Source organism: Atractosteus spatula, chromosome 22 (genome assembly GCF_055471065.1).
Source record: "Atractosteus spatula isolate fAtrSpa1 chromosome 22, fAtrSpa1.hap1, whole genome shotgun sequence".
NCBI lineage: Eukaryota > Metazoa > Chordata > Actinopteri > Semionotiformes > Lepisosteidae > Atractosteus > Atractosteus spatula.
This window is the reverse complement of record NC_142727.1, coordinates 8,232,165-8,371,864: the sequence shown is the minus strand read 5'-3', so window position 1 is coordinate 8,371,864 and position 139,700 is coordinate 8,232,165. Positions and strand designations below refer to the sequence as shown.

The 139,700-nt window shown below is 45.2% G+C and overlaps 3 protein-coding genes across 7 annotated transcripts; 1 reads left to right on the top strand and 2 right to left on the bottom strand.

Moving 5' to 3' along the window:
* Nucleotides 1-15,244: 15,244 nt before the first annotated feature.
* Nucleotides 15,245-29,038, bottom strand: scn3b (sodium channel, voltage-gated, type III, beta). Of its 4 annotated transcripts, XM_088940116.1 has the most exons (7): nucleotides 28,391-28,413; nucleotides 27,895-27,994; nucleotides 23,464-23,624; nucleotides 21,345-21,570; nucleotides 19,529-19,667; nucleotides 18,466-18,554; nucleotides 15,245-16,993 (listed from the first exon to the last, which is right to left on the bottom strand). In XM_088940116.1, the coding sequence occupies exons 2-6, from the start codon at nucleotides 27,944-27,946 to the stop codon at nucleotides 18,491-18,493; spliced, it is 642 nt and encodes a 213-aa protein (XP_088796242.1). In that variant the 5' UTR covers nucleotides 27,947-27,994; nucleotides 28,391-28,413; the 3' UTR covers nucleotides 15,245-16,993; nucleotides 18,466-18,490. The 4 variants fall into 4 exon arrangements, with proteins under 4 accessions (XP_088796242.1, XP_088796241.1, XP_088796244.1 ...); XM_088940115.1 differs by having other exon boundaries at nucleotides 27,895-29,038; XM_088940118.1 differs by lacking the exons at nucleotides 27,895-27,994; nucleotides 28,391-28,413 and adding an exon at nucleotides 26,350-26,409.
* Nucleotides 29,039-48,577: 19,539 nt separating this feature from the next.
* On the bottom strand, nucleotides 48,578-129,526 carry LOC148816733 (uncharacterized). Its single transcript, XM_088939458.1, has 104 exons — nucleotides 129,436-129,526; nucleotides 128,147-128,264; nucleotides 127,252-127,339; nucleotides 126,045-126,368; nucleotides 121,879-121,987; nucleotides 119,845-120,075; nucleotides 119,395-119,496; nucleotides 118,660-118,851; nucleotides 117,333-117,443; nucleotides 115,939-116,131; nucleotides 114,765-114,901; nucleotides 114,198-114,422; nucleotides 113,360-113,501; nucleotides 111,983-112,106; nucleotides 111,636-111,827; nucleotides 110,538-110,678; nucleotides 109,679-109,861; nucleotides 109,033-109,227; nucleotides 107,671-107,819; nucleotides 106,998-107,166; nucleotides 106,779-106,913; nucleotides 106,222-106,374; nucleotides 105,264-105,465; nucleotides 104,985-105,125; nucleotides 104,237-104,422; nucleotides 103,432-103,503; nucleotides 102,994-103,120; nucleotides 102,551-102,684; nucleotides 102,147-102,350; nucleotides 101,576-101,725; nucleotides 100,749-100,928; nucleotides 99,682-99,798; nucleotides 99,203-99,352; nucleotides 97,583-97,735; nucleotides 96,870-97,085; nucleotides 96,456-96,560; nucleotides 96,228-96,372; nucleotides 94,946-95,160; nucleotides 94,200-94,418; nucleotides 93,617-93,723; nucleotides 93,096-93,249; nucleotides 92,850-92,949; nucleotides 92,341-92,507; nucleotides 91,711-91,944; nucleotides 90,528-90,715; nucleotides 90,219-90,339; nucleotides 89,879-90,029; nucleotides 89,143-89,282; nucleotides 88,676-88,822; nucleotides 88,292-88,399; nucleotides 87,772-87,930; nucleotides 87,471-87,587; nucleotides 86,276-86,437; nucleotides 85,520-85,738; nucleotides 84,935-85,102; nucleotides 84,673-84,819; nucleotides 84,210-84,425; nucleotides 83,711-83,889; nucleotides 83,482-83,584; nucleotides 82,930-83,094; nucleotides 82,145-82,307; nucleotides 80,629-80,732; nucleotides 79,842-80,021; nucleotides 79,524-79,730; nucleotides 78,682-78,861; nucleotides 78,235-78,426; nucleotides 76,497-76,718; nucleotides 75,590-75,739; nucleotides 75,000-75,121; nucleotides 74,521-74,705; nucleotides 73,039-73,259; nucleotides 72,499-72,645; nucleotides 71,626-71,790; nucleotides 71,127-71,278; nucleotides 70,355-70,523; nucleotides 69,915-70,023; nucleotides 68,810-68,949; nucleotides 68,157-68,282; nucleotides 67,633-67,812; nucleotides 66,529-66,753; nucleotides 65,656-65,782; nucleotides 64,861-65,060; nucleotides 63,717-63,929; nucleotides 63,090-63,235; nucleotides 62,512-62,639; nucleotides 61,333-61,480; nucleotides 61,026-61,158; nucleotides 60,348-60,515; nucleotides 59,910-60,036; nucleotides 59,495-59,706; nucleotides 58,769-58,931; nucleotides 57,756-57,835; nucleotides 57,239-57,399; nucleotides 56,660-56,792; nucleotides 55,133-55,263; nucleotides 53,199-53,286; nucleotides 52,977-53,108; nucleotides 51,659-51,985; nucleotides 51,353-51,465; nucleotides 51,101-51,204; nucleotides 50,938-51,005; nucleotides 50,771-50,805; nucleotides 49,778-49,909; nucleotides 48,578-49,222 (listed from the first exon to the last, which is right to left on the bottom strand). Exons 1-104 carry the CDS (start codon nucleotides 129,524-129,526, stop codon nucleotides 49,076-49,078), a joined length of 16,227 nt encoding a protein of 5,408 aa, XP_088795584.1. The 3' UTR covers nucleotides 48,578-49,075.
* On the top strand, nucleotides 124,513-135,374 carry LOC148816732 (uncharacterized). Of its 2 annotated transcripts, none has more exons than XM_088940096.1 (5): nucleotides 124,513-124,765; nucleotides 131,420-131,490; nucleotides 132,953-133,267; nucleotides 133,615-133,659; nucleotides 134,484-135,374. In XM_088940096.1, the coding sequence occupies exons 2-5, from the start codon at nucleotides 131,433-131,435 to the stop codon at nucleotides 134,552-134,554; spliced, it is 489 nt and encodes a 162-aa protein (XP_088796222.1). In that variant the 5' UTR covers nucleotides 124,513-124,765; nucleotides 131,420-131,432; the 3' UTR covers nucleotides 134,555-135,374. The 2 variants fall into 2 exon arrangements, 1 of the variants encoding a protein (XP_088796222.1); XR_016094710.1 differs by lacking the exon at nucleotides 124,513-124,765 and adding an exon at nucleotides 130,644-131,202.
* The last annotated feature ends 4,326 nt before the right edge of the window (nucleotides 135,375-139,700 follow it).

Genomic DNA, 139,700 nt, shown 5'->3' with positions numbered 1-139,700 from the left:
ACCAATTATAATGCCTAACCGCAGAAGGTACAGCACTGATAAGAGTGCTGTGATTCCCTTTCAGTGTCACGAAGGCTGGCTTCACTCTTCTGGTCAGGCAGCAGCTTTCCTCCAGTTCACTCCTGCTGCTGAGCACAGGAAAGTTTTCTGTCAACTCCCTGTACAGCTTAGGTACCACAAAACATGACTGTTCTCAGTGTCATTTTCTGCCTTTGAAGTATCCCTCTCATATGCAATTGATGTATTTATTGAGGGTTTTTTTTAAGATGAGTTGGTTCTGACCTAGTGGTGCATGCTTGTTTTAGCACGGAACGTAGTGGGGTGTCTATACTGTACTTCCTATGGCCAAGTGCTAATGGGAGCCTTAGCCACCGAGTTTCAAATCCAATTGTATGTTGTGTACTCCAGTCTTTCTAGATAAAGTAGTGGGCACACCTCCATGCAAACTGTATTGTTGTTTTTGGAAACACTGCGTTGTTTACTGTGCGTAAAGGCCTAGAAGGAAGGAAAAAAGCTACCTTTAGTATTTCTCAGTACTGTACTTCAGTTAATCTGTAACACTGTTGGCAATGAATTGTTAATATCTTGAAGCATGCTTTTGGCTTGGAATTGTATGCAGTGTTTGGTGTGAGCAGCTTAAGTGCAAAATAGTATTGATCTTGTCATGGGTGCAGGACTGAAATGAAATTCTTCCCTTGGGCTTATGGCTACATTTCTGAATCCCAGTGGTTGGATATATTTCTGTTTTATAGAAATTATTGCAAAGACGATCAGGCACTTGTTGAATCAAGTAGAATAAAATCTTTATAAAAGATATTGAGGGAACGCCTGCTCTGTGTGTTTTTTTTAGAATACAGTAGTGTCAGCAGTATCTTTTTTAATGTGATTACATACTGTAGGCTCCTTTATGCTATTATGACTGGAAACCACACTTGACTCAGTAAGTGATCACAATGTCTGCCTTCATGGTGATTAAAACATTCACTACATGCTGCTAGAAATCAGCAAAAGAGCTCGGCACATTGTCACAGGATTCAGGTGACAGATTGCCCAGCTGGATTCGGATCCTTACTGAGTGAAGACCATGTTGGCTTTGTTTTATTCATTCAGCCTTTCCATGCATTTGTTTAAGGGTGTAATAATGTGAAAAACCACAGCGCAGAGCTTGGGCTGCACTGTTTCTCATTTTTGTTTTCCCTCTCTCCTGCATGTGGCAGGGTCTCCCAGGGCTCGGAAATGAGCTCTCTTTAGCCCAACATCTGTTCCCCACCATGCTTCACTGGGCTGCCCAAAATATGGGAATCAGAAGGGATAGGGATGAGAAATAAGGATCAGGAGCCTCATGTACTGTAGCTCTTCCCAGTATGCAACTAAATTAAACCTGTTCTCTTCACTGAGACAAGATCATCTTTCGCATTGCAACTCAAGTCAAAAAAGTCCAGACAAGTACATCTCATTATAATTATAGTTTACGTCTATGGAGCTCGAAATAAAGGTGATTTCTTACATTATTGTGTTCTTTAAATTATTGAGTATTTGGAAATCACTGCCCTATTACATGAGCCCCCACTGCATTGTGCTGAAACACTCTCAGCTAAACTCCCAGCTTTACAGTAGCTGTTAAATTGATTTATTGTTAGATATTACATTTTTTCTTAATGCACTACTTTCATTGGGAAGTTCCTCAGCCCAAATCCATCCTTCATCATCTTACCCTGATGAGTATTGTCCAGTTTTGTGCAACACCTGCTGGATTCCAACGACAAATTTAATTTTTTTTCCCCACCAGGTAGCAATTGAACGACACCCATTGAACACTTTCCACAGAAGCCAGTGATCAGTTGAGGTCGTTTTTGGAATTTGTTAATAAAAATGAAGAAATTCAAGTAAAGCTGAACAGCATTTACAGTCACTTGTTTGAAAAACTAACCTTTGAAAATATTTGAGTAGAACGGAATTAAAAATTGGATTAAAACCAGCTCAAACGGTTACTGAATTAGTGGACAAGATAAAACCAATGTTAGACATTGATTTGAAGTTCGAGGGCAGTGTTAATTTGGGTTACCACTGTATACATTTGTGGTGTGAGGGAAGAGAAAGAGAGCTCCAGTATTATTTCCAGATGTACTGTATCAAAGAATTCAAGGACTCCAGACAGCCTTCTGCTGAAAATGCTCCTGAATCTGAAGCCACCAGTTATTTAGCCTGTGGACGCTGAATGACACAAGCAAATGTAAATGTATAAAAGTATATCTAAGAAAAGATTTTAAAAAGTGTGTACTTTAAGAGTGTCATGGCATTATCTAACTGATGTATGTGCATTAAGGACCTGATGTATGTTTTTTTAGACTTGTTTTGATCTCTATATATAAAAATCTTGAATATATTTATAAATATATGCTGTATGTATACAGAATGTATATTTACAGTATATATACACAGCTGAAAAACTTTGCGCTGTGCGCAGGGTTAGGTATATACTGATAACTTTGCCTACTAGAGACTACGATACAATGGCTATCCAGTTCATGTAAAGTAGAGAATGGAGGTATGAATAAAGTATTGAACAAACTCTTACGTTGCCATGTTGTTGGTTCTCTTTCATTTTATCTGCCCAACCAAACATATCCATGTATACATCGTACATAATGGCCTGAACACAAATTATCATGAAGTGCTTCGAAAAGCAAGTCATGGGCCACATTAAGTCCAAACTCCCCACCTCTCTGGACCCCCTCCAGTCTGCGTATAGTTCCAACCGGTCTACCGATGATGCCATATCCCTCACCCTTCGCCTTGCTCTGTCCCATCTGGATAAGAGGGACACTTATGTAAGAATGCTGTTCATTGACTTCAGTTCAGCATTCAACACAATCACCATGAACCTTAACACCTCCCTCTGTAACTGGATCCTGGACTTTCTGACCGAGAGACCTCAGACAGTCCGGATTGGAAACAACGTCTTTAGTACCACGATACTGAACACCGGAACCCCCCAGGGCTGTGTACTCAGCCCGCTCCTGTTCACGCTGATGACTCATGACTGCACTGCTAAACACAGTGCAAATGACATCATCAAGTTTGCTGATGACACGACAGTGGTGGGCCTCATTAGTAACAACGATGAGGCACCATACAGAGAGGAGGTGGAGCAACTAGCGGACTGGTGCTCAAACAACAATCCGTCCCTGAATGTCGATAAGACAAAAGAGATGATAATCGACTTCAGGAGGGCCCGGGCTGATCACTCCCCACTGCACATCAACGGCTCCCCTGTGGAGACAGCTAGAAGTACTAAGTTTCTTGGTGTGCATATCACAGATGACCTCACTTGGACCATCAACACCACCTCCCTAGCTAAAAAAGCACAACAACGTCTCCACTTCCAGTGGCGACTGAGAAGAGCAAACCCCCCCCCCCCCCCCACTATCCACATTCTATTGCTGTACCATCGAGAGCATCTTGACAAGCTGTATCATTGTTTGGTTTGGGAATTGTAAGGTCTCAGACTACAAGTCCCTGGAACAAATTGTCAATACAGCAGAAAACATAATTGGAGCTTCCCTTCTGTCAATTCAGGACATCTACCACAAACACTGCACACACAAAGCCTCCAGTATTGTGCACGATCCCTCCCACCCCTCCTGCAACCTCTTTGCCCTCCTACAATCTGGAAAAAGATATCGCAGTATACGGGCCAGCTCCACCAGACTTCATAACAGCTTTTTTCCACAGGCTGTCAGGCTCCTCAACACCCTGGTACCTACTGCACCTACTCCAAATCTGGAAACCTAGTTCTTTTTTGCCTAATGTCAGATGTATTCTTTGCACAATCCTGTTAAGTAATTTGCACTATGCACATTGCACTTTATGTACCCTGTCAGAAATGTCTATGTCTACATTGTCTATAGCATTGTCTTGTCGGTGTCTGTCTGTTTTCGCACCGTGGACCTGGAGACTATCTTGCTCCTCTGTATACTTGTATATGGCTGGACTGACAAACGAACTTGAAGTGAACGGCTCACTTCAGGATAAAGGAAGCACTAAGAAACTGCGCCTCCCTTTCCTACCACTAGAGGTCGCCACTGTTTTTAAAATAATGTTTACCTTCACAGACCGTGTCATTCATTCTGTTAACGCGGGTAGTCCTTCCTACTGTGAATTGGTTTAAACTTTATAGGTATCATATGTAGTGCTGGTTTTGCACAACTGTTGTCCGTGTTCAATTATAGGCCTACTGCGAATGCGTACAGGCCCAAAGGTAACTCCTTGAACAGGAGGGCTTTCCAAAGGGACACCGTTCTCACACGGCTCAGGATAAAGATACAGAGAGGCCTGGAGAGCCGAATGCCCTGGCTCTGTCCAACAGGATACACTGGGGTGACTGTTTGTTCAGCTACAAATACCTGTGTGCACTGGAAGTTCCCAAGAATTCTAACTCTTAAAACTCAGATTTGGGCAGTGAAGGTCACTTAAAACGACCTTGTAGGGTGACCCTGACCTCACAGGTGTATAGTGTGTGATGTAGGCAGACCAGTTGTGCACCAGTGCTCACACTTGTGGAGTGACTTTAAAAGAAGAGCATGAAGTGCGCGGTCACTACTGCTTCTGGCTCACAGCCGCCTCCTCCAGCTGTGGCCTGCAACCCTGACAAATCCAGAGGGCAGCCAGGACGATGGTTGTCCAAGGTCTGCTATTCCAGGAAACACGGGAAACCTGAAACCACTGAGAGATTTAATTCTCCCACCTGCATATTACATATGAAGCTATTATTAATAATACTTATTATTATGAGGGTACACAGAGTCCTTGAAGTTTTATTTTTTATATATTTCTTTTTATAAAAGAAAATATAAAATAAAATTTCTTTTTAGAAAAGAAAACAACAATCAATCATAATGACTGAAAGTTGGCAACATTATACTCTGCCCCAATGAGCACACTATAACCTTTACACCATTAATCACTTTTTCTTTTCCTTGAAATGCTTTACTAACTGCAGATAAGAGCAGCCCCTGGGTCTGGGGACGTAGGACAGGCCCCGAGAGAGTTTCTCCTGCCATGGAGAAGTGAGATGTTTGGTTTTGCTCACACAGACTCGTACACAGGTTCAGTACCGTCAGCGAAAGATTAACCCTATTGCTAACTCCAGAAAACCAAACAACAATGAGATAGACAAAATCTTTTGTTTTTGCTTTTAAAAACACCATTTAGTTATTTTTTTCTGTTCCGTTTTTCCTACGAGCTTAATTAATTAAGCCAAATGTGAGCGAGTCCTCTCTCACAGTGCAGACGAAGTTATATGCTCACGCTAATCAGATAACAATAAGTTAGTGTACAGTTGTGGTACAGTATAGAACACAGGGGAATTCAGGTCCCAGACCATGTTAAGTAAATCTTGTAAAAGCTGAAATCCATTTAGAGTGATGGATTTTCCATCTAGAATGTTCATGGATAATTCATTTAGATATTCATCAGGTCTCTTGCTAATATATTCATTAAGATGATAATATTTTTAAAAGCTCCTGAATTAAGGAGCCCTATTCAAGGGTTAACTAAATGTATTACTAACCTGAATGTCATTTCAGATTGGGGAAATGTGAGAACACCTGTCACCATGTCAGGATCGATTATGGTTTTAGTGTGGCCTGGTGAAGACCAGGTCAGGTTCTGTCATTACAGTACATTACACAAGCAAATGTGAGCTCTCTCTGCCCTGGGGATAACTGTCCTCACTGGGGGATTACTGGGTCAGTGCTACAGGTAACTCAAGACCAGACCGATGGATTACGACTTCAGTTCAGCCAACATTTGTGACAGGAGCCACACAAGCTCATTTGGGATGTTATTGGACTCCAAAATTAATAAACTGTGCGTTGTAACACAAGTTAATATAAAATCAGATGGCAGATTCTCCACGTGACATAAGCATTGCAAAAGAGCACATAGTAGAGCTCATGCTGCCATACTGTGATCCATTTATAATATTTAATTTCAATGACGTGGTCAGGCCCTGTCCCAGGCTAACCTGAGTAGAGATCTTAGATGTTTCCACAAAACAGCCTAGTTAAAGGTCCATTCTACCACCAGTCAACATACAGTATTTGATAACTGTCAGCATACTGTACCTGCAGGTGTTTGATTCTCTATATCAGCGGTTCTTAATCTGGGGTGCGAGACAGGCCAGATTTATTTGGAAGGTATATCATCAAAAATGCAAATGCAAAAAAAGCTAGGTAGTTCAAGGTAAACTGTCAAAAAGTGTACTTTTAAATGTATTCTTTATTTAACTGTGAGCGTAAAATAATACATAAATATATCTCTTTTCATTCTATGGTGATGACATAAGTTAGGTTTAAAGAACTGACCTGCTTCAGTGATTTGTGATCAGGGGTGTGAGAACAGATTTTGAGAACCAAAAGGGGGTATCTGCAGTAAACGCTGAGAATCACTGCTCTGTACACATACTGAAACAAAGTGGACCTGATAAGCCTGGTCAAGTGAAATGTCATAAAAGCTGTGAAGGTAAAATCAATTTTCAGCCAGTCTCCTGCTGACATGCACTGCTGTTTCCCAGCAGAAGGGACAAGTGGAGACGTTAAGGACAACCTGGGCTGAGAGCTGTTGTAAAATTAGGTTTCTTTATCCTGTTTGTGTCTTGTTGAGTTCCTTGCCTATCCACAGGGCCATCCCATCCTGACAGAAGCAGGGTCTGAAAAACACCTTTCTGTCAGGCTGGTTATGGTGCTCTGGTTGGTTTATTCAAGGACAGTCGTGCCCAGGGCAGAAAAATTTTCCATGCGTACTGTACATGCCGTACTGGGTGAAAACCCAGTAAAAACAATAACGCCCCCGACCAATAAACCAGGCACCACACAAAATCTTTCATGTAGTACCCCTTTTTGTTTTCTATGCATTTTCTACACTGCAATTGCCAGTTATATAGCGTTTCATCCACGTGCAAATGCAAATGAAAATGCAAAGCAAGAAGGAGACCAGAAAAGGTCACTTTTCTAATACCGATTTACTGTGTTGGATTTCGTTTTCAACCTTGTCTCTGATCCATGCAATACATGTTAATAAACCACGCAGGTTTCTGCACGGAGGTGCGGCATATTTGTTCGTTAGAAGGCCATCAAAAATAAAAAAAGAGAAAAATTGAAGTCACAATCCATAACTCCGCTTTTGTTTACTGGGAGGATAAGGTTCAAGGTTGGGAATTAGGGATTTTTTTGTTCAAAAGCATGTGACCTCCAGCATTTTCAGCACAATAACATGGTGAGCAGCTCTCTGAAGCTGAGGGCGTGATTCCAGCCAGATAACTTGTTTTATAGTACACGTAATACTGTACACGTCTCTTAGTGCAAAACAGTTTGTCACAACGGGTAGACGTTTACTCAGAGATGACCGTGCCTGTGGCTTTTGAAACCAATGAACACTTTAAAAATAGAGAGCAGTGTTTACATGCTAAAAAGGACTAGCTGTAACTGAAACTCAGGGGCTGAAAGATGAATGATGACTCACAAGATGATGGGGCTGGGGAAAACAAACTGCAGTCGAAGCAGAAATCGGGTGGGATTCTTTGATGTTCTGGATAAACATTCATTTTCTATATATATTGGTTCATTTGCATGCCATCCATTTATGCGTTTTATCTCCATTTAACATAATAGATCCTTCCAGACTAGTCAGGAAGCTTAATGACCTGGGCATCTGCACCTCTCTATGCAGCTGGATTATGGATTTCCTGACTGGCACACTCACAGACTGTGAGGTTGATGGAAAGCTTTCTTCCACACTGACCGTCAATATAGGTACCCCTCAGGGCTGTGTGCTTCACCTAATGCTGCTCTCCTTGTTCCCCCGCGATTGTGTGACAAGACACAGCTCCAACTTCATCTACAAACATGCTGATGACCCTACCATCATTGGCCGAATCACCGCTAACAGTGCCTTGACAATAATCTCTCCTTCAGTGTCAGCAAAACCGAGGAGCTGGTCATCAATTTTAGAAAGCAGGGTGGGGACCACACCCCTGTTCACATCAAAGGGGTGGCTGTTGAGATGGCAAGCAGCTTCACGTTCCTGGGTACCTTCATCGCTAATGATTTAACGTGGTCCCAGCATGTAACTGGAGCTACAAAAGAAGGCACAACAGCGCCTTTACTTCCTCAGACAGTTGAGAAAATTTCAACTGGCCTTACCACATTTTACGGGTGCACGATTGAGAATGTGCTCACGTGTGGTACTACAGTGTGATCTGGCAGCAGCTAGTCTGACCGGAAGGCATAACAGGGGATGATCAGGTCAGCCCAGTCCATCACTGGAGTACAGCTCCCCTCTGTTTCAGATATTTTTACTATTCGCTGTCTCAGGAAAGCTGGAAGTATCACTAAGGATACCAATCATCCTGGTTTCTCATTTTTCTCCCCTCTTCCCTCTTGTAAGTGATATAGGAGCATAAAGACACATACATCCAGGTTCAGAGACAGTTTCTTCCCACAAGCTGTCAGATTACTGAACTCCTAGCTCTACCACTGATGTGTTTTTTATTCCTAAGATGTATGTTATTTAACTTGTTGTTGTGGTTGCTGCTGCTGTTCTGTGTTTCTGTTTTTGGTGTTTCCTTAATGTCTTTGTATTCTTTGGATTGGAGCATACATGCAAATACACACTTCATTGCACATGACAATAAACTGAACTAAAGGGAAAACTGGAGCAAGTACAGAAGGTGAAACCATTTCACACTGAAACTATCCATTTAAAAATAGTGCTCGCTTTATAATTTAAAATAGAGGATAAGTTCCCGTGGAAGTTTTTATTTGCTTAAATGTGTTTCTCTAGTATTATCAAATTAGCGTGTGTACGGCAGCCAGCACATTAAGTAAAGTTAAAACGTAAATCCTCTTAAAAAACAAAAGGACGTTATTACCACAGGCAACTGCTAGGCGGCTCTGGTAAAAGAGGTAAAAGATAATTACTTTAAAAAATAAAAGATTATTGATATAAGATAATATATAACAATAATAATAATAATTATTAATTGCTTACAGTGTGTGTTTGTGTGAACAGGAAAATTACGTTTGTCTCCAATATCATAAGGTAATCAAGTTGCAGGTTTAAAAAGCAAACATTAGCAAACAGCTGCATGTTCTTAAAAAAGGCTTTAAGTAGCACGTCTTAATACTTCGTAGCTGTGTCAGTATTTTTTTTAAATAATCAGTTTCTCATTGTGTCCGCTTTAAATATGCAAATCAAGGGAAGTTTAAAGATTTGACACACAAATTAAAAAATTCCAGAATCTTCCTGTATTACAAGACCATTGTTGTAGTATCTATTTTATGCAAAGCAAATTCGGAAAGGCGAAAAAGAACCAGGAAATTGTTTTTTAAGGGGCACTACGTACTAAGTTGACCTTAGTTGCAAAACAACGTTGGAAACGCTTACTGTCCCAAACCTGCACACCTTGGTAATATTTGAAAATATTTTCATTTTCACATACTATAAAATACTTGAACATATATCTAATTAAAAAAAAAACATCATTATCCATGTCTTTGTATTAAAATATTGATGAAGTAGGCTTATTAAAACTTTAATTGAACATTTATGATTTGTATTCAATTGAACTGAATTCAAAATACTTAATTCATCCCCAGGAATTCAGATCATAAATAGTAAAAGGTTAGAAATTAGCATCAACCTTGTGCCAGAAACAATGTTTCAGAATTGCTGTCTTTTAAATTTGGATCTAGCAGTAAGAATTATACGGTTAGTGTTTGATAGTCAATCTCCCCTGCGATTACCATACATCACGCATTGACAGTGGTTCAACGACTTTTTAAATTCATCAAAATGAATTTGCATCTCTCTCTTAGAGATGACAATTATGAACACCAGTTCACATTTGATTTACATGAATTGCTTTTGATTTTTAAATCTTATATCTGAGGAACTAAACTTATACAGTGCAGAGAAAAAGTATTTGCCCCCTTCCTGATTTACTCTGTTATTGCATATTTGTCACACTGGATGTTTTCAGAACTTTAGACAAAATCTAGCATTAGATAAAGGCAACCTGAGTGACAAATATCACTTTCTTCTTCTTATTATTATTTAATTTATTTCATAAACAAAGTTATCCAACACCCATATCCCCCCGTGTGAAAAATTGCCACCTTACGCTTAATACTGTAACTGGTTGCGCCACCTTTAGCTGCAATGACTGTGACCAAGCGCTTCCTATAATTCAATATCAGTCTTTCACATCACTGTGGAGGAATTGTAGCCCACTCTTCCGCACAGAACTGCTTGAATTCAGAAGCATGTGCAGGTTTTCCAGCATGAACTGCTCGTTTCAGGTCCTGCCACAGCATCTCTACTGGGTTTAGGTCTGGACTTGGACTAGGCCACTCCAAAACTTTAATTTTGCTTCTTTTCAGCCATTCTGATGTGGACTTGCTTTTGTGTTGTGGATCAGTGTCTTGCTGCATGACCCAACTACACTTCAGCTTCAGCTCACGGACGGATGGCCGGGCATTCTCCTTAACAATTTTCTGATACAGAGCAGAATTCATGGTGTCTTCAATTATGGCAAGTCGTCCAGGTCCTGAGGCAGCAAAGCATCCCCACACCATCACACTACCGCCACCATGTCTGACTGTTGGTACTGTATGATGTCCTTACTATGGAGTGCTGTTTGCTTTACACCAGACATAATGGGACCCATGTCGTCCAAAAAGTTCCACTTTTGACTCATCTGTCCATAGAACATTCTCCCAAAAGGCTTGAGGATTATCCTGGTGCTTCTTGGCAAATGAGAGACAAGCATTTATGTTCTTCTTGGTTAGCAGTAGTTTCTGCCTTGCTCCTCTCCCATGAAGCCCATTTTTGCCCAGTCTTTTTCTGATTGTGGAGTCATGAACACTGCCCTTAGCTGAGGCAAGAGAAGCCTGCAGTTCTTTGGATGTTTTTTTAAGATCCTTTGTGACTTCCTGGGTGATTTTACGCTGTGCCCTTGTTGGAGAACATTTGGCAGGCCAACCACTCCTGGGAAGATTCACTTCTGTTCCAAGTGTTCTCCATTTGGAGATTGTCTCTTACTGTGGTTCAGTGGAGTCCCAGAGATTTAGAAATGACTTTGTAACCTTTCCAGAGTGATAGATATCAACAACGTTTTTTTCTGATCTCTTCAGGAATTTCCTTTGATCGTGGCATAATGTGCTTGTTGAATCTTTGTGCTGGCAACTTGACTCTGATGGTAAGGGTCAAAATAAGTGAGCTTTATACTGAGCAGGGCTGGCTGTAAGCAAGCCAGGCTGTGTTCAATCAGCTGACTCTAATTATCCCTTTAATTGGGTTGATTTAACTAAGGGGCAATTACTTGTTCACATGGTGCCAGTTGGTGTTGGATAACTTTGTTCATTAAATAAATGAAATAAGCACACAAAATGTGTTATTTGTTCACTCAGGTTCTCTTTATCTAATATTAGATTTTGGTTGAAGACCTGAAAACATTCAGTGTCAAAAATCTGCAAAAATAGAGGAAATCAGTAGGGGGCAAATACTGTACCTTTTCACAGCACTGTACTGTATATGGAACCTTATCAAACGCTCCTGGAAATATAAATGTACTGTAACATGTCGTGACATCTAATGGTTTAAAGAGACACTCTGCCCAGACATTAGTTGGGGTATAAAACATTTACAGTATGTCCTGCCCGAAGACATCAAACTTGAAACCTAAGCACAGATGTATTTAGAGGATAATTTAAAGATAATTTAAACTCAGTGCAACCCTCAGGAAGCAAACACCATCGTCACAAGGGCATACAGCGCAGAATATATTTCAATAAGACATGTGTAAAGAAATGAATAAAATGCTTGCACTTAACGTTTATACCCATTATTTAGTGCGAATCGTGTCCTGCCCAAAGACACAAGGACAGCAGTATTCAGAATTTAAAGACAATTTAAAATAAAAAAGTATTAGTTCCAAGCGAAATTTTGACCACGAATGTAAGAACATAATCACACAACATACGCTGGGAGATAATGAAGAAATACTGATTTTGTGAACAAAGATTAAGGTAAAGGAACATACGGAATGCGACGTTTTCATTTTGCCAAGACATACAGCAGTCTTTACTGCTACAACAGTGCTTTTCTTCCACTGTAAAAGGAACACACGTTGTCTGCGTACTGCAACACAAGTGGCGTGTTAAAAAAAGAGAAGCGTTGGAAAACACAAGACGCTAAATGCTATTTATATCCTAACGAAAATTCGTGTTTTACCCCCTTTCTCCTACAAGGTTTAGACTACATATTACATGAGTTAAAATGTATCTACATTCAAATAAAGGAAAAATTAAAAGACGCGAACCAAACTCACTCAGCGCCCTTCTCTCTCGCAGAACCCGGCGGACAGGTGAGCGGGGCGTGGCCTGTGGATGATGTCATTCGAGTGGGCGCGGCTACAGGCTGACGGTGCGGGTCGCTGTTTTTCTTGGCTCCATTTGAAAACTTGTGGAAGAAATCGAACGTGTTTTCAGAAGCCCCCCCATGAGTTACAAGTTTCAATTTTTTTTCCCATGCCCATCAGGGTAATCACAGTTAATACACTTATTCCATATTAATATCTGAGAGCCACAGGAATGTGAATAAAATAATTTAGAAATATGTAGGCGAGCTGTGCAGTCTAAAGTTCTCAGCAGGACACTGTTCTATAACCTGATTTATCTAAATGATGCACCAAGAAGTCAGATTCTTCATCTGTAAAGGTTTATCATACACTCAATTTACTATCTTTGTACTTCTTACTAGTCATACTGCCGATGTGTTCTTTTAAGAAGTTACAAGAACGTTCAAATGAGTTCAAATGAGAGGACAGTATTTGATCCATGTAGCTCTTTTGGTTAATGGTATCAGTTTGATTCAATACTCTCATGCGTGAAAGAAGACAGGCTATTGGTTTCAACAAAATGGCTGCGTCGCCCGTGCCATTCTCCCACAACTCTTTGTGTACAGAACTTTTAAACCCAGTTCCCAATGACATCCTTTCACATTTCTCTTGGTTCATGTCAAAGTAGTTCACCGCTGTATTGCTGCAACTTAATGTTTTTAACTGGTTAACTGCAGCAAATACTTAACTCATTAGCACAATTTTGAACACTAGTGCACTGTACTGAAGTACATATTCAAATAAATTCAAATTTCTCAACCTCAGTGCAACCCAAACTCTAAACTTCAATCCTTTCCCTCATCTTTATACCATATACGGATAAAAGATCAGGAAAGCTGGAATTTACAACAGAGGAACTGGAAGAATATTTCATAGGAAACATACTGTAGGAGGCTATGGCTATACTAAAACCAGATGAACCCACCATTCCTACCTCCAAGGAGATGAACAAATTCCAAAAAGTGCTTGATCAGGAGCAGCGCCAGAGCCAAATGGTATCCCGTACAAGGCTCACATATACTGCGAGAGGCTCAGGCAGAGTCTCTGGAAGCTGTCGAAAGCAGCAGGGAGGAAGAACTAACTCAAAGAAAGCTGGCTGATTGCAAAGAGGTGTGTGACGCCACGGGGATAGTGGCTGCCACTGTGGAAATCAACAGGCTTGTCCCACTCTCCAGACACACCCCTCACAGCCTGCTGGGGAACTTTTTTCCACTTTTTCTTTCTTTGCACGCACTGTACTCTGAGAGTGGTGATGATCACAGCCCCCATCATCAGAGCATTCCTGATATGTGGAGCCCATGCAACTGGGCTCCCAGCCTGTGGACTCTTGGGTCCAGAGTCTACAATTTGCCTTCCTCTCTGATCTTCTCCGAGATCATGCCTTAGGTTCCTGAGTCCCTACCAGTCTTTAGGGTGCTGGGATTATTGGTACGATGGCTCAAAGGCCTGAAACACTAACACTTTGCTGGAGCTGCTATTTCCTCCCCCAGGGTCAGGAGCAGGCCTCTGTGATCTGAACTACTGCAGGATCCAGCCGAAGGACAGCGAAGTCACTTTAAGTAAACAGACGCAGCTTGTCACCCGTTTTCTCATCCTAACGCCTCAGTAAGTTCTGGTTCAGTGTAACTTCCTTCTGATTTTACAAAGTGTACAATTACAAATCCCCAGTATGGTTATATGTCCACGATAAAGCAAAGACAGCGTGTGTTACTAAAAAAAAACATTTATTGACACAGGTGTTTGGATTTATTTAGTGTGTCCAATCAAGAGTACTTTTATCTTTGTAGAACAGGATATCACTACAAGGCTTTACCTGTGACTTATTGTATCAGAGTGGCAAATGGAGAGATGTCTGTCTTGTGCTTGACGGGTTATGCTTTTAAATGTTCAGTACGGTTCTGGTGCGTCATCTCTAGTTCACTTCTATTTCAAAGTTTTTTTTCACATTTTCAACGGGTGTTGTCACTTTTCGCACAAGGACTTGAAATCCTATGCCAAATCCTGTCAGATCATCGGAATTGGGACGGGCATGTGATGCCAGTGTAGAAATAAAACACAGCAGTATTCACTTGTAGGCGTTTGTATTTCTTGGCACCACTAAATACTGCTCTTATCTGCCAAGGACATGAAAAACAGATTCATTTCTTTAAAATGTTGCCCCCGAGTCTCAGTGATGGCTTTTATGATCTGCCTATGCTCATATTTCAGTCCTGTTTACTGTTGGGAAATTTAAAAACTCACTTCAAACCAGTTAGGAGTCGTTAAGGATCCTGCTTTTAAATGCGATGTGCAGTTTAAGGAAATTAATCCAGAGCATTCAGCAGAACTTTAGCTCTTACCTTTATTCAGCTGCTACTGTAGTTCACACCATCACCCCAACACTGAATCAGCTGACAAAGGTCTGTGTTATGCAATTATTATCCATTCTGAAAGAGTGTTCATTTCCCATTTTAAGAGCTATTTAGCCATTTTGATTTTGTTCACATTGTAAATTCTGGCATACATAAGTAATGAAACACGTAATACTTATTAAGCATGCTGTTAATGTGTACATCCAAAAAGTTTTTTTTTGCATTTATCAGAGTACAGCAATTCAGTTTTTGTGCTAGATTTTTTCATCTAGAAAGTACTTGGTATTACTGACATTAAGTGTAGTTTGGGATGTCACAATATAGTCCATAAATGATTTTAGAGGAGTAACCTGAAAGGTCATCTAAACAGTTTAATATCTGCCTTCAAGATTCAAGCAGGGAATGAGAACATAGGCATAAAACATATCTTCTCTTTTCAAACAGAGGATCTTTCTTTTATTCCTTGACCCTTGTGTGTACAACTATTAATATAAAATTGAATGAACAATGTACAGAGTTTTGCTACAAGTAAATTGCCTTCAAAGTTATTCTCTTACCAGTTTAAATAGGTCAGAAATCCTGCAGTTTAGAGACCCAGTGCACACAGACCTGAAAGTCCATACAATAGGATGAGCGTTTGAGGAAAATATGCAGAAAGACACATTTGGTTGTGTTACTCAGCCCTGGCCCTGGACTGCTACAGTGCATCACTATGTGTTCACACTGTCAATGCATGAAGACCTGGAAACAGTGCTAACAGAGCCCTTAGAAGTGAACAAAGAATTTAAATCACGAAAGACTAAAAACCAGCAGACACAGTGCCCCCTCTAGGACTAGGAATGAACATCAGCAGAATAGAGGACTATAGAGGAAATTTTAGAAAATGACATTCCCATTAGACCAATAATATAAAAAGTTGAAAACACATTTTGATCCTTTATCTAGAACAAAATGAAACACTTGAAGAGATGGAATTCATGTGGTCATGCATCCCAAAGACATTAGAAAAAATTTAAGAAACGTGTAAAATCGTATCAAGCTACCCTTCTCTCTGAACATCCTGGCCACAGCTCTCCAAGAGCGTAAAGTCCAAAGTCCTGCTGAGGTCTCCAAAGTGAGCCACTGGCGGACAGTAATGCAGGCAAAATAATTCTCAAATTACCTCGCTGTTGCCAAAAAAGAAACAAAATCACACTGTCAAGACCAAGATTTCTTTGCCTGTTTATATTGCCTTTCAGAGCTTGATTCCTCACCTGCTCTTACTGCTTAAGTTCCTTTTACCCAGGTGCTGACCACAGACCTGAGGAAGAGACCAGTGTAGTGTTCTATTTTGCTCACGCCTGCTTCTGTGCAGTGAGCTGCTGTAGGCCTGGAGTCACTTACAGGGCTCAGGTCTATATTGTGTCACCCCTGGGATAACACCCAATTGTGTTAGCGAACGTGAAGTCATATGGAATTTAAAAAAGGAAAGCAAAATCACCCACATCTTCAAACACTCACACAGTATGAACATACAGTATGTAAAAGGAGGAAAGAAGCGCATCCTTGTCACAGACTTTCCAGCAGTTTAACATTTCTCTTCTCCAGTACGCCTTGTCCTGAAGAGGGCGAATGTTAAAATGTTTGTGGGCTTGGGTCCGAGTATCATGTCATTGTAGAGCCGGAGTGTGACACCATAAAAATGACATCCTACAAACTGTCTTATCATGCTGAAAATTGGCTTCATGCAAATCTCTCTTGGCGTGAACCTAAAATAATTTCCACCTATGTTGTCGTGACAGTTACTACACAGTGCGTTTTCCAGCGTGTTTCAGTCACTGAGGGTTTGAAGCTATGGGTGACGCGCTACAAGCAGGAGACATTTACATCTTGGAACGCCGCTGGGCTACAAGACGAGCGGCAGAAAACCGAAGCAGTCAAATCAATCGATGGGGGGGGGGGAATATAGAAAGCAGCCACAGCTGTCTTTGCACAGTACACGTCACAAAAGACAAACACGCAGTTCTACTTCGCTAAGTTCATGATTGCTGCGGGCTGACTTGGCTCATGAGACGTACAGGAGAATGCCGGCGAGATATCCAGGAGCGAGAACGCGGCACGCTTTCACTGTTGGCTCTTTCCAAGAATGGAGACTCCACCCTTCTTCCTACCAGCCAGCTGGCTTTTTCTTGGCTTTCAGTCCCTGCAACAAAAAAACGCTGAGGTTCAGAGAGCTAGTATCTTCAATTTCACCACAGACACTGTCATCATCAGGGTCCTTCTGCTTCTGTATATAGTGGAGTTCCTACCTAATGTATATACTTCTGTCATTTCATGTCAGCCTTTTTGACAAAAAAAAAATGCAGTGCATAAACAGCTGCTCCAATTTAGTTGGTCTTCAAACTCTAGTGCGCGATACTACCCAGATCAATACATTTTGTTGTAATACTGACTATTCAATATGGTGCATTGTGAGATTTCTCTCATTATTCAGTGTCATTCTCATCCAGACAAGAGAGTGGTCATCTGGGAATAAACACACTTCAACTGAATTAGGAGCTCTGCAGACAGCTCGCACAGATCTTTAAGAGTTGTTTTTTTTCTAGGTCAGACTGCCCAGAGACCACAGGAAAGAGAAGCCTCAAAGGCAGTTAAGCAATCACAGTCAAGGCTCTGTGGGAAAACTGGAAACCTCCTCTAATAGAATGAGTTTTTATAAGAGAAATGCAAGCCTCAGTGTACTGCAGATCAGGTGGCTTGTACGAATTAAGCAGCAGTGACCTTAAGCTCGCTCACACTACGGAGCCAGGTCTTGCTATCGACTGGTCTTGAGAGAAATGTCACGTATATCGTTAATTACGAATCCTGTCAGCATGAGGAAAGTCCACGGTGTGGAGAGACACATTGATCTCTCTCACTCTTTATCCGCTGAATGTACAGAAAGAGTCTCCTACGAAGCTGCACTGTCAGTCGGTTCGCTAGCATTCAGCACACGTCATAATAAAAAGGAAAGAGGAATAAAAAGGGAAAGAGGGAAAATACTGAAATGAGGAATGAAGGGGATTTTATTTTCGGTTTTGCATCCAGAACATCAGATCAAACTTTTTTTACACCGGTTCTGTAGTGGACCTTTTTACTGCTGTAAGCACAACTGAAGTACCTCTATTCCTATCATTGCTAGTAATAAACAAAATGTAAGAATACAGTATATACAGTGTTTCCAATGCATCCCAGAGAGGTTTACAGGACTAAAAAACAGGTGCAATCCTCTTAACAATTACAAAAGGGCCTACTATAAAAATAAGTCTTGAATTTCTGCTGCAACTTAGGAGGAACTGTTAATCTATTTTTTTTTTGGTATGACTAAAGCACAGCAATCTAATTCCACCCACGCTGGGTTCGGGTTAGCAGGACGTGACATGAAACGGCACTGACTTGTCCATTTCCTCACCTTGGCCCGAGCGACAGAGGCAGCCGCCATAGGGAGAGGAAACGACGCAGTGCACGTTTCCCGGGGGAGGAGAGGATGGACAGGAAGTGCACCAGGTGCAGTCGGAAACAGATGAAAGGGTAGTGACAGAGCTGATGGATCCCGTTAGTTGAAGCACAAGAGGGGAGCAGGGGAAGGTGATGGATCTGAGAATTAATAGATTCAGAAGGAGGCGGGAAAAATACCATTTGGGGTTCGAGTTAACCCCTCTTACTCCGCTACAGGGGCACCCGGATTCTCTTTGTTTTCAGACGGAATGGCTAGGTAGTCCGTCCTGTACAGGGGTACAAAAAGAAAGAAGAACTAAGCCGAGGGCCGAGCACCCCAGGGGACAGCAGGCAGGGGTGCGCTCGTCGCCGGCCGCGATCCCAACCGCTGCCCGGGAAAAATCGAAAGCTGTGCTTCAAGTCCTGCTCAGGTGCAGCAGGGCCCCCGAGCGAGGCTCTCGGGAGTCTGGTTTCCTTAAACACCAACATCGGGCAAAAGCGCCGGGCAAAATATTGTTAAAACCCGGTCAGGTCACGTCAATGAAAAAGGAGCTGTCTTCCCTATCCTGCTGAGTAAACTGATGCTTCGGCCCTCTTTTGTTCCAGGTACTCTCATGGTCCCGTTTGCTGTTTTGCTGCTTGAGGGTTGGGAGATTGCTGACCGCACAATTTGCGGGGCCTTCTTGCAAGGCTAGTGTCTCCGGACTCCAGAGAAGACGGAAGTTAATTATTTGAATGTCGGCAGGTATATATATAGATACTCTACAAATTGAACCAAGGTCACCCTACCTTAGACAGGGCTTTAGAAAGCCATACAGGCTGATTCCTGCTGACAATGCTTTTATCTGTGCAAATGACCGTAGACATAGAAATAAACTGGATTGGAACCCAAATTTTCTATGTAGGGTTTTTATGCCACGGATATTAGTTACAAAACATTCATGAGTCAAATGCTGGCAGGTTAGAAAGCTGAAAAGCTGAATCAATGTGAGTATTTCTCCTCTGAGTGGACAGATCTCAGCTCGCGCCTAGCAATACACTGCTGGCCAACAGGTCACAATGCACAGTCAATTTCCATTTTATGCAGTGTCACTAAAGCCCTGGTCACTCATGATCTTCCCACATTCCCATTCCCTCGGCTTCTCCGAAAACAAATACCCCATTGTGAGGTTCAGGGCGTGTCTTTCAAGCCGCGTTAAAAAACGCTGTAGCTCCTCCATCGGCCTTGGAACTAACAAAGTCTCTCTTAAGTAGAACTTACGCATTGTCCTGTGCTGCCTCGTCTGCCTTGGATATCTTTCTGTAGCAGTAGATCATCTCCACCAGGAGCCAGAAGGTCAGGAACACCAGCAGGATGTACATCATTATCTCTGAGTAGACCGCAGTGTAGTCTTGGCTGGCTGTGTGAAACACGTTCTGGGTCAGAAATTGCAAATCGGCAACGCTTTTCTTACCAAGCCCCTAATGTGCTAAAACCAGGGTTAAATTATGTTTGCAGGAACGTTCAATGAAAACAGTGGCAAACTACATTACATGAAGTCCATTGGTCTAGAAAAAATGTTTTATCACCAGGCAAGGACTGGTTAATCACATTTTGTAGACTTGCACGGTCTTTAAGAATGTATTTCCAGGGTTTATGTACCACTGATTCATCCTAGAGCAGTAGAAAAGATTTCGAAAGCTTTAGTTTATTCAGCAGGTGGTAATACTTTGGAATTATCTGAGTTACTACTGAACGAACTTCTGAAGTGTATCATTGATAAAGAAGCGTAATTTACTACACAATCATTGAAAAACGGTGAAACTATCTGTCCTCTCCTAATAATTATGAGCCAGCAAGATATACATTCATTTACCTTGCTGGAGAAACCATATGTAACAGAACAATCACACCGATCTTACATACCTTTCATGCCACAAATTGCATTTAAATGCATAAAAAGCCAGATTTGGAAACAAAACCTCAAAGAGAGAGGACCAAAACCAGCTATCAGCTACTTGAGTTCATGTCCTGCGTAACAGAACCAGGAGATAAGAGTTTCTGATGTTATCTCTGGAGATAAATGTCCCAACACACAAGCCGGCTGCAGAACTTTGTCAACAACACCAATAGCTGATTTCACCATGAATGTGGGGCACTTCTCTGCAACCCCTAGAGCAGGGGTTCCGAATCCTGGTCCCAGACACCCACACACCTGCAGGTTTGTGTTCCAGCCCACCTCTCAGTTACACAACTGAAGTATTAATTGACTTAAGAGTAGAATCAACAGGAACTGTTTGACTGTTTTCAGCTCTTACACGTGTTAGACGTTAACTTTTAATGACTGCATTTCATACAGTATGTAAACTAAAGTCATCATTGCAAAATTTCCGAACAGGCCACCCATTAGTTCAATTAAGGCTCTGATTATATTAGAACCTACCACGTATTTATTGTTCTGGTTGTTTATTGACTGTACATACTATCGCTCTTTACAGCATTTAAGCACTGCTTTGTAATGTACTGTCTACATTGCGTGGTGCTGTCTGTACTGTGCTGTCCTGAGATCAGCACGCATCAGCATTCCAATGTACGTGCACATGTGGAAATAAACTCCTGTGCTCTGCTCTAGATATGTAAGTGGGGCTGGAATGAACACCAGCAGTGTCACGCCCTCCGCAGCCAGAGGGCGCTCCTACTCTGTCCTATCCCTAGCTTCCTGTGCTTTGCTGTCCTTCCGTTGTCTCTCTCTCTGGGGCTATATATTTCCGGGTCTCTCATTCACCTTTGCTCAGCATTGACGTTCGGATGTCCCGAGACTCGCCTAGAATCCAGGTCGCCCCACGTCCGCTGCCTGAGGGCATTGGTTTCTATACGACTCCTGAACTGCTGAGCCCGGGCTAATCCCCTGTTCCGCCGCTACGCGTATGGGTCTTTTTCCGCTCTCCTGCCTCTCCACGGTTCGTCCTTTCCGACATCCGTGACAAGCAGGTGTGTGAGTCTCTAGGACCAATGTTGGGAACCCCTGCCCTAGAGAGTGCATGTTAATGGAGCACACTGTTTCTGGTCTTGCGGTGAAGCGCTGCCAGAGCCTCACCTTCCTTATTCACCACCAGCTCGATCGTCTTGGTGTCCATGTAGTTGTGCTGGAACACGTTGAAGGTGAAGGACCTCATGACCTTGCAGGTGTAGGTGCCCGTGTCGTTCAGCGTGGCGTTGATGATGCTGATGGACACGTCCTGCAGGTCTTTGCTCCCGTTCCACTGCAGCCGGCCCTTCCACGGCCCCTCCAGGTCCTGCGGCTGACGGTCGTACAGGTAGATCTGCCAGCGGGAAACCAGGAGAAGGCACAGCGCGTTAGTGGCCTGCTCTCCAGAGCAAGAAGCTTCTCAAGATTAGGATGTTCTGGATTCTGGAACATTTCCTCCAAAAGTATTTTAGGAGTTGTATTTTCTTTTTCTTTTTCATTGACTTTTTCTATAGAATATATACAGTATATACACAAAACGTTTGACACTTTTCAGCTGAAACTACACCATCCTGTTAGTTTTAATCAATATATTGTATTGAACCATTTTATCAATAATGTGTTTCCCAAGTTTATGTGCCACTGATTCATCCTACAATCCAGACCTTTTTTGCAACAAAAATTGTCTTCTCAAGCTTGACATCTTAAAAAGTAGTCAATCCCACTGTAATGTATAAATGTAATCTGAATGACCCAAGCTTTTCTATTAAATTTGTCTTCCTGATTGTTGAGACTGATAAGCACAAATATCCACTAACTGTTTTTTTTCCAAAAGAAAGGTGATCTTTGCCAAGTGCCAAGATCAGGCAAAGGCTTGAGCAAAAATTTCTAAAACCCTGTAAAATCACATCAACCAAAAAGGACCTGTCCTCCCTGCCCCGCTGACGAAACTGATGCCTTTGCCATTTTCTGTGCTATCATTGTTATCACAGTACAAGATCGGTGTAATCACCACTCTTTCACGAGTTTCTGTATTAAACATGGAAAAGCCAAAAGCCTGAATGAGACTTGGGGATCTTCATCTCATTCCAAGGCAGGTTTGTCTCAGCCTGTTCGGGACCTTAAGCAAAGTGCGATTCTGCCCACTAGTGGTGATTGGGGTTGTTAGTATGGTCATTGATCGCTAAAAAAGTGTTTAATCAACGTGAAATGTGTGAATGGAAGAGCCTCTCACTGCAGCATTCAAAGGTGTCAACATGTGCTGATATAACAAAACGTAGCTTGTCTCTGATTCCATACCTTTTCACATGTTTAAGCTCCTTAAGCTTGAAAGAGCTGTTATGATGGAGAATTTATTATTAGACTCACTGGCACAGATTCTTGATCTGATTCTTGCAAATAAGCCGTTTTCTACTATCAGTTAAGCCCAATCCTAATGGACTGGCTACAATTATTTTGTATTAATCAGAAGGGTAAGGTCTGGACAAAAAGATCTAGATTCTGCCTTTATGTGAAAATGCTCCCCACAAATGCAAGCGCTGCTATAAATATCACAAAGGTGTTAAGAATAAAATGAACAAAACCTGACAGATGAAGGTTTGCCTCAATGCTGTGTGCACACATATCACGAGGCGAAACAATGCTACATACTGTCCCTAAGGATGTTTCCCCAGCTGAAATGTCTTAGAAGAAAGCTTAGAAAACAAATATCTTAAAGAATCTTGTGTCACATGAGCAAGAGGATTGACTGCGAAGAGCTGACTGACCTGCCCTACTTTTCCTCCTTTTATAACAATCTGTCAAGCTTACTTCATAGGTATTTTGCAGCAGAACAATCAGATACTATAAATTATAACAAATAAATGTTTCCCTCCATCATACTAGAACTGACACCTAATTACTTTCTCAATGAAAGTCACTGGGAAGTAAAGAGCATAGTAAAAGTAGGTTGAAGTGGGACATACTGTATATATGTATTGCAAATACCCAGTACAGGAATATTACTTCTGAACCACATTGTGGAAGGTAGTAGAGTAATTGCTGGGGACTCTTTGACCAAAAGGTATAGTATAAAACAGAATAGAGGTGACTTGCTTTAACAGCTTCAGCAACTAATTTCCTTCTACAAGGTGTTAAGAGTAGAAGTAATCACATCTAAAGACATGACTAATATTGAGCTCATTAAAAACAGACAAACGGATCTGCGCCCTGCTCCTCTGATGAAGGATTCCCCTCAACACAGACCTACCAGGGTGTCCTCCTCTGCGGAGTTGAAGTACCATTCGACCCGTGTTTCGGCGTCAATCTCCTCCCTGCTGAAGCAGGAGATGCAGGTGAGCTTCATGGGGTTCCCCTGCACCGCCTGGGTGTCGGACAGCACCTCCACGCACACAGGCTCGCCCACATCCACTGCGGGGACCAGAGAGCACAGACACGCCCCATCAGCTGCAGGTCCAACCCCGCCTGCTCCGCTGCCTGCTGCTGCACAAACTGCAGAGTGGTGAGCACCGACCTCACACTCCCCCGGGAGGGCATTTTAAGGTCATAAATTTGCTTTTGCTGGCATTTCTATCCAAAGCTACTTATACTGCATACTGTATACATACCAGGGCATTTTACTGAGGCAATCTGGCCGAAATGCTTTGCTGAAGCAAACGACAACTGTGGCCGCGCCCAGGATTTGATCTGACAGCCTTCCAATTACCAGTGGGTGCAGAGACCAGACCAGTAATAATAACAATTGCTTACACTTATATAGCGCTATTCTGGACACTCCACTCAAAGCGCTTTACAGGTAATGGGGAATCCCACTACAACCACCAATGTGCAGCATCCACCTGGATGATGCGACGGCAGCCATAGTGCGCCAGAACACTCACCCCTCATCAGCTATCAATGGGGAGGAGAGCCAGTTCAGAGATGGGGATTATTAGGAGGCCATGATTGGTAAGGGCCAATGGGAAATTTGGCCAGGTTACACCCCTACTCTTGTCAAGAAACGCCCTGGGATTTTTAATGACCACAGAGAGTCAGGACCTCGGTTTTACATCTCATCCGAAGGACAGCACCTGTTTACAGTATAGTGTCCCCATCACTATACTGGGGCATTAGGACCCACATGGACCACAGGGAGAGCGCCCCCTGCTGGCCCCACTAACACCTCTTCTAGTACCCCTATTAGACTGCTGCTCTAATGAAAGTGTGAACCAGTCAGACATCTCACTTGCGCTCTTAAGAACGGGCAAACTCAGGACAGAAAACATGCGGGAGATTTATTTTGTGGTATCTTGCAAGAGTTTCTCCTTTATATTGCTTTGCATGTATCCTTTCAGGAATGGGAAGGAGGGGACAGGTTTTACCCAGGATCACAAATCAAAGCCTTTTGATATTTTTCTTGTGACAAAGACATTCCAAACCACCCTTACAGTTCAGGCTCATCTACTGTAGATAAGCAGGGAGACGTTTTTACATCAAATCAGAAAATTGATTGAGAAACGCTGCGAGGGGAGTGAGCCACTGATCTGCTCTGTCTCTTTCAACGTACACAGTGCTCGGGATAAAAGCAAGACTGATTGCTGTGCATTTGGCAAATCATCTGTTTTTAAAGGTTGAAGGCAGTTTTGTGGCAATCCTGGTATTGTCAAAACTAGAACCAATACAAGACTGGGAATAGCAAAACGACATGCATCAAAAATAAGGAGGTGGGTTTAACAATGAAATCAAAGCCGTGTTAGTTTGAATGTTGTGGTTTTATGCAATTACTCACTTGGAGATAGAAGTTATCAGACTTTGATGGCTGTGTTAGCACTGCTGTATCTTCCAGAGAAGTTGAAAGCCACCCAGTTAATGTTCAAAGTGTGCCCAGGGTTTGTGATTAGAAATATATCTTCAGTGTACAGGACACACAGCTCCAGACAACAAAAACGGCACACATCTACCAGTAATTAACTGCATTTCTGTGGCTCCTCTGGATCATTTCGATCTGCATATGCTTTCTGGAACTGCTTTGGAAAGGATTAATCTCAAACCCTGCTCTGCTGTTTCTCGGTAAATTCTCTCTTTTTTTTATCCTCAGTGTGGTTTTGACTGCTGCTGATATATTTTTTTTACTTATGAAAAATAGTTATTCCATCATCGCAGGCTTTGCTTTAACTCGTAGTAATATTCCTGATGCCTATTTTCAACTCTCTTCAGCACTTCAAAAAGATTAGACTCTTGAGAGAAATCACAGCACAGCTGCTCCCACAGACTGCCCTATCACATCATCTATTTAGAGAAACCCTTTATATAGAATATGAATCCCTGTACTGTAAAACCAATTTATTTCACTAATGAACATCAAGGTATATTTTTGAGGAAAGTATGGATTTTACAGTAAACTTGAAATGATGGGAGGTTTTGGGCTCATAAAGCTAGCCTGTTTTACAGTATCTCCGTACAGTATCTCTTTATCTTCAGGAGATAAAAAGGTTCATGAGGTTTAGGAAAGAAAACCACTTGGGAGACAGCTACAGAAATATCTACAACGAGACCAAGATAGGTCAGGAATTAAAACATGTAGCCAACTTATGCCTGGGTCTGTTACATAAGCCTCATTAATACAGGGCAACTGATTGGGGAAAATAATTAGGTTAGGCATTAGAGTAATAACACTGTGCAGACTAATTAGTATCCATTAGTACCCGATATACCGTATATACAGTATATTTTAAAGGTATATAAATACTGTATGTAGCATATAGCCTATGGAGGAGCAGACAGAACAGCCTGCACTACCAGGGACGAATTTACATTTTGTGTCAATGACATTTTGACATTTTGTGTCAATGTAGGCCTGACTGGTTTTGGCATTTGGGGTGTGTCCGTAAAGTGTCTGCTCAAGAAGGCAGCAACACTAAACTTTAAGACAGACACGATCCGCTATTTATGTCAGAAAACACTGGAGAGCCCGTAATGCTCAAGAGTCGGGCTCGTTTGCCTTTCCAGCAAACCAGACTGGTTTCTAATTGCGGACTATCGGTTCAGCGGATGTGGAGAGTAGATTTATTTTCACCGCGATCTCTTGAATGCCGTGGTAAAATATTCATGCGACATTAACTCGCGCCAAGTAAGAAATTAAAACCTCATTACTTACAAGCAAAGGCACAAAGACTTCAAGGTTCGCGTAATGGCTTTGTACAAACTTTTCTCCTCCGCACTGAGCAAAAAGCGATTTGTTACTGTCCGACCAGTTACATGTTAAAAAAACTCCACTTCCTACAATTATGGACGGCTTTTAGTATTTTTTTCTCTCGCTGCTGTTCTATGTTCTAGTTACCTGCTTGCTTATTACAACAGGCGCAGTAGGCGCCGTGTGTACAGTAATTTACTGTACGAATTCTGCTCGTAATGGTCATTCTTCGGTTTTAACTTATTGCTCACATACCGTATTTAGCAATGTGTCCGCTTCAGGAACGCGTTACAACTGCCAGGGCAGCTCCAGTTTAAGCCGTTGGCGTTCTGCACGAAAACGGTGATCTGCCCGGAATTCACATTTGTCAAAATACACACGTGTCAAAATGCCAACCCTTCGCCTGGTATAATTTTGTCTATTGTTATCCATCTAAATAAGTGCTTAGAATCATGATCGTTGCTGTAAACGTGCTGGTTGGCTCACAAACGGCCAGGTAACGGCAGATTCATCTGGCAGGAGTATCACTCGAGCTGAGCCCACCGTGCGCTCAGTGCTGTGCTGAAACGTCAAGAACAAGATCATTTTCCCTCTCGTAGAATCGCGCTGCCATCACCGGCTCCGACGGTAAATCGCGCACTTGTCGAAAGGCGCTGTTTTGCTTTTCGTTTTGTATTCAGCAGAAAAACAAAATTGCGTTCAAACAAGGGCGAGGCGATTCTTGCCTTGTCATTAAATAAAACTAAAATCAATTTGACCTGTACTGCAGCTCTGCATTAAGACATTGTGTTGGAAAACCACACTGTTGTTAATGTGAGTTGATTGTAACAACACATCCTCCTCCAAACATCGAGTTCATGATTTGATTCCTCTAAGGGCAAAGAAGTCGCCAACAGTCTATAGCTTTTGGTTTTGCTATAAACATTTGTACACTATGCTTATTCGTAATATTCTGTAGCGAGTAATGGATAATTCGTGGATGAGACACAATTTCGCACCATCATCGAGAGCCACCTGGGAAGAGAGACATACACAGGACCAGATTCGTTTTGACGTGCGAGAGCGAACTACCTGTACAGTGTAAACCCTGTTTTGAAGCTCTTTGACGCTCCGGCGGGTTCATCCCAATTCCATCGCATTTGCAACAACACTTTGTGCTACAAACAAGCGACTTTCTCGTCTTGCTGGGGAGATAAGAGTGACGGTTTAAGCTGTTGTTATTAAACCATGTGACACTGCTAAAGCAAGACGTTGGAGCGCGGCGCTCTATAACGTCTCCCAGACTCACAGAGGAGTTGAATTTGGGGTGTACTGCGCTAAGGAAACAAGACTTGATGGCTTGCTATTGTATTTCACGAGTCAGATCAGTAAACCCACTTAAACCGATTTCAACTTCAAAACTGGGGAATGAAACTATCATTACGTGGAGCCCGCATGTCAAATCGCTATTACCAGGTCGTGAATCGTGTTCTTGATGGAGTGCCGTACAGCACACCGGCCATTACTTACCTGCCAACACCAACAGGGGCAGCGAATACAAGAGTGCCCTTAAAGGATGCATCCTGCTCCGAGGTCAGAGTCCCACTAACCGTCGGGCTCTTTCCTGTATCTAATAAGACAGAAAAGAAACAGGGTTTCCCAACAGGTTCGCGTTTTATTGATCCGCGGTGGAAATGGAAAAGTTACAAATGACAAGCTGTCCCCCGGTATGTCCGCCCTGCAGGGTGTGTGCACAGGTGCGGATGAGACTTGATCCCGCTGGGCGAAAGATGGCTTTTTTCTTCCTTCTCCTCGGTGATCTCAGTGACAGGAGAACCGCTAATCGGCGCTCCAGTCGTCTTCAGGACTACGACCAAGGACAGCGCCACGCAGGCTTGCGCAAAACAAAGCGCTCTGTGGATCAGAGCGATCCTTTCTTTAAAACTACCACGTGATTCGACCAAAAAATCATATTAAAAAAAAAACCCTCTCCAGAAACATGTTCGCGTGATAAGCTCTTGCCCACCAGTGCTCGGCGCTTTTGGAAACAATTTCCCATCCGCAAGGCTTCACCTATATTTTGCTGTCGTTTACAGACTCTTTTAAGCAACGACAGTTTTCACACTCAAATATCTTCTCCATTAGGAACGAGTGGTGTTGTTTAAAGGGAAGCGCTGCTCTTAGTCGGGTCACTCGGCTCTGCTCCCGGCTACTTCAGCTCGGCGACCGAGGCTCGTCGCGTTGCCATGGCGAACTCCCTGGTCTGGCACGCCGTGCTTGTCGAAGACAATCAAAGCCCAAGTTAGGGTCTTAAAACCTGTAGATTCCGCTCAGTACCAGATCTTAGTCTCGGGCTTTGTTTATCTTTTGCTTCGGAACAAAACCCAAAGCCTTCACTAGCTCTAGAAAATATTGGTTTCGGTTAAAAAAATAAGGGGGGGAAAAAGGATTTATCCAACGATTAAATGCGACGCAGGCAGATGAATTTAATTGTAAAAAAAAAAACTCCAAGGGAATTGTGCTGTGTTATCGGAGAATGCTTTTCCTTCTTTCCTTTTACATCGCGCTGAATGTTCCTTTTCGCTCCCGAAGCTGTGCGTGTTATGTGGTTTCTTTTGTGTTGAGAGTAAGGCTGTCACATCAGTGTTTTCAGAACATGAAACTCATGGACGCGCATGCGTCTACGCCGCTCCCATTACTGCCTACTACTTCAATACCAGCTTCCACTGGTTTTATTTATGTCACAGACGAGCGCTGGGGGGTGGGTGGGTGTGTTTGTGTGTGTGTGTGGGGGGGTGTCTTTCTGTTCTGATAGTGAGGTCTGGGCACGAAGCCCTAGCCCGGGTCTGTTGTTAGGTCTGTGGTTTTTCCAAATCGCTGTCTCCCTCCCACTGTGGCCTCAACAGTGAAACACCCCCGCCCTGATTCGGATCAGACTCCAGACTCTAACCGGTCTGTAGAAGAAGTGTGTGTTCGTGGCAGGCAAGCGGGAGGCCAGTCAAATAACAAGGGCGTATAAAAGGTGACACGTTTTCCCTGTGCATGAAAACGCATGGATTTAAAAATGCGGAGCTGGGCTTAGTAAGTGATAAAGAATGGCCGGCATATAGCCACTGACGACACTGAAAAGTATACCATGGGTGTATTTTTATAACACTGTAAAACAGTAATAAAATGAAGATGACTGCAGCTGCCTCCTCTTTACTTGTATCAATAGTGAGGGCAATATGAGACACATCGGAATTGAGCACTAAGTTATTAGAGCAGTGGGTTGTTTCAGCCCTGAGTGCACTGAGAAGTCTTTGTTTCAGCGCTGAGAAGCACTAGGAAGTCTTTGTCTCATGGGGCAGGGGGTATGTTTCGGGGGACAGGGGTTCATTTTCACACAGAGTGTGAGTGTGCTGTGTGCTTGCAAAGCCCAATGTCTGGATTTCGGCTTTTAATTAATTTTCTTTCCCGACGTCTGAATGTCATCTAATTGCTTGAATTTTGTTTTTCGTTCCCAAGCTCTGTACTGAAGCTGTTTACCCATTGAAGGACTTGCCACTCCCTTTTCTATTCCATTATACTTCTAAATCAGATCCAGCCCCACAGGTTAAGGTAATCGCTGCCTAATCTGCAAGTCTCACTCTCCGTCTACAGCAGCCACACTGGGGATGTCCTCCCGTTGTAAGAGGTACAGCAGTGCTGCTAAAACCAGTCTCTGAACACGGCTAGATACTGTAGGAAGGCATGTTGAGCTTGAACTGTCCGTCACCCTTCTGCCACAGTACTGCCTTGCTTCAGCCCAATCCAAGATGGAGGCAGGTTCACTACAGCAGACAGCAGGCTCCTTCATTTCCTTAGAGATGTCTACTAGGTCTGAAGGAGGCTTTTGTTTCCATCATAAGGGGCGGAGTGGTGGCTCTGTGCTTGTGGCTGGAAGGTTGCTGGTTCAAAGCCTGTGGCTGCCAGAGGAATCCTACCCCATTGGGCCCCTGAGCAAGGCCCTTAACCCCAACTGCTCCAGGGGCACCGTACAATGGCTGACCCTGCGCTCTGACCCCAAGCTTCTCCCCCTGTCTGTGTGTCTCATGGAGAGCAAGCTGGGGTATGCGAAAAGACAAATTCCTAATGCACGAAATTGTAGAGGGCTAATAAAGTGATCTTATCTTATAAGTGCACACGTTTGGGCTTTGCAGAGCTGCCTCTTGATCCAGACTCATGTGGAAGAGCCTGAACTATTTCTCTGTCCTTGGGCTGGACACTCAGCCCAGAGCACTGGTGCCTTTCGTCACATTCTTTCGTTGGTCAGAGCTTGTAAACGGTGGGAGATCCCGCAGGTTTTGTGGACAAGACGCATCATGGCTGAGATGTACTGTGGTTGGCACTTAAGGTAGGCAGCAACATTACTAGACCGAGGACGGGTGCAGATGAATTTTCACCAAAGCGTGAACAATTCCCAGAAACGAGAAAAGAGGACAGGGCGGCGTGGAGGAGTTTGCTTGTCACATTGGATGCAAGGGCTATGGGGACGACTGTCTGAATAATAACGAGCTCGGCTGGAGAATCCTGCAGGATCGGCCGTGAGGGCACCGAGGGACAGGCAGAGCGGAGGGAGGGAGACAGCGATGTAACGGCAGACTGGCTGAAACACTGGGTGTCTAGAAGTGTCGTGAATAAGCACAGCATGATGCTTTCTGTTCTCCTACACTTAACGTATCAGAACACAAAGCAGTTCATTTGCACAATACAGTACCTTTCTGCAGGTGTTTCATTGATTTATTCATATTGCAACCACTCGTGGTCACAGTTTACCACAGTTTGTTTTGTGCCTCAAGGCAGCAGCTCCTGGAGGAATACTGTCTCTGCTTGTTTTCATTCCAGCCGAGATCCACAGCTCCAGTGCCAACTCATGACTTCATTGATCTGCTTGCTTTTTAGACTCTTATTTTGCTTGTTTCTTCAGTAGTCCTGAGTGTAGAAAACGCCCTACTTCTAGGGAACTTTTTCCAGCAACGTCGGCACACAGAGCAGCCTCTCCCCAACTTGCTTACCATTACTTCTGACTAAGCAGCTCGTACTAGTGGACAAGTTGATGGCAGACAGACGTGAGCAGAAAGGTGAGAATGAGTAGTGTCGGACATGCCCACAATGAGTGGTTTTCCTCCTGCAGAGATCCGGCTGGTTACATTTAAAGACAGCTCACCTGAGTGAGGGTGGTTCTGAAACTCAGAAACTGGTACAAGGTTGATACCAATTACCAATCCCAGTTGGCCTTTTAAGAGCTGAAAGCCCATTTGTAAATATGTCCCAACAGAAAACCCAAGTGAATTAGCCTGTGATTAACGTAACTTTGCCCCCAAATGAAACTCAAGCTCAATGTACTTTTGGAATGGATATACCCTATAATAATCTTGAATGATCTTGGAAAGTATACACAGTCCAGGCCTGGATATGGGTCTTGAACTAAATGGCACCCTTTCTAAATCCAGTCTGAACCTTCAGATTTTTTATACGTCTTACTCAGTACGCACTAGAAAGACATAACCACAACAAAATCAGGGAGGAAATAAAAACCAACAAAGACATTTTATCGTCTTTTTAAAATCTCATCTTAAAATCTTAATGTTCTGGAGACAAAAACTTATGTCAGCGCTCTTCCATGACCAGGGCTAGGATTCACTGCTTTAAAGTCATTTTTTTTTTGCAACACACTACACTGCATTTAGCATGCACAAACATTTGTGACTGCACGATTAGTTTTTTTTACAGTGTTAATAGTGACAGATCGGGTTATAGTCCTGTATTACTTTAATTCCTGTGATCTGGCGATATCTGGCGAGTGGCAACACTTCATCAACCCATTTTAACATCTGGATGGACTGAGCCATGCACACATTTAACTGCAGTGCTAGTTGACAACAGTTCAATGAATGAGTATTTCTGAAATCAACATTACCCAGAAACTTTGCATGGACTGCTTTGAACCCAGAGGCAGAGACTACATTTACCTAGAAAAATAAGTGAATGTATAACACAGAAAAATAAAACCTAAAAATAGATGAGCTACTCACATCGGGACTGATTAATGTTTGTATTTTTTTGTGCTCTCATTTAAATAATTTATCAGCAGGCGTCAAAAGCAAGGAATTCATTAGGAAGAAAAACAACACTTAACATTTTATTTCCAAGCATGTATCAGTGTGGAAAAGAGCTGATTTTCGTTTCAACAATAAATTGCTGAGATAACACAACAGTGACAAATCTTAAATAAATCATTTTCATTGCTAGCTATGTTTTTTTGACTAACAGTGACTTGTTTTTTGAGAGGACGGGTGCATTAATCACAGAATTCATTTAGGAAGGAGATTAGGAAACAGTTCATTACTCACAGAGTTTGGGGTATTGGGAAGAGGCTTTTCAGACAGATGGTTGAAGCCTAAACTCTGGTTGAAATTTTTGATTCACTTAGCTACTAAACTACCAAACGCGAAAGATGGGCTGAATGCCCCTTTTGTTAGCAGACTGTTATTATGTTATTCCTTATGTACTGTAGTTGTTCCTTTCTTGATTTTATAGGTTCTCAAACCCACTAGGCTCATATCATCAGTTTTGGCTCCCAAACACATACGACAGGACATCATATGCTCAAAGCTGTATTCTGCTGTTGAGTCTCAGGTTGGAGACAGGTCTTTCAGCATTTTGAAAAAGAGGTTAAAATGAGGCTACAGATCTCATTAAAACATCTGTTCAGTAAAGATCACAACATTACTGGAGAGACCATTAGATTGTTAAAGCCTGAAGAACCATTAAGGCATTTGATAGCTATAATAAATTCAATGTATAAACTGGAATGAGACTGGGCAAAGGCTGTGTGTTGCACTGCAGAGATTATAAGGCAATGAAAGGTCTCAGCAGAGCAGGACGTGGATGTTGGAGGAGAGTCTGCATTGTGATTGGTCGCTGGATGGACCCCAGCAGTTCTTGACAGTTTGGACTAATAAAGAATGCGAGATGCCGTGTGTGTCAAGATGATTTCAGCAAGTCCAAATGAGCATTTGTTACAGTAAGAATCAGTGGACAAAATTAAATGTGCAGCGTCTGCAAAACTGAAAAGCTTAATTAATGCTTAAATATTCTTCTTCTCTGCATTTCATTACTCCTGTCTCTTCAGTCACTGTATACATTCCTAACAGTTAAATGGGCTTTAACAATGTCATAGTGAAGGACGTCTCAAAGAGTCTGACAAATTAGCAACAGGAACAGTTGCAGAAGCAGCAGCACATTGGGAAAACACTCACAGTCAGTCTGAAAACCAGATAGTAGCAGTCTGAACATGCAGATCACTACAGCTGAGATCCCAGGTGCTACCCAGTAACACTCCTACACTAAGTAGAAAGCAAATGCGAAACAATATGCCCCAGATTTCCTGGAATACAGACTGGTTTTCTCCTTTTTACCCTTCCTTTAAACAACTTGAAAAAGTTTCAATTTAAACCATGCCTGATGCTGCATTTATATAGTTTCAAATCATCTCAGATCCCACACAATTACACACCTGAATGCCCGATGTAGGCTTGATTGATTTGTGATAGATGTCTTTGAGATAGACGCTTTTGTTTTTGAAAGTGCCATAAAAGGCACAAAAACCCTTGATCTATAATGGATTTCCTACTGTATATGATGAAGCAGATCTTCAGAAAATGCAACATGCCAACCCAGAGATTAACATCTGGGGAATCACTCTCTCACCTCTGTTAGTGCCATGTTTTTTTTTTTATTTCAAGGGGAACAAAAGTGTGCTTCCAGATGAGAGGAAAAAAGCAGGTGTTCTCACAGAGGAACAGCAACATTCCTGGTTCCTGTCTGGAGGCTACAGTGGATTATTAAGATCCCATTAATATCAGTCGGAGCTGCAGCAGGCAGAAATTGGAATGCCCTTAGATAAGCAAAAGATACTATACAGCATCATACATCACTGCAAAACCGTCGACCTGTAGGACTGGTACAAAGTGCACTTTCACAGCCTCATGTGGCAGAAGCTGGTGTCAGGCTTTGAACATGAAGAACCGAACAAAACAGAATTGAGGACCACGACGATCTGAGCCCCACAAAGGATCACAAGTTCACTTTGGCCTCTTATGAGTTACGGCGCTATATTGAAATCGCACGCCTTAAGGAAATCTGCATTATTTGAGAAACAAAAGAAAAAAAATCTCAATAGAATTTAAAGTGTGATGGCTTTCAAGCCATGTTCATGCTGTGTGCTATGTTTTGTGTGATTTTGTTGAAATTTCCTGGCTACTTTGCATTTTTATTTTCGCTATTTGCAATCATCTTTCACTGTATGTAATCAATGCTTATTAATGTAAGACGACCTTTTGCAGATGGTGACCTGCGATACCTAAATGACTAATCCTATAATTTTCCCAATCACATTACAGTAACTCTGGGGACACAGTTACATGAGTGTTTATTGTGTATTACCTTTCATTGGAACATGCTAGAATTTGTGACTGAGAAATTATTCTAAAAAATAATAAAATTATGGCCTCAGGCTTTACATCTTAAGTATGTGTTTTGTCAATGAGATAAGAGCCATATTTAAGAAGGTAATACAACCCTGGACGCGTTTACTATAACAACCTGGCCAATATACTAATGTCACTGCTGAGTATTAGTTGCTTCTTTGTTAAAAAGGGGGTGGAGGTTATTATTTTATATAATGAATATGACTTAATAAATGTCTATGCTGGGTCCGAATTGTACAGGTTAATATTTTGTACAAGTCAGCTAACAAGAAATTAGAAAGGAAAACTGAAAAGCCAAAGAGATGCGGACATTACTAGTTTACTACGTTAATTTAAATAATGAGCATTCAACTTTATCACATTACAGTATAGGCATTTGCCTAAATTATGCAACAAGGCCGTTCATTAGTTGACCTCATGCTCAGTACATTTGTGCCTCTAGACTGCCTAAGTATTTATAGACTTCTGCCACATTGGATTAAGAGATTCCTGTACTTTTCTACTCGCTTTTTAAAAAAAATCACTAGAGACAAGACGCTTCAATTCCACCCTCCTGCTGTAGTGTTTAAAGGGGAACTGAAATGATATTTTTATATTTCTGGGTTAGAAAGAATCAGCACTGATGAGGGCATTTCAAACCACAATGAAAGAAAAATGTACACAGTAACATGTAAAACCTCTAAATTACACCTCAAAATAGAGGATATTTCAAGGTCTGCACAGCTCCACATTCTGTGCCTCAGAATGAGTCAAGAAACCTTCCAGTGACAGATGCAGTCCCATTAATTGTAAAAAAGAAGGCTTGTGAGTACATCTCTTAATCCCATAGAGATATTGCACTCGTGCCTCCCATTACAGTGACTAGTGAGCAGGAAGGGCCGCTTCACATCGCCTTTCTCGTGAGCTCTCAGTCTCGCCCGTGGTGAGACCAGGGGTTTGTGAAAACAATGGTGACTTACAGTACATTACATTCACAAAGTCATGGTTTTGTGCTTAATTCGGAATTGGTCGAGTTTTTCTACACCAGCAATACATTTATTTTGTTACCGAGATTTAATATTGGGTCCGAGAAATTGGGACTGCAGTTCCCCTTTAATTGCTTCGAAGGTAATTATTTTTTCATGGACCAAAGCTGTTCTTATGTCTTCAAAAGGCCTTCCTTACCTCCTGGGAGCAGCAAAACAATGTATTTCCGAGAAGAGACTTCGAAACCCTCAATCAATGTCTACTGTACAAGGACATAACATGTAACTGCCCCTAGACTTGTGAGATTGGTTTTGGTTTGAAGATCAGCAAAAAAGTACTCCAATAAATTTTGGTCTTAATTTTGGCCTCAGCTGTGATAATCCAACACACATCTGCCAGAGGTGAGCATGTGATGAATGCTCGCAGTTCATTTGCGTCCTTTTGTGGATCTTTATAGATTTTCTGCATTTCAACAGAGACATTTCCAGGACACTGCCAATCAGCAACAGTCTTCACAGAGCTGATCGAGTTCCTAATTAAATCTCAGTCACCATTCTCACAGCTGAGTCCAAGGCACTGGAGAGTAACTGTAGGCCGGTCTGAAGTGGTGAGTTACTGTATCGATGATCTTTTGAACCATTTTGTATAACAAGTTCTCTTGTGCTGTCCGGACGGGTAAATACAATCTTGCACACTGATGTCATTCTTACAAAAACAGGGAAGAAGTGACACAGTTTAAATGTTAAATACACATTTGGCAAGATGGAATATACAGTCCATTCACTGTTCTATACAGTAAGTATTCTGATGTGCTAGGCAGGAAGCAAGATGAATGTTGTCGATTATACATACACCTAACATTAATATGAAATAGGATATAATCCAACTGTCTTCACTTTTAAGCTGTTATTAATTTCCCTCTTTAAATTTCTAAGTTAAATGCATTTTTATATAGGAAGGCAGAAAATCTGCTTTTTTTAATTAAATAATATTACTTTTTGAAGGGGCAAATGTTTTGAAACAATGCATTGATGAACAAGACTGCTGTCTCCATGTGTTTAATGCAATTACTGCCTGCTGGTGAACAAGGCTGTCCTTTGGAAACAGGGAAAGTGAACTGCTCCAGCATGAATTATTAATATCTCAAACGATAGACAAGTGAATTTAGTAACAGAACATGTGTGACTGCCATATACAGACATTCAATTCTTTTATTTTGTTTTACTATTTAAGGATGAGTAAATAAAATAGTTAACCATCAATTAAAACATTTTACGAATGAAAAGCAATAGTTAACTCCTAGTATGAAACACGAGCATTAACTACGAGCTCTGGTTTAACATGATCATGTTGCAACCCTGATGAAAAGTGCTCGTTAATTATGTGCTTGATTTGAGGGATGGTTTGCATATAATAAGGGCTACAGTAGTGAGGGTCAGGAAGAATCATGCTGAAGAGCACATTAAGAAAATGTATCCCAGTGAATTCCCTGAAGTTCACAACTGCCAAGGAAGAGCCATGAATCATCTTTATTGTTCAATATTTTTCATTTATCAAATATATGACCAGCCCCGGTCAGATCTTCAGCGAACTGAAGAGCTCCTTGACTTGTCATTCTGCCTAGACTTCCAAGCTGTGTAATGTTTCTTTTAATATATGTGCCTAAAAGACACTCAAATCTGTGAACAGTACTAAAACATAAGCACTAGAATTAGATATGTATTTAATTGTTCATGGAGCAATATTCTGCTTGTTGATTTAATGTCTGTTAAAATTCCTGTTCTTTAATTTCACTTTGTAACTTGTTTGAAAATATTCCTAAGGCTTGTTTACAATAGCGCACCCACAGTATAACCACAGTACAGCCATGATAGATGCAGAAAAAAGCTATAGTTCAGGGAGGGGCTGGTATTTACCCAGCAGCTGTATCCTTTCTGCTCTGTCCTGTCAATCTGCTGGAATCCGGCCTGTATTGAGGCAGTGGACACAGACACAGCTGTAGCCCTCCTGAGTTTCCAAACACCACATGCCTGAGATGTTTAAAGAGGATTATTGCCATTTTAATGGGTTTCAATGGCTTGTTTTAGTTTTCTTTTTTGTTAATAGGGTATTTTTTGTTGGTTTAACAGGGCCTTTAGGAAATCTCAACTAATTAAGTGTATTTAGAGCACAAAGCCAAGAGCGCAATAAGGCGCCCATCCCCTGCTCTCTCCTCTGTAGAAATAATTCATGAATTTGAATATTGCTGGCAGCTGGAAAAGCTTATTAATAATAATAACCCTGTACATTTGGCACAGCTATTCTTAAAAGGCTTGTAACCCAATGGGAGGTTTATTTTTTTTAAATGTCAATAGTGTGTGATGAGAATAATTGAAAATACTGTATAGACAAGGATATTACTTTGTGATATTACTCATGAAACCTAAAATTAAGTAATACTTAATAAATCTGAGAGGGGAATGGATCAAAATATTGGAGGGCGGACCAACTGAAATATTTTGATGCAAATACAATCTGCCCGTAAATACAGAACGCTCCTCGCTGAATTGCCTGTCGGCTGTAGTCAGATCGTCAGCTCTGAGCTCTGCCATCTCAGCACTGGGTTCTCACAGGGCCCAGGAGGCAGCCCTGTCGCCATAGCGACAGTAAGCCAGCCTCCCTCACCTGCCGAAAATAAACCGTTCCATGACTGGCCATTGTAAACAGTAGGGAAACACCCAGCTCAAATGAGGGGGAATACAGATATATAATTACAGGACATTATTTTAATTCACGCGCATACCCAACCCAGGCTGTTTTGACCACATATTCTTTGAATTGTTTCATCTAATATTGCCTGATTAGTGTTTTGAAGAATAATTTCAGTGACCCCTCTCCCTGCTTTACGCTGTCAGAAGGCTACAGAAACAAGTCCCCGCTGTGTCACCAGGCCGCTGTGACTGAGCGGAGGTGGTCATGACAGACCTGCTTTGCTTTGTAGAGAGTTTATGTAACGCATTATCGGGAGGACTAATGAAAACCTCTGTAAAGCGCCTGTTGTGTCAGAAATCTGCTAGATGAGTAAAGCAAGAACCCGCAATGAGGTGGCAGATTGCTGAGAAGAGCAACAGGAAAGTGTGGCTGTGCTGTGTTGTGAGTTTCTAGTGGTTTATACAGACATTAAATTGAATACCATCTATGGTGTCTCATCTTGTCTGCTACCTAATTTTCTAAGCTGTGGAAGTATTTTTTTTTTACTAATGCACCTCTGATCATTTTCAGTATTCACTTCTGGTTTTGACAATTAACTGTTAACAGTTGCCAAAAGCATAGAATTTAAATCAAGACATGTTCTGATAAAATTCCAGAACGCATTAATAAGGACTAATTTAGAATATTAGTGTTCAATGCTGGTCACCACATTACAGGAAAAATACTGTCCAGACAAGCGCAACCAGATACATCTCAGGACTGAATAGACAGACTGAATCTTTTTAGTTCTGAACAAGGGGGGGAGCCTGATACAAGTTTTCCAAATTCGCCGAAGTCAACCTAGCAGATAGCTTCTTTGGGCTCATGTGTTGTTGCTCTCAAATGAAAAGTGAAATACAAACCTGAAGGCACAAGTAGGAACTACGTGGAAGTGCATTTACTGTAAACCCCAAAACAGGAGGTACTGTACTTTTTACCCAAATCTTTGAAATATGAGATCCTGATGAAATCTTTATTCCTGAGAGAGAAAAGTGGATAAACACAAGTACAAGAATCATTTCCAGAGAGCCAGATCTTAAAACATATTCTATTAAATCATATTCTAAATATGGTAGGAGTATGATAGGTGTAGACTGCGATTTCTACAGGAAACCATGCTTTATTCTTGCTTTGACCCCTGTGACAGAACCCTAAGCCCTTTATAACTCTGTTTGATAATGTTCGTAGTCTTCCCATGGAAGCAGAGGGCATCAAAAACTACATTTCTCAGTGTGCAATGCATGAATATTACTTTATGTCCTGGGTGATGAGACACAGCTTTTGCTTATTAGGCAGTGTCTAAGAACATAAAAGGAAATGGCAAGCCTGATCCTGAGGAAAAAGAAAAGGACATTTAGGTTAGAAACCTGTTTAGCCAGTGCTTTAGAAGTTCAGCCATGTTGACTACAACATTCTAGGCCTTGTTGAAACTTGACTGTGTGTACAATTGTGTCTTGGGTTGCTGCTAAACTAACCCAGATGGAGGTTCTGGCACCCCAGGGTGATGCTTACTTCATTTTAATGGTCATCGGAGAGCATTCCAGTACAACTGTGACATCCTGGAGGTTTGAGATGTCCCTCCCATCACTCTCTTTCCTGATACTGGCCTGTACTGTAAGTGAATGGACAAGCAATAACACAGCACTCCCAGTGAGAGGTTTCCTTGGCGACCGCTCAAGGAGGCCTACTGAGGGATTCAAGTGTGTCAGATGAGGTGATTTCTTCATTCGGACCCCAAATTCACAAACAGTAAAAAGGCGTCTGTGATGTGAACTTGAATGAAATAAGGAGCAGTTACGCAAGCTGACAGGAAGCTGAACCCTCAGGCTGTCTGCTAAGGCAAGCAGAGAAAGACATCAAGCAGCCTGAATACTAAAGTGTGTTATTTTTCCAGTGTGAGTCATGGCTGGGTGATTCATGCCCTCAGCTTCTCGTTGACACACCAGCACCCCTGTCCAATAGGGGAACTGTGCACTGGCTGAAGCTGAGGCCCGGGAACAGCCTGGCAGGGCTGGTGGGGCTATTTTGTTCAGATAATGGGCCCTTGGCAGCCCCAATGGAAAATGACAGGCCAATCAAGGACAAGCAAGATTAAAGCTACAGGCAGAACTTGAAACTGCCACACTACAGACGTGCACGTTGAGCACACTACAGCGATGATGCTCTCAAATTCCAGGTTTTACCAATGTGTGGCTCCGATTCAAGAATTTTTCATGAACAAAATAGGCCCCATCAAGTATTTCCTAATGAGCATATTAATAAGGTCACAGTTTTAAATAACCACTTGAAATTGCGAAATAAATTGTTTTACCTCACCGTAAGGTGTTTACGTTACAACACAAATCATGAATGCAGAAGAATTTCTTCTGGCCCATGGGAACCTACTCAGTCTGCGATGTTAACCGGAACGCTCCGGAACTTTGTGTCATTGTCTAGGTTCTGGAAGGTTCCGGAAGTGTTCCTGCTGAACAGCAGACATCAGGGCAACTCTTCCACAGACTTGAAGGGTCCTAACATTCTAATAGTTACCAAGACACCAGCAGGCCATGATGATGGGAATAAACACATTTCCAAATGGTTTTTTAAGGGGTATCGCCTGTATAATTTTTGCAATGGCTTAGCTGACTTCTTTCTGGCTCTGCCCTTTTCATCTCAGTTCTGTTTCTCTATCCACATTGCATTGAGCCATTCTGTCATAAATAAACTTCATATTCCCTCAAGTGGCAGCAACATGGAACTGCAACCTAACTACAAAAACAGCTCTCTGCATTCCCACTAAAAAATTAACAATGTAGAGCTCTGTAGTGTGCCCTGCTTTTCAAAGTCTAGGGAGCCACACAGAAGAATAAAGGAGAATAAAGCACAGAAAGGGTATGAAGCCTAACAGATCTCAGGTGTTGATAAGACAAATAACACTGCCTCCATTGTAGTCAAGTAACTTTTTATATTGTCACATAAGATGTGGCAATACTGCAAAAGTTTTGACAAATCTGACATTTAAATGTCAGATGTTTAATTTCTTCCCTTAGCTTATTCAGTATATCAGAACTGACACTGTATATACTGTATTTTTTCTCCATTATAGTATGTTTCTTAAGAACAGTTACCATGAAATGAGAGGAGGCCATTAGCCCATCTAGCCGGTTTGACAGTTAGTAGCTGATTGATCTGATGGTCTCATCAGTCTCTTTCTGCTTCAGAAACATGGCTGGGTAGCTTGTGCCATGCCCCTGCAACCCTTGGTGTAAAGCAGGGTTTCCTGTTCTCAGTTTCTAATTTGCAAAGTCCCGTAACCTCCGCTGCAATCCATACTTAAAGTCTTAAAGGCATGACATAAGGTGTGCATCACGCAAGTCCACATGAATTCTTCTGGTTAGCGTTTCACCACTGAAAACTGAAGACGTCTGCAGGGTTGACTTGTTGTTTTAAATATGTGGATCAGGCCCCCTGGTACTCTTCTCTGAACTACATGAGTTCGGCACTTTTAACCTGTCAGCATAAAACTTTGCAGCCAATCCGATCAACCCCAACAACCCCACCACACCAAAAAAAATTCCCTTCATGATAATCTGAAAGAAGGCAGATCATCTGAGGACCACAGCCATTAAAAGAATCGAATGTTTCTTTAATTTCAACAGCCTGTCTGGAGCTCAGTAGTCTTTTTTAAGCTACCAAAGGAATGCGGGCGAGAAGAGTGGATGTACTGTAGGGCAGCACCAGGGGGCGAGTCAGCGCAGCCCTGTGGCAGTGAGACACGGCCCTTCATTGAGAGCCTTGCACACTCCTGTGCACAAACACTGAGGGGAGTGTAAGGGAGGGAGTGGGGTTCGAATAGCACTGGCCTACCGTGACTTCACAGCTCAACAGAGCCACACGGTGGTGATCCTCAGCTCTTCAATAAGTAATGAGGCACTTGGACTTGTCCCCCCCCTTCCCTGAGCAAACAGAGCACTGACTACAAGCCTCACCTTGCAATGCAAGGTAAACAATTAACCGCGCTAGGAAAGGAGCGTTTAACACTGAAAGGTGGTAGAGAGGTCTGCTCCCACAGCAGTGGGAACATTAGTTCCTTTTTGTTTTTGGAATTCCTGGTGCTTCTGGGCAAAGATGTTCATTACAGTGCTACATGGGGGTGAGTACTTCTAATTCTGCTCGACATTCAGCCAGTCTTCCACACCGTCTTTTCACAAGGCGGACGTTTTCCCTTCAATTAGTGAGGCCGTGTACTGTTTTGACACCTTTAACGTTCTTTAGGAGATAGATTCACAAATTATTGCTTCCCCATAACAAGTACATTTTATTTTTCTAAAAGGCTACTGGCACTTTTATAGGGTGGTATTGGCACTGAACATATTTTGTAAAAAAAAAAGCCTCAGCAGTTATTTAATCCACTGAGGTACATGTAGATTTCAGAAAAGGTTTTAGGAAAACTTTTCCCAGAGAAATCTAGGCCATAATTCTAGAGCTTTGTCCTCTCCTTTGTTGTTTCACAGATAATGAACAGACCCTGTTCAACACGGACTGCAAAACGATCACGCTGTTGGACAGTATAAAGTTACGCTGTCACTGTGCTAGCAAAGGTGAGTCCAGACCAGCTGTGCCCTCAGTTTATCAGAATCTCTCCATCCCATCCAGTGAATTATTATAAGGGCTCATTTCCTGCAAATTGAATCGCAATATATGGATAAAATTGATTGTTTTATTTTTAACCATCATTTTGTATTCAGTTGTGAAATTTCTCCTTGAGTAAATTCAATAAATCAATAACTAAGACTTTAAGATTATATAAGATAGCAGATATATCACCCAGCAACTCACAACTGACAGCCCATAGAAGCTCAGCAGGTGTGAGCCTGGTCAGTAGCTGGATGGGAGACTCCTGGGAAAACTAAGGTTGCTGCAGGAAGAGGAGTTAATGGGTCCAGTAGGGAGAGCTCATCCTGCAGTCAGATGTCATGTAAAGCTGAGGTCCTAACGCTCAGTGGTCATTAAATATCCCAGGGAATTTCTCGGACAAAGTAGGAATGTTAATGCCGGTGTCCAAATTTCTCCCTGGCCTTTACCAGACTCCTATCCTAAAACCCAATCTCTGAACTGGCTTCATCACTCTGCTCTCCTCCCCACTGAGAGCTGGTGTGTGGTGACAGTACTGGTGCATCATCCAGGTGGGGCTGCACACTGGTGGTGGTGGAGGGGATCCCCATTACTTGTAAAGTGCTTTGAGTGGAGAGTTCAGAAAAGCATGTAAAAGCTATGTAAGTGTAAGGATTATTTATTATCGGAAGATGTCTGAGTAGGTAGCTGTGTCAGCATGCATGGGCTGCAAAAGGGTAAAGGTTTATCCCATACTGAAAGGAGACACGCGTCTCTTTTCTTTTCCTTTCAGCATGGAATAAACCTTAACAGTTCTTTATTTATTATTATCCAACATGGACCCTACTGAAATTCTAACTGGATAGCTCAATATTATGAATCTAAATAGTAGATAATTTAGCTAGCGCTTTTATTATTTAGTATATTCTATAATATACTGAATGAGACAGTTTCACACAGAGTAAAGTTAAGGGAGTGATATGCTTCTAAAGGTAAAAATACAAATATTATGAACCTCTAAGATCAACTGCAATAAATGCACGAACATGCATTTCATTGACCTTTATGGTGTAAATGGAAATGCCAAACAACCACATGGACGTTTAGCATTAATATTTGCAATTTTGCATTAATATCATGTCTGCAGGAGCTTGAAGCAGAAACAGCAGGATTTCTCCCAGGTATTGATAATGCTTTGTACAGTATGTGCTGTGTGTCTAGATGTGAATGAATCACACTGGAAAATCCTGTTGGGGAAAAAAAGCAGCCAGCGTGAGGGTATGCATGGTAGAACTTTAAAAATGGAAAAAGAAAATCTTTTGAAATGCAAGTCGGAGTGTTCTGGGCCATGTTATGGGGATGTTAAAATGTTCTCTCAAATTAGAGAATCAGCTGAAGAGACCTGATAAGTGCAGCACTTCCTCATTCTTATAGAGGGGAAATAATGGATAAGAAGGTGGGGGGAGGGTGGAGCCCAAGGCTGAGCTGCCAAGAACATTTAACCAGGTCATCTAGCACGCATGTCTGGAGGGACTTCACTTACTTAGCTGGTTGTTTCCAGGCTCTCAACATCCATTACTGAGCATCCACAACTGCAATCACTCAATCTGAAAACCCTTTGAAGACTAAACGTGTCCACTAACCTTTTACCAGTTTCGCTACAGGGGTCTCACCAGTTATCGTTCCATTTGGTATATTTATATTAACTGCTGTACTGTACATACCCGTAGGTCACTTCACCGATGTGATGCCACAGGTTTCTAGTTCCTAGTATCCACGCGGCGGATACAGTCGTTTCTAAAAGGAAGCGCAAGCATATCGCAGCAGGAGATTCTAGCACGTGCACACGCGGCGGCTACATTTTAGTGCTCCTCTTGGACAAAGTTAGGGGTAACAGTCTATACTGCAAGTGTAAGGCTGCACTTTTGAGCAAACTCTCTTTAAATAAAGAGCCCTGCACAACCGGTGTTCGCGGGCTGTGATGGGATGATGATGATTTCTGCTTCTTGTGTCCGACAGCTGAGGTAGATCTGGCTGATGAAAGTGGCCAGGTGAGAAACCTTTTACAGCATCAGCAGCGATACGCATCCGAGCTCCTGGATGAGCGAGAGGAGTTTATTCTGGTCAGCGTCAGCTGTAAGTAATAAGCTTCCTCTTACCAGGTCTTTCAGCTGAAAAAAAAACTTTTTTAATGGAGTCTGAAGCTGAGTGTGGTTACAATATGGAGCATTAGAAAATCCAGACACTTGCACCGGTAATGAGTTTTAATGCCAACCTTCTCAGATATTTTATGCTCCGACTTTACTCATGAAGGCATTTCTTCTGTGCACCTGCAGTTCTGAATTTGTGTTACCTTGAATCTGTAAAAACTGTGATGTTTGAAATAGGACTGCAAAAATCTGGAATCAATCATCGATCGGATTAAACCGCCTATGCCCATTTGTTGAAATATCTACCTGTAGTCAGCTTCTTGAAAGATTAAAGTCAGCAATATTAATTTGCAGGGCCTTCTGGCTCCCATCAGCCTGTCTACACCCCGATGCTACAGGATGAAGATCTCCTCAGTTCCAGATTTCTTGGTAGGTTTACATACAATTTGGATTATGATGGCAGTTAGATCCAGTTCAAAATGTTGTTCACACAACCCCTTCCTGTTTGTGCAGCTAAACTGTGGAGCAAAGGGGAGCCCAGGGCGGGAGGAAACAAAACAAGAATGAAGAGAGCCAGCCAAAAGCCAACCTCTTCAGTGTCGTCGTCTCCTGTAGAAAGTAAGGGATCCTGGTAATACTGTATACCTGTCAGGCCAGACAGAAGCAAACAAACACAGATAGTGAAGACATTACCTGGATCCTGTTAGCTTGTGTTACGTTATAAATACCATTATAAACTGCTTATTTAAAAATAGGTGCTAAGAAGTTAAAATATTTAGGCAGCTGAGAGTTGATGGAATATTGCCATGATCTCATAAAGTCTGATTAATCTTTAATCATTCTTGCCTCCTCACTCTTTTCTGTAACAACTCTGACCAGAGCAATGTTACAGACAGTGTTAGGTCAGTGGGTAACAACTGTTAAATTACATCCTGCATGTGAAACTTTCCACACAAAAAAATGTATGCGCACTGCAAACTTTCCGGTTTGAATGACTGCAGAAAAGCAGACCTGATCAACCTGACAAAGGATAAATGAGAAAGAAGACAGCAAAACGCGACCAGAAAATGCAAAAATCGTAATATAACATTGTTTTGTTTTTTTAGGTAAGCAGAGCTCATCTCCACAAAGGCTCAAGGCTGCAGGACACCCATCTTTGCGAACCAAACATGGAAGAAAAGAGAAACAATGAATAGAAAAGGGATTCTGTTTGTGGAGTTAACAGCTCATTAAAGTCAATTAAAGTACTTTAAAGTAATTAAAGTGTGAAGGTCAAATGAAAACTAAGGAAAACTGAAAGTTTTAAGTGCATATAATGTTGTTGTCAGAGTCAATGCAAAAAGCACCAGAGTACAAACTGAAAGTGATGGTGATCTTTTAGACCACGTCAAGCTGGTTTTCAGATAAGAGGAGAGAATGTTGATGGCTTTGGGTTTCTAAGTAACACAAACAGAAACCAGCAATCTATATGGTGCCTATTGACACTATCAGGTGTAGTTAGTTTTTGCATGCCGCTGTAACTGTGTTTTGATTCATGTTGCTCAGGATTTTGTAGAATGTGTGTTGTCTAATGTACTGTATTAACAAAACATCAGAGAGGTTATATTTATCCTGCATGTATTGTCATGTTCTAATCAAATTAATGCATTGTAAAGTGGGAAAAGTCCTGTATCTTAATCCTTGAGGATACAGAATAGCAAATGACATATTGGGAATTACAGGTTTGCTTTATAATCAAGCATTGTGGTAACGGACTTTTAAGTTAATATTCAGATGTCTGTTAGATTGTTGCTGTTATACTGCATCAGGACTCACAATCACAGACAGCAGAAATGGTACGAATATGTCCGATTTTTTGCAATGTTAGTCTAGTATCTGGAATAAAGGGCATAACAGGAAGATCACTGCATGTGATTTCAGCCATGAGACTGTACAGGCAAACTGATCCGAAGCAAACAAAAGTCTTGGATTTTACAGAAATCCTGATATCTGATATAATCAAGTGTGACAATTTGAGACTGAAATACTGACACCACTGTGAACCTCTGGAACAATCTGTGTTGCAGCACATTGCTCTCGGAGTGTTTGGCAATCGTGAGCTAAGGTCACCGGTACATTTGGCATCAAATGGCTGTTTCGGTCTGGTAACAGGTTCTTCCCTTTAAGTAACACTGTATCCCTGCCATGAGATTTCGGCTGTCTGCTTGGAGACAAAGAAATAACATGCCCACTCCCCGCAGACTCTGTTTGTGCCCTGTTAGATATTCCAGAGCTTCTGGAAAGTTTCCAGGGCTCTGGAAAGGATTAATAGCACCGGAGAGCTTGCGCTCCACAAGTAGCTTGAAGTGCAGGGGAGTCTGGTCCGTATATAGAAGCAATCTCTTGCAGTGGATAATATAACCTTAAAAAGCCCATAAGCAAAATATTACACATTAAAATGTAGGGCTATACTGATTGCTCTAGTGTTGTTTCTGAGGTCACGACCAGGAATCCTTGGATCAGCAGCAAATCCTTCGGAGAAAGTGCGAAATCGTGCGATCACATGCCTTAGTTCTGCTACAGTATATGCCTCTGGTAAATGGCAGTATGATGTACTACACCGTAGTAAAGCTGGTACAGAGGAATGGTGCAGTAAACACCTGGCATTAAGCTAGCAAGACCACAGGAAGAATAGTAATTAACCCAGGCCAACTTACCGAAGGGATTCTTCCGAAGGAAAAACAAGTCCTACCCCCTGCTCGGTCCATGCAGAGGGCTCTTGTGGTAGTCTCACAGACCCACCCCAGAGAGAGTGACGCACAGTAGGCCTGTTTTCTCTCCTTCTGCTTAAAAGGGGATGTTTTCATTTCTACTGTAAGCAGGGATATGGGCATGCAAGCGCTGACCTGTAAAGCATTTCTTGTTGGCTGACCTGTCTGACGTGCCTCCCACAGCGGGGGGGGAGATGAACCCCTCTAAGGATGGTCCTCTTGGTGCCCAGAAACTGTGACCTTGCTATTTAATCGCCCCACACTATAAGAGACAATGTCACTCTGACACACACCGCAGTAGTTAAACAGGACCCTCAATGCAGCGCTCTTTGCGAATGCAAAACATGACTGGTGTATATTTCAATTTTCCACCAGTTACCAAGGAGAAACAGACTCATCCGTATTTTATATTATTTATGCCAACTGAAAACATCACAGACTTAAAAGACAAAGACACACATGATTTACAGTAAAATAAAGGAGAAACCATGTTTATTGTTAAGGCCCAGAAATCTGTGCAACGTTCACAGTTAGCGTATTTGAGTCTCAGTTTGCTCTTTGTTGCAGTTTTACATTTATTGTATAAAATGAAAAGTGCTGTTGAAACCAATTTTTCTTTCTAAATCCAACCCACGTACAGTAAGTATATTGAGATTTGAAATGCTCTATTGGTGACCTCCTATGCTGTTCAAGCCAAGCTGTTTTACACCAGATACTCTTTAAAAAAAATATTAAGGTTAACTATAAATAAAGAATGCATGAAATCAACACAATAATAATAATAATAATAATAATAATAATAATAGCTTACACTTATATAGCGCTTTTCTGGACACTCCACTCAAAGCGCTTTACAGGTAATGGGGACTCCCCTCCACCACCACCAATGTGCAGCCCCACCTGGATGATGATTGTACACTGCATTTATCATCTCAGCTAATGATGTTGGGCTTGCAATCTAATAAGCAAAATAGACTCTGATTGAACAGCTGTAGTGCTAATTGTCCTGCTAATTGTCGTGTGGCTGAGCTCTGATCTCCGCCAGTCTGCTGTGCATCTCCTCCAGCCGCTGAGACAGGCAGCGCCTCTTCATCTCCAGCACCAGAGCCTCACTCCTAGAGCTGGCCAGAGCCCTGAGCACTTCTTCCACCTCTCTCTGCAAGCGAGCAAAGACAAGCTGCTGCAGCAAATTGTGACACGGACGTTAGTTTAGCATGTAAAAGTACCCAATCCTCTTGAGCACCCACTCAGTTCCAGGGTTCCAGGGTAACAAAAGGCAAAACAAGCAAGGAAAAGTTTGTTAGCATTTCTATTATAAGTGTTTTTTAATTACTAGATGTAGTTAAATTACTGGGCCTTCATTTATCACAATATTGTTTTCGATCGTGTCTTGGAACTAACTGATGGGAAATGTGGGAAAAAAAATCATAATATGTAACTATTATATGATAATAAATTATAAAGAAATAATATGTAAAACATAAGCCACACATTAGGGTTAGCTTTCTACTTCAATTCAACATTGAACATTTTTTTTCTCAGTATTTACAAGCCTCTAAAAGCCTTTTAATACACCTTATGATATGTTCTACTTTTTTCAGGCCAGTGTAGGAGATGTAGTTCGTATTTTATCCATGAGCCGCAGAATGAAAAACATTTAGGCATTTAACATGTAAGCAGGCTCCTCTTTGGGCAGCCCCGGCTCCATTACCAGCACGGGCTCCTCCTGGGCTCGCAGCTGTTCCTCCAGGTGTTTGCTGTGCTCCACTTGTTTCTGGAGCTGAGTGGTGACCTGCAGGAAGAGCTCGTTCAGCCCATCGATCTCACGCTCGATGCTCCCTGCCTGGAATGCACAGGTTGGAAGACGAGTTTAGACACGGGCTTAGCTCTGTGAAAGCATCTCAGCGTGCATAATCAGCCACTGCTCCCAACACATCAGTGCTGTAGGCCAGTGGTTCTCAAACTGTGGTACCCGTACCACTGGTGGTATGCGGAGCGCCCCCAGGTGGTATGCCAGATGACCCTGGAAATGTATTGTATGCACTGAAAAATTGGAAATTAAAAATTGAATAATTAAAAATGATGTAATCTGTAATTTACTTAATGGGTTTCAGAAAGCTCATGACGGGTTTCCATATTTTCTATTTTAATAAAATAGTTTATATGTCAAATACGCAGCCTACGTACTTAGCTGCGTTGATACAGCGTGCGCTAATACTTGAGCTTTCAGAGACACAGCTTAGTGTCACATTCACCAGCAGAACAAGTGATTGAAAATCAATACCTCGCAAAAATCAAGTATTATGTCATGGCTGAAAGGAATAGACGCCAAGAGTACTGACGCTAGATCACGCAGACCTGTTGAGAACGAGGAGCGTTATACATCAGCCACTGACACTAACTCTGCTGCTGAACCTGACACAGATGGCACTGCTTGTGTTAGCAGCGTCGGAAAATGGCTACAAGGCAGTATGATCCAAATGATCTAAGTACACAGTGCTATTTTGTGTGTGTGCGCACACGTTCATGTTGGTCATTGAGATTTTTTGGGTTGCTATGAGATGACATGTAGATGGTACTTGGATGCTTTGGTTTGATCAGGGATGTTATTTGGTCCACAAAATTTGAGAACCACTGCTGTAGGCCAAAGCTGAAGGTGTGAGCAAGGAGTATCACCCAAACTTCACAGGTAGCAGCCACTTACCTGCAACACTTTGTCCCCCTGTGCTGGTACGGTTTCTGTAGCGATAAAGAAAAGTAAAAAGCCATTATCCATGACAGCAGAGCCTTTTCTTACACTTCCACAGTGGTAGAAGTTAAAACTATACCCACTTTAGAGACTGTCACACAACAGGGTAAGCAACATTTTACCTTTCTCTGCATCCTGCTTCATGTCTTTTAGGTGCTGATACAGCTTGAAGCACTTGAACCTGTTCAATCTGGGAGGAGTGAAAAACTCATTAGTTCAGTATTTGGCACCGTGTTCAAGTTGGGGGTGAATCTCTGGACTGGAGTGAAATTTTAAAGGGCTCACCTCTCTGCCAGGCGCTCTTGAGTGAACCGGGCATCAGGGGGCACCTTCATGGCAAAGAAATCTTCCACAAATGTGGGAGCTGCCCTGTGCCATTTTTCCATGGTCTGGAAAGGGATTTTTCACATGAAACGTTAACAGCAGCAAACGCCGCCATGCAGTTGTTGGAATTGGATGTGACTTGGCCAGCCCATGCATGGTGTGGTTGGCTGAGAACCTCATCAAAACATGTTGTTTTTTTTTTTTTAATATTACCTTGTTTCGTTTGGTAGTCTCCTCAGTGATGTCGCAGTGGGAGTAGAAGAGAGCTGTGCTTATTGCAGAGACAGCTTGGTGAAAGGCTCTCATAAACTCTCTTGTTTCTGTGCCTGTTGAGTACAACATCACATTTATCCGTTTACAATGACAGAGGAAAGCAAGAATTGTGCAATAACCTGCAGCAGCTGAGACAGGCTGCTCTCTTATGAGCACTTAAACTGACAGTCCTTTTATCTTCTAAATGAAAACGGCGAGTCCTGTCGGGGCAAAAAAAAAAGGCTTTATTGGATTAAAAAACGTTACCCGAAGCAATGAAAGCCATGGAGTGCAGGAGGATGGCAATGAATTCTCCAGCGCTGTCCAGCTTGGCCTTGCGGAGATACAGGATCTGGTTGGGCCTGTCGTAATAGAAATCTCCGCAGCAGTAACTTTCCGGCCCGGGCCTCTCCCGTGTCCTGCTGGGGACAGCCTGTGCCAGCAGCAGAGTGACCGGCAGGAAGCCGCAGGTGCTGGTCAGCAGGCGCAACGTGTGGCACCCAAACAAGAAGACGGCAAAGTGCCGGGGAGGAAGTTCGCTCACCTCGGCCGGCACCAGGTCTGCCCCTGTCGGCTCCCCAGGCACTGGCTGAGCTGGAAAAACCGAAGAAAAAAAATCCCAACAGTAAGACAGCTGTCGAGAAATAATTCTAATAATTGCTTACACTTATATACCACTTTTCTGGACACTCCACTCAAAGCACTTAATGTAATAAGTGGGGGCTCTCCTCCACCACCACCAGTACGCTCACCACACATCAGCTCTCAGTGGGGAGGAGAGCAGAGCGATGAAGCCAGTTCAGAGATGGGGATTATTAGGAGGCCATGATTGGTAAAGGCCAGAGGGAAATTTTGGCCAGGACACCGGGGTTACACCCCTACTCTTCTTGAGAAACGCCCTGGGATAAACCTTGGTTTGACATCTCATTTGAAGGACAACACCTTTTTTTTTTACAGTATAGTGTCCCGGTCACTATACTGGGGCATTAGGACCCACACAGACCGCAGGGTGAGCTCCCCCTGCTGGCCCCACTAACACCTCTTCCAGCAGCACCCTTAGTTTTTCCCAGGAGGTCTCCCATCCAGCTACCGACCAGGCTCACACCTGCTGAGCTTCAGTGGGGCTGCCAGCTGTGAATTACAGGGCGATACGGCTGCTGGCAATGTAATTCGGAAAACTGCTTGATGTTTTCACCTACTGTGGTGCAGTCCGATGCCTTTTCACTTAGACTTTGGGCCTCTGGGACCTGCTGCCCAGCCGTGCTGACACTCCGGCTTCTTTCAAAAAAAGGGCTCGATGAGATCCCTTTGGGTCAATAACAACCAAATGGGCTAAACAGGCCCGAACAGCCTTCTCTCTTTTGTGACCTGTCTTACGGTTTTAAGCAAAGACTCACTGTTAGAACTGTTTTAGAATCACAGTCTTTACTCCCACCTTCTGGTCATATGAGTCAGTATGAGACCAGTGTTAGGATTAATCATAAGACCGGTGCTTTTTTTCTTAAACAGGGTGACCGCGATTTAGGTGTAGCTGAGCTCTGCTGACAGGGACTTGTATAGATCACCTGAAAGGGGAGCCTCTTACCCTTCTCCACACAGGAGCAGCTCTGCAGGGACTCCTGTATCTGCTGCAGGGTCCTGGAGAGGGGGGTGAGGGCCAGCAGGTCACCGAGATCCCTCTCGCTCACACCGGGAGCTGCACTGGGGAGGTGCCCTGCTGCAGAACACAAGGCAGAGAATACCAGGCCTTCCTAGAGCAGCCTGACCGTCACTTTAGAGTGAGATAGGTCGAATGCTGTCAGCTCACCTGAACTGGGGGGAAACGGTTCGGGACCGGGTGTCCTTTTGGGGTCAAAAAGGTCTGGAGAGGAATTGTACAGGGACTCCTGGAAAGTCTGTAAAAAAACAGATGGAGTTACAAAGCCTGACCCCAGCGTCTTCTGGTTTCCCTTCCAGCCTGGTGTCCGTTCTTCATCAACGTCTAATTGGATTCAGTTTCCTACCTGAGCCGTGTTCTTCAGTTTGGTGTCAGCTTTTAAAAACGATTAATGAGATGGTGACTGGTATCTACTGTACCTCGCACCGATATCTGAGTTTCAAATCGTCCCTCATTCCAGTGCGTTACCTGTAACGTAGCCTGGACCCTAAACAGCAGCTCACTGAGGTAGTGTTTAACAGATTGTCAGCCCTGCTTGCCTCCGTTCAGCATGAATCGTTCACCTGTTAAGAGCTGTTCAGACAGAGGTAAGGGAGTAAAATTATTATAAACAGGTCTAGGAGGGATAGTGTGAAGTTCTTTATGCGCAGGTTAATGGAATAATAAGGAATAGGTAAAGGTTTCTTCCACGCTGAAAAGAGAAGAAAAGAAACAACGTTTCGGCTGTGGAGTCTTCTTCGGGTGTCAAAGAAGGCTCCACAAGTGAAATGTTTCTTTTCTGCTCTTTTCAGCATGGAAGAAACCTTTACATGTTCGTTTGCAGCCTATGCTTGTTGACGCAGCTCCCTACTTGAACTACTTCAGCCCACTTCTGCTGCGACCCACTATGCCTTCCGCTAAATCTTTTTCTAGATCTCTTCATCGTTCCTTCTCTTCCTCCCTGGGCTACTTGCCCCCTTCTCTCACTAAACCAGCATTCCATCTCTTCACAGCGATCTGTTCCAAGACAAGATTCCTATTCCTTTACAGATGTTGCTGTTCCTAAAGGATTTCGTCTGAAAGTTAACACTTTTTCCTTTGACGATACCCGCAGAAGGCTCCACAGCCGAAATGTTGTGTTTCTTTTATTCCCTTTTCAGCATGGAATAAACCTTTACTTGTTCCTTTGCAGCCTACGCATGCTGACGCAGCTGCCTACTTGAATGTATTGGAATAATATACTTGAAGTTATATTAGTTATATAACTGATAATATACTTGAAGTTATAAGTAATAGGTTTATTCCATGCTGAAAAAAAGAAGAAAGAGAACACAACGTTTCGGCCGTGGAGCCTTCTTCAGGCATGCTGACGCAGCTACCCACCTGAACTACTTGAAGTTATATTATAAACCAAGAGCTGAGTGCAGAAACAGGCATAAAAAGTCTAAACAAGCAAGTAGATAAAAGGCATCAATCAGCACCAGTGATTAAGGCTCTGTGGTCCCACCGAACAAGGGAGCTACTGGCCTACAGGATACAAAGGGCCACAGTGAGAATTCCGTTTTGTACCTGATATACAGAAAATCCTGAAATTCACAGTAGCATTTGCCCTTTGTACTTAGGTATTGTATGCGCACTCTGTGTTGAATGATGACCTCATGTGAGGATTTTATGTTCCCATCTTTAGTAAAAACTGCAGGAAAAAAAAAGAAAAACCTAAGTTTGTCATGTCATTTACCAAACTGTTTTATACCATACGGTGTCTCAGGAAGCCGGAGCCTACCCGGCAAGCAACTAGCGCAAGGCGGGGTACACCCTGGACATCTCAGGGCAAGTGCAAGCCAATCATACATGGGGACAATTTGGAGGTCACGGTAAAGGCTGAGGGGGGGAAATTTGGCCCAGACACTGGGATATCTTCCTAGTCTTATCGAGAAATGCCCGGGGATCTGTAATGACCCCTGAGAGTCAGGACCTCGGTGTAACATCTCATCCGAAAGATGGCGAGGTTTAACGTCCAACACCTATTTCCTGTAATTTGCAGTATGTGATAATGAATAATGATGCACGCCTAGCAGGGCTCGAGAGTCTGGGATACTGGTTACCTTGCAGTTCCTGCTCTCTGCCTGACTTCGCTCCTTGGTCAGGTGCTGCAGGAGGGTGTTCTCACAGTCCACTCTGAAAGCCACGCCCTCCAGAGCCCTCAGCACAGCCTCCATCAGCTGCACAGAGGAATCTGCAGGTGAAAGGCAGGGGTCACTTTGACCGGAATTCCACCCAGAAATCAGGCTGTTGCTGGGCATCTGAATTGAACATCTGGAAATTGCTCTACAACAGTCTCTACTTGCATGGCAGATTCAGAATTTGCTGATATTAGATAGTGCTATCAAGTTGTGATAAATGAGAATAGGCTTTTGTAGGAAGACTGACTGAAAACTAGGCCATGTTCTTGAGTCAAGAAGGCTGAGTGAGCATACTGTATGTCCCTGAAAAGCTTCCATAGGAAGCCACTATGTTGGCTCAAACCTGGACCATGGTGTTGCCTTGAGCCAAGATGGCTGCTAAGTGCACGGTATTGGAAGCAGGTGCTGAATTATACACCTGTTTGTGAGGCACTCGGAGATGAGTGAATGAAATTCCTCACATGAACCGCTGTGATAAGCGCCCTTGGAATTAATTTCCCTACTGGAGATGGGGAAAAAATGCTCACAAAAGAGTAGTTTCTTGAGATTCAAACTGAGCTGTGTGGGGTTGGGCAACTGATTGCTGCTTTGTGTCAGGCGTGCTGATAGTTGGTATGGAGAAGTATTCCCTGGCCAAAATGGGCTCAACCAGGGTTGAGTGGGAGATTTTCTTAGTGGGAGGTAAATTAGGCTGACTAACAGAATGCAGGATCTGGCAGGCTGTGTAGTAGTTTGTGAAAATTCATATTGAGGAGCACACAAGGCCTGGATGTCGAATAGTGCAGAGGCTAATTTTTTTAGCTAGGAGAGAGATTAAAAGACCTATGTAAGAGTAGAGAGAAATAGTGAGGCAGCACAGGGGAAATTATAACAAGCACTCTGTAGTAGCCACAGCGCCCTCTGTTGAGTAACTCTCTAGGAAGAGAAAGAACAGACAAAGGATATTCTTTCACGTGGAATTCAAGAAGGACAGTCTGAACATGGGAAAAGAGCTGTGTGCACAAGGGCTCACCAGGGCAATGGAGAGAAACCACTCTGAAGGAAAGGTTTAAGAAAGGAGACGAACGAAAGGGGACCAGAAAAAGAGCAGTGATCAAAAGAGACGTGATAGTGGCCTGATAGTTGAATCATGCTACCAAAACAAGCAAACAAGGCCATAGGATAATGCTAGAGAGTTGCAGGGCCTGAGGTCACACTTGGCTGTGGCCTAGCATGAAAAGATTACATTTTCCTTCAGATATTAAACAAATTCTGTGGGAGACAAATGGTTCTGCAAACTGTCTACTAAATCTACCAGGCTGTGATTGTTACAGCATCATTATGTTAGTACAGTATATTCAAGAAAGCACACATCTGAGTTCAAACATCCATCCACTCCCTAACCACGGTACGTGTTAAATTAAACCATGCTATGACAATTCTAGAATAAATCGTGCAACATATGTAGACCTGTTAATGGTTGCCCCTCTGGATCTGTGCTGGAGCGATTAGTTGTCTTCACACCATCTCCAGAAGGTGAGCCAGCACCAAGAGCCTGCCCCAGCTGGGTCAGTTCAGTGGAGCTCAGGTGCTCCACTATTTCCTAGAAACAAGAGGTCCAGACACAAAAGGGATTTAAAATCCTGGAACCTATACCTCCATGCAAATGTAGGAAGACTGGATAATTTACATTTTTTAAAAGAGGGCCAGTTCCATTTCCCGCCTTTTTACAGCTTTTGCGTGAGTTGGATCCATCTACGTATCTGCTAGTAGAAAAATGCTTATTGTGGATCCTGAAAGCACAGGGTACAAGGCAGGACTTCACACTAGAGACACAGGGTGCTGATGCACACAGCTAATCTGACTAGCACACCTTTGAGAGGTGGGAGGAAACCAGAGCATCTGGAGGATTCTTATCCTGACATGCAAACTGCACCCAGGTGCCAAGAGCTGGGAGTCGGTAGTATTAACAGCCAGACCATGGAGCTATCCTGGGTTACATCCTATGGCCTCCGATCTGATGGTTGTTGTTTGCAGGCAGCAGATTACCTTTGCGGTGTCGACCTGCTGGCAGATGTTTTTGTAGAATTCTTGCGTGTCTCTGCGGTGCTTGGAGAGCTGGGAGGTCAGGTACAGGGTCTGGTCCTCCAGTTTGTCATACAGGGTCTTCACGTTGAAATCCTCCAGTTCCCTGGGCCCCTTCCTCACCTCTGCAACAGCAACAGCACGCCCTATCAGCCCGGGGACTTTGAAATATGAAACGCAGCTTCATGGAAGCGAAGCTTATACCCATGAGATCTGCAGAGCCCGTGTTCTTAAAAAATGTCATTTCAAGTTTGTTGGCATGAAATAGGAGCAGAAAAACATACAATACATCTTACCAACTTTTAATATAACAGACCTGAAAGGTTTATGTCGCTTTTTGTTACTTTTCGTGCTTGATTATTTGAGAAACCCGGGTTTGTTAAAGCCTGGGACTACGCATGGACGAGCACCAATAGATCTGGAGCCAAAGCCGACACCTAATTCAAAAAGCAATGCACGAATTTGGGATTTTCAAACTCACCTCCTTTAAAAAGTGCTGGCTCCTCGGCCTCTGCTCCTTCTCCCACAACCCTGGTGCCAGGAGTGGTAGGAGACTCCCAGCTAAGGGGAAAACCCACAGTCAACCCTTCAGACAGCCCTCAGCAGACACACACATGGGATAGAAAGCAGGCTGGGAGCAGGATAACTAAAGTAAACTTCACTAGGATTAACACCCAAGAGTTAAGTGTGAACTGAATGGTTTATGGTGTGTTGTCGTCTCTCTTCTCACAAGACAAGGAGGCTGGGACCCCCCTGCAGAGTGAGGAGTGACCAAGGGGCAGCTGCAGCAGTGGAGATGAAGCGGAGGAGGGATAAGGTAAGATCACTTTATTAGCCATATATAATTTTTTGGATTAGGAATTTACCCCAGCTTGCTCTCCATGAGAAACACAGACAGGGAGAGGAGTTTGGGGTCAGAGTGCAGGGTCAGCCATTTATACGGCTAGGATTAACACCCTGGACCAGTTGGGGTTAAGGGTCTTGCTCAGGGGCCCAACGGAGTAGGATTCCTCTGCCAGCCACGGGATTTGAACCGGCAACCTTCCAGCCACAGGCGCAGATCCTTAGCCAAAGAGCCACCGCACCGTTGCAGAAAGCCATATGCGAGGGACAGAAGGGGATTATGTGCAGGATTTAGAACATTTCGGTGAGGAAAGACGTCAGGAGTGATTACAAATTACTACAACTGAGTCTGATTGAATATTATCCCTCCCAAACATCTGTTATAAACTGCAATTACAGAAATGAAATTGAAGGTTTGGGTTCTAAGAAATCTAGGAAGTTAATGGGCTCACCATGAAAACAAAAGGAGAAGAAAATGATCACGTTATTTATTTTCACAGCACAGACCTGAAGAGTTTCTGAGAAACCTGGCCTTTTTACCACACAAACGCAAAAATAACTGAGACGGCTTAGAGAAAAAAATCTGGGGCCACGCGAGACTCCGGTGGCTGACGGAGTGGTTTAGGAGGTTCAAAGCCCTGTAGGCACTACCTTCCCCCGCTGCAGATATAGCCAGCAGGAATGCTGGGCTCTCCCAGGCTGCGCCATTTGGGTCTGTACTTCCTCAGCGGGCTCAGGTGGGTGTGAGCCGGCTTCAGAACCAGGGCAGACGTGGTCAGCACAACTACCACCAGGGCCAGGAATCCGAGAACACCTGCGAAGAATGGATTCATTTGAACCCTAAATCCATAGGAGAGTGGCTCCTGATCCGTTTTCCACAGGACCATTTTGCCTGCTTTTTAAGCACCAGGTTAGCACCAGTCAGAGGCTCTATGTGTATGGGCTAGGCCACATTTAGATCAGTTTGTCCCTCGTTGATCAGGTTTTAGATTTATGATCATAGTATTAACAACAGAAATAGTTCATACTATTTCTGTGCTACACTATGTAAGCCTACTGTTTAGGATTTCCATGTTTTGTGTTGTACTGTGTGATTATCTGTATTATACAGTGCCTTAAGAACATAAGAAAGGAAACAAACGAGAGGATGGTATTCAGCTCATCTAGCCCAGGGATCTGCTATTTCTTGAAAGAAGCCAAAGTATTGGCTTCAACCACATTGCTGGGCAGCCTGTTCCACATTCCCACAAACCTTTGCGTGAAGGAGCACCTCCTGTTTTCAGTTTCAAATTCTGGGTCAGTATTTTATGTTTCACAGGTGCAAGGCGCTCCTGGAACAAAGTGTCTTTGATGGATCGAGTCAATCGCGGGCCCTACCTGCGATGGCGCTCCAGTCAGGCTGCAGGTTGAGCCGGTGCCACTTGAGAACGCCGTGCCTGACGAGCTGCACCGGGGAGGAGGGCTGGAACGCCGCGGCCCTGGGGTGGCACTCCGCCCCGCGTTCGGTCACCACCACCACGAGGCTGCGCTCCGGCACCGCGTTGTCCAGGAACACGTACCTCCCGGCCTCCGAGAACACGTGGGCAAACCTGTACGGGGAAAACCCGGAGCTTGCAGACGTGGCTGCCCTCGCGGCTCATTTAAGAAGCTTTCAAAAGTGAGAGAAGCTTGCAAAACTGCCTGCAGTTCAGATTTAATTGTAACTTTCCATAGTCCTTTCCCAAGTGCCTTGGGTAAAAATGACCCTCTTCTTCAAGCCTCCTAGACAGTACAGTACAAAGGGAACCCTTACCTGGAGGAATTTAACTGCGTTTCCTTAATCAGGTGCTCGAGCCGGCGAAAAGCACCAAAGTCCCAGCTAGGATTGCTGCTGAAGAGATGATCTTTCTGGTATACGGGAAAGTGGCTCAGACTGCGGTCTTCGGGAAAACAAAAAGATAAAAGAATCAGTGACAAAGACATAATGATCCACAGCATTACAGGAATGGTACAGTATAAATGGATTGGGGCTTTTTTGTACTGCTAAAGGTCCAACACATGTAATTGCATTATTTTTCCCCGTGATGAACACGCAGTTTAAAGGCCTGCTGCGATCACCTTTGTGCCATGTTAAAAAGCACCATGTAAAATTTGTCGCTGTCTTAGTCAAAGGCTGTCTTCATAGTAAGTGGGTGAAGGCCTTAACAACAGAACAGGATAAACTGCAGGACAAGCTGAGAGAAGGACTCACTGCTGTGGCTGATGGTGCACTGAAAGAGCAGCATGTCATCCGGTTGGATGCAGGCGATGGGATTGGGAATGCGGGATAGGGAGGTACTATTTGTCTCCATGTCTCCACTAGAAGCTCTTTTCTTCCTGAACCTACTGTCAGCGGAGACATCGCTTGCCCAACCCAGTCCTGCAAATAATGTACAGAACAGTACAACCAAATGGATTCTAGATTTATATAGATCAATAGTACTGTAGGCCAAGTTAGTCTGGAGAAACAATTAATTAGTTTTATTTTGAGAGACCAGGAACAAAGCACCACACACAACAGTCTCTCTGCTGCGGATCCTACTGTCTTGCAGGGAGAGGACTCTATATGAACTGTATAGTGTCCCTCTTGTACATAATAAGAAGGATTTTTCCCTTTTTTTCTGGTCTCTAATTTAGCTCAGGCAAATTTTCCCAATTAGACTATATTTCAATTGTTTAAATAAGAAAAAGGGTACTTTAGCAAATTGTTAACTGCTTTATTTTTATTATTTTTAGAGTCTTTAACGTTACTGGTACTTGCTAAATTATGTTTCATATTTTAAAAGGGGGGAAAGCTGTGAACAGCACCTACTTTAAGATTTAAAATAAAAAGAATTTTAGAAGGAGTCTACCATATATCTATAAGTTAAAGCACAATTCAAAGAACAACCTGAAAGAAATGTGTCTACGAGGCTCCTGTCTGTCAAGATCCATCCAAAAACGCCTTCAGGGCCGAACTGAACAAGGTGGACATTGTCACTGGCCTGGACTTGGACATCAGGGCTTAGGACATCCCCCACAGGCTGGAGAAAAACAAAAGTCTGAATAAATTCCTGGAAGTCCTTGCATGACTGATTTCACTTAATTTTCCAATATTCAGGATATTAACAGCACAGTACGCTTTCCCCAGATCAGTTTCTCATTGTCAATATGTCTGTATGCCTGGGCTGAACTCCATCTCCCCGTTTGAAACTCACTCTGCTCCAGGCGTTTCTCGTCTCCCTGTCTCTAATGTTCAGGACCAGCTGGCCATCAGATCCAAAACTGGCAGAAATCTGGGGCATTCTGGACAGACAGGAGGCGTCGCAAAGCTCTTCAGCAGAGACATACCGCTTACAATGGCAGCTGGGGAATCAAAAACAATCTTATTCACCCGTCCTACAGCCACCAAGAGAACACACTTCCATTTAATTTCATTGTCCTCCATGACAATATTACTGAATCTTTAACCGTACACACGGGACCAAGCGGAAGCATTTTTTCTGCGTGCGTTGATGGAGCCTGACACACCTCTTCTGTCTGTGGTGTTTTACAGGCTCAGTGAGCTCAGCCTCCAGAGAGACCAGTTCACAGCAAACGGCACAAAGTCACGATATCTGAAATATGTCTTGATCAACAGGTTAACATGCAATATCTGCATTTGATTTAAACTTATATTTATGTAATACATAGTAGAAGTCTGGGGGTTGTCTGGGTGATTAGGATGTTAGGCCTCTGAAAGACCTTGTCTGTAAATAATATATAGATAGAGTAACAGCTTTGTTGTGTGTAGGTTTATTTACTGACTAAACTGCTTGGTCAATTCCTGATTTTCACCATTTTTGTAACCCTCCCATTTGGAACAATATTCTTACTGTAGTGGTGGATAATGTACAGTAATAGGTTGCCAGCATGGTTGCACTATGTGTAAAACTTCCCTTGGCTGCATACAAAGGCTCTTTGTGAGAAGTATATTCTCCAACTCACAGTAATAGTCAATAATGGAAAAAGCAGTTATTGAGATTGGCTATTTGGATGTGGATGAATCCTGTTTCACCATGTGTAAAGTATGCATGTACACCATACTGAGAAACGGTAAGAATGCTTTGAAGCGTTTTGGGGACCAGTAGTATTTTTATTGCATTTGTAATGCCTCTCTGCATATGTGAAAAAAAGACACAGTGGACCTCTTGACATTATGAAGTTCGGGGGCTCCTTCATGGTCATAGTGCACCTAATGTTGCCCTCCTCCACTGCCAGGCCCTTGCCCTCTGACTTGGGTCAAGAGGGTCTTTTCTAGAAAGGTGATTCCTAGGGTACTCGTTCATCCCACTCTGGATGTCCCCAATCCCCTCTGGCCCCTCGTTTTGTATGGGTCCTGGCGCCCCTGGACTCACACTCCGAGCTCCGCGCTGAGGCTGCCCCCAGTGGCCCCGCAGGCGGGGGCACAGGGGTACTCCGCGGGGGAGACGCACTGGCGGGACACGGCCAGACGCACCTGCCCTGCCCTGCAGCGCTCGCTCACCTGGGGCAGAGGTGGAGAAAAGCCTCATGTCACTCACCCTAGTGCGTCTGGTTTCCTCTCCATGCACAACACTATTCCCAACAGTACTGGCACCTGCTCTACAAAAATAAATCATACAGTATGTGGTCTTAAAAGAAAAGCAAGCCCTAAATAATAAAGCTGAAGGACCTCTCTTTTTCGGCCATTCGGACTTTAGCAGACAAATGGTTCTGCGTCATGTCTGCATCGTGCTTTGAGACATTCAAAGTGTTCACTCAATCGTGGCATTGAGTGTAATAATTATTCCATGAAGGGGATTTTGCTTTTCCCCCGTTTGAAAAATGCAGAGCAATAAAACAAGGGAACATGATAGCATGATGGTACAGAAAGCCGAGTGAGTAATAATCCTAACTACTCAAACCAGCTGAACAGATTCTAGTAATTTATTGGAGAGCTGGCCTTGCTCCTGACCTCCGGCTGGCAGTCCAGGTCGCTGTCACTGAAGGAGCTCTTCTGGTCCAGCTCGTTGTAGAAGACGAAGCCGGTTCTGCACACGCAGGTGCCGTCGGACTGCTGAAAGGCCCGGTTCAGGCCCAGGCAGGTACAGGAGGCCGCCCCTGGGGAATGAGTGCAGAGTTCAGGCTTTTGGATCTTTCAGGGAGGTGCTTAGCAAACAAATCTTCAGTGAAGCAACCGAGAGCTTCCCTGTGAGCATCCCTTTGACCCTCTTGCATAATCCTGTCAAATTTGTGGTCATATTTACTGTAGTGATCATAATTATTACTTTAACTTTAAAAGTACTGCACCTCAATAATGGAGTAAAAGCCTTCCATCTAAAGCATGTCATTCACCATGAATGCAAACGATACCAGTCTGTGCAGTAGTTAAAGTAAATCAGGTACAGTATATAAAAAAGGAGCTTTGCTGGTGTTCTTATACTTGTGTTTATCTAGGAGGAAACCGTAATGATCATTTTAAAATACATGCATAGCTTTCACCCTGTGTTGGTTTGCAGCTTTGCTATGTATCATACAGGGTTGCACAGCTCCCTCTTGCAGAAGAGGGACTACGCCCCACCCCAGAAAGCAGTGTGATCACCTGCGAGTGAGAAGGACGAGCTGCCACAGGGGAAACAGGCTTTCTGGGCAAACAGGTGATTGAAGGTGCCTGGAGGGCAAGGGTTGCACTCCCCACGATGCTTTGCTCGGGTGATGCTGCCATAGGAACCGGGAGGGCAGGGCACCGGCAAAGCAGACCCCAGGGGACAGTAGTGCCCAACAGGACAAGGGTTACTGAGGTACAGCTCGGTCCCTGAAAGACACATTCAATCGTATAAAACTTCAGCTTTACCTTTTCTTTACTTTGAAAATCATTTGTGTTAAACAAGTCAGATAAATGGTATTTAGTTTCCATCACATTCATCATTTCAATACCTTCCATCGGGAGTGGCTAACTCGGGCTCTGGAGAGCCCCAGTCCTGTGGGCGTCATGGGTCAACCTTTAAATCATCAATTTCCGAACACTTCCAATCAATTTCATTTTGACAACGTTGGTAGATGATGTGTTCAGTCATGTAGTTCAGATATCATTTGTCTTTTATCTTTTATTGGATTATTTAAAACAAACACAGAGTTTATTGGCAAGCTACATCCCAGCCTGACACTGAATAAAGTAAACTTTAACCTAGCTAAATAAGTTGAAATAAACTTAAAATTTAAACCAAATTTTTTCACACAAATTTGACTCTGCTGACAATTAATAAAAACACAGTCTTGTTTGCCTGATTCATGTTCCTTTTTCACAGTGGTTAGCATTGCTGCCTTTCAGCGCTGGAGCCCTGGGTTCAATACCAGGGCTACACTGTCTGTGTGGAGTTTGTATGTTCTCCCTGTGTTAGTGTACGTTTCCTCCGGGTGCTGCGGTTTCCTCCTACAGTCCGAAAACATGCTGGTAGGTTACTTGGCTTCTGGGAAGATTGGCCCTGGTGTGAGTGTGTGCGACTCTGTGCGTCCTGGGATGGACTGCTGTCCTGTCCAGGGTGTCCCCTGCCTTGCGCCCTGCATTGCTGGGATAGACTCTGACTCCCCCACAGCAATGAACTGGAATAGGTATTTAGAAGATGGATGGAAGTTCCTTGTAAACCTCCGTGCCCAGCAAAATCAATGTGCTTAAGTGCAACTGACATGTGAGCGCTCCCTGTTGAGTCTGGCCATGTGGCGAGGCCACTGCTGGAGCCCCTCACCTGCGGGACAGTGGTACCCGGAGGGGCAGGGCAAGCAGGCCAGCTGGGAGGCCACACTGGGGCGGTAGGTCCCGGCCTCGCACAGCGTGCAGCTCTTGTCCCGCGAGTCTCTGGGACCGCTGACGTTGACCGGCATGAATCCGCCATCACAGGACAGCGGTGCAGAGCTGTTTGCAGGGCAGTAGTAAGGAAATAAGCACCTGCAGGACGGGAGAGAGGTCAGAAAGGGCTCTCCGCGCTGTGTCACGAGACATACATACAGTGGGCTTGTTACCGAATTCTTCATGCAGACAAATTCAAACTAATTCCATTAAACACTGGATATGTAACAGTGCAGAACACAGACAATTAGAAAATTGTGATTGCTATTTAAATTTAGAGCACTTTACAAGTGCATTTTTATGGCTATAGTATAGCGTTTCATTTTCTTAACCTTTTTGATGGTTCCACTGAGATCTCTTTAATTCTTCAAAATGGATTGTATAAACTTCGGAGCTCTTTAAAATAGCCAGAAGAATAACGATTGAGAAAATTAAAACACCCTAATTAAAGACTAACACTATCTAATGTCTTGTCATTCTGACTCGGCAGAAAGTGCTGTGTGGCAGGTCTTGGACTAATCGTTCTGGGTTGTAGTCAACAATTTAAAACCAATTCTTTTTTAAAGAAATCTTCGGGTCCAGTTCATCTAAACTGATATTGTGGACGCTCTGCTTTGGCGAAACGCAGAGTCCCGGAGGCGAGAGTCAGGGAGAGCGTGTGGACTGGTACAGCCTGTGGATAAAACAGACGTACTGCTGATGTGGTGTGTCATACGTCTCTGATCCCTCGGCACAGAAGTAGCCCCCTGGGCAGCTGGCAGGAAGTCCCGTCTGGGGTCTGCAGTATGATCCCGCCCTGCATGGAGTCTCCATCATGGAGCCTAGACAGCAAGAGCATGGACTGACTCCGATGACACACTCCTCAGTTCTCACTGCTCAGCTTTACGAAACTTTAGTTCAGCCGTGAGGTCACTAACTGGGCTGCTGACTCAGTGTTTGACCAGGGTGAGAATCTGCCAGGACACTTTGCTCTCAGAAATCCAGCTTGTCTGAAATGTGTCGAGTTCTGCTCAACTGTTTGGCAGTGTTGATGTTGCATTTTTTATGGTGTATCCTGTAATATTTTTTTAACTTCTGTTTGAAGCCCTTGTGCTTGGAATCCTTTGATATTAGCATGCCAAAACTCTTAACTGCACAGTGTTCATGTATTTTGTGTTTGCTGAAAGTAAAGGCATTCTTTGTATTTCATCTTCCATGCAACTTTCCTTGTCATCCTGAACTCCTCTGGACCTGCTTCTTCATGAGAACCTCAAACCAATAAAAAAGTAAAGTGGATAAAGATGTTGTGACTACTTTTAAACGGAACACTAATCTAAGACGGAAGAGTTATCTTAAAACGCATGGGTAAGTGGGAATTAAAATAGCCAGCTTTCACAATTTGTAAAAATATGAATTTGAGTGTCAAGATCAGTGCCATTCAAGGTCATGAACAGCCCAACTGGTGGTCATGATCATTATTTTTGAAGGACACGATCAGTTTTATCAGAGGTCACAATCGATGTCTTTGAAGGTCATCAGCATCACTAAAGGAAGGAGTGAGATGCCTGTGGCTGTGGAGGGAGTGTACCTGGTGGACACTGGTAGGCAGGGCGGCAGGGTGTGCCATAGATATTGGGCCGTCCTGTCTGGCTGGGGTCAGGGCAGTAAGTACCAGCCCGGCAGGGTTCACACTGGCTGGGAGAGGCTCCGCCGGGCTGGGGTCTCATGGTGCCAGCAGAGCAAGGAACAGGAGAGCCCGTCCCACTGCACCAGAATCCTGGGGGGCAAGGACGTCCAGAGTAGTCTGTCAGACCTGGGGGAAAGGAGACACTTCAGCTGTCGTAGTTCAAGTGGTGTCACGGATGTCAGAAGGGACGAACCGTGGAATGGCAGGAGAGCGTAAAAGACCCAATGCGTAGAGGCGAGACGGGGGTTAGCCCGGGCTCAGCTGTTCAGGAAATGCTGTATAGAAACCTATGCCCTCAGGCAGCGGACGTGGGGCGACCTGGTGCTAGGCGGGTTTCAGGATATCCGAACGTCAATGCTGAGCGAAGGCAAATGAAAGACCCAGAAATATATAGCCCCAGAGAGAGAAACACCAGAAGGACAGCAAAGCACCGGAAACAAGAGACAGGACAGAGAAGGAGCGCCCTCTGGCTGCAGAGGGCGTGACAGGTGGGTAGCTGCGTCAGCATGCGTAGGCTGCAGAGGCACAAGTAAAGGTTTATTCCACACTAATAAGAGAAGAAAAGAAACAACATTTTGGCTGTGGAGCCTTCTTCAGGTGTGGAACTCCCAGAATAATTCCAGGAGATCCAGGTGCGGCACCTGAAAAAGGCTCCACGGCCAAAATGTTGTTTCTTTTCTTCTCTCATCAGCATGGAATAAACCTTTACTTGTTCCTCTACAGCTGTCGTGAGCAAAGCAATGCACGAGAAAGAACACTGCTGGGTAACCCAGGCATAAGGCACTGAAAATGCATGCAACTGACATCGCATTAAACTGGACCTGCCTTGGATTTGTGTACTTCACTGTCTCCACAACTTCATCTTATTAAAATAAATTCTTTCCCTTTTAAGACCATTTCTGTGTAAGATGCTGCGGAATGGCGGTGATAACACTGGACTGGAGAGATCGCACATGTACGTTACAGTATGCGCACGAAGCCCTCCGGGCTGCCTGCAGGCCTGACCTGTGGAGTTGCAGTGGTAGCCTGCAGGACAGGACTGGCACTCCCCCCTGCTGCCCGCTCCAGGGGCAGCTCTGTAGGTGTGGAGAGGACACTCTCTGGGTCCTGCTGCTCCCTCAGTGCTGTTGCCGGTCAGCTCATCGCAGTAGTGACCAGGAGGACACAGGTAGTGGGTTGGGTCCCCTACAGAGCCAGAAAGAAACAACCCTACGTCTCACACGAGCTGGGATTGGTCACTCGATTACAAAAGCAGTAGGGATTAACCCTAGCTGGATCTATAACTCTGGTAAAGGGGTTCTCAAAATATCCTAAAGGTCTCCTCAGTGACCTGAAAAAATACCATAAAGAGAAGTCATGATACCTGCATGTTTTGTTTATTTAAAAAAAAAACTAAAATAATGTGAGGCAAAGGTCCCCCGATGATGGTTTGCTTTGTGAAACATTCACTTTGAGAGCCGTCTTAGTTTTCAGAGCACTAAGACTCAGACCTGTGAAACGGGAGGAGAGGGAGGGTGTGAGCGCTGTACCTTCTTTGCACCAGTGTTTTGCTGGGCAGGGCACGCAGTCCTCTCTCCTGCTGGCCCCTGGGGAGGCTCTGATAGTGTGGGAGGGACAGGCCTGGGGCTGTTCAGCTCCCTCTGGACAATAGAACCCTATGGAAAACAGTAACACTTGGCTTTTACTGTAGCTCAGAATTTTGTATTGGAAAACAGTATAAAACAGTGATTCCCAGCCCTCATTCTGGAGGGCAGGTACATCAACAGGTTTTCAGTAAATGTGGGCTCCTAACATGAATCAGCTCATTAACTGTCTTAATTTGGACCTACTGAACAGCTCCTCAGGTGCTGGTGCTTTAAAGAGACACTGCAGACACACTGGGCTTCCAGGATCAGGACTGGGAGCCCCTGATATAAGATGCAATGTGAATAAATGGGTACTCCTGAATGAGTGATGGGCTCTTCCCACAGATGGTTGGGATCTTGTTGGTAACTAGCAGAAACGCTTCATTAAGGTCAAGGCGGTGATGGGATGTACCTTCAGGAAGACACCTTGAGGCGCAAAAGCCGGGAAAGACGATTCAAAACCAAAGAAGTTGTCCTTTTTAAGCAGCTGATGCAAAGAAAGGCATGGAGCCCAGGAAAGAAGAGCTCAGCCTCCTTCTTCTGCTAAAGCGAGTTACCTGCCGGGCAGGGGCTGGCACAGCTCTCTCCCCACTCGCACCCGCTCCAGTCCTGCGGCACCGGGCCCTGTGGAGTGAACTCGGAGCTGCCCGACACGCACAGGAACCCTGCCGCGCAGCGCCCCTGGATCCTGCCGCCCCTGCGCAGCCAGCGAACAACAGCAGCTTCAGGGGAACTTCATCGTCAACACTAACTCTCAGGTCGCTCCACTCATCCTCATTTATTCCAGGACGCTGCATGCAACAGCCAGACAAAGTTGCAATCATGGCAAATACAGTCACACCGCTGACTTTCTCCATTCAACAATCACGTTGTGCATTACTGGCTATCCCTGTCCTCTTCTCCATTCCAAGAAACGAGGATACGGAGCACAAATGAAAGATAATGTGAAGACGGGCAAGACGAAGTTAAGAATTGGGTTTTTGAAGAAATGGGAATCTAGGTAATTAAATTTACAGGAATTGCGTGTGTAACGAATACGCCCCTGCGTATAACAGGGATCTCAGCCGCCTGGGCTGAGGAAGGTCTCTTTTAGCTCAGCTGGCAAGTTCCCTGTTGCGTGACGCCGGAGACCCGGGTTCTCGAACAGGCAGTGAGGGAAAAACTGGCAGGGCAGGAGCAGCAAGGGTGGAAACCCCAAGAACCGTTACACCGGTGGCCCTTACGGGGATGGCCCTTCACCGAGGACAGCGAATTAAGCAGGGGGAGAAGGTAACAAATACGCCCCTGCATATCACAGGGATCTCAGCTGCCCAAGCTGAGGGAGGTCTCCTTTAGCTCAGCCGGCAAGTTCCCTGTTGTGTGACGCCGGAGACCCAGGCAGTGAGGGGCGAACTGGCAGGACAGGAGCGGCAAGGGCAGAAACCCCAAGAACTGTTACACGTGGAAGGCAGAAATCTATCATGATTCATTCATCTATGAACGGAAAGATTTAGGGACAAGTGAGTTGGTCATCGGGCTGGACAGATCCCACAGATATGCAGTTACAGAATCAATCTGTTTTTTGGCCACAATGCCCATTTTCTGCAGTAACGGGATGCAGTTTCTTACTGATCCAGTTGTTACACAGACCTCTGGGACCTCACGAAATGAGGTGAGGGGTACCTGCAGAACCTCCCTGGGGGGCAGGGCAGGCACTCCTGCTCCTCCCGCAGCCCCCCCCGCTCTGGGGGGGTGAATGTCCCACGGGGGCAGAGCTGAGGAACCTGGGTGGCTGCAAGCACAAGCACAAGGCACTCGAGTACATAAAGATAGCAGAGCTACAAAACCAACCTGCAACACAGCTGTTGTACTGTATGCACAGTATGTGTGTGCATGTTCTACCATTTTTGTAATATTCTAATCCTGTCTTTTTACTGTTTTCAGAAAAGCAGAACTAGGGCAATGCTGTAGAGCTGAATTTCCAATATACATCGAAAGAAAGGAGCGAACTGTAAAGAAAATGGCACTTTTAAAAGCTATGATCGTCTCCAAACTCAACCGAGATGAAATGAGTTAGTGGCGGAGATGCCTGCCGCAGAGGTATGAGTAAGTCGACGCTGTACCAGCAGGACAGTATGAGTGTGGCGGGCAGGGATGGGGGTCTCCAGTGACAGCCTCTTCACAGTAGAAGCCAGGCCGGCAGGGTACACAGTAGTCTGAGCCAGGGTTAGGCTGGTACTCTCCTGTGGGGCAGGGGACTGCGTGAGCTGAGCCGGGGGGGCAGTAGTGACCCTGAGGAAACAGATGTTCAACAGTGATCATCAATGTCAGGATTATAACCTAATTGAAAAGAGTGCCTAATTCAGGTCCCAGAGGAACACCACACAGCAGGATTTCCAGGTGTCTTCCAATAATATCCTTTCTGCAAACTTGGGAAAAAAAACCAAGCAGACAATTACTTGGGTAATTTCTGAGTCTAATGCAAAGAAAAGCAGAAGACGTAAGCAGCGTCATTCTGTGCAATCACTATATACTGAATAGTTAAGAATATAAAGTAAACCCATGTCCAGTGACAGCATATTTGTGTTCCATTGCAATCCATATTACTGTAACTTAAGTTGCAAATCTGGGAGGTTCATCGACTCAGCGGGCTTGTTAATTGGATTAACTTGTTTCAGCATACACGACGCAATTAACCTCAAGTCGTTCTCACACCAAAACCACTCTGAGCTCTACAGTTAATGACTTGGCATTCTGAAGGTACTGCACGTGACTTGCAGGAGCCCTCTGTGCAAGAATGAAGAGAGGGCTCAGCTCAGTAGTCAGCGAGAATCAGCCCGCAGAGGGAAAGGAAAAGCCTGTGCAGTTGAGATCCTTTTGTTACCATGGGCTGACCTTGGGGCACAGGAAGGCATGGGGGCTGATTGATGTGGAGGTGAAGGGGCAGTAGAACCCAGCAGCACAAGTGCCACTGGGGGAGGCCTGGCCCTCGCTGGCACAGTAGTGACCCGCAGGGCAAGGCAGGCAGCTCTCCCTGGAGGACCCCCCTACAAGGAAGACAGCATCGTGAAAATCTGTCACCCTCAGACTGTTCACTTCTCTATGGTCACATTTATTACTTTTTGCTTTTTTATCTCAACCTAAATTACTATCGTACCGTATCACTTACTGCATCCTGTTGGAGTTGGCTTTTGGAGGTTGATCAAGAAAAGCCAAAAACAATCATATTAAGGAATCAATAATGTGTTCTTTGGTCAACAGTGGGGAGGCATAAAATGCAGAGGATTTAAGTTAAGACTGATCCTATGGAGCAATACTCCCGTGGAAACCGTGACGTCAGCAGACGCCTCAGTGTGAAGTCACTGCTCCTTCCAGCCAGATACCATGAGCCCACCTGTGGAGTTTCTGATGGTGCCCACTGGACAAGGCAGGGGGGACGGTGCTCCAGCAGGGCAGTAGTGACCCTCCGGACAGGGGCCATTTCTGGGAAACGTGGCAGAACCCTGAGGCACAGCGTATGTGGCCCCACCTTGACAATAATGACCCGCAAGGCATTCACCTGGATCAGGAGACGGGGAGAGAAACATAGCAAATGTATTACCTTGGCTGAACCTGGAAATCAAATTCATTTGTAATTTTTTTTTTTGAGGGGGGGGGCAGTTTTCTTTCCCAAACCTTTCGACGTTGTTGCTGTGTTTAAGGTTATATACTGTAATAAGTACCTGAAACACAACCCTGCTTGTCTCGTGCCCAAACGCAAACCTTCAGAGCAGCTGTTATGGGCTAACACCATTTAATAAGACTTGAATCCCTCATCACAGAATAACAGAGTGAGGGTTTTATTGCTGGGGCAGACAACAATTTTTCTAAACTGTGTTAGTTTAGTATTTTATTCTTTAAGTTCTAAACCACCGCTCCTGTTCAAGAGTCCCCTTGAGATGCTTTTGTCATATTTCATTTTTGTTTTACTATGTTATAAGAAAGCTGTCAACAAAGATTTGATCACACAACTTTATTCTTACTCCTGAAACCCTAGCCTGAAAGAACACAAGAAAAACTCTTATGACTTTCAAAGGCATTCCAAGCAGTGCAGGTTTAAAAATGAATTTTGCTTCCTTGCTGACAGTGTTAGTGCAGCTTTGGAGAACATTTGTGTCTTTCACTGTGAAATTTGTAACTCTGATCCATGTATAGCCTGGTCCCAGTCATTGGTCACTCTCATTGGTCCTTTCAGACAAGTGGGCATGAGAAGTGGGTGTGGGCTTGCCATGAGGCTCATGGGCTCCCTCCGTGCTGCAGTAGAGTCCAGCTGGACAGGGCACGCAGGCTGAGGGGGACTGGGCACCAGGAAGGCTGTTCAAGGTTCCCACTGGACAGGGCAGGGGCGTGGCCGTCTTTGGGGGACAGAAGTGTCCTGAGCATGGGGCAGAAACAAGAGGATACTGAATAGTGCAGCTGTAAATAATCTTTTTCACATCACATCTCTGGGCCCGTCCCTGGTGCATAGATTAAATCTGGCTATGTTGCTCTTCTCATATGTCAGCGAAACCATCCACATTTCCACATCACTAGAATTACTGCTAAGTCTCTGTACGATTGCTGTGGGTCTAGTTACTTGAAATTGGCATGTACTGTAACTAATGTCCCTACGTGAGTTTCCTGCTGGCCGTCACATGATATTATGCATTGTCTCCACACCGTATAATTAAAAATAGTTTGGTCAGAACCTTGAGATTTGCCTGGGGGTGCTCACACCCCCGCTGCAGGCTGAAAATTCCTGGCGAACACGCAGTTGAAGAAGCAGTACCTGCTGGGCAGACTGCAGGCTGCTCTGTGCTGGTGGAATTGCACATGGTGCCAGGAGGGCAGGGTAGGCATGCAGCAGCTCCTGGCATGGGACCGTAGGTGCCGGGCTCACAGGGGACGGCCGCACCTGTCCCCATGGGGCAGTGAAACCCACTGGCGCACAGGTAACCATGGAGGCCATCAGTAGGGCGGGCACTGACACTGCCCGCAAGACACACATACCTGCAGAAAAACCCCACAACATGCTGAGTCAGATCTCAGTTCCACTGCTCCTCCACAGATCTGGAACCTGGAGTATTATTACATCCTATGATAGACATATTTATACCGAGCTGAATTTTTATAACTTTAGCTGAAAATGGAGTTTATAACAAAAGTTCAGGAGGGATGACATCAACCAAGTTCAATCAGACTCAGCAATCCTGATGTAATTTTCTCACCTAAACACTATCAATACTACGCACAATCCCCTTCTCTCCCTCACATACAACTTTTGCATCCCACCTCCACCCCATCTCCTCCTCTGCAGCTGCCCCATGGTCTCTCCTCACTCTGGTCCCAGTGTCCTCGTCCCAGTGTCCCAGAGGTCCCAGTGTCCTCGTCATCTGGCCAAGAGGTCAGCCCTCAGCCTCAGCGAGTTCAGCCAAATTTTCACTAACTACTCCATAACCTTTTCAGAACACTTGATTCTCGAGTGTTGTTTCTAGTGAAAGTTTTCAAATGTTAAATATTACATTGTCAAAGTCCAGCAAAGCAGGTTCATAACTAAATTGTATAGCAGTAGTTATCAAAGTCATGGAATCTCTTTATAAATGTCAGCTCTATTTACAGTATTTTCAGACAACCTTGTTTTTGGAAGAACCACAGGTGTTGTTTTCTGGAATAGGTAAATATATATTTCGAATATTGAGAATAACAGCATTAAAGCAGATAAGATTGTGGCTTAAACCGCCTCAAACCAGTAAGTGAAGTGAAGCCATTAGAGAAGTTTGTGAAATGGAATGGATAACACATAGTATATAGAATCAGAATAAGCTTTTTTGAAGATGGATGGAAAAATTGAGAAAGATCAATATTATGTGAAGTGATGTTATGTGAAATAATGAAGGATATAAGTACTGTTTGTTTAATTTAATGATTAATTTATTAATATAAAGTTAACTAAATTTTGATAATGTAAATATAAAGGATACTTCCACAAAGATATATACATATTACATTTCAGATATATTATGTATTTTATATGTATCCTGCTTTTTTGAGGGGTGGGTGATAGGGGGGAATTGTGGATTTTTTAAAATATATATATTTGTGTAAGTCTCTTGTTTTATAAGTTTTATTCATATGATAAATATGGAAAATATCTGATGGCAATGAGAAACAAATAACAGAAAAGATAGTACAGCAAAGAGCATAAAAGCAGAACGGTCCATCCACAGCCAGAGCTCAAGCACTGGGGTGTAAGAGGAACGTAACCAGTTACCCCGAGTCGCAGGGCGGCGCCTCCTCCAGGTGTGTCAGGGCAGGCCGGTCACAGAAGCGCCCTGGGGGGCAGGGCTGGCACTGCTCTGCCCGGCTCAGTCCCAGGAAGCTGGAGTAGGAGCCCGGGGGGCAAGGCAGGGGGTAGCCCGTGCCAGCTGGGCAGAAATGACCCGCAGGACACAGGTTCTTTCTAGCCGAGGCGCCGTCCGACTTCACCTGGAGACATACAACAGACGAGGCCTGAGAAGCAGCGGAGGGGCTGCTGGTGCAGCTTGTCCAGATCGCGGTCTCTTTCACCGGGCCAGGAGAGCAAGAGAGTTAGGAGGAACAGGAGGAGGGGAACAAGGACAACAGAATCAAACAAAACACACCGGGTCAGAAGGAACAAGAGGCAGAAAGGTTACAGGAAGGTACAGCGTGAGCTTCGGAGGCAGAACTACTGCATGTGGAATAGTAGAATTTCAGCCCTGGGTGTAGCACAGTGTGCAGATACTGTACCATATACTCCGTGGAGTTGGGGCTGCTGGATCCCGGGGGGCAGTAGTAACCAGCCTGGCAGGGCCCTGTTGCCTGGAAGAGGCCATTGAAAGCGCAGTACATCCCTGTGGAGAGTCAACGACAGCATAAGCAGGAGGAGAGAGCGTCGCAAGACACTCGGAGACAAGAGACCTTCCACGCTGAATCAAACCATCTGGTCTAACTGTGTTTCCCTGAGGTTGTTCCAGCAACAGCTGCCGCAGAAGCATACCCGGCGCCCTACTGGCACCTGACCTGCTTTTCAGTGTTTCACCAGTTAGCTCTATAACTATATGTTTCTCCTACAGCTTTCGCAAACCCCGTTTGAGTTTTGACAGTTTCCTCCATCTCTGAAGGCTGTATGACTGCACAGGGCTGTGATACAAGGAGGGCCGCACCGGTGCACAATTTTACCAAAGTCCTCTTTTATGAAGCCCCATGTGCCCCTGCATCTGGTTCAGGCTGATAAGCCGACCCCTAACTGCTGAGAACGAACACTAACTGATAAAGCCTTAAAATGAGATATTGTGCGGCCTGAGGTTTAAAGATTTCACCTGCCGGGCAGAGCTGGCAATCTAACACAGAGGTGGCTCCACTCTGAGGTCCAATGGTGCCCCGAGGGCAGGGGTATTCAGTGCCCACTCCTGTCCCAGGGGGGCAGTAATACCCTCGAGGACAGATGGCTGGCTGCACCACCCCACCTTCTGCACAAGAAGGAAATACACAAGACTGAGAGTCATTGTCAGCACCACCTTCTCCTGTAGCTGCATGTTGCACAAACTAACTAATGGCGCAGTAAATGTCAGTTCCTGGTATCAGTAATGGGATCACAAATGAAAGCGATATGATTTGAACAAATAATATGCATGTACTGCCAACATCTATATCACCCTGCAATGTATGATTGGTAACCCACTAAAGCTCAGCAGGTATGACCCTGGTCAGTACCTGGATGGGAGACTCCTGGGGAAGCTGAGGGTGCTGCCGGAAGAGGTTTTAGTGGGACCAGTAGGGGGCGCTCACCCCCATGGTCAGTGTGGGTTCTAACGACCCAGTATAGTGTAAAAAAGGTGCTGTGTTTCCCTATGAAATGTAAAACTGAGCTCCTAACTCTCTGTGAGCGTAAAAAATCCCAGAGCATTTCTTGAAAAGAGTAGGGATGTTACCATGATGTCTTCGCCAAATTTCTCCCTGACCTTTACCAATCATGGCCACCTAATAATCCCCATCTCTGAACTATCTTCATCACTCTGCTCTCCTCCCCACTGAGAGCTGGTGTGTGGGGAGAGTACTGGCACATCATCCAGGTGGGGCTGCACAGTGGTGGTGGTGGAGGGGAGCCCCCATTACCTGTAAAGCGCTTTGAGTGGAGTGTCCAGAAAAGCGCTATATAAGTGTAAGAATAAAAAAATATATAGAAATGTATGCATCTGCCTCCGTGTTTCTGCACATCGAATTTACCTTCCAGTGAGTGGCAGTAGAATCCAGCAGGGCAGAGGTCACAGGACTCCCCTTGTTGCTGAGCTTGGAAGGATCCTATGTCACAGGGCTGGGGTGCTGGAGACCCCGGGGGGCAGGAGTGCCCAGAAGGGCAGCGGAAAGTAGCGGGAGTGGGGGAGGTCTGCCCAGGAGGGCAGTAAAACCCCGCAGAGCACAGGCCATCCGGAGCAGCGCTGGCTGGGCCTGAGGGCAGACGGACAAGGCAGAACTGCCGCAGCAGCACCACCACAAGAGATTCCCCGGGCAGTACAGTACACACCTGCAGGCAAACCCCCAAGACCAGACTACAGCCACACGTCGCAACAGAATCTGTTTGCAGCGTGCCGAGAAATGAGCTCCTTTGTATGAGGCAACAGCAGAACAATAAAAATATATTACACTGTATACCTTCCAATTCTAACTGTGGCTGAAGAGCTGATCAACACATTTGTGTTCTCTCGAATTGACTACTGTAATGCTCTACTTGCTGGGGTATCTAAATCTACTCTGAACAAACTGCAGTATGTCCAAAATTCAGCAGCCAGAATCCTGACCAGGTTTAGTGCAAGTGATCATATTACTCCTATCCTGGAATCCCTGTACTGGCTTCTGGTCAAATTCCGTGTAGACTTTAAAATCCTCATGCTCACCTATAAGGCTCTGCATGGCTTGGCACCTCAGTACTTGTCTGAACTATTATCACCCTACTCCCCACCTCGCAACCTTCGCTCTTCTAATTCTGCTCTCCTTACTGTCCCCCAAGCTCTGGAACTCTCTCCCCAAGGATATCAGAATGTCACCTCCTCTAAACTCCTTCAAATCCAGACTCAAAACCCTCTTCTTCAGAAAAGCCTTTACTTAACCGGTTCCATTCTTCACCCTTCTGCTTTTCTTAGTACCACCATCCACGGTCTCCTCTATATATTGTAATTGTGTTTTATCTTGTGTATTCTTATTTATCATGGTTGTCATCCTGTAAAGCGCTTTGAGAAGCCACCTTTAAAGGCGCTATATAAAAAAGTTTATTATTATTATTATTATTATTATATGATACTGTATATAAGGTTGCTGTTGGAAGAGGTGTTGGTGGGGCCAGGAGGGGTGCTCATCCTGCCCTGGGGTCCATGTGGGTCCTAATGCCCCAGTATAGTGACGGGGACACTATACTGTAAAAAGGCTCTGTCCTTCGGATGAGACGTAAAACCAAGGTTCTGACTCTCTGTGGTCATATTTTCCCATTGACCCTTACCAATCATGGCCTCCTAATAATCCCCATCTTTAAAAAAATTGGCTTCATCACTCTGCTCTGCTCTCCACTAATAGCTGATGTGTGGTGAGCATTCTGGCGCACTATGGCTGCCGTCGCATCATCCAGGTGGATACTGCACATTGGTGGTGGAGGGGATCCCCATTACCTGTAAAGCGCTTTGAGTGGAGTGTCCAGAAAAGTGCTATATAAGTGTAAGCAACTATATGATCAAAAATCTAATATAATAATAATAATAATAAGTGTCATGTTTTCCCCCCGCAATGCTAGCTCACTCCCCAACACATCAATAGGGAAAACTAAACAATGTGGAAAATATATTTCTATTACTCTGCTGTTATATCTTCCCATGTAATATATGCAGTATATACCAAATATTATACTATATATACACATTATATACTGTACCAACTTAATTTTTAAAGGAACAGCAATACTGATTGATTGTCTCACCCTGGCAATACTGCCCAGCGGGGCACAGTGTGCAGTCTGAGCGCTGGCTGTTCCCAGTCACAGGGCTGAAAGTCCCAGCAGCACAGGGGATGGCGGTCTGTGTCCCTCTGGGACAGTAAAACCCAGCAGGACAGGGCCGCTGTTCCGGGCTGCTGGAGCCCCCGTCACAGAGGAACCCAGCCGAGCAGCTACCTGCGGAAACACAGCGGCTCTTCACCGACACGTTTCAGTCCTGATCTTCCCCTGCGGGTGACCGACCAGTGACGCTGCTCAAGAAGACAGGGCTTGTGTTATAAAAAGAACACTCCAAAAACCCTGCTGTTTTTTTTTGGCACCTCGGCTGCAGATTGTTTTAGGTTGTGGTCTGATGGGAAGCCACTGGGAAACGTTTCGTGCTCTGCTCAAGAATGATGGGAAGCGTGCACTTAATCGGAGGCGCAGTCCTACCTGACACAAGCCCGTGCTGGCAGTAGTGCCCTCGGGGACAGGCCATGCCCGTGACGTTGTCTCTGGGGTTGGGCAGCCGGGCCCCAGCAATGCAGAGAAACCCGGGCGAGCAGGTTCCGGTGGGCTCCGAAAGGCCTTCCGATCCACAGAACCGCCCCTCCGGACACCGAGAGCACTGAGCTGCAGCCCCAACAGCACACGAGTCACAAGAGAGCCACAGATACAGTGCTACTCTCTGCTCTGCCAAACGTACTAACATTCTGCAGGCCTGGATGTGCGTTTTGACTAGAAATAACCTCTAAAAGAAGATAAGATCCCTTTATCAGCCATATACAATTTCTTGCATTAGGAATTTGTCTTTTTGCATACCCCAGCTTGCTCTCAATGAGACACACAGGCTCACAGACAGGGAGAGAAGTTTGGGGTCAGAGCGCAGGGTCACCCATTTATACAGTGCCCCTGGAGCAGTTGGGGTTAAGGGCCCAACGGAGTAGGATTCCTCTGCCGGCCACTGGATACGAACCGGCAACCTTCCAGCCACAGGCGCAAATCCTTAGCCACAGAACCATCGCTCCGCCCCAACATGTGAAAAGCAAGCAAAGGGAGTCCCTCTTTCTCAACTGCCAATATATTTGGAGCTTGCTGATCCAAGAAGCTCTTCCAGCCCTTTACTGAAAGATCTCGACAACATGACACATCAGGAAACGAACTCATCATCTGCCTCGCTCTTCTGTTTCCTGGCTGCTTGTACTCCACGCCTGTCTTAGCTCATGCCAGCGCGAGCCATCAGCAGCTGTAAGATGAGACAAGCTGGCACGAGGGATTCAGTCGTAAGGGCTTACCTGAAGAGGTCAGGCCCAGGATCCTGCTGTATGTGCCCTCTGGGCAGGGGTTCCTGGTGCCAAATGGCGTCTCTCTGGGGCAAAAGTGCCCAGAAGGGCAGGGCAGGGGGACAACTGCGCCCCGAGGCTCCAGGACAGCAGGGCTGCAGTAGAATCCAGGAGGACAGGATTCACATTCCGGCTGGCCGCTCAGAGCCTGGTACCAGCCTGGCATCCAAACACAGGAGAGCGTTAACAGCCGCCAGCGAGATGAAAGAGTGACAGAGTCTAAGCGCTGTTGTAAAAGGATGCAAGAAACACTCCTCATTCTCTCAGCACCTGCAGGGCAGGGAGTGCAGTCGGACGTGGCTCTCCCCCCACCCTCTCGGCGATGTGTGCCCTCCGGGCAGGGGGAGGGGACGCCACTGCCCCCTTCACAGAAGTGCCCAGGGCTGCAGATGCCCCCAAATGCTTCCGAGGTAGGAGCAGAACTCCGAGACCCTTCGAGGCAGTAGAAACCTGGAACAAGTGTTCAGGAAGAATGAAAGCACACTGTTTGGGAGAGATGCGATATCCACTTAACAGTGCAATCTTTAAATTTATTATTGTTGTGGTTGTTGTTAATTAACACTTATATAGTGCTTTTCTGGAAACCTCTCTCAAAGAGTTTAACGGGTAATTGGCCAGCACACCAGGGTACCATCCCTACTCTTTTTGAGAAACGCCCTGTGGTTTTCAATGGCCACAGAGAGTCTGAACCTCTTTTTTTTTACATCTCATCTGAAGGATGGTGCCTTTTTTACAGTATAGTGCCCCCGTTACTATACCGGGACATTAAGACCCACACAGCCTGCAGGGTGAGCGCCCCCTACTGGCCCCACAAACACCTCTTCCAACAGCAAGAGCACTATAAAAAAATATGAATTCTAGACGTACATTTTAGATCTATTAAAAGAAAAACATTAAAAAAAAGTTTTACAAATTAGTTGTCCCAATGTCTCGGACATGCAATGTCCTTTATAATAAAGAAGCACGCAAGGAAAACAAACAGCAACTTGTTTCCAGATCCAGTTCCAGCCAGCTGCACCGCTCGAGGCTTCGCTGCGCAGGGAGTCTCCATGGTTACCTGGCAGGCAGGGGCCCGTCACTGCTGTCTGGCCCGGCTCGGAGCAGAAGTACCCCGGCTTGCAGACCTGGCACTGCGACGGGTCCGTCAGCCCAGACTTCTCGCTGCAGCAGCAAACGAGAGCCGCAGTGAGCGTGGAAACAGCGCCGCTCCCTGGCGGGAGACAGACGCTGAGGAATGAACCTCTCGTCTCTCAAGCAGAAGCAAAACTCATTGACGTGCGGACTGAAACAGATGTTTTCTGCTTTGCTAAACGTTCGTTTGAAAACGCCAGTCCAGATACAGACTGGCAAATAGAGAGGTCAACAGATGCAGAAATCAATCACTGCTCTGACCGTGTGATTTGGTAGACAGAAATGATGCTTTGGGTTTTTTTTTTTAACTCCCTGAAATCGACCCCCCTACAAACAGCACAAACGATGAAACCCACCTCATTCGTTAGCGCTACATTCGTGCAGTTCAAAAATAGCGCTTGTGCTGTTGCGGTCCCCGAGCTCAAGCGCCTTGAGGTCCAGGTGATCACGTGACCATGCACGGCGACTTTGACCTCCAGTGACCCCGTCTGCCGAGTTCAAGCGCTCTGTTACTGGTGCGAGAGTAACAATTCTGCAATTGTGTTTCTCTGTTTGCCCGGGTGGGGGCCGGCGGTTGATTTTTGCATTTAATACCACTATCTTCTGTGCGTTTGTGTGAACAGGAAAATTGAATATGTCACCAATGCCATACCCTAATCAGAAGAGCTGCGGATGTAGCCTTAAAAAGTGAACATTAACAAGCAACTGCATGCTTTTACAAAGAGGCTTTAAACAACACCACTCAATACTTCGTAGCTGTGTCCTTTTTCATAACTCAACTGCAAAACAACATTGGAAACTGTACCATCTCACACATGCAGACCCGGAAATATTGGAAAGTATTTTATTTTCAGATAAAATAACCGAACATACTGCATATTGTTACGTCCCAGTGTGTGGTCTATGTGAAACAATGAGAAACTGATTACTTCTTCAGATTTTAAAAAAAGGACACAGCTATAGCTAAGCATTGAGAGGTGCTACAGTAGTTAAAGCCTCTTTGTAAGAGCATGCAGTTGCTTGCTAACGTCATCTTTTTAAGGCTACATCCGCAGCTCTTCTGATTAGGGTATAGCATTGGTGACATATTCAATTTTCCTGTTCACACAAACGCACAGAAGATAGTGGTATTAAATGCAAAAATCAACCGCCGGCCCCCACCCGGGCAAACAGAGAAACACAATTGCAGAATTGTTACTCTCGCACCAGTAACAGAGCGCTTGAACTCGGCAGACGGGGTCACTGGAGGTCAAAGTCGCCGTGCGTGGTCACGTGATCACCTGGAACTCAAGGCGCTTGAGCTCGGGGACCGCGACAGCACAAGCGCTATTTTTGAACTGCACGAACGTAGCACGAACGAATGAGGTGGGATTCATCGTTTGTGCCGTTTGTAGGGGGGGCAACTTCACGGAGCTGGTTTTTTTTTCAGGCAGCTTCAGTACCTGAACGTGCCTCTGGGACAGGGCTGTGGCGCGCCCGTGCCTGCAGGACAGTAGGAGCCTGGTGGACATCTGCCCCCGGTCACTCCGTCAGAAGGGGTAGGCAGGGAGGACCCCCCCGGGCAGTAGAACCCAGCGCTGCACAGGCCTGTGGGCCCGCTGTTCCCTTGGATACAAACACACACAGCCGCGAGAGATGCAGGCTTTTCTTATTGCCTGATAAAAAAAAAACACAGGCGTCTGCTTTTTGCAGAAAGTGTAATTGTTTTTCAACTTGGTAATTAATGAAGGAGCCTTCCCAAGAAAGAATACTTCTACCATTTACCGTGAAGGCTGGAAGTATCGCTAAGGATACCAGTCATCCTGGTTTCTCATTTTTCTCCCCCCTTCCCTCTTGTAAGTGATATAGGAGCATAAAGACACATACGTCCAGGTTCAGAGACAGTTTCTTCCCACAAGCTGTCAGATTACGGAACTCTACCCCTACCACTGGCTGACACTGATGGGTTTTTTTTCTAAGGTGTATGTTATTTAACTTGGTGTTGCTGCTACCGTTCTGTGTTTCTGTTTTCGGTGTTTCCTTAATGTCTTTGTATCGGAGCACACATGCCAATATGCATTTCATTGCACTTGTGCATATGACAAATAAACTGAACTGAACTGGTTTACTGTAGGTGCACCAACAATGAAAGTGCCTCAGTATATCTGACAAGGAGGGATTGTACTGCTGTCTCTGCAGCTCCGAGAGGCTTCAGAATGGTGTAGTTACTGATCAGCTGTTCCTCTACCTGTCCCTTTACAGTACATCCCCGCCTCGCAGGGCCTGCACTGCCCAGCCTCGGCCAATCCAGAGCGGTTTCCATAGCTACCCGGAGAGCAGGGATGCCGATTGGCTGCCATCGCTCCAGCCAGACAATAAAAGCCCACTGGGCAAGGTGTTGGCCGGATCACTCCTGAAAAAAGAAGAAAATGTAGGTGTCTGCTTTGTAAACAACAAAAAAAAATACAGGTAAACGGACTACAACGTCTGTAAATCAAAGGCAGGCAGGAAGACTCTGCCAAGGCCAAGTTCATCCAGGACACCGCCAGGATCAGGTTTCAAAGGCAGGAGGAAATAGCCAAGAGGCGAAATGGTGTGAAAGACTGAGTCACACTCACGAAGAGAAAAATCCCCTATAAGCGGAGGCTGGTATACTGTACGCATCATCCATGCTGATCTAAATGCAGGGCAAGGAACCGCAGAAATGCAAAATAGATTGGCGGTTTTAGAAAAAAGGCCGAGGGGAATTTCTCAGAGGGAAAGGATCTCCTGCCCACATGGCCGGCGCAGAGGTACGCACCCTCGCTCGGGCAGTAGAAGCCAGCAGGGCAGACTTTACACTCCTGCTGAGCCGGGCTGGGCTCGTAGGTGCCTGGAGCACAGCTCCTCTTGCTGGGGCTGCCCTGAGAAGGACGCGTCCAGCCCCCCGGGCCCGTCAAAGAGAAAAACATGAAGACAAGACAGTGAGAAGCCTTTAAAAACCCTTCCTGAATTCGGAGCGTGCATCGGGAGATCCGGACCCCACTGACCTCCGGGCAGAAGTGACCAGGTGTGCAGGTGTTTGTCACTGGCCTGGCAGTGACTTGCCCACCTGGACAGTAGTACCCAGGGGCACATGGGCCGCTTGGGAATGCCAGTCCACTCTGCCCACAGTAATACCCAGCTGGGCAGGGGTGGCAGTCTGCTGGCGTAGCTCCACCAGAAACAGCTGTAGGAAAAGAGGGACACGAGAAGCAATTTTTACATCCTGTCTCATCACTCAAGACATTACAAATGCCAGCCTTGTGGCAGTACTGGGGAAAAAATTAAATATCAAAATTTAGAAATATTATCTATAGAATTCATATGCCACTTCATTGTTCAACATCTACAAACAAACACACCTAGTGTATATAGATCCACACCTCTTCCTGCTTTGCAGGAATTACAAGATGCATCCAAAAAATGAGACGAACAAAGTGCCCTGTGAACTCCTGTGAACTGGTGCTGAGAAATGAACGACTGCCCGGTTCGGTCAGCGTGACTCACGTCTCAGTGTCCCGGGCTGGCAGGGCAAGGGGTTTGGGGCACCCTGGGGGCAGTAATGTCCTGGGGGGCAGGAAGTGGGATGGGGCACGGACGCTCCTCTGGGGCAGTAGAATCCCGCTGAGCAAGGCCCAGCTGGAGCAGAGAGGCCGCTCCGATCACAGAACCAGCCCAGGTCGCAGGGCACGGGGGTGGGGGAGCCCTCCGGACAGTAGAAACCTGCAAGTCCATTGACACGGCCATCGTGAATAAAATTTCAGGTGAAGAGTAAGACGAAAGTGTTTCTCTCCACAAGTTAAAGAACTGGCTATACACTAAAATATACTGGAATGGGTTGCATGAAGTTGGACTGCAATAACAGAAAAAAAGTGAAACTGTAAAGATTTGTACAGAAGTGTAACAAAGTCACAGTGGACGGGAAATTCACAGATCAGTTAAAGTTCCGCATTAAAATCCAAATATTTACCTTTGGGACAGATGTCTCCCGTGAAATTAGTGCAGTGCTTAGTTGTGTTCTGCGGTGTTCTCAAAGTGTTAGGCATGGTCTGGCCTGAAGTATTGACCTGGAAACTGTTTTCCAACCAGTCGGGTGAACCCCCATCCCTGATCTTGTCTGCGCAGGGACCGTCTGTTTAAAAACAAGAACGTTCACTTCGCTTCCACTCTCAGCCGAACTGGAGGTCCTCAGGAATACCGCGTCGGGGATCCAGCGGCAAACACGCTCTCACCTGGCAGCTCAGAGGAAATGGTGCACTTGCAGACAGTGCTGCAGAAGACCAGCTCAGCAAAGGTAGCTTTGAACATGACATCCATGGAACACATGAGCTCAGTGGGACCCCTCCGTGGGGCAGGAGTGGCAGTGCCCCCTGTACAGTAATGACCAGGGGAGCAGACACCTTCAGAAAACACAGCAGGCAGAAAGATTACAGTGAACTGGAATGTAATTTATACTTCATACAATATCTATTAGTATTAAACAGTAAAACAGTCAGAATACTCCAATCTGTAACCATAACGCAGTCCATATCAAATGGCCTTTATGAGTCAGTAAGTAAACAAGTAAATAGCAAGTATTTTTGTTTGGAGAATTTTTACACATCTGTGCTTCATTAGGAAAAAGAGAGAGCAAAATATATGAATTTATTATTACTGATGTTTTGGTACTGTACTGTAACCAAGAAAAACATTTAACTCAGGTCAGCAAGCTTCTGTCCAGCAATATAAATCTCTAGGACAGTCATATCATAATTTCAGCTCATTTCAGTCACACACCGAACAGCCAGGCGGTCTGGAGAAATTGTGCAGCACAGTACCAGAGATCTGACTGGAGCCCTGTGAGTCACAGTATCTCCCGGGGGGGCAGGGCAGACAGTGCCTGTGTGCCCTGGCTCCAGTGTCAGGCTGGTAAGTACCCGCTGGGCAGGGCAGAGGATAGCTGCTACTCTCTGGACAGTAATGCCCCTGGGGGCAAATGTCTCCGAACTCCTTCAGCACAGGGGCAGGCTCCTCTGCTCCCAGAGAGCAGTAGTGACCTGGCAGAAGACCCAAGGCACAGACGCAGACAAGTCATTAGCACAGCCTCTCTCCCTGTTGTAACAGAATCCGAGATCCAGGACTATTCATTCTTGATCTGGACATGAAAAATGCCTCATTGTTAAAAAAGCATTAGAATAAACAAGGTTTCCAATGAAAGGAGGCCACTAAGCCCATCTGGTAGGTAATCGATCTGAGGATCTATAATGTGAAATATATAGTAATGTACAAATAGATCAAGGTGTTCTGCATTCATTGCCTATTGAAAGATGGCAGTGTCCTGGTGAATGTTTTTACATCTTTCATCATCCGTTCATGATTATTACACTGGATTTAGATATAGGGGAATTTCACAGAAAAGGAATCCTATCAGAATGCTGCATCTCTGATTGGTAGCCAAATGTAAATTTCCCTAATTTATCATAACACAGAAGTCCTTTTTTCATTTACTGTATCACTTTTGTAGACTGAAAAGAACAGACTGTTACGGGCCCAGTTCATATTCTGAAACAAGTCTAAGCTTTGGGTCACAGTACCTGAAACACAGGGCCCGGTTGGCCGAGTCAGTGCGCTGGTGCCGCAGTAGAAGCCAGGGGGACACAGGGAACAGTCCTGTGCCGATCGCAGACCCCCTGTCTCGCCCAGCCTCCCCAGAGGGCACGGGGCAGGAGAGGAGGAACTCTCCGGGCAATAAAAACCTGGTGATGGAAAATTCAGAAGAATATGTCACATATTTACTAGAACTGTAACGAATATTTCATTTGCACATGCACAGATGGTTCCCGTTAGGAAGGAGCCATAGTTATAAAATAGTTGTCAGAATACAACACCTCACAAACACTGCAACTAAAAGATACGCAATGCAAGTTAAATTAGTTGCATAAATCTTTCAGGAGGGTTTTTGGTGACCCTGTAGCAATCTCGAATACTAGGATGGATGTCTGCCCGTTATGCCTTCCGGCACTTAGGGCCAGCAACATCCTGTTGCTGTTCCCATAACACTTGGTTTTTACGGGACAGGGTTGTTAGCCTTGTGCCAAACCCGACAGGAAGAGTTCTTTCCGGACCCTATGCAGACGACACAATCCAGGGTGGAGTGAGAAAACACGAGGAAAAAAGGCATGCAGGAGACGGGGATGAGAACAGGGGGGGCGTGTTCATGGAGTGCCGGTGGTCAGGGGAGGTGTGGCCGAGGCAAACGATCCAGGGAGGAGTCAAACGGGAAATCCAAAACGACGCAAAAAGTCCAAGGCCAGGCGATCCAGCTGAGACAGACGATTAAAATCCAGAACCGGGTCGGGATCGGCAGGGGGCATGGGAACGGGAACAAGAAACAGGAACTTAAACCATAACGGAGCCAGGCGCATCCAGGTCCCGGGCTCGCATGATGCAGGAACCAATGCAGAGCCCGGATTAGCGTCAGCGTCTGGCTTTTAAGGGGGAACTGAAAAGGGGCTGGAACAGGGAACAGGTGCAGGGGACGAGGCAAACAAGGAAGGGCTGGAGCGCCCTTAAGAGGAGGGGTTTGCGATCGTGACACAACCTCCAACATGGAGGACCTGGCGCGCAACATGGGACACAAACCCACTACCCTGAGATTGAGTCTTATGCTCTACCAACAGAGCTAGCCGGGGCGCCTGAATACTAAGATAGAACACTGTTTCTCAAAGGAGACATCTAGCAGATGAGGCATGATGACCACGAGAGCCAGGTAGTTTGAAGATGTGTTACCTGAGGGACAGGGCTCACAGGCAAACTGGGCTGGTAGGGGCTGGTAGGTGCCTGATGGACAGGCCACGGACTCAGCACTTCCAGGTTGGCACATATGACCAGGTGGGCACTGATGACCTGCCACAAAGAATTTTTTCAGCTCTTAAAACATGAGGAGCCCCAACAGACTAAGGTTATTGAATTAATAAAGATTTTTTCACAAGTTAATGGACAATCCTGCAGTTATTTGTTTTGTCTACAGTCAGCCTACGGAACTCAGGATCACTTAACACTTGAGTTGAGAGAGTGTAGCACTGCTCACCTGCCTGCTGTCCAGACACCGACCCCTCTGGGCAGAACCAGCCTGCAGGACAGAGGCTACTACTAGGTGACCTCTGACCCCAATCAGGGCAGTGGTAGCCTGCATAGCAGGGCTGGCATTCTACCTCTGACTTGGCACCATTCTTCTCCAAAAAGGTGCCTATAATAATTATAATAATAATAATAATAATAATAATAATAATAATATGCATTTTACATTTTAAAAAGTAGGAAACAAAACTAAAAAATATCCTTCTATAAACAGTAATATTCACAATCCACAATTGCAGATAAATCACTAAAACCTACACACAGTGCAAAATGGACCATATGTAGCTTGGCATGGTCTCTTTAGAAATGCATGGATTTGGGTGCAAGTTTTAGAATAGTCTCTTACCATAGACTACCTATACTGTAAACTGGCTTAAATTATTATGTTACTGTGCCACTTTTAAATCACAAGCGCTTTCAGCTGAGTTATGTGGATGGCACAGCTAATAGGCAGTGGCAGTGTGGCGTACCTGGGGGACAGGGAGTTGGCAGAGAGCTCCCAGAGGGGCAGAAGTGCCCTGCAGGACAAACCCCACCAGTGGTCTGATCTGAGCTGAGCAGAGATGTTGCAGTGTGCCCTGGGAAGGAGAGCAAAGCACTGTTGATGTGTAATATTTAAACAAATACCCAGCAGAAGACACCGTCTTCTAAAGGCAGAGCGTCACTCATTCCAAAACGGCACAAAATGCTGTTAAATCAACAAAGCACTGACAAATACCAAACCCCCCCAGAAAAATTCTAGATCCAACAAAGTCCATCCACATGCCAAGCCTATAAAATCCCAATCCTGACACTTGACGGTGTGATTAGCCAGGACGGGTAACCCCCGAACTGCCTACAGCACGGCGGGGCACCTGTGGCGTTGTGCTGAGGGGTGGGGGACACAGCGCCCAGCGGGCAGTAGTGCCCGGCCCTGCAGGGTCCGGACGGCGCATCCAGGCCGGGGCTCTGACAGTACTGCCCTGGAGGGCAAGGGAGGCAGGCTGCTGCAGAAGCCCCACCTGCAGGCCAGAGGCAAAATATAAGGATCAGAAGCTCACCTCTGCTGTCTGGGGCAGAACAAGCTGAGATTGTTATAGCGGGAAGAGATCTACTGTAGGCAAGCCTTAGAAAGCAATAATAAAGGAGTAAGTTGCATAACAGCACAGAATCATTTTGCCTTATCTTTATTTCCTAATGCCCTTGGTGTCTCACATCACAAGACTCGACCAGCAGGAAGCCTCTCCCACTTTCCACAAGAGGGCTGACTAGTTTTTCCGCCCACTCCTTGCTTTTGCACTTTCTTACATTGTAAAACTGCCCCGCTAGCGAGTTCTCGTACCTTCTGACTCACTGAACGTTCCTGCAGGACAGGGCACCGTGTGAGCTGTGCCCGGCGGGCAGTAGGACCCAGGAGGGCACTTTCCCCCGCTGGCTCCCCCAGTGGGCTGTGCGGAGAGTGAGCCCTGAGAGCAGAGGAACCTGAGCAAACAGACACAGCCTGTCACAGACTCCAGCTGTAAGTGCTCAAGGTAGATTGCATCAGAGGGAGAGCATTTCTTAAAGAAACACAATATAGCTGCATAAGTATACCGATAAAAAACTGCAGTTTCAAGGCATGAACATGTATGATAATGTCACGGATGTCGGAAGGGACAAACTGTCAGAGAGGCAGGAGAGCGGAAAAAGACCCTATGCGTAGCGGCGGAACGGGGGATTAGTCCGGGTTCAGCAATTCAGGAGTCGTATAGAAACCTATGCCCTCAGGCAGCGGACGTGGGGCGACCTGGTACTAGGCGAGTCTCAGGATATCTGAACATCAATGCTGAGCGAAGGAGAATCAGAGACCCGGAAATATATAGCCCCAGAGAGAGAGACACTGGAAGGACAGCCAAGCACAGGAAGCCAGGGACAGGACAGAGTAGGAGTGCCCTTTGGCTGCAGATGGCGTGACAGATACTTTTTTTTTTTTTGACAGTACAACAATTGAAGTGTCCAGAGTGTACAGAACCATAATTCACTGGGCCACGCCCAGTGTGAATTGTACTGCTGCTGAAAGGGAAAACCAGGTCTCTCACCCAGGCATACAGTCTCCCGTAGGTGCAGCCAGACCAGCTGAACTGCAGTATTTTCCCCGTGGGCACGGCACACACTCGCTGGCATGGGCAAGACCGGTCTGGCCACTGAAAGTGCCGGCTGGGCAGGGGAAATCCACACCAGCTTCTGCACCTTTCAGGAAAAAGCACAGAACCCGTGATCCTTGATATTCATGGGATCTGTTTCTGGGGTTCAACATGAGGGGGAAAAGAGAATAAAATGTTGTAAGGAATCCTGGAGCGAAAGAAAGTGGTTCTCGACCATGACCATGCAGGTGATGAGAAATTGTGGAAATGTATTTCTAGTGTGACGCTGTCCTACCTGCTGGACAGTAGTGTCCTTTGGGGCAGGGAACTGGAGACGGCATCCCACTGAGAACCCCAGTCTCGGGGTGCAGCACGCCCGCGCAGTAAAAGCCGGCAGGACAGAGATTGCACATTGCCTGGCAAGGAAAATGAGGACAGAGAAGAGAGCTTGAGTAACATCCTCCATTACAAGCATCTCCCTGTCAGGTTAGTGACTTCTGTACTGTCGATCGTGAACAGAACTGGTGTGTAAACGTGAGACTCGCGGGAGATCTGACAGCCGGGGCCAGGAAGATCAAAGCTGCCTCTGTGCCTGTGTCCTCACCTGCCCGGGTTGGTCCTGGTAGGTTCCTGGGGGACAGGGAGTCTGAGCAGCACTGCCCCGGGGGCACATGTGTCCAGCCAAGCACATGAAGGAGAGGGGGCTGCTGGACAGCTGCCCAGGGGGACAGTAATAACCTTCCCTGCAGGGCTGAGAGGGGGCAGACAGTCTGGAGGCCTCACAGGAGAATCCTAGAGACGCAAACACAAAAAAGGAATCCAGGACGTGCTTTGGGACTAATCCCAGAAGACATGGAAAGACAGATCCGTGTGCCTTTCAGTGGGAATGCCTCCAACCACTGCTCCTGTTCTTGCTGGAGCTGCTGGCTTTGAAAGCAGAGGGAGGATAATTTCCGTCTGTGAAGGATGAGGACGACATTCTCACAACACCCGAACACAGGGCTCATCTCACGAAGCAGATAGAGACAAATGATCGGTCACTGGGCTCTACTGACACAAAGTCTCTCAACCAATAAACACAAGGATTTAGGAATTTCAAGAATTTAATTGGAAACTCCATGTCAGAGTACCAATTGGTAGATTAGGAGGATCCTTATGCGTAACTGAATCTCACAGGATGTGGAGTAGCACAGGGACAAACCAAAAGACATAATCCAGGGGCTTGGTCAAAAAGGGAGGCAAAGAGTCCAGTAATGAGGGAAATCTAAAAGGCAAGAGCAAAGTTAAGTGCCAGGAGATCAGTCAAAAGGTTTAGAAATGCACACAAGAGCATTCTACTGGAGGCTTCTCAAGTGTGAGCAAGGGTGGGTGTGTGAGGGAACTTTAAATACTGAAAGGAAAGGGCTGTGGTAGGATAATTGGTTTGGGAGTGAGAATTTATGGAATCTGGTGCTTGTGAGAATGTGATGGGTTCAATTAGGAGTGAGATTGTGCAACAGTGGGTTTGGGAATGCAACGCCGTTCGCGAGGGGGAGTGTGGGGCGTGACAGGAATGGAATGGCGTTTGCGAGGGAGAGTGGTGGGCGTGACACTTCATTCAAAAATTGCTGCAAACATTTACTGTAACTTTTTACTGCAACCGAAACAATTTGGTGTAAATTGCTAAAATGAGCCTGAATTTAACTCACTCTCCTCTTAAATCCAAATCCTCTTTCCCTGTTAAACCCACTTTCCTTTTAAATTTAGTGGTTTAATATGTGAGTGCCGCAGAGGGCAGAAACACAGACCTGCAGGGCACAGCAGGCAGAGAGAGAGATTTTCGTTCCTGGTGGTGTTGCTGTAGTGCCCAGCTGGACAAGGCTGTGGGACCCCAGACCCCTGGGGGCAGTAGTGACCGCTGGGGCAGATGTCACCTGTCAGGCCATCCTGAGGAAAGGGGGTCACTGCCCCAGCCTGGCAGTAGTGCCCTGCGGCACACTGGCCACTGGGCTCTCTCAGGCCTGAGGAGGCACAGAATAAGCCTGTGAAGACATGAAGACATGACAGGAATAAAACGAGCTAAAGAAGTGAATTTCCTGTACTTCTAGAAACCAGTCTCTAAGGCTCAAAGGTGTATTGAAGTATGTTATTAAAAAAACAAATACTTTGCCTCAGGAAAGAAGATAAAACTCCAGTGAAGTCTACAGGTGCAGACTTTGTCCTTTCTAGAGTATTAAAATGCTGCTAATTTCACTATTTGTGGAACGCGTGTGGCAGATTTGGAGTCTCAATATACAGCAACAAATGCCAAATAAATATGTCTGTAAACATGAATTCTAAAGATGCAAAGTGGCACAGTTTTTACAGAATTTTTCAGCTGGGACTGTCACTGGGGATTCAGGCTCTCGACAAGAGTTAAGGTGGTTCCCTGGCCTCACCTGGTGGACAGGGCAGACAGTCCTGCAGACTGCGTCTCTGGGTCAGCGGGTTGTGTGTGCCAGCGGGACAGGGGTACTGGTTCTGGGAGCTGGTTCCTGCTGGGCAGTAGTGCCCTGGAGCACATTCATGACCCGCATAGGAGGACGTGTTGCCAGGGCAGAAGAACCTGTGCAGGGACGCAGTCGGTAGTGTCAGGCACAAAGAGAAAAGCAGGATAAATCACAGCACAGCACTGCTGATATCACGAGTCCAGGCAGACTTATTTCACAGGTGGGGTGTAATACAGCACATATTTTCATATTTTGAAAGCCTTATATCACCTGTCGCTTGTTCTCAAGCCCTTTTGTGTATGAATGGAAAGCTGTCGGGCCCTGTTTTTGTTTACACTGGGATTTCAGCAGTTATCACTAGGCTTCTGGTCTGACGGTGGCGCTCAGTGGAGTGGGTCAGTTCGGCAGGGACGGAAAGAACAGGTACTGTAGCCTGTGGAAACGGGACTGGATCTCACCCTTCAGCACAGGGGCTGCAGCTGGTCTGGCCTTCCAGTGTGCTGCTGGTCCCCTCGGGACAAGGCTGAGGAGCAGCACTGCCTCTGGGGCAAAAATACCCTGCAGCGAGGAAGGCCACAATGAACAAGTAAACAACAGAAAATATGCCGGTGCTTCAATACAAAACAATAACACAAAATCTTTTTTACAGCATTCTTTATAACTGAATCACCACTCGGGCTGCAGAAACACCAGGCGACGGTTACCTGGTGGACAGGGCCCACCCTTCTCATCTCTGATTGGATTGTTGGGGAGCACCGCCCCCTGGTAACAGTAGAATCCTTCCCAGCATTCCCCCGTTGGCGAGGTGAGACCAGGAGCACCGCAGTAATGACCAGGAGGGCATAGCATACAATTCTCCTGGGCAGGACAGCATCACCACAGTTAACCGAGGACCAGACAGTCAACAAGTACATGTCTGCTGCACACCACTGATACAGAAAATGTCATTCTCAATGAGGAGCACATACAGTAGTGCCATATTCCAACTCTCACGTCCCATATTTTCCAGTAAAATTTATTTATACACAAAAATAATCACCGATTTTATGTAAAAGCTGATTAAAGAAAGTATGCTTATGACTGTTCAATAAAACCAAGACAGAGTGCAGTGCACATGACTATCAACTGTTTTTCAAAACTGTTTGTAGAGCTGCAGCACCACATAAGTGGACAGACAGTCTCCAGTGTAAACAAGGCAACAGCTGCAGTGGCCTCTCCTTCTTACCTGTGAGATTTGTCTGGTCATTTGACTGAAGGTGCCCGCGGGGCATGGCTGGGGCTCTGCTGTACCTCGGGGACAGTAGTGACCAGCTGGACACAGTCCACCTTCTCCTAGAGGCCAGGGTCAAACACCAGCACATCGTCTCACACAGCATTCAGCACCACACCCAAGCACCTCTGCATATACTGGGAGACCTGCATTATGTTTGAGCAATCTAGGTTTTTACCCTTTGTACACTACAGATCTCAGTTTTGCCATGCTTGTTTTTCATTGAGCTCGACGATGAAGTCGGGTAACTTCGATATTAATTACTAGAAAGCTCGTCAAGTATCACATTGCAGTGTGACAATATGAGCTGGCATTACTGAAGAACAGCTTTGAACACATCGCTGGGTTTTACAAGGAGTGGGAGAGACTGAAGCAAGTTGAAAACGAATGAAGGCCTCTCAATACTCAAATGAATTATAAAGAAAAGGTCAAATACAGCTTTCATCTGGGCCCCCTTGAATTTCTTTCCCATAAATGTGTAAAGAAAAGCAGTAGATGGCGTCCCCCTGGGGTTCGGTGATTGTTTGTGGTACTGTACCCAGAGCAAGGCCGTGTGGCTGAGGGGAGGCGTTGCCGCGGAGACAGTAATACCCTTCCCAGCAGTCTCCAGTGACAACGGTGGCGTTGCTCAAAGCGCAGTATTTTCCCCCGTCGCACACCCTGCATTGGGACACCTGCGCCAGGCCTGCATCTGGGCTGTATGTCCCCACTGGGCAGGGCTGCCAGTTATGCCCACTTCTCTCTGGACAGTAAAACCCTGCAAGATCACAAGCGTGAGAATGCAAGCCATTGCTCAACGAAGAACCCGGATCTTTTAACGATGAGCTGTTAATAAGAGAACAGGCATTATTTCTGCAATGTTTCTGCAACATTGACAGGGGATTGGAGGCGTTTAACTTTGTTTGTTTCTCTGGGCAGCATCCTTCTGGATGTGTGTTTGCAGTGAAACAGGAAAAATCTGTGAACATTTTGGTAGAGTGTAGCCAGTCTCTTACGTCATTTCCGATTTCGATACTTCAGTTAGATCCTAATGAATGCTATAGAGGGACAAAATGGGCAGAGAGTATTCGGCGTGACGCTCATAACCTACAGTAGCTGTGAGAAAAGCCTGTCCAGAAGACACAAAGAGGAGATCAGGGTGCAAGACTTATATATGTACTGTAGGCAAGTGAAAATGTGCAAGATTAGTGTCCAACCTACCCGGACCTCTTTTATAAACTCCTTGGAATGGAATAAATCTTGGGAGATAAGCACATGACATTGGGAGGATATCGTCCTGCTTACCTGGAGGACACAGGAGCGGTTCTCCGCCTGTCACGCAGTAGCTGCCAGAAGGGCACGGCCAGCACTCAGTCGCCTGTGTCGCTGTCATGTAGGTCCCCTGCTGACACGGCACGGGCTCAGCCGAGCCCTCGGGACAGTGGTGCTTCTCTGGGCAGAGTCCCCCAGTGGTGCCGTCCGTAGGGGAGGGCAGAGTGGCTCCCTGAGCACAGTAAAACCTGCAACCGGGACAGCAGCAACATCGGCACACAGGCTGACAGAAGCAACGTTCAGTTTTTCCATCTGTAGGGGTGTAGGTTTTACCCTGCTCAATCTGTCATTGATACAATCAGCAGTGAATAATAATAATAATAATAATAAACTTTATATAGCGTCTTTAAAGGTGGCGTCTCAAAGCGCTTTACAGGATGACAACAATAAATAAGAAGAATACACAAGATAAGACACAATTACAATATACAGAGGAGACCGTGGATGGTGGTACTAAGAAAAGCAGAGGGGTGAAGAATGGAACCAGTTAAGTAAAGGCTTTTCTGAAGAAGAGGGTTTTGAGTCTGGATTTGAAGGAGTTTAGAGAAGGTGACTCTCTGATATCCTTGGGCAGAGAGTTCCAGAGCTTGGGGGCATAACAGGAGAAGGCCCTGTCACCCATACAATGTAGACGGGCTTGGGGGACAGTAAGGAGAGCAGAATTAGAAGAGCGAAGGTTGCGAGGTAGGGAGTAGGGCAATAAAAGTTCATACAGGTACTGAGGTGCCAAGCCATTCAGAGCCTTATAGGTGAGCATGAGGATTTTAAAGTCCACATGGAATTTGACCGGAAGCCAGTGCAAGGACTCCAGGATAGGAGTAATGTGAACACTTGCACTAGACCTGGTCAGGATTCTGGCTGCTGAATTTTGGACATACTGCAGTTTGTTCAGAGTAGATTTAGCAATCCCAGCGAGTAGAGCATTACAGTAGTCAATTCGAGAGAACACAAATGTGTTGATCAGCTTTTCAGCCACAGTTAGTGATAGCATAGGGCGTAGTCTAGCGATATTTCTGAGGTGAAAAAAGATTTTTTGACAGTATGCTGCACAAGTGGATCGAACACATGAAGAGCAATAGGCTCGGATAATAATGTAAGCATTAGAGTACATTGCTTTGGCCTGAGTCTGATTATGGAAATGCTGACAGACAAGTTATCCGCCATGACCCATTACAAGTTTTCAAAAAGTCCAAAAGCAACTCAAGTCAGATTACAAAAATTGTCTGGGAATGATTCTAATCTGTATGAATTGTACCCTGCAGAGCATGGCGCGGTGGGGGCAGTGAGCCCGGCTGTGGCACAGTAGGAGCCTCCTGGGCAGCCCTGACATTCCTCCCGGCTTTTAAGACCAGTGCTGTTAGACCAGGAGCCAAGCGGACACGGGACAGGAGACGGCGCTCCTACAAGACGCAGAGGAGAAGCAGCAAAGTGAAAAAAGAGCTACAATTGAATAGTCCGTCCAGAAACTGGAGGGCTGCATTACCTGCGGGACAGTAATGTCCAGGAGGACAAGGCATGCCCGACTGGCCATCGATGGGGACGGCTGTCTGGGCCCCTGCTTTGCACCAGAACCCCGCGTGGCAGTCTCCTGCACAGAACACAAAGCAGGACACACGCCCTGCTTGTGGACGGTCATGTCTTTCACAGGCACTGTCACATCATTTCGCAGCAAAGAGTCTTCGAATGTCTTCTTGTAATTGGAATCAAGCAGTCTGCATCCACCAGATAAATCACCGTGCTTCCCTAGGTTAGCTCCCTGACTTGAACTCTGACCTCTTGGATCAACAGTTTTCCGGCAAGCTTGTGTTTTGTTAGCCCTTAGAGCACCAACATTTCACATGTCAATGTTTTTTTTTAAAGATGGTGGAGACAGCGATGCAAGGTTCTTCAGGCCTACCTGAGGGTGCTGACAGTCCTGTAAATGAGCAGAACTTTCCAGGCGTACACTTGAGACACCCACGCACATCCTCCAGGAGCTCTCTGGGGTTGAACGTGCCCACTGGACAGGCATACTGGGTGGAGGAGCGTGTTCCCTGGGGACAGTAGTGTCCCTTTGGGCAGGGGGAGGGATTGGAGGCATTCAAGGGGGCATCTCTCCCACCACAGTAATAACCTACAGCAAACAGGTTGAGCTGGTAAGCTGTCGAAACATACCTTGACTTACATTTGCTGCCTGCACTAATTTTGACAATTATGGAACCAAGAGGTTCTCTCTTGATAACACAACCCACTCCTGCTAGCTGTTCTGTTACATGACTATCAATATTAGCTACCTGTTAAGCTCCTTTGAGTAGTGACCTGCAGCAGAGTTCACGTAGAAGGTGCAAATGTGCTCTGCTTGACACTATGGTAAAAACAGACTATAGTGTAGCAAGGCACGGTGAAATGGTAACTCAGGATGTAAATTGGGGTACCCTGACAAAGTACAGTAAGTACAGGAATAGTGCAAAACATTGTGTACAATTTTACAGTGGCCAGATTTGCTAAAAGAGCTTACAGTAGTTCTCGTGGCAACAATAAATGACAACAGTGAAATTCTTGGTCTTTGGGCGTTGACTGTCTGGATCAACAGAAGTCTTATTTCCCTGCTGGCCTGGTCACATGACTCACCTGGTTCACAGGGTTCACATGTGGCCTGCTTCTCCAGGGGCTGGTAGTGACCAGAGGGGCAGACAACAGGAGCAGGACTGCCCTCTGGACAGTAATGGCCAGTGGGACAGGGCAGAGCTGTCCTCGCTGTCTGTCCAGGGGGACACCAGTACCCTGAAACATACAAGCAGGAATGGGAAATAACTGTTAATTCAGTAGAGCTGGTATAAACTGCAGGACTTGGGCACAGCAGAGAAAAAACGATGTCAATGTTTTTGATAAGATTTGAATAACTTTGGTTAGAGCGACAAGCTTGAAACGATACAAATGATACAAAATCACCCAGAGGTGCATTTGGGAAATTCAGGAATATTGCTAGCATTTGTGATAACTGAGAGATTCGAGCCTGAAGTGTCCATTCGTCAAGCCAAGCTTTATTGTACGCATACAAGGAGCAACACATTTCAGGCTTATTGTTGTATTGCTCAGAGGGGATATGGCTCTACACCCTCCCCTCCAGGACTCCAGGACTCAGAAAGCACTTAAAACATTCCTTCCTTATCAGGAGTTTAGTATAAACATCCCGTCCCCATCAGGAGTTTAGTACAGAAGGTGGGAGTTCAGTACAGGGAGGGAGAAGTATCTGTGCAAAAGCAAGCGTGAAGGTGAGAGTTTAGCATGTGACTTCAGCAGGAGTTCACAGCTCCTACCACTATATGGGTACAGAGTAACATACAGATTCTGCTAGCAGACTCCATCACATTTTAGAGGGTCAAGTGTTCATGTGAGGCTTTCGACCAGGGGTTAGGGTGATGGTCAAAGTTGGTGATTGGACTATGTTGGACTGAACTGGAGTGAAAGTGTCAAAGAAAGACAGTGGCATCCTTGTGTTTGTGATTGGTAATTGATAGCATTTCCTGTATGTGCAGTAAGATAAAAGTATCCCCAAACACTAATATCAGTGTCTGGGGTTAGACAGGGATGGACCTTTCCACACATACCCCAGCTTGCTCTCCATGAGACACACAGGCAGGGAGAGAAGCTTGGGGTCAGAGCATAGAGTCAGCCCTTTATACAGTGTCCCTGGAGCAGCTGGGGTTAAGGGCTTTGCTCAGGGGCCCAACAGAGTAGGATTCCTCTGCCGGCTGCAGGATTTGAACTGGCAACCTTCCAGCCCCAGGAGCAGATCCTTAGCCACAGAGCCACCACTCTGCCCCAAGTAATAAGGCAGGGAATCCTAATCCTGGACATACTGTAGATGTTATTCCAGCCCAGTTTATCTAATCACAACCTGAATTGAGCTACTCGTGTGGCTTGATGGGAATATTTGTATTGGGATTTTAGCTTCTCAAATGCAGTCGTTCAAAGGTAACGTCAACCCAATTTAAGAGCAGAAAGCAGTCCAACAGTTCTATTGTTAAGTCAATTAATACTTCGGTTGTGTAACTGAGAGGTGGGTGGGACCAAACTCAGCAGGTGTGCGGACGTCTGGGACCAGGATTGGGAACCCCTGTATGAAGGGCTGCTGCACATTAAAACTTAATTGTTTAATTGGATGCTCAGACACACTGGCCACTGTAGGTGTCCACTCCGGGAACAGCTCATAAGGGAAGATCGGGGTGCGAGCCTGATCAGACTCACCCTCAGTGCAAGGGCCACTAGGGGCCTCCAGGCCTGCTTCCTCGCAGTAGAAGCCCTCTTGGCACAGCTGGCAGTGCCGCTCCCCGGGCAGGCCGGCCACGCTGGAGAAAGTTCCAGGAGGGCACAGCGCAGGCTCCCCCGCGCCAACGCCTGAACAGGGGGCACAAAGAACAACACCGCAGCCTTGGCGGTTAGTCCATATTTCAGCATGACAGAAAGTGGCCTGTTGATGGGTCACTATCTCTGCCTAGTTTCTCCACATCTCCTACACAGACAGCATGATGGTACAGTATACTTAAGGAACGAATGACAGACAACCTATACTGGATTTACATAACTATGTTAAATATACTTCACAGTGGACACAGTCATGGGATCTGTTCTCCACAAAGTGCCAGAAGCACTTAAGCTCTTTGGTTTGCGGGTAGATGAGAGTGGTGACAGTGGTGAGTGGTACACGTCAAGGAGTAGGAAATTACCACAGTACGTTCCAGGTGGGCAGATGTTGCCTGTGAGTCCATCTGTCGGTTTGGGATGAGTGGCTCCTCCAGTGCAGTAATAGCCAGGAAAGCACAGCCCGGTGGGCTCAGACAGCCCTGCAGGGAGCACATACAGCACAGCTGCACTGGTACTGGCCCACGGTCTCTTTCACCAAGGCACAGCCATCACACACACACACGTTACTCACACGTAACACAAATGTTACTCACGCGTTACTCATGTGATACCCACACGTTACTCACACATTACCCATGTTACTCATGTGTCACTCAAATGTTACTCACATTACTCATGTGTTAGTCACATGTTACTCATACATTACTCACACTTAACTCAACAACACGTTACACATATGTTACACACACGGAAATAGCAATGCATCCAAAAAGCTCCTGAAACTGAGACACTGCTGTTAAAATACCACCGTGGATCCAGAGCAGCATACTGTAGGTTTCTCCTCAATTCAAAGATTAAATGTGTTTACAGTTTAAGGTGTACTGGCACTTGGTTTCCATTGGCTGCATCACTTCAAAAGAGGACACCTTGTTCGGATGACTTCATTATTTTCAAGAAATTTAAGAACAGAAATGGGATGGAGTCCAAGAACTTTGGGTAGAAACTGCACAGAGGAAGGAATAAGAAAGTTCCCTTTGAAAGCAGGCGAAGCAGAAGTGAGAGATACTTTATCCTACTACTTTATTCTAAGATGGTCGCTTGGCTAGCAATCTTGTGGAATAACCCTCTTTATTTTATACAGTGCCTCTCATGACACAAAATCTCAAGGACCTTGAAAAAGCAAAGGCACTTGAAAGCAAAAACAATGGAGAAACAAATCAATACAGTAAATTTAACAGCACTAAAGAAAGAAACTTGAAGAAAAAGAGAGCGTGACTAATTTTATCACAAAGGAAATAGCTCTTGCTTGTAGTAAGGTGGTCTTATAGAAATGCTAAGAAGGGCTGCCTCTTCTGCATTGGGTGACAGATCCACCTTAAAAAGACAGCTGAGGAGCTACAGTACGAGGTCAGGAAACAGAGCACTGCACCTGACGTGTTGCAGAAGGTGCCAGGAGGGCAGAGAAGGGGTTCAGAGCTCCCCTCGGGACAGTAGTACCCTTCCTGGCACTTTCCTCCTGTGGAGGTGGCTGGGCACAGGCAGTTGGCATTAGTGTAGTTGTCCAAGTCGAAGGGCTGGGAGTTCCAAGCAGCAGACACACAGAACCAACCTGACGTGAGAGAGGGGGAGGGCAGGAGTTTAAAGCAGTGTTTGATGATTCTAACTCTGGACACTTGTTTCACTGAGTACTGGCTAATTCACCCAGTTAATCGTCACACAAATGGTCAGCACTTTGCAACACTAGAGGATGAAAAATATTATTTCCCTTTACTGGAAAAGGGGATCAAACCTATGTGTAGTAAAACTGGCCTTTTGAACGGTGAAGGAAATCATTCAATTTCCCAGCACTGCTGGTGTAACGGCATGTCAGGGTTCAATAACAGCACAGAGACTTCCTGCACATGCTCACCATGATTTGAATTAGCCTGAGGCAAGAATACACTGAGGTCAGTTTGCTGGTATCAAAGCAGATGTTCCTATATCCTGCAGACAAATGTCATCTCTTACACACAGAAGATGGTGAGTCACCGTGGAGGAAGGGGATGTGGGCCGTCTTCGTGCCCATACTGTGCTGTTGCTGATGGGATACAGCACTCCAGACTGGCTAAAATAAGCTTTTTTCCATCTCGTTTGAATAACAGGAAGAACTGGCAACTCTGTCCTTAGAAGGGTTGAGCATCTCAATTAACATATTCAAACATCATTGAATAGGCCATATGTAAAATGCATGGGAGTAAATCCAAATCTTCTACTAACCGGCTTTGCATTTTCCTGACACAGCAGTGAGCCTCTCCTTCTCACAGTAATGGCCAGGAGGGCAGGGCAGGCAGCTGTCCAGGCTCTGGGTCATGGGCTCTGGGTTATAGTAGCCCCTGGGGCAGGGAAACTCAGTGGCATACCTGGTGCCTAGATTCAGAACAGCATTGTACAGTAAATATTATCTCTCAGGCTGAAATCGTTCTTCTCCTGCGCTTACGGGGAGAGGTTACAGTGTGAATTTGACCAAAACAGCAGGCAAAGAGTTTACTTCATAAACAACAATAAACCTGGTTTTTCTCAAACTGTGCTCAGTCCATGGTAAGTGAATTGGAAAGACAGCTCGTTAAAAAAATCTCTAAATTTGCCTTCTGTACATTTAACTCCAACGCTGCGATCCGTCATGTAGAAAGATAGAACATTTATGTTGTATAAAAATAACCACACTAGGAAATACATGTTCGGAAGTGTATTATTATTATTAATCACTGGGTCGAATGTCCTGGAGTGGTGTACTAGATTCGTTTCCTTGAGCACTATCTGGAGCCCTTGGAGCAGGCGAGTGTGTTACCATCCGGGCAGTAGAAGCCGGGGAGGCAGGGGAAGGAGCTGTACGTGCTGGTCCTCTCTGGGCAGAAGTACCCCGCCCTGCAGCGGGAACACCGGGCCTGGCCGGTCAGGTTGGCGTAGGTGCCCGCCGAGCAGGGCAGGGGCTGGGCACTGCCTGCAGGGCAGTAGTGGGCCGTGGGGCAAGGCCGGCCTCCTCCTCCAGATCCTGCAGAGACAGAAGAGGGAGATTCCGTCGTCGTCCCTACCGCACACCCTCCGTACCTACAGTATCTGTCCACCAGCCTGTTGTGGATCAACCACACCTGTCTTTATTTCTCCCTGTGCGAGAGACAGCCAAAGACAGGGAGCCAATGGATTGCAACCCAGAAAACTGTATTCAAAAGAAACGTTGCGTCCCATTGTTACCGGTGGGTGAGATAGCCCCACTGGGGCAGTAGAAGCCCTCTCTACACAGTCCTGAAGGCTGGACCAGCCCCTCCGCGTCACAGAACTGCCCTGGGGGGCAGGGACTGCAGCCCGACTGCGCAGACACATGGAGGCTGTCCCAGGAACAGAGGGAGACAGAGAGAGAGGGGGGGGAGGGGAGAGAGGGAGGGGGCCACATTATCACTCTTCACAAATGAAAGCACCAATAGGCTTGTATTCTCATTTCTGGACATGCACAGCTCATTTCCGTGCTGCGGCTTCGTCTCTCGCATGCAAAACACCGATCTGATCGCAAAAAAGGAGGCGTTCCAGTTCCGAAACCATCTGCTCGCGCGCAGGTGGGTCATGGGAGCGGGAGCTGGGAGAGTGCACACCGCCGGAGCGTCTCCTCACTGCGGCTGGGGCCCCCGCGTCAGCCTGACCTGTCAGAGAAGGACCCCAGCGGACAGGGCAGGGGCAGGCTGGTGCCGGCAGGGCAGAAGTGCCCTCGAGGACAGGGCCCCCCCACACCCGTGCTGATGTTCCCATCGGGGTTCTTGAAGTTGATTCCTGTTCAGAGCAAGCAAAAACTCTCAGCTTCACTACGCCAACACGGATGTTAATGAAGCAACAGTTGGACAGCAACCACACACTCTCTTCTTCAATGAGCTATACTGTACAAACCAGTTTTTCTCAGCACCATGTGCAAGTAATATAAAAACCTGCATCAGGCAGCAGGGGTGGCCGTTCCTGCAGTTTAGAGTGTGGTCTGAAAACCTGTTCAGCTTATTAGCAAACAAGGTTCTTTATTAAGGAATAGGATCTTATGGCTAGCCACTCATTCACCGGGAATAGGCAAGTAGAAAAGACAGACCGGCTACCCGCTAAACAGAAGTATCCAGCCTGACACGGGCCTGTGGGATGTGCCAGGCCCCACTCCTCACAGTACATCCCTTTGAAAAGAGAGGAAAACACAACAGGTTAGTGTGACGTCAGGAGGTAACTGAGAGAACAACACTTCACTGTGCCTTCAAAAGCGTGCAAGTATCATAATAATCCTTTATTAAGCCAGATAAGCCACTCAGAAATACATTCCTATTGACAATGAAGGCCTGGCTAAGACGCTCAGACCGTTGTGACACAGAAGGCGAAGCAATGAAGGAAAGCAAAGTACTGGCAATAAAACGGCAATAACTCAACAGGACGTGGTGCTGGCAGGGCACGTGACTGCTTGCTCTTGGTTCAGTGTGACAAAGGATGTTTGGATATTTATAAACCGTGACTTGCTCTTACTTAAAAAAAAGTGATTTAGTAAAAAAAAAAAAGTGATTTTGTTATAAAGGGGGAGTTCAAAAGTTTAAATTATTCTACTGAATTGCAGAAATTTAGTATTGCCAAGAGTCCAGCAGGGGCATGAAAAGATAAACTAGCACAACAGGAGGGGAACTTCTTCAGCTGGATTCATTGTCTGTTTTAAATAGTCATTACCGTGGAATGGAAAATCATGATCTAAGCGAGGCTAAAATAGTCCTAGAAATTAAAATTAGTCACAATGACAACATGACTCTAGGCTAGTCATCACGTATTTTTATTTTTCAGGCACACAACTGCACTGGCTCTAACACTGCACTGGGGAATCCCAGGAGCCTGCACAGAAGTCAGACATATGACATGCTAGGTTTTTACCAGCAGGGCAGAGTAGGCATTGCTCCAGTTGACTGTGCCCGGGCGCTGCGCTGTATGTGCCAGGCGGGCAGGGTAGCACATCCATTCCCGTGCCCCCAGGGCAGTAATGCCCCTCCGGGCACATCTGAACCCCCTGATCTAGCAGGCAGTAAAACCCTGGAGGGCATTCCAGGCACTCTGTAGAGCCTGCAAAATCAAAACCACCAGCCAGTGTGCACCATTACTGTCCCGCACAACTCCTGTGGGAATATTTTGTCACTACTTGTCATATCTACACCACTAGGGATGTAAAAGGTCCAGGTTAGCCGTCACAAAAGCTATGATAACAATCGTGGAGAGATGTTATGTTTCTATTGCACAGCCAGCACACTTGAAAGGTCTACAATAGTTGTTCAATTGTGATCAACAAAGAACCAAACCTCGTGAGTCTTGAGCAGAGACTATTATGAAGGTATTCAAATCTACAAAGGCATTGACGAAGCCAACCCCAGCGGGTTTCTTCAGAATGACCACTAAGTCTCGATCCATAGCACACAAGAGGAAGCTATGAGGAAGTGCATTTAAAGCTGAGAACAGGAAGCATTTCTTCACACAAATGGCTGTGGGAGACTAGAATAAGTTACTCAGTCATGTTGTCAAAGCTGATGGCTCTTAACATCAGTTGGGTACTGACAACGCCAGCAAGCCGGCTGAGCCGAACGAGATCTGCCTGTCTGCAGCGTTTCTTACAGTCTTAATGAGAGCGCACCTGTAGTGTTGGAGAAAGTCCCATCCTGGCAGGGCTGCGGCACAGCTGTGCCTTGGGGACAGTGGTACCCTGGGGGGCACTTGTCACCCGTGACACCGTCCAGGGGCATTGAAGACGTTGCACCCCGCAGGCAATAAAACCCTGTAGCACCAAAGAGAAACACAACAGGAGGATGTGCACCATTTCCATGGTGGTGTCACCATGCAATAGGGAACATGGGAACATGCAGTAGGATGGTGTCCCGGATGGGACTGTTGTGCAGGAGCAGGCAGGTCGTACCTGGGGCACACAGCCCTGCAGGCTGCCTGAGGCCTGTGCCATTGCAGAAGAACCCGGCAGGGCACAGCCAGCAGGAGCTCTCATCGTGCGCTCCCACCGCGTTGCTCCATGTGCCAGGAGGACAGGGGTGTGCCCAGGGGTGCCTGGAGCCCAAGGGGCAGTAATACCCAGCAGGACACACGTCTCCAGAGAACACGCCCACCTGCACAAAGGAGCATTCCTACATTAGAGCAAAGCAGAGAAATCACACATGTGCTCCTCCTGGTGCAGGAAAGAGCTTGGACTCGTTCACACAAATCAAATAAGAGGCTGCAGGGCCAAGAGATTCAGTACAAAAATTATACAGTGGGCTACGACAGAGCTGGGAAAGCCTGGAGACTATGTGCCTTTCTGATGCCACTGACATTTGCAGTCATGGGCGCCCTCTCCAGACTACAAGCACCCATGGAAAGATTGCTGGTCGGGTCTTTGCTATGCTTGACTTTCTCCTTCGTGTCCTACAGACAACATTATCCTGCACTGCAGGACGTCAAAGACCTCATGGACATTACTGATTTTCACAGCACAAGCGTGACGGTGTGGAAGAAGGACCCTAAGCAGAATCCAAAAGTACCGGCAGGAGTTTATCCAAAAACATGGGTCAGGAGGTTAGGACAGGGTCAAATACCAGTACATCCACAGTAACCAAGTCGAGATCCAGAAGCCAGGGGTCAGAGCCAAAAACCTAGAAATCTTGTGAAACAGGGACCAATGCAGCTCTAGCTAGGTGAAACCCAATGCTGAGCAAGGAGTGATGTGTCAGGCTGGTTTACATAGGCAGGTGGAAGAAGGTGTGTCTGATTAGTTAATTGGAAACTGCACTGGAATGTGAAGGAGTTGATTAAGGGCGGTGAGTTCTCCGGGGGAGTGATGTAACACAAGAGTGTGTAGAGGGCATGGTTTGTGTTATTAGTGTTACCGGGGTGGCTGTGGTGGCCCCGCCAGCACAGTAGAAGCCGGGGGCACAAACCCCCTGTGGAGCAGACAGTCCAGAGGAGCCACAGAACATCCCTGGGTCACATGGGCTGCAGTGTCCGACATCCTCAGCCCCACCCTGGGCAGAATAGGACCCCTGTCACAGACAGCCCAGTGTTACAGCAGCCGAGGCACAAAATGTGATTCAAACTAGACTCAGACTTACGCAAAAAACAATGTTCAAAAGATCAGCACAGGTCACTTGACTTGCAGTTAACTAACACTTACTGTATCTGAGACAAAACAGCCCCTAATCTTTAAGGAGCTGAAAATATGGTACTGATAAGACATTTATTGAAGCTGAACCTTTGCTGCTCACATAGATAAACTCTGAATCATCTGCATTTGAAAGGGTATTTCAAAATCCTTTTGCAATGGTTGTTAGTTGCATTCGTAACCTGACAATATTTACTTCTGCCACTTAAAACAGACTCCTGCAAGGGCAGTGCAGAGTGACTGGTAGGGAAAACAAATGGCGACAATAAGGAAGGGATATCTCACCACTGGACAGGAGGAGGGCAGGACAGCCCCAGGAGGGCAGTAGTGTCCTGGGGGACACTGTGTCGGCTGGACTGCACCAGTCAGATTACAGAAGTGTCCTCGCAAGCAAGGCAGACAGGTGGACTGCGCCCTGTCCTGAGAAGACACAAAGTCTCAAGAAGACCAATAGTGTAAAGAAAGGATGAACACAGCAGGAAGCATAAAGAGATTAGTACTTACTGGCTGGAAGGTGCCCAGAGGGCAGGGCTCAGCTCTGACGGCCCCCAACAGTGTGTAGTGCCCCTCTTGTGCCTCGTGCTGGTAAGGAGAGGAGGACCCACCCGTGCAGAAGTACCCAGGTGCACAGGGGCCAGCAGGGGAGGTGTTATTGGACCCGGAGCAGTGCGTGCTGGGAAAAATAGCACTACTTTAGCCTCGTAGGGCTTTAGAGACATAAGACACCTCTCTGACAGAGCACAGGCAGTCGATGTTTCCAAAAAACAATCACATCCACAGCGAATTTCTGTCTTCTTGAATTTCTCTTTCTCCTGTCGTAGCTAAGGCTCTAACGTTCCCACCCCCCCAAAAAAAGGAGATCGCCCCATGTCTCCTTCACCCAAAAAGACAGTGTCCTATTTCCCAACATTGACAAGCACTCATTTCTGAAAGGACGCTGGTGTCCGTTTCTCTGCTGCAGAATCGGTTGCTAAACCAATTAACCAATTAACTAATCAGACACACCTTCTTCCACCTGCCTACGTAAACCAGCCTGACACACCACTCCTTGCTCAGAAAGTTGACATCACAAAAAGGCAGAGTAAGAAGCGTGAGAACTTGGAGTCGGTGTGTGACCTGGGCTGTATTTCAGGCTGTTCTGAGTACGGGCGCGGCAGTCGGCCCAGGGTGCACCTACCCGGGAGGACAGACTGCACACTGCCCGGGGCTTTGGAGGCCTGTGCTGTTGCTGAAGGTGCCAGGAGGGCACGGAGAGGGGGCAGCCGATTCAGCAGGGCAGAAACTGCCCACCGGGCACAGTCCTCCTGTCTGCCCGTCGGCAGGGGTCTGCGGAGGAGAAAAACAATTCTAGGCCTTGTGGCTTTGCTGGTTGGTATCAGCCACAAGTCAGCCATAGCCCTGGACAGCCCTCATTCAAGAAGATCGGTTTCACTCAGGTTAAGTCAGCTCATCGAAACTTTGTGCTTGGTGAGATATTTTCAAACTTTTAATTTTACTCAATACTTGCTTTTGAAATGACACAGCTGTAGGTGTTTTGTTGCCAAGAAACTACGAAGAATTCTGTTCAGTTTGTTGGCTCAAGAGCTGGTGCTGCCCTATAGTTTTAAACAGCACCTAATAAGTGACCAAATAAGGATGTCCTTTCATAGGCGACACTGACATGCATATTACAAGCATCCATTGCTGGGGCTGCCCAATTGCTGACCAGTTGCTGGAAGACGATTGGTCAGGTGGCTGTTTAAGAAGCAGGAAGAGGAGGCTGTCTCGCTCAGTCAGTGGAATGACATCAGATTCCACTGACTGGAGTCAGAGAGGCAGACCCCCCTGTGCACTCCACTCACCAGGGGAAGATGTCCTGAAGAGATCTGTGAGGTTTTGTTGACACTGAACAGTGGGTTTTTGAACCTTTAGAAGTTTTGAGAAGAGTCTCGGGAGAATTGTGTGTTTTGAGGCCGGTTAGCAGCTCAGCTGCTCGGATATGATAATCTGGAATGTCATGAAGATGTTTACGTAGCTCAAAAAGGAGCTTAGGCCTTGTTTGGTAGTGGTGTATTTCTTCTTTTCCCTGCACTATAAATAAAAGAGCACTGTTTTTTTAACCTTACAGCTGTGTGTGTATAGGTATCTGTTGTCCTGGACCTGCCTATGTTAAAGATCCCGTTACAACACGTCCAACAGACTGTCAGAGGCAGGAGGTCAAAAACACAGCAATCAGTACAGTTTTGAGACTAATTCATCAACTAGTGATTAATGATTATTTTAAAAAAGAGGTCCTAATCAATGTTCTATCAATTTAATCGAATTAAAGAGCTTAATGGACCTGAGCAGGTAAATTGTTCAGCTGTTAATCACTAAAAGACACAGGAACAGGACTGAAAAGCACCAGTATAAAGCAGCTATTGCACAGGTAGAAATGTGATAAATATATTTTAATTCAGAAATGTATTAAAAACACAAAATGCCAACATCACAACGTCCCATTTCTAGAACCGGCTTTGCTCTGAATTGCCTGTGGACAGTACTCCTTGCTGTAACTTACTGCAGATCGGGCTCTTTCCTTACAGTAGAATCCCTCTTTGCACGGACCTGTGGGTTCAGTCTGAGCCACGCCAATGCAGTACCTGCCTCCACCACAGGGGGTGCACTCTGAGCCCTGGCGCAGGGCCAGTCTGGGGCTGTAAGTGCCCTCCTCACAGGGCTCTGGGGTACTGCTGCCCTCAATACAGAAGAAACCCTGGCCAAGTAACAGTTCAATAATTGACAAAGTTAATTACTTATTTGTGAAAGATACAAGATCAGCATAGATACACTCAAACGTCTTCTAATGGATTCTGGGAAATAAAATTTCCCAAAGACCGGCAAGGCATGAAATATTCTTTTTTAAAAACATAGAATAAACGTATGACCTATACGAGGAATTCATGGTGAATTTCCTGTGTCATAATCCTGTACACAGACCGCGCGGTTCTCTTCTCACAAGAAAATGCTTGGATAGCTTCGGAACTTGATGTTTGTTTCATAGTTTTTCACTGGAGAAATGCTCAGCTGCTAAGAATGGAATTTTGTGGAAATAAAAAAGTCTGGATGCATGTGTTGTGTTGGAGAAACACAGGAATCCTTTGTATCTCGATTTCTTGGCAGAAGCCTGTTAATGAATAAATGGTAGGATTGATGAAAGATGGTACCTTAGGGCAGACTGTGGGAGTATGCGTGGCAGCATGGGCACAGTAGTGTCCCGGAGTACAGGGCACACAGTCTCCTCCCCCATGTCCATGTGATGAATTCCGGTACAGCCCAGAGGGGCAGGGGAATGAATAGGGGTACCCAGTGCCCACTGGGCAGTAATATCCATCGGGACATTGCCCTGTCTAAAACACAGAAATGGGTAAAGTTTCATCCTGATAGCTACCGCAGCCAATAGTAGTAATCTACAGAAACCGGACCATTCATGCAGAGCAGGGTAAAAGCCTTCAAGTGCCATTATTCAGTGACCAGTGACCTTGTTAATACACAGTGAAATGAAAGCAGGGCGCAAATTGTTTCCACTGAAGCTGGACAGGCAGATTTTTTATTGAGGGACTTTTCTGAAATGTCTCTAGCTTCCTTGATTACAGGAAAGTAAGACTCTCTGACTAATGGCACTGAAATCTTAAGTTGTGCTGGAATTGTTTTTAAAACTGTGCAGAAGGGGTGGGGGGGTTTGGTGACGTTTTTGTAATGCGATTATTTGGTTTTTACCTAAACCCAATACTTTAAATGTTTACTGCGTGTCTGGCTTGCCTTGTAAGGCTGAAATGTATTAAATGGAACTGCTGATCAGTGAAGATGTCTCTCCCTACTTAGAGAGGGAACTGATCTGACAACATTGAGAGACTACAGTATCTGTCCCTAAAGTTCCTTATTTTCCTGCAGTGTGAGAACACCAATGACTATACCTTAAGTTTTTATTCTTCTGCAGACAATGCAAGAGCACACAACAATCCCTAAATTTCCTTATTCTCCTGCAGAGACTTAAGGAGCTCTTTCTGTGTTCAGAGCACTTACAGGCTGGGAGAGGCCATGGGTGTGAGGCTGCTGATCCGAGTAGCAGTATTTTCCCTCTGGACATGGGGAGCAGTCTGAGAGGTCACGCAGTCCTGGCTGGTCACTGTAAGTCCCATTCGGACAGGGCCTTGGATTGGGATCCTTGGGAGCAAAAACATAACATGTTGGTTCCAAAGGCCAAGTTCTACCATTTTGTTTTTCTTGACAAGTATATTAATGAGTAGTTTTGCAATATCTGTTTTAAGTCTTGTTCCGTCTGGGCAGTTTTCAAGCTGATGAAGTTCGAGCAGGTTGCTGAGTCAGCATGTGTAGGCTGCAAAGGAACAGGTAAAGGTTTATTCCATGCTGAAGGGGAAGAAAAGAGAAACAATGTTTCAGCTGTAGAGCCTTCTTCAGGTGTTCAACATTAATTGATGTTTTCCCATCATGGAAGATGATCATATTCTGTATGTGCATCACAAGGGTATCATGAAGCCTTGCTGAAAGTGGGCTCAAAAACTGATCAAGCTGCCAATTAATTAGATAAAATGGTTAAAATGGGATAGCCCCAAAATCCCAGTGCTGGAAAACCCAGATGTTGACAAGTGCTGTTTTGGAACACCATGCCCTGGAAGACATGCGGCCCTTAGAGACTGAGGGAGTGGTTAAACCAGGACCCAGCAGCGTCTCTTGGGGATGGTCCCAACTGTTAATATCGGGGAAAGTAAATTCTAATAAAGATGGTGCACAACTGGGATCTGAATACTTTGGCAGGGATCTGGGATTTTCTGTTTATGTCACATACCTTGTTTGTAAATATTGTAACTTGTCTTTTGTAGGTTTGTGTTGTGTCTTGCTTACTGCGTGAATTGTCTTATTAATAAATGTCTGTTTACAAAAAAGATAAAATGGTTGGAGTGCTATGACTTTCTGAGCTCCAGATCTGGATATACTGTCTCAGAGTGACACCAGAGTTTGTCAGAGCGATAGCCAGAGTTTGCTCAGGAACTAAACAAGGATGAGCGATTCCCCTGAGTGCAAATTCCCCTGAAGCTGCACAGTGCGCCCAAAGGCAGAGCAGGCTCAGAGACGGGTCAAGAGGAGCTGTGCTGTGCTCACAATGCTGCCCCCAGGACAGTAGAACCCTTTGGGACAGAGGATGGCCGCGCGTTGGGGTTCCCTGTCCAAACCCGCTGAGCAGATCAGCCCAGCTGGACACACCATCGTGCTGAGCATCGCTTCCCGGCTGGTCGTCTCGTGACTGCAGTAGTGTCCCGGGAGACAGGGCGCACACGCAGCTGAGCCCTGATCCTTAAAAGCAGGAACACAAAAGAATGAGAATAAGAGCATGCACTCACGAAACCCCTCCCCACAGCCATTGTTTGTGTTTGCCCTGTGCTCGTCCTTTCTCTTTTGTTTCCTTGCTTTGTGCACAGGAGGCTGGGAGGAGCACCCGGAGCTCTTACTGAATAGCTGCCAGCCCCGCAGCTGTGGGGCTGGACGGTGGCCAGGTGAGGACAGGAGTATCCAGCAGGACACAGGCTGCAGTCCTCAGCTTGCTTCCCTCCCTTCTGCCTGCGGAAGGTAGACCTAGAAGCGTGGAGAGAGGACAGTGGCCCTGAGCACTACACAAAAATAATAATTCCTTAGACTTAAGCGCCTTTCTGGACTCTCCACTCAAAGCTCTTTACAGGTCATGGGGATCCCCTCCACCACCACCACCACCAGTGTGCAGCCCCACCTGGATGATGCTCCAGTACTCTCACCACACACCAGCTCTCAGTGGGGAGGAGAACAGAGTGATGGAGCCAGTTCAGAGTTGGGGATTATTAGGAGGCCATGACTGGTAAAGGCCAATGGGAAATTTAGCCAGGACACTGGGGTAACACCCCTACTCTTTTCGAGAAACTCCCTGGGATTTTTAATGACCACCGAGAGTCAGGACCTCAGTTTTACATCTCATCCGAAGGACGGCGCCTTTTTAACAGTATAGTGTCCCCATTACCATACTGGTGCATTAGGACCCACACAGACCACAGGGTGAGCGCCCCCTACTGGTCCCACTAAGACCTCTTCCAGCAGCAACCTTAGCTTTCCCAGGAGTCTCCCATCCAGGTACTGGCCAGGCTCACATCTGCTGAGCTTCAGTGGGTTGTCAGTTGTGAGTTGCAGGGTGATATGGCTGCTGGAACACACAGCTCTGCTTCTCTGAGTTCAGCCATCCTGAGACAGGAAGTCCAGACACAGAACAGGGCAGAGGCACAGAGAAAGCAGCATCACACACCTTCGCCTCTGGCAGCATGCACGGCCCGATGAAGACGATGTCCCGGGACTCAGCAGGTGTGGTGGGAGACAACCCTCAGAACAGAGGTCTCGCGCACTCCGGGCATGCAGCTGAGGTCACACAAGCTCAGGAAAGGAGCACTTGTCAAGCGATCTCTGGGACAGGTTAAGCAACCTCTAATACAGGTTGCAACAGAGGTCACAGGACCTATGGGGATGCTGTAGAGGCGATGTGGCCTCTGGGACACAATGCAGGTCACGTGACTTTCAATACGTGTGAAGGCAGAGGTCACGTGACCTTTAGTACACGTCATAGCAGAGATCACGTGATCACATGCTCTTCATAGCAGCAGCGGTCATGTAAGCTCAGGGATGCAACCTTTTAATATATGTTGGCAACAGAGGTTACATGACCTTTAGTGAACTGCTAACAGTTCGGTAACCTGCTTTGGGATGCAGGTTGGAGGTGCTCATACGAACGTGACACAGCTTCCTCGGAGTGAGGAAGAGAACGAGAGAAGTGGGAAACAGACGCAGGCCAAGGCAGTGCTTCTGCTCACGCTGGGCATGGGCTGGGCTTGGCAGAGCCCTCCCGGCAGTACGACCCCTCAGGACAGGGGCTGCAGTCCTCCGGCCGGCCGTTGCCCATCCTGGTGCTGTACGTGCCAGCGGGGCAGGGGAACTGCGAGGCGAACTGGGTGCCTTCGGAAGGGTGGGGCAGAAAGAGAAACGCCAGATTAGACACCGACTCCGTCGAAAGTGCAACCATCTCCCACAAACTCAGGACGTTGATGGCGGTTCTTTGACTGCAGGAGGGCTCTTTACCCAGGGTAACTCGACAGGAAGTACCGAGTCTGTCCATTGGAGCTGGCCAGCCAGCAGGTGAAACTGAGGAATTGTGAAATCGTTCTGAATTCCTACCTTCTGCTTAATGGAATTTGCAGCAGAAGTTCGGGAGGGATGTCAACAACCAATTACAATCAGACTGGGCTGTAAATAATTCGCAATCACTCCTGATTTCATTTCCTCTCCTAAAACACTACAGATACTGTGTATGATCCCCTTCTCTCAGTCAAGCCAAGCAAGTCAGCCCTCAGACAAGCGGATTAAGCCCAATTATCACTAAACATGATAATAATCCTATCATTACACCTAATTCTTGCGTGTTTTTTCCTAGTGAACCTGGACAAGGCAATGGCATTTGCATGGATGACCAATGTAGAGAGCACATTCAATCCAGTCAGTTGGTAATACTGTTCTCACTTAGCAGATGACCACTTTTTACTTCAGAAAACAGTCAACTGACACATTAACAAAAATAAATGGGTTTCCAAGAGCTCGGGTGCTGCTGGAAGTGCCCCAGCATGTCCTCTCCCGGGCCCGTGACCTAGGACTTACCCTCAGGGCAGTAATGCCCAGAGCTGCACCGGCCCGTCGGCGTGCCCGCACCCGGCAGGCAGTACCAGCCGCGGGGGCAGAGCCGGCACTCCCTCTCCGACAGCAGGCCGGGCCGTTCGCTCCACGTCCCCCCGGGGCACTTGTACTGGGTGGGAAACATGGTGCCCGGGGGGCAGTAATGTCCAGCCAAGCAGGCAACCGGGGGTCTCTGGACACCTCCTGTACCTGCGCAACAGAGCGAGGAGGGAGAAAAAAGCCTTACCCAGCTCTACCGCTTGTGATGTAACAAGAAATTTGCATTTACACGGGAGACAGACGTGTAATTCTGAGCGGCTTATAGGAACTGTTTTGCATTTTCAAAAGAGAAATGAGTTTCTAAGCTAGAGCACCATCAGTACCCAAACGGGCTGCCAGTTATTGACTCAGTGCAAACAGGATGGGATTATTTTGTCCGGTTAGCAAACAGCGTCACGCCAACAAGCAGCCTCCAGCTGTTCGCCAGAGCAAAACAACAATGAGAGGGAGTGGGGTGCAGCTCCGTAGGAGACAGGGGGGGCTGGTGCTCACCCCGGGGGCAGGCATGGCGCGCAGGGCAGGGCTGGCACTGGGATTTGTCAGCCAGGTCGGTGCGGTTGCTGTAGGTGCCCGCGGGACAGGCGCTCTCGGGGGCGTTGGGTCTGGAGGAGCCGGGAGGGCACGTGAACCTGGCGAGGCCGACAGCCAGAGAGGGCGAGAGAGAGGCAGACGGTGAGCACTGCCTGTGGGAGGGAAGGTGCCGGAACCTCTGGAGGCAAACCCCAAACAGTTTAATTTTTGTCCTAAGGATTGTGAGTCCAGCCTGAAAAGACAAGCCACTGGGACTCTCCAAAAACCTTCGTGTTCTTTAAAAACACATTCCCTGCCTGGCATGACCATCATAATGTTCAGTAAATGGCTTTTTTCTCTATTAACTTTTTGTTCTTTGTGAACACTGGCCAAGGGTGCTGATTTGCCTGTCAATCATTATGAAAATACCCTTTTCTTACCATCTCACTCATCATGACAATAATTGAGAGAAACACATAAGGGCACCTAGGGGGCACCTGTTCCTTTTCCTGTGAAATGAGTTGTAGGTGTTTATTTTGACACGTTGCTTCCATCTTCCAGGCAATGTTGGGAAGTCATAAAAAAGGCAAACAATGATAGGCTAATCAGTTAAATGTAATCAAGGGGTGTTAACATTAAAATAATGCATTACGTAGGTCTCTTTTATCATACTGTTACCAAAAAGATATTGCTACTCTGTAAGTAAGATAACCAAATAAGAGCAACCAAATGGATTCTGGGACATATAGGAAGGTCCTACACTGACGGGCTGAAAGAACGGGACATTTTAGTGCTGAAAGGAAGAGACCACAGGGAGGCCTGACATAAGGATTCAGACATCTTAAGTCAACCCAGAGGACTTCTTCAGAAAGTCGACACAATATGAAACTGCATTTAAAAGTGAGACGGGGCACTTTTTTTACACAAAGGGTGGTGGGAACATGGGACAACCTAGTCATATGGTTGAAGTTGATACTTTAGCTTCCGTCAAGATGGCTGGGAGACATCCTTGGATCAATTACCTTCTGACTACTGTAACAAACAGGCTCAACGGGCCCAATGGCCACCTCCAGTTCATAACCTTTCTTACATTCTTGTGCCTCACCCAGTTCCTGAACTGCGAAGCCCAGCTGTTCCTGCGAGCTGGCGCACTCACCCCTGCATGCAGTCCACGTCTGGCAGGCGCAGGGCAGCCTGGGTGCAGGCCTTGCCGGGGTAACAAGCTCTGCAGTCAAGGGCTTCGTCCTGCCCCTCCAAAGGGTTAAACCAACCTGGCTGGCAGGGCACGGGGTCACTGGTGCCCTCAGGGCAGTAAAATCCTGCAGGGCACTTCACACACTCTTCCACACCTGCGCAGGATAAAAACATCAGTCCATATCAGACTGGACAAGTCCTGGTGAGGCACCCGCCAGTGCCACTACCTCTGCCTCTGGGAGGGCTGTAGTAGTGTACTAGTATCAGGGTGCACTATAGGTGCATGCGTAAAAAATGTGGGTGCGTGTAAAAAATGAGTTAGTGTGTAAAAAAATGGGTAAATGGAATATTTATTTCAAACCCCTTTCAACCACACAAAGGTGTGTTGTTTTACTACCAGACAATGGTCCCCAGGCTGAGACAAAATCAATCAGAGCTGCATTTTCTACAGTACTTTCCAATTCAGTTAACGATCCACTGCTATTTAAAATATCCAGCTGTGAAATCAAATTACACTTTTGGGAGGACGGTGGGTTCAGATAAGTAGTGAATCTCATCTGAACTACATTCCCCAGGATTCTGTGGGGAATGACCTGACACACCTTTGTCACCTGTCCAGTTGGAAGAAGACGATTGGACGGGTGACAGTTTAAAAACCAGGAAGCTGAGGCTTCTGCTTATGGAGGAGTGTAAAGAAACTAACTGATTGATGTCCATTGTGAGTTTAGACTAGGTTTGTTCAAATTTGATGCAGGTTAAGCACCTTAGCTGCCTGTGTCAGAATGTGATAAATTTTGTTTTTCCTGCTGTATAAACGTAGAGCATTGTTTCACCTTATGGTTGTCTCCTTTGTGTCAGTTGTCTGAGTCCCTCTTTCCTAACACCCTGCTACACAATAGTGTTAAACCTCTTGAGGCGATAATGGATTAAAAGCAGGTGTGGTGTTGTTCTCTCAAAAGTGAGCATGGTCACCAGAGCACTTCCTTAGAGAAAAAGTCAAGCAGTTTCAGGTGTTGCTGAGCTGAAAGTTAGCGCATGTGCACTGTTGCTTTTGACATAACCGGGACAACAGTTAGAGCTTTCTGCTCCAGTGTCATTCAATGCCTACAGTATGCTCTCTAGCTCCAGCTAACTTTCCGAAAATAACCTTAACCAATGAAAGAAAGTGGTCTTTTTATCCATGCTCATCCAACAATTGCAACCTGTGACCTTTTTCTGTTTGGGAGAAAGAGGAGCAAGTCGTGCTGGACGTGCCTTTAAACTCTGAAAATCGGATCTAGAGAACAAGCTTTGAAACGCCCTCCTTATCCTTCCTGGGCCCAGGGTGGTGGTGGTGCACTGCTGTGGGTCACTTACTTGCAGCCCCTTGATGGAGAGTGAAGGTGCCCTTTGGACAGTTCACTTCCTTGGCAGTGCCAGCTGGACAGAACTTTCCCCTGGCACAGGCGACCCCAGGCTCGGCTGATCCTGAGGTGATAACAGACGCCCTTTAAAACGAAATGCTGTGCAACGGACTTCGAAACCTTTTCGATCCATAACAATCTTCCTCTCTCTTGCAGGAATTAAATAATGAAACAGTCTTAAGACCCATTTCCTGCACCGTGCGACATCTGTTGGAGGCACCGTTTCTAAAGACATGGTGAGACACGCAGTTCAAAACAATTAAGATAAATAAGTGTTTGCTGAAGAAGAGATGCTACAGTTTCATAAAACCTGTTTGAAACTGTGTGCAGTTAACAGCGCCTTCCAAAGCCTACGAGATTCATGTACAGTATATATTTCATAGCAGAATAGTTACATTCATTGATAGTTCTCCCTCTGGAGAAAGTTGTCCAAGTTGGAATTATACTGTGGATCAAAATCAAAGGTAAATGCTGTTCCTTTCTCACCCTAGTGTCACAATGTGCTATCCAATTCAGTTCTCCCTCCAGCTTGATTTTGCACATCGAAGAGACAATGTTTTGTTTCATCTAACATTAATCAGCTGCAATGTGTTTTAAAAGACCTAGTAACTTTAGCTGTTGTCGTGATCTTGTGGACAACTTGTACAGTGCCGAGCTTGTATAAGCCAGCAGCCCTATCACTCTGCAACTCACAACTGGCAGCCCACTGAAGCTCAGCAGGTGTGAGCCTGGTCAGTACCTGGATGGGAGACCTCCTGGGAAAAACTAAGGCTGCTGCTGGAAGTGGTGTTAGTGGAGCCAGCAGGGGGTGCTCACCCTGTGGTCCATGTGGGTCCTAATGCCCCAGTATAGTGACGGGGACACTATACTGTAAACAGGTGCCATCCTTCGGATGAGACGTAAAACCGAGGTCCTGACTCTCTGTGGTCATTAAAAATCCCAGGGAGTTTCTCGAAAAGAGTAGGGGTGTAACCCCGGTGTCCTGGCCAAATTTCCCATTGGCCCTTACCAATCATGGCCTCCTAATAATCCCCCTCTATGAATTGGCTTCATTACTCTGCTCTCCTCCCCACTGAGAGCTGATGTGTGGTGAGCGTTCTGGTGCACTATGGCTGCCGTTGCATCATCCAGGTGGGGCTGCACATTGGTGGTGGTGGAGGGGATCCCCATTACCTGTAAAGCGCTTTGAGTGGAGTGTCCAGAAAAGCACTATATAAGTGTAAGCAATTATTATTATTAATCCCAGACTCCTCGCTGCTCTTTGCCTCTGCGGTCCGTACCTTCGGGACAGAACCGGCCCTCAGCACACCTCTTGCAGGCCGCAAGGCTGGTCTGACCCAGGTGGCCCCCGAAGGTCCCGGCCGGACAGGGGCTGCCGTGGGGCGCAGCCGTTCGCTCCTCGCAGTAGTAACCCCGTGGGCAAATGAACTGCGACCCGGGACGCTGAGCTGTGCCCTCCAGGCAGTAAAAGCCTGGGGGCGCAGAAATCGTATTGGTGAGTTTCCTTTCTATTCAGAATACGTCTCCTGCTTCCCAAACGTACAGCAAAGTTTACAAAGCAATTGTAGCGATTCTTTTTAAAAAGGGATATGTAAAAATGCAAGGTTGGAGCTTTAAACACTCTTTGCACACTTTAAATGAAAATGCCTGTCACTGCTTTTAAAAGCTGCCTGTCTGTGTGAGGGGGTGGTTGCTGGTTGTCTTCCTTTTTAAGATTTAATGGCAATTTTTTTCCCTTGAAACTGTAGGAGTTGTTTCCATACTTTTTTTAAAAATTTTAACAGAAAACAAGGACACTTAGAAATTCGTTTTTCAGTGTGAATCTTTCCCATGAAATACTTTAAATCTCTTGAATCAGGACTGTCTAATCCAGTTTGGAACTTGACCAAGTATTACATACTGTAACTGACCAAGTATTACATCATTTAAAATAGATGGACTATGCATTTAAACTTTGCAAGTGCAGTGAATTCACCTCCCGTCAGTGAAATCGATGTATAGTAGGGTTACAGTACCTGCAGGACAGGGGGAGCAGTCTTTTTGCCTCTGAAGGCCCTCCTTGGCTCCATATGTCCCCGCTGGACAGGGGGCAGCCAGACCCCCAGCACAGTAATAGCCTGTGAAATATCAGACAGTATGAAGTCACTCACTGCAACTTCAGCATGACCATAAATGGGGCTGCAGAATTTCTTCCAGATATGTGTTTTTTTTCCAGCAACAGTAAATGAATAAAACTGAAATTAGAGATTCTCTTGCAGAATTTGTCGAGGATTGGATGCTCTAAAGGGTTTATAAAGTGCCGCATGCACTTGTTTTAATAGTGAGCGGAGGATGGAAATAATCGTTTCGGTATTTGATTCGGGGGAAATGGCAAGGGGAGGGCGAAGCAGGTCCGAGGGAAAATGGGTCGTCGGTGATCCCAGGCGGATCCGAGTCCGGATCCTACACGTCTCATCAGTCCTCACCCAGAGGGCAGAGCAAGCACGCTGGGCCCTCTCCGTCATTCCTGTACAGCCCAGGGAGGCAGGACTCAGGCGCCCATGATTTTGAGAGGCGTGGGTTGCGGCTTTCTGCCCGGGCACCTCCACAGGACGTCCCGTTGCAGGGCTGGCACTCTGTCTGCCCTGGGGCAGTTACGTGCAGCCCAGGGGGGCAAGGCAGGGGCCCTGGGGTGCCCTTGTGGGGGCAGTAAAATCCTGTGGGAGTGAAGAGGTTTTCAGACCCTGTTACAAAGAGAAGACTAGGGGAAAACAAAAGCTGTAAGAGGAAATCAGGCGTTCTAATGGCAGCTGTTAATCTTTGTGGCTCTTTGCTTTTTTTAACGAGTGTGGCTAGGGAGCTAACTTAAATACAAAATGTCTCTCGTATTACAAAATAATTAACCAGCGCCTTTAAAGGTAGTCCAAAATCATAGAAATGCTGAAACCACCACCACTGTAAGAAGTTCAGGTCCTCAGTTTACAAAACACTCCTGCATTAATCATGAAGTGCCGTTTACTTATTTATGTACAGAGCTCATTCAGCAAACTGTGTCCTTTGGTATGAATTGCAAGCACCAGGAGCTACAGTAATCCAACCCCCAGAAGCCTAATCCTTTGTGAAGCAGGATTTGTAAAAGCTGCACAGGGGGAAATCACTTATTCCAGTTTTCCTGACATTTATATGACATATGTTAAGCAAAGACTGGAACTCCGCCTCAATTTTCATTCCCTCCCCATTCCCGTCTGACATTTGTTTTAAAATGAAAAAGCATGCTGCATCAATTGTTTTTGCAGAACGTGAAATTAATAGCGTAGTGTCGCGATTGAAGGGCTTTAAACTCGTTGTAGTTTTTCTTGAAAATGATTTTTTTCAAGCAGCCATTTCTAAACAAATTGGTGGACATGGACAGACTATTCAAGGGTTTCAGAACATTATAATAATTCAAGTTTAAAAGTCATGACCTGCAAAAATACTTCGAGGCTCATGCAACGCAAGAAGCCTGACATAGATATGTTTCATTACATTTACTCATCCACATAATTGTGAATGGAAACCAATAGTTAAAATTCTTCTTGGTTTATTTAGTACCAGCTTGTGTCTACAATGATCTTTACTCTCTGTCACATGTTGCTGATGGAATAGCACAGCAGTAGCAATAGCAAGCTTGTATTATCATTAATGGTTTTAATCAAGATCACATGGCTGTGTTTTTGTCGTGCTTCACCTCGTTTATCCAGCATAACGTTTTAGACATGCGTAGATCACGAGCTGTAACTGTGCCAGTTCAAACAGAAGCAGATGCTTCCCAGACCTTTTTAAAAGGAAAGGTGCTGCAGACCTGCTTCACACTGGATTGTGCTTCTTTTGTGATGTGTAAAGCAAGCTTAGGAAAGCAGAGAAAAAGCTAGGACAAGTCAGAAAAAAACAGAATTATAGATCTTAAAAATGGTCCTACCTTTTTTTTAAAAAGGTGCCATCAAAAACTATTTTTAAGAAGACAAGAATGATTAATGGACTGCATTGTTTAAGATACAATACTGTTTTGCTAGGCTGTGTGTAGGAAAGCCGGTATTTGTTTTGGCAGTGCTAAAAACTATTGTGGCTTCAATCCCACAGATATAAACATATTCCTTTGCCTACAGAAGATCCTGTTAGATTTTGCACTGTGTGGCCAAAGTTAAAGGCTCGTCTTCATCAAATAGATTATAAGAAATAAGGCATAAGGAATGTGATATTTAGGTTTCATCTCATGGAAATTAGTCTATGGGGTCTGCTGTATGTACAATTTTTCATGTCAAACTTGGTTCCACTTTCATAAATTACTCTCCATGTCCACGTGGAATGAGTTAACAGATGAACCATCATCAAAGACCTCTGTGTTCTTCCGAAATTCAGTGTCTCTGCTGTAGCTACAGCATTGTCTTCCCCTGACAGTGGGGACAGACATGTAGTGACAATTCATGGTTGTTTCTCGTTGTTTTAAAGACAAGGGACAGCGCGTTGAGAGGGCTGCTTGCCTGCCGGACACTGCAGACAGAGGCCGCGGGTCACAGTGGAGTAGAAACCTTCAGGACAGTCAATGCAGCTGGTCTGGGAAGGGTCTGGCTCCTGCCCGGGTCCACAGCTCTAGAACCAGACAACAGGATCAGCACCCGCAACGCAAACCACCCAGTGTGCATCTCCCTATTACTATTACTGTACGAGTGTGCGATCCTATTACTGTACGAGTGTGCGTCTTGTACAGTTATGTCAAGAGCCCTATGCTCAACAAGGGATGGTACAGTTCAGGTGGGTAGCTGCGTCAGCATGCGTAGGCTGCAAAGGAACAAGTAATAGGTTTATTCCATGCTGAAAAAAAGAAGAAAGAGAACACAACGTTTCGGCCGTGGAGCCTTCTTCAGGTGTGAGAGAGACAGGACAGTAGGCAAAGGTAAAGTAGCGGGAGAACAAAGGTTGGGAGGGAGGAGGAGTGAGAGGCGGGAGCAGGGGACAGAAAGAGAGGCCAATCAAGAGGTGTGAAGTCAGAATGGGTGCAGAGAGGTGTGAAATGAAACTTCCAATGAATGGAGAAAATTTAAAAGAACAGTAGTCTGTCGTTAAGGGAAGGGAGAAGGTGTGATCCTAGCTGCAGAATAATTTTAGTTTCGGTGGTCTTTCTGATGTATGAGTTTGGAAAACCGTCTTTGAGAACACAGACGGAGAGATTAGAGTGGTCGTGGCCGTCAGAGGTGAAATGAGAAACAATGGGCTTGGAGAGATCTTTAATCTTTACAGCCCTGACGTGTTCTCTGAAACGGTCTCCGAGTCTCCTTCCTGTTTCTCCAATGTAGATGGCTGGGCATTTACTGCAAGAGATACAGTAAATAAGGTTGCTGGAGGTACAAGATGCTGTCTGGGTGATCCGGAATTGTCCTGAGGGGCCTTGAATGAGTGTGGTGGTGGCTGTGTATTTGCAGGTGATACAGCGAGCTCTGTTGCAAGGGAAAGTGCCTGGTGTGGATGGTTGTTGAGGGCGGTCAAGGGAGCTGTGAACAAGGAGGTTACGCAGATTAGGTGGTCGGCGATATGAGATGATAGGGCGATCAGAAAAGAGGGCCCCAATGGAGGGATCATCCTGTAGGATGGAAAAGTTGTGGTTAATGGTCCTGGGGATAGGAAGTGTGTTAGGGTGGTAAGGAAGCACCAGAGGAATGCGGTTGTTACGGCGGGAGTTCCTGATCGGGTTGATGGTCCGGGGGGTGTTTTTGGCTCGGGCAAGGGCCCTGTCAATCACACTGCTGGGGTATCCTCTGTTGATGAAAAATGAGTACATTTCGAGGGCTTGGTTCTCGAAGTCGATGTCGTCGCTGCATAATCGTCATAACCTAAGGAACTGTGAAAAAGGAAGAGAGTTTTTAGTGTGGTTGGGGTGAAATGAGCTGTACAGGAGGTAGTTGTGTGAATCCGTGGGTTTGTAATAAACTGAAGTGGACAGTCGGGGGTAGTTGATAGACAAGTGGATGTCTAGAAACGGAAGAGTAGTGGAAGATATGTTAATCGTATATTTGAGGGACGGGTGGAAGTTGGTGAAATGGTGCAGGAAGAACTCAAGCTGATCGTTGGAGCATGTGGCGGCACCGACGCAGTCATCAATATATCGTTTGTAGAGGTCAGGGACCTCTACAGGACAGGGATGGTACAGTACATTGTACAGTGCCTTTGTCCATGAAAAAGTACAGAAAGAAAGTACAAAAAGTACAAAAAACGGCTCTATTAAAACGGCTCTATTAAAACTGTACGTTTAGGGTAATTCTGGGACAAAGTCTGTGTTCCAGTGTGCTATGTGAAGGTACAGGCTGGTGAGGTACCTTCATGGTGAGAAACGCTAATAGCACACACTGGGGCAGAGCAGTGGCTCTGTGGCTAAGGCTCTATGCCTGTGGCTGGAAGGTTGCTGGTTCAAATCCCGCAGCTGGCAGAGAAATCCTACTCCGTTGGGCCCCTGAGCAAGGCCCTTAACCCCAACTGCTCCAGGGGTGCCGTACAATCTCTGACCCCAGGCTCTCTCCCTGTCTGTGTGTCTCATGGAGAACAAGCTGGGGTCTGTGAAAAGACAAATTCCTAATGCAAGAAATTGTATAGGGTTAATAAACTGATGTTATTATTATGATCAAGGCATGCATTTCCTTTACAACCGCTGCCGTTTCCTTCCCTAGAATAGTCGCACAGCTGTGAATAATTTCTTGGCATTGGACCCTAGCCAGAGAATTAAAATTGTTTTCAAGTAAACAGATGTCGGGATTGAACTGGCAGGAAAAAACAAAAACAGCCCCGAAAGCGAAGATTTCAGTTTCCAGTTCAGCACGTTACTTTACAGCAAACAAGCCACATTGTTGGTCATGGCCAGTCAAAACCATTTAGCCTGACCAGCCCTCACTGCCCCGAGATTCAATTTCAATGTTCTCTGTTTCTCCAGTAGGATTTGAACATAGAATGCAGCTGATGCTAACAGTGGAGAATTTCTCGAACACAAGACTATTTAAAAATGAATCTGCTGCACAGGAAGCATGTTTCACGTGTTGACAGTTTGAAGATGGAAAGTTTTCAGTTGAAAGGTTGCCAATATTTATCTTAAGGCTTGCAGGGGGTGTGGGGAGTTACGCTTTTGCAAGCATTGTTTTGCATTGGAGACGCATTTTCTGTAGAGATATTACGTAGGAAAATTCGTTTGAAAAGCTGCCTTGGTGAAGCGTCTGATGATGTGCCAGGACAATGGCATTGTTTTTTTTTTAATTAACCGAAGAAAACGATAAATGACAGAGTTTGGACTAGATGAAACGTCTGTATGGTTTAATATTGAATCATGAAGAGGCTGAGGTTTAAAAATCCTCAAAAGTGCAAAATGCCTTAAAGTTGAGGGAACTGGTAAGAGACTGACTTGAGTTAAATGTTATTTTCCATTGTATTACAACAATCTAAAATATATGAAACTGTTATGTTGTTTCTGTCTTGCTGTATGTTTCAATGTCAGGTCCAGCTATCAAACATATTCATACCAGTCTGTGGTTTTTCCCGTGAGTAATATATAACTGGTAAGAAAGGAAGTTTTTTTTTACAGGTCAGGATGGAAATTAATAATCACAGATGAGCCTTGACGTGTTCAACAACAATTTCCTCTCTGGATTAATGCAAGTTCTCTGCATTGTCGTGCGATGTGCTAAGAATTTTCTCTCTTAACTGTCTGTGCATTATGCCTCATTTGTCTTCTGCTGTGACTCTGGTTTTCCATAGGCTGCCTTTTCAAAAAGGCCACCCTATGAAAAAGACAGTCACAGCGGCTCAAGTTCTACCAATAGCCCTGAGCGCATTGTGCCACACATAAATTGTTGCCCTAGGATTGTAGCCTTGCAATATGTTTTATAGGAGGAAGCAATAATATAATCCAGGAGGTCATGTCATTTTTTTCACATCAGGGACATCAAGAAGCAACACAGATTGGACACTAAGCATCAGACGCATAATTAGTGAAAGTGAAATCTGTAATGTTTGCAATACAGGCTTGTATTGCAGGGTGATTACTTATGCTTAGGTAAGAGAATTTCTCTCTTCATTATTTGTTTATTGAGTGCTGCAGTTGTAGCCGACCATCTCATAAGAACACAAAAACGAGAGTCTGTTTCAGCTCAACCTCCTGCATCAGACAGAAAGGAGATTGATGGCAAAAGAGTCGATAATAACTTCCTGTTTACAGATTGGATTCATAAAGCAATATCTGGCATCTCGCTAATTATAAAAAGCATTGGTTTTGCAGCTGTGTGGTCTCAGCTTTGATAAAGAGAGACAGTACTTGTATTTTTTAAATATATGTATTTTTTAAAGTGATTTGGGCCCACTTTCAGCTGTCTCGAAAAAACAGTCTGATCAATCTGCCAGTTCTCGTCCTGGAGAGCAGAGAGCAGAGCCACAGTCCAGCAGGGTTTATACTGTAGGTCACCCTTAAATAATTATCTTTTAAGTGATTTTGTTCAATTAAGCTGTGCTTTTAAGTGCCTCAGCAGGTGATTCGTTCAATAAAGCAGTTCAAGGATTCATTGGAAATGAAAATCCCCTCAAACTCGAGCTCTCTCGCCTGGCCCTGCGCGACTTTACTGAAACAATTCAGTTACTAAATTTGATCAAAACATGTTCTGCATCTCTACAGAACCGAAGCTGTCAGGATGACTAATAAGCCCTGCTGGGCTGTGGCTCTCCAGCACCAGAGCTTGGACAGCCCAGGCGTGACTATGTGTGCAATAGTATTTCTATGTTTTATATTTGTGGGGATGGATGTGTCCTGTACCTCCTGGAGGTGTCCGTCGGGACAGACGAAGCCCTCGGGACAGGCCAGGCAGTGCAGGGTCCCCTCTGGAGAGTGCTGGCCGGGGGAGCAGGGCGTCTGCTGGCCAGTGTCCGGGTCGCAGGAGGCGCCGGCGGGGCAGGGCCTGCAGACGGCTCCCAGCTCAGTGCTCACAGAGCCGGGCGGACAAGGCTGCGCAAACACAGAAGAGCCAGCCCGCGTGAGGTTCTGGGGAACAGTTGCCTTTCCATGAGGCTTCCAGGTTCCTGCGCGCCGCTTTTTCTGTTCATACCAAGACTCTTTTAAAGAAGGTTCTGGGTTTTCAGTTTTCAAGTTCAGAAGAAGTTGGACTCGTGCAAAGCGTAATGTGTACTTGATGCAAATAATATGAGTCAATAATATTAATTGATGAATATTTTATACACGAAGGTCAATGAATCATTACTTTAATATGAATTTTAAAAATAAATATTAAATGTGTATTTAATAGACATTTAATTATTTTCAGTCATACTTAAAAATCTGAAATAATTTACGATGAAATAAGAATCTTGAAATAATAATCTGAGATGGCACAGTAGGAATAAACAAGAGTGAATGTTAATCACAATAAATTAGGTGGACTGTAAACCCCTGCTTGAAGAAATAAACTTTTTAAAGGTTTTTTAGATCTTATTACTGGATTTGTATTCAGTAGGTTTGATGTATCTGATGACAAGGCAGTCTCGGAGTTGTTACCGTTAAGATCTTGGGATCTTGGGAATCGGCACTTCCCAGCCCTCCGTACCTGTCAGCGCGGTAATCGCTGGAGTTAGGTTAGCGATTACCAGGATTGAGCGTCACATCTTGCCAGTAATGTTCCTCTCAGCCGTGACTGTGACTGTCAGATTTACATGAGCAGAGTGCATGTGTGGTCACTCCTGATAATGACTAAGTCACTTTCTGTTTCTAAAGCATAGATGACAATTACTCACCAGAAGCTTTTTGCCAAGGGGTAAAATTTCACAGTCCGGTTAGCAGTTCTAACTGTGCTTCTACATACTGTAGTCATACTGTATCTTTTTCAGCCTCTTACCTTACAGTGCTGGACAGCCTCTTTCCCTGGGTGGTAGTTGTAGGTACCAGGAGGGCATTTTCTGGGTGCAGATGTGTTTCCTGGGCAACTGCAAAAATTGTGCAAATTTATTTAAAAAAACACTACAGAAAATACATAATGCATTTCAGTACCCTCTTGATACTCTGGTTGTGGCTGTGTGATTGTACGTACAATGTGATCAGAATGTCGATGAATTCCTATTCTTTACATGCAGATATTGAATATGCTGCCTAGAGACATGATAAGCTGTGAGGAGAATTTCCATTCTTAAAAAACAGTGATTAAGTATGAACTACAGAATACAAAACATTAAAAAAAACAAAAAGTGGTGTAAATGAAAAGTCTGCCCACACACAAAAGTACTTTGAGTTATAATTTGCTGTCTTTTGGCAACAGTGACAACACAAAGTTTTTACATATTTCTGGTTTGGCATTGCACTGTATGTCTGCTTGTATCAAATACCACATCGATGTGTGTGGTTTAAAACATCTCCAAAATATTCCCCTGCAGTACATTAATGCTCTGTATTTTATATTAAGGTATTTAATTATATCCTAGTAACACTTTAGGAGGTCTGAGCTGTCTCCTAGTAATTATTTGCAGATGAGGCTCCCTGTTTACATCTCTGTCACTATCCGGTCTTCATCTCTCCTGTGTGAAAGCTCAGCCCATGCACAAGTCTTTTCCTCTCAAGACTATACCAGCCATGCCTGCTTTTGTGCTACAGGAATGATTAATTGCATAAGCAGAAGCTCAGTGAGCTGCTGTGTCATGTTGTTATGCTGTATTCGCTCCTGGGAAGGGAAGTCTGATTACTGGCTGTAGTCAATAAATGTTCATGGATTTAGTCAAAACGGGCTCTTAAGAACTTACTAAAAGCCGACCGGACACTCCAGACAGTTCCCAGATGTGAAGTAGGAGCCTCCCGGACAGGTGATGAGACAGTGTTTTTCGCAGCTGAAATCGCGGACCAGGGTCTGAGCTAAGAATCCTGTTCATGAAAGAGATCGAAACTTATTTAGCAGTCACCTGAAGAATGGGAACATGGCCATGAGGAAGAGGAAGAGAAAGCAAATGATCACAAACAGATGATTAGAAGAAACAATGATACCCAGACCCTATGACTTGATGTTTCTCCACTAAAGACTCTGGAACTCAGCATCACCAGAATTTTTACTTTGTTCCTACACTCGACTTTTTTTTGCTACTGGGAAACTGGGCAGCCTATCTTTCAGGACTCAAGTTCACCCGGTCTCTGTAAGTACACCTTAATATACACCACATGCTAATGAGACAGCACCAACATCTGAGCAGAGGATTTAACATTGGAATAATAAGAACTTTTATTTATAAAGCTCCTTTCCAAACCCAAGGATGCTGAACATCATGAAAAAAAGAAAAACAATAAATGTAAATGAAGAAAAGGAAAAAAAACAGGAGCACACAGGTATTTACAGATTGACTGTAGGCAATCAGACACAGACCTTGGTGAAAAGATAAGTTTTCAGTTTAGATTTGAAGAGAGTTAAAGAAGTTGTCTCTCGTATAGTCTGAGGAAGGTCATTCCACAACACTGGAGCAGCTACAGAGAGGTCACCAAAAGTCCAAGATTCAGTCCTGGGGACAGTGAAAAGAGAACCAGCCTCAACTGAACAGAGTCTACAGCGGGGAGCGTAAACATGGAGGAGTTCAGAGATGTATAATGGAGCCAGATTGCTCAGAGCCTTGAAAGTCAGTAACAAGATCTTGTATTGAATATGTGACTTTATAGGCAACCAGTGTAGAGACTTGAGTGTAGGAGTGATATACTGTCAGGGTCTGGTGTGAGCTAGCTGCAGAGTTTTGAACATATTGCAACGTTTTGAGAGGAGAGACTTAGGGAGCCCATAGAGTAAAGAGTGGGAGAAATCGAGCCTTGATGTTAATAACCATCAAGGGAATAAATCAAGGACCTTTCTTTCACTTGTGGCATGCAACAGGAAGAAACAGCACAGCTTCTGCTCTGTTTTATTTCCCTTTGCCATAGCCCGGCTCAACATTCCCACTGGCTATACCTCTAAGAGCCTAAGTCCTCCCTGCTCTACCAGGTGCACTGTGAGCGCTGCACTGCTGCAGACGCACTCTTGCAGGGAAACTGGTCGTGCAATTCTACGGCCGCTCACCTGAAATCAGGAGCTGGAGCATCCACAGCGACTTAAACCACTGGCCTGCCACCCTGGGTGTCCCCCCCAAAAAATTCCTTGATGCGCACATTCCGGATCTTGCACTGTCTTCCCACTTCATGACGACCTTGCAGTAGCGCGGCGTTCTCAGTAACGGTTTGACAAGCACCTGCCCGGCTCAGGGTCTGATTGACGGTCAGGTTAGGAGGAAAGGGAAAGAGGGGATGGAAGAGCCAGAGAAACTGACACCCCAATCATTGAAAGTGACATTTAAGCTCCCCTGCAACGTGATAGCGCTGGTGACAGCGGAGCCAGCGGAGGCTTCCAGGTGTGATCTTCCAGGATTAGCATAGCTGGGGATTTCAGGTGTTGTGTTCGGCTTTGTAAGTCAAGTAGAGAGCCCACATCATCTCAACGGCTTTTTTGTTCTCGTTTTCCGTTCCTGTAGTCAAAATAATTCTGGGAGAAATGGGGGAACTTCTTGTACGGTCTGAAAAGTCCTTCCCCCAGCTCACCACCCCTCTGAAAATTCAAGACATTTCTTCTCCCGTTGTCCTCTTTCTGAAAGATATCGAAAATGTATTTAGCAGTCACCTGAGGAATGGGAAGATGGCGATGGGGAGGAGAAAGGGTCACGGGGGAGCTGGAGCCTATCCCAGCAAGCAAGGGGCACAAGGCAGTCCAGCCTGGACCGGACGCCAGTCCAATCACAGAGCAGACAGACACACTCACACCTGGGAGAACTTTCCCAGAAGCCTACCTGTATGTGTCTGGGCTGTGGGATAAAAAACGGAAAAAAAATGAACATGAAAAGAACATGCAAACTCCACACAGACAGCACCCCAGGTTTCAGCGATGGGGGGCGGCAATGCACACTACTGCCCTGCCTGATAAAATGAGCACAAATATGCCAAAAAAAAATAAAAATGACAGAAAATAAATACAGTACTGCTTGTTATAAAAGAGAATATTATTAATATTATTTAAGTTTTTGCACAAATAGTGAGCGCAGACGTCTACAGGAAGATATTGATGAAGTGAGAGAGATACAATGGGCAGCATACAGGAAAACACACGCTTGAATCTTCAGTTAAAATTCTGAGAAAGTTCTGGAAGCTGCCAGAACACCTCTCAGGCAAGCCTGTCCTGACAACACTAAAGCTACTTCAGTATCTCTTCATGCTCATTTTCTTTCTCAGTTTACCTAGGAGCAGAGGCAAAGTCATGTGAAATGGGAAAAAAAAAACTTCAGAAGAAAAAGCACAGTGCTCAGGTTCTCTTGACAACATCACTGCACATTATAACTACAAGGTTTTAGAAACAAAAAAAAACTGGGTACTGATGAACTTGCTTTGTTTCTGGTATTTTAACATGCAGGAGACTGCCATAGAGGTGTGTTTTAAGGTGTAATTTTCGAGATGAGGAAATTTGTCTCAAACAGAAAATGGTAATTTTCTAATATTACAGGCCTAGCAGGTCACACAGGCCCAGACATGTTTTGTGTGGTAGAAGTCTAGGTGGAAGTCTTCGTGTCGAGACATGCCAGCTAGATTAAAAGCCAATCTCAAATTGAAATATGAGAAACTGCAGATCTTATTTTTCTCTCCGTGAAGAAGCAAGCAGTGGTGTGTTCTGAAAAAAGGAATGTGTGGATGGTGCAGTCTGTTGCAAGCTTTTGCTGCTGTTGGAAATTTGTCATATTTGTCAATTTTATAGCTGAGTGGCTTTCTTTTTAAAGAAGCAGCTTCTCATAACCCATGGAAATGAGTAAGTGGAAATGTATGAAAACAAGAGATCTTGCCAAAGCCTTAAAAGCGGTCAAGTGACTGACAGTGATCTCAGCTGAAAAGAATTCACTTATTTTTACAAGGAATTTGACGAAACTGTAACATACGGCACTCCTGAAATGTGGAACTAAATCCTATCTGATTGTCCAGTGTTTTTGACACTAATTGCATTGACAGCACCCAACATTTTCTTCTAGCACAGAGAAGAACATGATTTGGCTCCTTCTGAGAGTGTTGCTGGTGTGCCTTTGTCTTCTTTCAGTCAGAGGTGAGTAACTGCAGTCAGGGCACAGCTTCTGCTGATAACTGGCAGCACGAAAATAACTAAGGCACTGGGCTATTATCAGAGACGCGTATGGTAATTTCTAATTGAGTACTTGGGTGGTCTTTAAAGAATTTGAACCCTGAGGAGCAGATGAAAAGGACATGATATGAGTGTGAAAATCAGCAAATGAAATTGCATGTGTTGATTAGTGATTTTATTTCGTAGAGCTGTCTCAGTAGAGTGTTCTTTCAGACCGAGTGTAAGAGATCTCACCGCCTGTATTAAAATCCCTTCACCTTGTCACTTCCTATGTCCTATCCATACAGTGTTGTGTTTCTTTTCTCATCTGTAGTTTTGTATCTGTTAAAGTAAAACAGGGGGTATTTCAGAAGGGACCAACAAGTGGTTCTTTGGGGTTCTGAGGCTCCTTGGTAAAAAACTCCATCTCGCTGTACAGCTCCCTCACCTTCCTGTCTTTGCAAAAGTTATTTAGTTAGAGGGAAAAAAAAACAGATCCCTGACACATTAAAATGAGCACCATAAATAATGGATTGGTCAGCCTCAGCACTTTTTTTCCTGCCTGCATCTTTTTTGTCCCCACACCATGTACAAGAGCGAGCCAAGCCAGATTCTGCCGTGTTTGTGAGTGCTCTGTTTGGTGTTTAGCATTGTCATGCAATGCTTTTGTAGCTCATTGTAAAATGTCTTGGCTGTGACACAGACAATACAGCAGGAGCACACAGCTAACAGAAGTAAAAAGGGCATTAGTGGGATTTCACCCCTTTTTATAAATTTAATGTTCTAATAGATGTGTTGTATCTTATTAATATGTATTGTATGTAATATGTATGATATGGCCAGCATCTATATCATGCTGTAGCTCAAAACTGGCAGCCCACTGAAGCTAAGCAGGTGTGAGCCTGGCCAGTACCTGGAAGTGGTGTTAGTGGGACCAATAGGGGGTTCTCACACTACGGTCTGTGTGGGCCATGATGCCCCAGTATAGTGACGGGGACACTATGCTGTTAAAATGCCGCCATCCTTCAGATGAGACGTAAAATCTAACTGACTCTCCAGGAGAATCCTGACTCTCCATGGTCATGAAACATCCCAGGGAGTTTCTTAAAAAAAAGTAGGAGTGCTACCCAGGTGTCTTGGCAAAATTGCCCCCTGGCTTGGATTCCTAATCTATGAATTTGCTTCATCACTCTGTTCTCCTCCCCACCGAGAGCTGGTGTGTGGTGAGAGTACTGGAGCATCATCCAGGTGGGGCTGCACACTGGTGGTGGTGGAGGGGAGCCCCATTACCCATAAAGCGCTGTCAGTGAAGGGTCCAGAAGAGTGCTATATAAGGGTGAGGGTTATATTAAATCCCCATGACCTGCTTGAAACTCACAGAAATTAAAATGGAGCAGAATCCAAGAACTGAGCAAAAGTGTGATATGGCTTTCTGTTTTGCTTCCAGGGAAGGGCAATGGCCGTGTTCAGTCAGCTGTGGGGCGGAGGGAAGAGCTGCCCTGCGATTACTCCTTTGAAGACCAAGGTGCCATCGCCGAGCTGTCTCTGCAGTGGAGGAGTCCTGCCTACACCATGCTGTGCCGCTACATCAAGCACAAGTCGTTTAGAAACTGCACACCAGGGTACTCGCTTGACTATAAGCCTGGCCGGATCAGACTAATCATTGAAAATGTCAGAGGGGAGGATTTTGGAAACCACACCTGCTCAGTGAGCAAACAGCATGAATACTCTGATTTCATCATTCAACTTTCCCGCATGGCAAGTGAGTGCCGACTGTACCTTTGTAAACCTATTGCTGTACTGTGATCTGGCATCTGGGCAATTTCCATCACAGGATCAACCTTTCAGTGTGGTTCCTTAATACTGTACATGACTGAGTTTTTAAAAATTCACAATACCTCGTGTCTACGAAAGTACACCAAATGATGACTCAAAAGTTACTATTCTTTCTCACGCTTTTCAGAAAATAGAGCCTGGGGCAAGAATTTGCTTTGGTTCAGTTACAGTAGGCAAGCTGACTTCCCTAAAATTCACTGTACTTTGAATGTACTTTCTGAGCACAGCATTGTATAGTATGAACTTGTGCGTTTTCTTTTCTTTGATGTGTAGGAATTCTTATGCCCAGTGAAGATAATAAAAATGGGGTAAATCCAGGTAGGATTTTTCTTTCTTCTTTTGTGGTGAGCGGTCGTGGGTTTAAACATGGTGTGCGTATGGATGCATTTTCTTCAGATACTATGGGAGGCAAAGTACTCTTTGTCCAGTATCTGTACTATTTCAATTACTTTCTTGCTTTAGTCACTCTTGCTGTTGCTGTGGACCAGAGATCCCAATCCATTTATTTTTATAGGGCAATTGGGGTGACCTGTTTAAAGATTAGGAACATTTGTTTAAGCAATCGAACAAATCAAACAAGCAAGGTTTCAACGGGAGAGAACACTAGTCCTTGCAGGTTGAAAGATATTCTCGTTTTTGTTCCACATTAGATCAGCTTTAATTGAACACATCACTTGTTTAATCCATGTTAGTGAAATTGTTACAGGTGACCTCTTAATCCTGCTGGATTGGTCTCCCCAGGCCTGGGCTGGCCCTGCTGCAGCCCAGTATCTCTCCGTCGTGGTCCTGGTAGGCCCATATGAAACCCTCCACTGCAGGAGTGTTGTTGCAACGAGATTTGACAAACAGGACACTGTCGGTTCTTAACCGGTGGCTAATCACTGGTGTGTTCTACCTGGTAGAGACTCCTACTATCCAATGTCTTTAAGAGGCAGAAAAAAGGTTTTGCTCATCTACAGATCAATTAGACTGGCACAATCCTAGCCAGGACAAAAACGAGTAGACAAAGGAGTTCACCAAGGCCACCATGAAAAGCACTGGCTTTGCTCAGTCAACTTACAAAGGTAATTTGTGTTGAAGATCTCGTTAGATGTGCTTCTCAGAACTCCTCTTGCCTCATGGTGTTTCTTTTCCATCCCCAGCACACACAGTCATCGCTCTGATCCTCTTCAGCTGCCTGCTGAGCGCTCTGACAGCGCACCTCTGTAGATGAAGAGGCAGAAGGGCCTTCTGGACGTGAGAAAATGAATGCGGCGCAACTTACATCTCACTGTTTTGCTCCTGGAAAATAAATTCAAAATGCCTCTGAAATCGCCACTGTGCTACGCACCTGGACAACACGGAAATGTTGTGTTTTTGTTCTTTTTTAAGAATAAAAAGCGAGTTGTGGACTTTCATAGGGGTAGTGGTGATCTGCCACCACTTGTCATTAATGGCCAGTCTGTGGAGAGAGTGGACACCTTCAAGTGTCTTGGCCTGACCATCTGCCCCTCACTGAAGTGGGAAGTTACTATCAGCAGGAAGTTACTATCGTCATGAAGAAAGGCCTTCAGAGGCTGGACTCCCTATAACCACAGTTAATCAGGAAGCAATGACTCAGTTCTGTAGAATACTGTATGTGTTTTGTTCATTTTGTTGTTTTTATCTGTGCTGCACTGGGGCACATTCCAAATAACTTTGGAATTAGAGAAATGAATCAAAATAAAAGGCTCTATAAATTGTCAATTTGTATGTTCAACATACCCAAACTGCAACATGTTGGGTGCCTATATGGAGCAAATCTCCCTTTAATTTAATTAGGTTTTCTTTTGCAGTATTTTAAACTAACGATCATGTTTAAAAGACCAAACAGAGCCTGTCCATTAAATTTCGTTCGAGCACTGTGGTGTTTGTTTTAATCAAGCTTTTAATTCTGTTATTTTATGGTCTTACAATGTAAATTAATTACATTCTGCTTTTTTTGGCTGTTGTTTTACCATGAAATGATGTGTCATGAGAAGTAAAATAAAATAAAGAATAAATAAAAAATAAAATAGGTTATTATGAATGCAGCAGTTAAGGAGAAGATAATCCAATTACCCTGAATGACAAAACAATAGTATGTTAAGAAATAAGAATAAAATAACAGGTGTTGCTGCAGAGGAGCTGGGGAGCAGGCGAGTTGCCATTAGGTGGTTGGTATTGGATGACAATTTAAGAAAACAAGCGATTGAGGAGACAGAAACTAAACACTACACTTCCTCAACTTCAGAGGCAGAAAGGACAGAAACACGTCATCTCAAACATACAGGGTTACATGTATGAATTGCATGAGGTTACACTGGAGACTGATTCCTAAGAAAACGTTGGGGGAAAAAAAGCATTTGGCACTAACAATGTGGTATTTATAAATAAATCTTTTGTCCTGTAGCTCTCATTTCTGTTCAAGAAGAGCAGGCACTTGGGGGAGACTTTAGCCCAGACTTGAGCTCTCAGGAAATGCAGAGTCATCATATTAGAGCTCCACTGTGTAATCCCAGGGATACAGTTACAGTGATGATGTCTGCTGCAGGATAGGACTGAGCACTTATCTCGTCTTGCTATGTGATAATACACTTAAATGGCATAGAACACATTTTCCAAACTTTTTCTTGGGTATTGTTACAAATTTTCATTCTGTACTATTATCATTACCAATAATTCTAATTTTGTGTACAATAAAAGCATTTTGTTGCACTTATGCATAAGACAAACTGAACTCTGAGTAAAACTGCCCTTCACGCTCTGTATTGAGTACAGTCATGGTCAGGAACATGTTAACATTTGTTCAAATGACAGAACCAAATTTAAGAGCTAGACAAGGCATTGCTAGACTACTGTATGTCTTTATGAGGTACAGTTGTTGAAATAACCTTTCCTTCCCATTTAAAACTTAAGAAAAGAAACTTTATGGACTTTCCTGGAGCTTGTTGTGATCCTGATGAGTGGAATGTTTTTTCTTCATCTGAATCTAAAATTAAATATCAAATTTTACAAGTCGCATGACTGAATCATTATTCCAAAGCAATCCAAATTCTTAATTTAGGTTTTACATACAAGTGAAAGAGATCATAGCAGTTTGGTTTTCTTGTTTCCTGGAAGAAAATAGAAACACATTGTGAAGATAAAATCTGCCTTGGTTCTCAGATGAGGTAACCGTTTTTCCTGTAAGAGGAAGGCAATCAGATTTTAGTTAAATTGCACTCAAAATCTCTTTCTCAAGCACATTGCTGTTCTAGAACTAGTGGCTACGTTTGTTTCTTCAGGTTTGATGAACAGTGTTTATCGAGTATGTCACAAAGACAGAGCTGGAGGTGAGGAACTGAGAGGTTTTCATTTAAGGGTCCTAGGAAGAGTTTAAAAGAGACGGTTGAAGATCATGAGGTTGCGTCAGGGTGTTGTGTGTGTGAAAAAACCAGGCCAAACACTGTTGCTAAACTAGGTGAGGGAAGATGTAACGCACACTTTACATGTGCAGGCAGCATCAGATGTTTCCTCCTGACATACACCACACTGTGCCCTCCTTTTGTTCCTGTTTAATGGCTGAGATGCAAGTCTGTCGCGTCTCTGTGTTTCAGCTCTCTGGTGTTTGTGGACCCAGCAGGCTGCTTCTGCAAGCAAAGGGAAAAGAGCAGTGTGCTCGATTGTAGCTTCCAGGCCAACCTGAGCCTCATCCCTCTACACTTCATCTGTGCCTTGAAAATCCATCTACAAAAGTCCAGCTGAGATCTACAACTCCAGTGCTAATTGATGGCTTAAATGAATCTGCATGCTTATTTATGCTTTGGTTTGTTTGTTTCTGACCTTCAGAAATATTCACTTCAGACTTACTGATACCAGCAAATTCAGCTTGGCAGAACGTGACGCTGCCCCCACTGCGACATCCTCGCCAATATTTCTGACTAAACGGTTCTTAACAGGTGATATACAGTGGTGTGAAAAAGTGTTTGCCCCCTTCCTGATTTCTTATTTTTTTTGCATGTTTGTCACACTGAAATGTTTCAGATCAAACAAATTGAAATATTAGACAAAGATAACACAAGTAAACACAAAATGCAGTTTTTAAATGAAGGTTTTTATTATTAAGGGGAAAAAAAATCCAAACCTACATGGCCCTGTGTGAAAAAGTGATTGCCCCCTAAATCTAATAACTGGTTGGGCCACCGTTAGCAGCAACAACTGCAATCAAGCGTTTGCGATAACTGGCAATGAGTCTTTTACAGTGCTGTGGAGGAATTTTGGCCCACTCATCTTTGCAGAATTGTTGTAATTCAGCCACATTGGAGGGTTTTCGAGCCTTAACCGCTTTTTTAAGGTCATGCCACAACATCTCAATCGAATTCAGGTCAGGACTTTGACTAGGCCACTCCAAAGTCTTCATTTTGTTTTTCTTAAGCCATTCAGAGGTGGACTTGCTGGTGTGTTTTGGATCATTGTCCTGCTGCAGAACCCAGGTGCGCTTCAGCTTGAGGTCACGAACAGATGGCCGGACATTCTCCTTCAGGATTTTTTGGTAGACAGCAGAATTCATGGTTCCATTTACCACAGCAAGTCTTCCAGGTCCTGAAGCAGCAAAACAGCCCCAGACCATCACACTACCACCACCATATTTTACTTTTGGTATGATGTTCCTTTTCTGAAATGCTGTGTTACTTTTACGCCAGATATAATGGGACACACACCTTCCAAAAAGTTCAACTTTTGTCTCGTCAGTCCACAGAGTATTTTCCCAAAAGTCTTGGGGATCATCAAGATGTTTTCTGGCAAAACTGAGACGAGCCTTTATGTTCTTTTTGCTCAGCAGTGGTTTTCGTCTTAGAACTCTGCCATGCAGGCCATTTTTGCCCAGTCTCTTTCTTATGGTGGAGTCATGAACACTGACCTTAACTGAGGCAAGTGAAGCCTGCAGTTCTTTGGATGTTGTTGTGGGGTTTTTTTCTGACCTCTTGGATGAGTCGTCGCTGCGCTCTTGGGGTAATTTTGGTCGGCCGGCCACTCCTGGGAAGGTTCACCACTGTTCCATGTTTTCGCCATTTGTGGATAATGGCTCTCACTGTGGTTCGCTGGAGTCCCAAAGCTTTAGAAATGGCTTTATAACCTTTTCCAGACTGATAAATCTCAATTACTCTGTTTCTCATTTGTTCCTGAATTTCTTTGGATTGCAGCATAATGTCTAGCTTTTGAGGATCTTTTGGTCTACTTCACTTTGTCAGGCAGGTCCTATTTAAGTGATTTCTTGATTGAGAACAGGTGTGGCAGTAATCAGGCCTGGGTGTGGCTAGAGAAATTGAACTCAGCTTTCCAAAGATGTGATAAACCACAGTTGATTCATGTTTTAACAGGGGGCGCAATCACTTTTTCACACAGGGCCATGTAGGTTTGGATTTTTTTTTCCCTTAATAATAAAAACCTTCATTTAAAAACTGCATTTTGTGTTTACTTGTGTTATCTTTGTCTAATATTTCAATTTGTTTGATGATCTGAAACATTTCAGTGTGACAAACATGCAAAAAAATAAGAAATCAGGAAGGGGGCAAACACTTTTTCACACCACTGTATTTATGATGAGCAGACACCGGTGGGAATCCCAGAGAATCCCACAATGGTCTTTCACTCAATCCTGGCTGAGGTCTACACTCCAGTAAATCTAGGAATGAGCCAGCAAGTCACTCAGTTAGAACCTTTGCAAGATTTGTTTAGTGGCTGGAGGTTTTAAATTGCTTAAAAAACAGTAGTTAAACCCCCCCCTAAATCTGGTAGGAAATGAGGAGTTGAAAACTGAACTGAAAGAGTTCAAATTAAACCTATTAAGGGTGCAATCATCTGAGTGCTCAGGTGTAATAAACTCAAGCAGGTGCATGTGTGTGCCCAGGGCCAGGATTTCAGTGGGCAGCTTTAAATCTCACAAACTGGCACAGGCTCGATGCTAACTACAAATCCCATTCATTTTAAAAGACCTTTTTAAAAGCTGGAAATGAATTTAAAAGTACAATATGTTTAAGGGAGCAAACTGATATCAATTAGCAGAGTTCGGGCAGTGTCAGACAAGTGTCAGGCAGAACAGATTTAGTCATACCACTGAAAATATGTCTGATACAAATTTGGAACGTTTGGGTTCAAACTGCAGATTGTTCTGGTGATTGGCTGCAAACTGAAATAACTGGAGGGAATTATTTTAAGAAACGATCTCCATCTTCAATGTCAAGATAGCACAGAGATCTGACATACAGCATGTAAGATGCAGATTGGTTATTTCTTATGATAAAGTAGAACTAGCCACGTATAAGAGGTGTCATCAGCACATAACTGAAAAGTTGCCTATTGCTTGAGCAATATTAATA

Bases quoted from the DNA above. Each gene is read 5' to 3' on its own strand.
- scn3b (XM_088940115.1), bottom strand. From the start codon at position 27,946: ATGCATCCTTTAAGGGCACTCTTGTATTCGCTGCCCCTGTTGGTGTTG. The intron at 21,571-23,463 runs GTAGGTCTGTGT...TCCCGCTGGCAG, and splicing joins CCGCAGAGGAGGACACCCTG to ATCTACCTGTACGACCGTCA. The intron at 19,668-21,344 runs GTGAGGCTCTGG...TGTTTCACACAG, and splicing joins GCTGGTGGTGAATAAGGAAG to CCAGCCAAGACTACACTGCG.
- LOC148816732 (XM_088940096.1), top strand. From the start codon at position 131,433: ATGATTTGGCTCCTTCTGAGAGTGTTGCTGGTGTGCCTTTGTCTTCTT. The intron at 133,268-133,614 runs GTGAGTGCCGAC...TTTGATGTGTAG, and splicing joins TCAACTTTCCCGCATGGCAA to GAATTCTTATGCCCAGTGAA. The intron at 133,660-134,483 runs GTAGGATTTTTC...TTCCATCCCCAG, and splicing joins TAAAAATGGGGTAAATCCAG to CACACACAGTCATCGCTCTG.
- LOC148816733 (XM_088939458.1), bottom strand. From the start codon at position 129,526: ATGTGCGCATCAAGGAATTTTTTGGGGGGGACACCCAGGGTGGCAGGC. The intron at 89,283-89,878 runs GTGAGAGACCTG...CTGTTTGCTCAG, and splicing joins ACGGGAGACTGTATGCCTGG to GTTCCTCTGCTCTCAGGGCT. The intron at 65,783-66,528 runs GTACACTCCCTC...CTTGCTGTCTAG, and splicing joins TGCCTACCAGTGTCCACCAG to GCTCCATGATGGAGACTCCA.